General features: G+C 40.3%; 1 protein-coding gene across 1 annotated transcript; it reads left to right on the forward strand.

The window, feature by feature from the left end:
• Positions 1-51,182: 51,182 nt before the first annotated feature.
• On the forward strand, positions 51,183-115,814 carry EPHA7 (EPH receptor A7). The gene is made up of 5 exons (XM_075268215.1): positions 51,183-51,437; positions 56,413-56,477; positions 58,506-59,175; positions 109,886-110,041; positions 115,175-115,814. Exons 1-5 carry the CDS (start codon positions 51,353-51,355, stop codon positions 115,534-115,536), a joined length of 1,338 nt encoding a protein of 445 aa, XP_075124316.1. The 5' UTR covers positions 51,183-51,352; the 3' UTR covers positions 115,537-115,814.
• Positions 115,815-123,588: the final 7,774 nt, after the last annotated feature.

Genomic DNA, 123,588 nt, shown 5'->3' on the forward strand with positions numbered 1-123,588 from the left:
CATTCCTATGCGAATGCAGACTTAGCAGTGCTGAGTCAGTTTTGCTCAACTACACATCTGATGCACACTCGGCACTGCTACATCAGATGTAGCAATCTGATGTAGCAGAGCCGAGGGTGCACTAGAACCCCTGTGCAAACTCAGTTCACGCTAATAGAATGCATTGGCCAGCGCTGATTGGCCAATGCATTCTATTAGCCCGATGAAGTAGAGCTGAATGTGTGTGCTAAGCACACTCATTCAGCACTGCTTCATCACGCCAATACAATGCATTAGCCAGTGCTGATTGGCCAGAGTACGGAATTCGGCCAATCAGCGCTGGCCAATGCATTCTATTAGCCCGATGAAGTAGAGCTGAATGTGTGTGCTAAGCACACACATTCAGCACTGCTTCATCACGCCAATACAATGCATTAGCCAGTGCTGATTGGCCAGAGTACGGAATTCGGCCAATCAGCGCTGGCTCTGCTGGAGGAGGCGGAGTCTAAGGTCGGACCTGAATGGAGACTGGTGTGGAGCGATCTTAGACTCCGCCTCCTCCAGCAGAGCCAGCGCTGATTGGTCGAGTTCCGTACTCTGGCCAATCAGCGCTGGCCAATGCATTCTATTAGCCCGATGAAGCAGAGCTGAATGTGTGTGCTTAGCACACACATTCAGCTCTACTTCATCAGGCTAATAGAATACATTGGCCAATCAGCGCTGGCCAATGCATTCTATTAGCTTGATGAAGCAGAGTGTGCACAAGGGTTCAAGCGCACCCTCGGCTCTGATGTAGCAGAGCTGAGGGTGCACAAGGGTTCAAGTGCACCCTCGGCTCTCCTACATCAGAGCCGAGGGTGCGCTTGAACCCTTGTGCAGCCTCGGCTCTGCTACATCAGAGCCGAGGGTGCGCTTGAACCCTTGTGCACACTCTGCTTCATCAAGCTAATAGAATGCATTGGCCAGCACTGATTGGCCAGAGTACGGAATTCGGCCAATCAGCGCTGGCCAATGCATCCCTATGGGAAAAAGTTTATCTCACAAAAATCACAATTACACACCCGATAGAGCCCCAAAAAGTTATTTTTAATAACATTCCCCCCTAAATAAAGGTTATCCCTAGCTATCCCTGCCTGTACAGCTATCCCTGTCTCATAGTCACAAAGTTCACATTCTCATATGACCCGGATTTGAAATCCACTATTCGTCTAAAATGGAGGTCACCTGTTTTCGGCAGCCAATGACTTTTTCCAATTTTTTTCAATGCCCCCGGTGTCGTAGTTCCTGTCCCACCTCCCCTGCGCTGTTATTGGTGCAAAAAAGGCGCCAGGGAAGGTGGGAGGGGAATCGAATTTTGGCGCACTTTACCACGTGGTGTTCGATTCGATTCGAACATGGCGAACACCCTGATATCCGATCGAACATGTGTTCGATAGAACACTGTTCGCTCATCTCTATTTATAAGTAAAAGTGTAATATAGAGCCTAAGGTCTGGTTCACATCTGCGTTCAGTATTCCGTGCGGGGAGTCCACTTTGGGACCGCCTGAATGGAATATGGAATGCATTGACAAGTGGTAAGCAATGAAAGCACACGGACCCCATAGACTATAATGGGATCCGTGTTTTTTCCGCTCGGTATCGGCGTGAGTCATGCAGAGAGGAAAGCAGTTCATCCAGTACTTTTCTCTCCACATGTTCTGTGCGGACACCATGTGTAAAACACACGGACCCCATTATAGTCTATGGGGTCCATGAACACTGCATGAACAGAAACATTATTTTCTCTACCAAATGGTGCTGTCTTTGTGCGGCATCAGAAATAAAAGGTACAGTATGCTGCACTCACAGAGCAGGACAATGCAGTGTAACATTTATTATCTGTTACATTGCGCTAGTTGAAAGAAAGACGATAAACATAAAAAATAAAGAATAGTTTGTACATTACTGTATCTTTAGCTATTTACACTAATATTCATTAACTTTAACTTCATTATAAGAAACATTTGTTGGCCGTAATGGAGGAACAAGACTCAATAAGGAAGAAGTTAAATTATATACAACCTGAGAATCTTTGTTTGCATAATGTAAAATATTCAGTATTTAAGTTATGTGTTCCTTTACATGAGGAGAGGTGCTAGTTATTTCTTAATTCAAAGTGAAAAGCATGTATTTAAAGTAGCACATTATCTACTGCCATTGTACATCTGACAATGCAGAAAAGGGCTGACAAAGACACAAAAGAATACATTCCATACTGCTTAAAATTATATAGTACACTTCATTCAGCATGCATATAACAAGAACAACATATGGGTGGTGAGGCATGGATTATTATTTTTCAACATTTAAGTTTTTGTCATTTTAACTCATTCGTAACCAATGAACTTTTAAATGTGTAGATATAGCAATGAAAGGACTCATGTGTAAGACAGTCATGACACTCGATCTGTATGATTCAGGATTGCCCAAGTAGCAAGTAGGCCACAAGATGGGAAGCACAGACCATAAATTGCCGCAAAAACAAGCTTCAAAATCTCCATCAAAAACCTCAAGCAAATTTTTTTCTTCATCAAAAACCTGAAGCAGATTTTTTTTCTGCCTTGCAAAAAATTTGGTGTGAGTGAACCCTAAGGCTGCCTTCACACAGAGTAACGCCGGGCTTGTAAAAATCCTCATTCACAGCCGTACATGCGAGCGCTGCGGTATGCTCCTGAACACTTCCCATTCACTTCAATGGGAGCGCTCGTAAAGCCGGCGTTATGAGCGCTCCCATTGAAGTGAATGGGAAGTGTTCGGGAGCCTTCCGCAGCGCTCGCGTGTACGGCTGTGAATGAGGATTTTTACAAGCCCGGCGTTACTCCGTGTGAAGGCAGCCTAAGGGTATGTTCACATGTATTTTTGTAATCTGCCTTAAAAACACCTCCCAACTCTCCCATTCATTTCAGTGGGAGTAAGCAAAAGATTATCTTTCTAGCTGATTTTTTAGCTAGAGGAAAAAAAGAAGCATCTATTGATCTATAGAAGCATGTCTATTCCACCTTGTAATCCACATTGAAATCAGTCAAAGGCAGAAAAACTGCTAATGGATTTTTTTTTGTATCAGTTTTTGCAAATAAGATTCTGGCTGATCCTATCCACATATTGTGGGAAAGAAAACGCTGTGGAAAAAATGTGATGCATTTCAGCATGCATTTTGTTCCCAAAATGTTTTCTTGGCTGTGTTCTGTACCGTGTCTAGCTCTAGTCTTTGATAGCATCTTGTTGAGTGAGTTAATTCATATGTAAAAAGCCACGGAAAAAACACTGAGTTATACAATACCTGCAGAATGTATGAGATTCTGGCTAATCCCATCCACACACTGCAGAAAAAATCTTTTTTGGTTGCAGCTCGCTATATGGGGCCTTAGGCTTTATGAGGTCCTTCTTAAGCACCTTGGCTCTCATGAAGTTCATTCAAGTCCTTTCTACATGATACAAAAAACCTTCCTGTGAGCTGTTTATGTAACCCCTTCCCACTGCAGATTTTTAACTCCCCGCCTTCTAAACCACATAACTTTTTTATTTTTACAGATCACAGAGCTGTATAAGGACCTAATTTCTATGGGAAAAATTATACTTTGTAAAGGTACCATTTAATATTCCGTACAGCATAGTGAGAAGCTAGAGAAACATTCAGAATGGGGTAGAATTGGTGAAAAACTGCATTTGTGCGACTTTCTTACAGGCTTTGTTTTAATGGCATTCATTCTGCAGCCAAAATGATATGTCACCTGCATTATATGGGTTGTTGCTATTCTGGGGGTACCACATGATGTACATTTTACACTATTTTGGGGAATGTCTATTCCTTTGATCTCATTTTATTCAAAGTTTTCAGTAGGGTCAAACAGCGGTGATTCAGCTTTATTTTATTTTTCTCGCTACGCTGTTCATTTTTTTTTTATATATAAGCTTGTAGACTGGGTGTTTTTGGACACAGGGATACCTAACGTGTATGTGTTTCATTTAATTTTTTTTACTTGTATATGTGTTCTAGGGAAAGGGGCGATACTTTGAATTAAAAATGATAATTTTTATTATTTCTATAATTTTTTACTGTATTTTTCTGTCACCCTAGGGGCCTTGAACCCCAGATAGTCTGATCACTAATGCAATGCATTACAGTGCTAATGCATTGCAATACACTTCAACCATGGTGGTTCTCAAGATTAGATCTCCACAGACTGTATCAGTGAATTTTAACACCATTGTAGCTAATGTAGCTTACCGCCATGAACAACATATATTTAGACATACATAGAAAAATTATATATAAAATAAGATGTAGATATACAGTCTAGTATCAAAACCCCCAAACTGGGTCCTGGTGGTAAGAAATAAGGTGAAGCATTCTTTGCTGAAACAAAGACCATAATGGTTTATTTAACAATTTAACAGTTCTAACCACAGTGGGAAAAAATGCCTATGAAAAATGAGTTTTATAAAACACATTCAATTATTTTTGCACTTTTAATCATTTGTTTCTACAGGTTTGACAATACACCTAATTATTTTGCATAAAATAAAATGTGCTTGTTTAGCTAAACTCTAAAAGGTAGTATGAAATGAAGCTGCGTAAGCAAACCGAGTCCTGCTTAAAAAGAATTAATATTGATGGAATCCCACAATCCACTTGCCCCAAAGGACTGTGAAATTTCATACTAAATCTTTCAGAGCATTGAATGTTGCTGGTTTCGTACATTAGCAATGTAGGTTGTGTATTAATCAATGTTTAACAATGTAATTACAGCTGTTTTAGTATCACTGGGAAACAGATGACTAAATGACCCGAGCCTAGCGAAGTGTTCAGGCAATGGCACGGATTCTTCTGCTCACCACACAGGTCTATGGAAAAATCCCACATTTAAAGAGTTGTTAATTTGCAGCATTTCAGTTCAGCAGATACGTCATTTCATACTAAGTTCACACTGAATCATTCCACGCACAGTGTATCTGAGTCAAGACAACTCGCTCTTGTGATTATGCTTGCCTTAGACAGAAAGCCCAGCAGTGTTCTGAAATCCTGGAAATTAGATTTTAATATGGAGTGTAGGAACTTCATGCAGATCCATTGTTTATTGCTACAAAGACCAGCAGTTTATGCTTCATGTGAGCAAATTTGAGTTGTTCCCTCAGAAGAGAAATATTAATGCGGTTTGTAGATATACTGCCGTGCCTGCGCCCAACAGTTTACTGAGGCAAAAAGAAGCAGCAAGAGGTAACAATGTATTTCTAGATACAGATTATATGTAGATCAACATAGCTAAGCTTTACAGGTCTGGTTAAATAGTTCACAGCAGCTAACATTCTTTTCCAGCTATGTTTTTTCTAACCATCTGCTTTAAGAAGCCAACCAAACAGGTTTGGTCGGCTCAGTTTTGCCTGTTACATACATCTATATATACTGTATATTGCAAAAGAATAATAAAAATATTCATCCCATATAGAGAACACTGTAGTAGGGTAAAAAAAATCAAAATAGCTGAACCACAGGTTTGGTCTCCACAAAAGTTTTGTAAAAGGCAATCAAAATATCAGATAATCCCCAAAGTGGTGTAAGCCAAACATACAGCTTCCATCTCTACATAAAAGTATAAAAAAGATACAAAATGCACAGTGAATACTGTAAAAAGCCATAATAATATGGCACAATGCAGTTTTTTTCGAGTTCCACCCTATCCTGATTTTTTTTTTTATATCTTATAGTACGTTATATGTAATATTAAATGGTGCCATTGTGAAGTACAATTTGTCCTGCAAAAAATAAGCTTGCATTCAGCTGTGGGAACAGATTTAAAAAAAAAAATAGTTTTAATAAAATTAGAATAAAGAGTAAAAAATCAAAATGCAAAAATAGCTGCAACAGGATGTCGTTGAAATATATACAAAAGTGTAGCTGGGGCTTTGGCACAGGGGTAGGCAAACATATCCAAGTGGGCCCCAATAAAGTTATACTGATGTTATCACTATACAGTGACTGTATAATGATATAGATTGGCTCTACACAGGGCTCTGCAGACCATTTAGTTGTCAAAATGATGAACTAGGAAACTCCATTTTCATGTGTTGTTTGAATTTCTGTATATCTAAGATGGCCCTGAGTCATGAATCATCGTGACTTATAAAATTTTATAGTCAAAAAACTTGGAATAGGGAAATATGAGAAACCCATTGGCTTGGGACGTAGTAGACGAAAAACTAAAGGACTTTCAGCAATCAATCCAATCCAATGTAACATGAATTTTTTTTAATATGGAAACCTCTTTACAAATAGAAGAATTTAAAAACAGAAAATGTGCCCATGATGATGGGTAGCGTCTGGCTGACGCGTTTCAGAGATAAAAAAAATCTCCTTATTCGTAGCCTGAATAAGGAGATATTTTATCTCTGAAACGCATCAGTCACATTGGATTGAAATGATTGCTGGACGTCCTTTTGTTTTTCATAAAATTTTACAGCATGTCCAAGAAGAAGAGACTACGCTTAAATGAAGACACCCTGCTGACTCCAAGAAATAGCTGACCACAAAAGAGGATAAAGTTGACATCATTTGGACAGGTTTCTATACCTTCTTCAGTTTAATAGGATGCTGATTAAATTAACGCCTGAGACATAATCAGGCTGAGTTGAGTTTTGACCTTACAACGTGTGTGTATTGGGTCATTACACTTCTCCCATCATGACATCATTCATCTTGGGGCATGTGATCCTATTGCCAGAAGAGTATTACATTTAGTAACTTACAGGTGACTTCTCAGACTATAATTATTCACTAGGGTTGAGCGATCGGGATCGGAAAAGATCGGATTCCGATCGGCGATCGAGCAAATTTCACGATTGAGATCGGCTGGAAAATTATCGGAAATCGGATTTTAAAATCGATCTTGAAATCTCAAGATCGGCTCAACCCTATCATTCACATTTCTTGTCTGTTCCCATGAGGATGCCTTGACCACTTCTTCCTGCTGTGACTTCTTTCTGTAAAGTTTTCAGCACAGAAATCTTTGGCTTCTCACTTTTAAAGGAACCTGACCCACATTGTCCATACTTACATAAAGTCACTATGCTACTGCTACAGCCAATTTTAAATATATATATATATATATATATATATATATATATATATATATATACAGTCCTATGAAAAAGTTTGGGCACCCCTATTAATCTTAATCATTTTTAGTTCTAAATATTTTGGTATTTGCAACAGCCATTTCAGTTTGATATATCTAATAACTGATGGACACAGTAATATTTCAGGATTGAAATGAGGTTTATTGTACTAACAGAAAATGTGCAATATGCATTAAACCAAAATTTGACCGGTGCAAAAGTATGGGCACCTCAACAGAAAAGTGACATTAATATTTAGTAGATCCTCCTTTTGCAAAGATAACAGCCTCTAGTCGCTTCCTGTAGCTTTTAATCAGTTCCTGGATCCTGGATAAAGGTATTTTGGACAAACAATTCAAGTTCAGTTAAGTTAGATGATCGCCGAGCATGGACAGCCCGCTTCAAATCATCCCACAGATGTTCAATGATATTCAGGTCTGGGGACTGGGATGGCCATTCCAGAACATTGTAAGTGTTCCTCTGCATGAATGCCTGAGGATTTGGAGCGGTGTTTTGGATCATTGTCTTGCTGAAATATCCATCCCCGGCGTAACTTCAACTTCGTCACTGATTCTTGAACATTATTCTCAAGAATCTGCTGATACTGAGTGGAATCCATGCGACTCTCAACTTTAACAAGATTCCCGATGCCGGCATTGGCCACACAGCCCCAAAGCATGATGGAACCTCCACCAAATTTTACAGTGGGTAGCATGTGTTTTTCTTGGAATGCTGTTTCTTTTTGGACGCCATGCATAACGCCTTTTTTTATAACCAAACAACTCAATTTTTGTTTCCAAAATGAAGCTGCCTTGTCCAAATGTGCTTTTTCATACCTCAGGCAACTCTATTTGTGGCGTACGTGCAGAAACGGCTTCTTTCTCATCACTCTCCCATACAGCTTCTATTTGTGCAAAGTGCGCTGTATAGTTGACCGATGCACAGTGACACCATCTGCAGCAAGATGATGCTGCAGCTCTTTGGAGGTGGTCTGTGGATTGTCCTTGACTGTTCTCACCATTCTTCTTCTCTGCCTTTCTGATATTTTTCTTGGCCTGCCACTTCTGGGCTTAACAAGAACTGTCCCTGTGGTCTTTCATTTCCTTACTATGTTCCTCACAGTGGAAATTGACAGGTTAAATCTCTGAGACAACGTTTTGTATCCTTCCCCTGAACAACTATGTTGAACAATCTTTGTTTTCAGATCATTTGAGAGCGGGCTGTCCATGTTCGGCGACCATCAAACTTAACTGAACTTGAATTGTTTTGTAGAAAGAAATGGTCCAAAATACCTTCATCCAGGATCCAGGAACTGATTAAAAGCTACAGGAAGCGACTAGAGGCTGTTATCTTTGCAAAAGGAGGATGTACTAAATATTAATGTCACTTTTCTGTTGAGGTGCCCATATTTTTGCACCGGTCAAATTTTGGTTTAATGCATATTGCGCATTTTCTGTTAGTACAATAAACCTCATTTCAATCCTGAAATATTACTGTGTCCATCAGTTATTAGATATATCAAACTGAAATGGCTGTTGCAAACACCAAAATATTTAGAACTAAAAATGATTAAGATTAATAGGGGTGCCCAAACTTTTTCATAGGACTGTATATAAAATCCCCTGTAAATTAATAAAATCCCTGTATGTATCTTTAAATTAATGCCCCTGTGTGAAGTTAATAATACCTCCTGTATGCCTTCTTAGAGGTTGCCCAGGATCAGACATTTTAATGAGTGCAGCAGGGGAGGCTTATAAAATAAAAATGCACTAAGAGAGAGAGATTATATTCGGCTACTTAGGAATAGCATACAGCATCAGCAGCGCAGTAAATGGAACATGATACAGGGAGACGAAGGGAGTGGCAGATCTAATCAGTGGCATCAACTGGAGGTGTGAAAAATTCCTTATGGATCCATGTCTGATTTGTTTTGACAAAAGTTATTTTTTTCCATACTTGTGGGAGACAGTTTGGTCCGTTTATGTGTTACAATGTACTGAACCCCCTTTATGCTTGAGGCTGGACAAGATAAAACTCTCATGGCAAACTGGGCCAGCTCCTTCCACTGCTCTAATATAATTGCCCATAATTCCATGGGGTCAAAATTATCTGCTTGAATAGTGGAGCACCACCTTGGTACAGTCATGTATCTCACAGAAAACGTTTGCATCTACACATTTTGCTATACATGTTTATTTTTGTTGGGTGTATTGGAACACCACAAAAAAAAACCTTAGAAAAAAAAAGACAATTTGGATATAATTTCATGCAAAACTCCAAAAATGGGCCAGGCTAAATTGTTGGCACCTTTTCAAAATTTTGGACATTGTTGAAACTGTTTCAAGCATGTGATGCTTGTTCAAACTAACCTGTGGCAAGTAACATGTCTGAGTAATATAAAAATCATGCATAAACCAGATTAAAAGGAGAAAAAATGACTTAATCTTTATATTATTTGCCTGTGTGTGCCACACTAAGCATGAAGAACAGAAAGAGGAAAGGAGAACTGTCTGAGAACCAAATTTGTGAAAAATTGTCAACAATCCCAAGGTTATAAATCCATCTGCGGAGATCTTGATGTTTCTTTGTCCACAGTGCGCAACATAAGAAGTTTACAACCCATGGCCCTGTTGCTAATCTCCCTGGATGTGGACAGAAAAGGAAAAATGATGATAGGTTGCAACGCAGGATAGTCTGAATGGTGGATAAGCAGCCCCAATCAAGTTCCAAAGAAATTCAAGTTGTCCTGCATCTCAGGGGGCATCAGTGTCAGTATGAACTATCCTTCAACATTTAAATGAAATGCTATGGCAGGAGTCCCAGGAGGACCTCACTGCAGGCACATAGACTTAAAAAAGTTAGACTGCAGTTTTCCAATGTACTTGAGTAAGCCAAAATCCTCCTGGGAAAACATCTTGTGGACGGATGAGGCCATGATAGAGCTTCTTGGTAAAGAACATCATTGTATTTTTGACCAAAAAAGGAATGAGGCCTACAAAGAAAAGAACACAGTATCAACCATCAAATATGGTGAAGGTTTAAAGATGTTTTGGGGTTGTTTTGCTGCCTCTAGCACTGGATGCCTTGACTGTGTACAAGGAGTCATAAAGTCTTGCAGAGAAAGGTTGCATCTCTTGTATTGACCTGCCTTCCATTCAATTTATACTGTATATCAGCATTTCCCAAACATTTGAGGAGAGTTGAGGAGAACTATCCAGGACAGAAATTCTGTGGGGAGCACTTAACATATTTTACCTAAAACCTACATAGGTGCCAAAGATAACGAGCGATATTAACGATGGGGGGGATTTCTAACAAATTGATATTAGATATTACATTTTCTATTAACTTTATTTAAAATGTTTTCTTTTTCAGTCACAGTTAAAAAATAAGGAAATTAACTACATTTAACGAAAAACAAAAATCCAGAAAACACAGATCCTATTTCTTAAATCTTAAAAAACTTAATGTCTTCATTTTAACGTGAAGAATGAGGCTACTTTGATTTGCACAGTTTGAACACTTCTGGCGCATTTGGCATCACTAACTCTTCCACAAACTCTTCAGCCTGTCGAATTATTTCAGCATCAGTAATCTCTTCAACACTGCAATTGAAAAGTTGTATCACCCAAATCTGGTTCTGGATAATCACAGCATCCATATCTTAACTTTTTAACATAATATTTTTTTTTTCTTTTGAATGTAGATTGCAAGCCCCACATAGAGCTCACAATGTACCGTATTTTTCGGACTATAAGACGCACTGGACTATAAGACGCACCTAGGCTTTAGAGGAGGAAAATAGGGAAAAAAAATTTTGAAGCAAAAACTGGTAAAATATTTAATATATGGGAGTTGTAGTTTTGCAACAGCTGCAAGGCCACATTGACAGGTGACCCTGCAGCTGTACGGGGACGCATAGAGTGTTTTTTTTTTTGCGGGGCCAGAAGTACTTTTTAGTTTACCATTTTGGGGAATGTCTATTGCTTAGATCACCTTTTATTGAAAAAAAAACCGGTGGTTTATGACATATGATCTTCTACTTTTATATATATATATATTCTAGGGACAGGAGGTGATTTAGAACTTTTATTTATTTCATATTTTTATTATATATTTTTAAAGCTTTTTTTTTTTTTTTTTTACTATTTTATCCCCCCCCCCCCCCCCGGGGCTTGAGCCTGCGGTCGCTTGATTGCAAGTCCCATAGACGGCAATACAACTGTATTGCCGTCTATGGGACATTCTGTCTATTAGTATTACGGCTGGTCATAGAGACCAGCCGCAATACTAATATAGCCGTGACAGGCCTCGGAGCCTCATTAGGCTCCCGGCTGTCACCCGAACAGGTCGGCTCCTGCGATATCGCCGCGCAGGAGCTGGCCTGCAACTTTACAGGTACGGGGGAGGCACAGGTTCGGGGGAGAAGGGGCCGCTGATACTGACCCGGCATCCGCTGTACTAGAGAGGCGGATGCCGGTGAGGGATAGACGCCGGGGCCTGAGACATCGCTGCCCTGCCCTGCATGAAGCCAGCTCCCGCTGCTGGCTTCATGTAGGGCAGAGGAGCGCAGCGATGTCGCAGGCCCCGGCACCTGTAATAGCGTCTATCACTTGCCGGCTTCCGCCTCTCTATTACAGCGGATGCCAGGCGCCACATTCGGCCTATAAGACGCACCCTTCTTTTCCCCCCAAATTTGGGGGAAAAAAAATGCGTCTTATAGTCCGAAAAATACAGTACATTTTTTCCCTATCAGTATGTCTTTGGAATATGGGATGGAAATCCATGCAAACACAGGGAAAACATACAAACTCTTTGCAGATGGTTTTTTACCCTTGGCGGGATTTGAACACCAGTACCCAGTGCTAACCACTGAGCCACCGTGTGGTTCTTTTCAACATAATATTTGAACATATACCTGTTGGATGTTGAAGCCGCTGCTCCTACTGAAGGGTCTGTGTCAGTGGTATTAACTGCTTTTCTGAAGGATCCAGTCTTTAACCAGTGATCCTTAGCTGAACAACCAAATTAGGAATGTTTTTCGAATAACACATGGCGAATAATTGTAAATACTGCGCTAACTAAACTGACACAGCAAGGATCGAGTGACCACACAATACAAGCGTGAAAAATGACTAAAGCACTTTCGTCCGTAGGTAGTTTGTTCAGTGAATATACGAGACCGGCGTATTAAGCTGGAAAGGGCGGTCTGAGACCAGTTTGGTAGTGCCGTCCGACTGTGAAGCGTTAATATGCTAGCCTTGAATATTTGCTGAACAGACCGTAGTGCCACGCCAGAAGAATATTAGGAGTGCATGTGAACCAGTATTTTAATTTTGAAACCCTTCACATTTATCTATTTTTTATTGTTAACCGTTTATCACCATATCGCGGAGCACCTGTAGATGGTTCGTGGAGCACAGTTTGGGAAACACTGCTGTATATTATATGGCACTTTGCTGAGTATCTCTATAACGGACTGTGCAATATGTTTGCTGTTGTGGTTCTTCTCTGCAATTCTGTGATGCCTTGTTCATTATTTTTGTGATATTTTTTTTACTTCTCACCTGGATGTGTTACTATGTGGTAGTTTCCCTTTTTATGTCTGCCCATTTTTTCCACTATATGTCTTTTATTTATTTATACACTCAATAAATGTAAAATTCTTTTACTTCTTAGGCCAGGTTCACAGGTAGTATTGTGGCTCGTCATTTGGTACGTACACGCCGCAGGATCTTATGCGGGCCGTATACGCTCCCATTGTTTTCAATGGGAGCTGGTAGCGTACACGCGGCGCTATTTTGCGGCCGTGATTTTGCGGCGGCTGCAAAATAGCACCGCGTGTACGGTACCGGCTCCCATTGAAAAAAATGGGAGCGTATATGGCCCGCATAAGATCCCGCGGCGTGTACGTACCAAATGATGAGCCACAATACTCCGTGTGAACCTGGCCTTACTTCTTTGTAGGCATGTTCTTTTGCATTAGTAAATTATACATGATTCACAGTTTGTGTTTTATCATCTTCAGTGTTTTTTTCTATTGGGTGTGAAACCAAATTTTAAGTTGAGAGTGCCAGTAATTTTGTCTGGCCCATTTTTTGCATTTTGCATGAAATTATAAAGAAATAAACATATGTATAACAAAGTATCTGCAACTGCAATCATTTTTGGAGAGAAATACTTCATTTTCTGAAAAAAACTGCAGAGGTGCCAACACTTATGCCATGACTGCTTGGCTTGACTGTACCCATTTGTGCAGCCAGTGGGTCAGTTACCTGCTGTGGGTCTGGTCGGTGTTGAAAGTTGAAACATTTCTGGTTCCTCATGTCCTAGATACTCTGCTGACTGCACCGCTCACTTTGTACTGGCTTCCATTGCATCAAAAAGAAAGTTTTCCTCCTCTTTTTCCAGTCTAGGAGTCCCAGCTTCTCCACCTAGCCCATTCTTTCATCCTCCTCCATTTCCTTTTGCAGCAACCCAGGACAATGACGGTGGAAGCTATTCTTCTATTATCACTTATTGCATGACTTTGTTTCCTTTAAGATATATACAGTAATAAAGAGATGATATTACTATGCTGCAGTTGTTTATCCTGAAAAATTTGATGACCTCCTTATAGAGGGACAAACTTTCTGTGGCAGATATAAAATAAAACATTGTCCCTATGATCTGTTGCATGCGGTAATGAGTCACTGCCTTTTGCTGCTCACACAGACGCTTCAGCATGTGCAACATGGAATTTGTAACATTGCAGATGAAGCAGTGAAAAGGCAGTAGAGTATTTTTAGAACATTTTAAATACACCTCCTTTAAAGGCACTATATATGTTCTGGGTGTGAATGTGGGCTGTCTATAAGGAAGATCATGGGGAGAAGGCATAGGATGGTCCTTGCTCACTTTCTTTGCCTGTATCACTGCAAATTCTACTTTGCCAAAATGCCCCTTCATGTGACAGACATATGATGCTTTAGCCTTAATGTGTTTTTAAGGAGTTAAATAAGCACATGAACAAGGTAAAGCAGTTGGTTGTAGATGCACTCGCTTTCAAATGACTACAGCTTTTACCTCTCATCAACTATGGTCTCCACTGACAGAGAATTCTTGTCAATTACCACTGCAAAACAATGTGAAATGCAGATCAGTGAACAGTAACTAAATGCAGACTGGATGATGAACCAGAGATAGGAACACTCTGACATTGTATTGACTGTTTGATCATTTCACCGTGATAGCTGCTCTTCATTATTATATAGCTATGTTTTGTAACTACAATTTACTTGTGTTGGCTGATAGTAGTTTAACCTAGTCCACTTCTTGGCTTAATGAATGCTTGAATTGCTGTTCAGTATCACTCTCATGTTTTAGAATGCATTTCTATTTGTTCAGATTGGCTGTTTACCAGTCTGTGCCCTCTTACTCCAACAACAGGAAGCTAAGTCATTATTATACTTCACATGGATCTGCCTGATGAACGATCCAACTTAAAGAGGACCTTTCACCACTTCCAACCAAATCCAGATGTAGCATAGCTGCTGATCCATTGATTCTAGTATAGTTGGATTTTTTTTCTCTAGACTCCACCATTCCCAAGCAATCAATGCAATTATTTTTGGTGACTGATATGCTGTTTAGGCTCTATAATGTCAGGAGGACAGTGTCAGGCAGGAGCAGGCAAGGGGTGTGATTCTGAGCTCTGACATTGGCATGCTTTGATTGAAGCTCTGAATCACATCCCCTGCCTGACACTGTCCTTCTGGCATTACAGATGACTAGAGATGAGCGAACAGTGTTCTATCGAACACATGTTCGATCGGATATCAGGGTGTTCGCCATGTTCGAATCGAATCGAACACCACGTGGTAAAGTGCGCCAAAATTCGATTCCCCTCCCACCTTCCCTGGCGCCTTTTTTGCACCAATAACAGCGCAGGGGAGGTGGGACAGGAACTACGACACTGGGGGCATTGAAAAAAATTGGAAAAAGTCATTGGCTGCCGAAATCAGGTGACCTCCATTTTAGACGAATAGTGGATTTCAAATCCGGGTCATATGAGAATGTGAACTTTGTGACTATGAGACAGGGATAGCTGTACAGGCAGGGATAGCTAGGGATAACCTTTATTTAGGGGGGAATGTTATTAAAAATAACTTTTTGGGGCTCTATCGGGTGTGTAATTGTGATTTTTGTGAGATAAACTTTTTCCCATAGGGATGCATTGGCCAGCGCTGATTGGCCGAATTCCGTACTCTGGCCAATCAGTGCTGGCCAATGCATTCTATTAGCTTGATGAAGCAGAGTGTGCACAAGGGTTCAAGCGCACCCTCGGCTCTGATGTAGCAGAGCCGAGGCTGCACAAGGGTTCAAGCACACCCTCGGCTCTGATGTAGGAGAGCCGAGGGTGCACTTGAACCCTTGTGCACCCTCAGCTCTGCTACATCAGAGCCGAGGGTGCGCTTGAACCCTTGTGCACACTCTGCTTCATCAAGCTAATAGAATGCATTGGCCAGCGCTGATTGGCCAATGTATTCTATTAGCCTGATGAAGTAGAGCTGAATGTGTGTGCTAAGCACACACATTCAGCTCTACTTCATCGGGCTAATAGAATGCATTGGCCAGCGCTGATTGGCCAGAGTACGGAACTCGACCAATCAGCGCTGGCTCTGCTGGAGGAGGCGGAGTCTAAGATCGCTCCACACCAGTCTCCATTCAGGTCCGACCTTAGACTCCGCCTCCTCCGGCAGAGCCAGCGCTGATTGGCCGAATTCCGTACTCTGGCCAATCAGCACTGGCTAATGCATTGTATTGGCTTGATGAAGCAGTGCTGAATGTGTGTGCTTAGCACACACATTCAGCTCTACTTCATCGGGCTAATAGAATGCATTGGCCAGCGCTGATTGGCCGAATTCCGTACTCTGGCCAATCAGCACTGGCTAATGCATTGTATTGGCTTGATGAAGCAGTGCTGAATGTGTGTGCTTAGCACACACATTCAGCTCTACTTCATCGGGCTAATAGAATGCATTGGCCAGCGCTGATTGGCCGAATTCCGTACTCTGGCCAATCAGCACTGGCTAATGCATTGTATTGGCTTGATGAAGCAGTGCTGAATGTGTGTGCTTAGCACACACATTCAGCTCTACTTCATCGGGCTAATAGAATGCATTGGCCAATCAGCGCTGGCCAATGCATTCTATTAGCGTGAACTGAGTTTGCACAGGGGTTCTAGTGCACCCTCGGCTCTGCTACATCAGATTGCTACATCTGATGTAGCAGTGCCGAGTGTGCATCAGATGTGTAGTTGAGCAAAACTGACTCAGCACTGCTAAGTCTGCATTCGCATAGGAATGCATTGGCCAGCCTTCGGCCAATCAGCGCTGGCTCTGCCGGAGGAGGCGGAGTCTAAGGTCGGACCTGAATGGAGACTGGTGTGGAGCGATCTTAGACTCCGCCTCCTCCAGCAGAGCCAGCGCTGATTGGCCGAATTCCGTACTCTGGCCAATCAGCACTGGCTAATGCATTGTATTGGCTTGATGAAGCAGTGCTGAATGTGTGTGCTTAGCACACACATTCAGCTCTACTTCATCGGGCTAATAGAATGCATTGGCCAATCAGCGCTGGCCAATGCATTCTATTAGCGTGAACTGAGTTTGCACAGGGGTTCTAGTGCACCCTCGGCTCTGCTACATCAGATTGCTACATCTGATGTAGCAGTGCCGAGTGTGCATCAGATGTGTAGTTGAGCAAAACTGACTCAGCACTGCTAAGTCTGCATTCGCATAGGAATGCATTGGCCAGCCTTCGGCCAATCAGCGCTGGCTCTGCCGGAGGAGGCGGAGTCTAAGGTCGGACCTGAATGGAGACTGGTGTGGAGCGATCTTAGACTCCGCCTCCTCCAGCAGAGCCAGCGCTGATTGGCCGAATTCCGTACTCTGGCCAATCAGCACTGGCTAATGCATTGTATTGGCTTGATGAAGCAGTGCTGAATGTGTGTGCTTAGCACACACATTCAGCTCTACTTCATCGGGCTAATAGAATGCATTGGCCAATCAGCGCTGGCCAATGCATTCTATTAGCGTGAACTGAGTTTGCACAGGGGTTCTAGTGCACCCTCGGCTCTGCTACATCAGATTGCTACATCTGATGTAGCAGTGCCGAGTGTGCATCAGATGTGTAGTTGAGCAAAACTGACTCAGCACTGCTAAGTCTGCATTCGCATAGGAATGCATTGGCCAGCCTTCGGCCAATCAGCGCTGGCTCTGCCGGAGGAGGCGGAGTCTAAGGTCGGACCTGAATGGAGACTGGTGTGGAGCTATCTTAGACTCCGCCTCCTCCAGCAGAGCCAGCGCTGATTGGCCGAGTTCCGTACTCTGGCCAATCAGCACTGGCCAATGCATTTCTATGGGGAAAAGTTAGCTTGCGAAAATCGCAAACTGACAGGGATTTCCATGAAATAAAGTGACTTTTATGCCCCCAGACATGCTTCCGCTGCTGTCCCAGTGTCATTCCAGGGTGTTGGTATCATTTCCTGGGGTGTCATAGTGGACTTGGTGACCCTCCAGACACGAATTTGGGTTTCCCCCTTAACGAGTTTATGTTCCCCATAGACTATAATGGGGTTCGAAACCCATTCGAACACTCGAACAGTGAGCGGCTGTTCGAATCGAATTTCGAACCTCGAACATTTTAGTGTTCGCTCATCTCTACAGATGACCTTTCATGTCCTCGGAGATGGGTGGTATTATACACAGATAGAAAGCTAAATTCAGCACAGATGCCAGAGATATCAGTGCCATTAGTTTCAGTATGGATATCCCTCCACTGTTAGAAGGGCGGACCTTACAGCCTGGCATCTTCACTGGTCTATGAGGAGGAGGAACGCCCCCCTCTTCACCAAAAGTAGAGGGGTTTTGGTGTGAAGAATATTAACACCAATATCTCCAGCCCCTGGTGCATACTGGAAAAGCTGACAATGTGCTGAATTTAGTACACTGTCAGTTTTCTAGCCATATGTAATACCGCCCATCTCTAAGACCAGAAAGGTGATCTTTAAAATAGCAGATTGGGCAGCAAAACTATCTGTGCTTGTTGCTCGGGAATGGCGACGACTAGAGAGAAAATTCCATCTGTGCTGTAAACAGTAGAGCAGCATTTATTTACAAATTCTAAGAACTTGAACTGATGAAGGTGGTGAAAGGTCATCTTTACAGGGGTATTCAGAGACATATTTATTGATTCATCCTTAGTATAGGTCATCAATATCAGACTGGTGGGGGTCTGACACCTGGCACCCCATTGATGAGCTATTTCAAGTGACCACAGAGTACTGCGGCCTCTTCACTGCTCACCAAGCACCGGAACTGCATATTGTAATGTTACTGGGCTTGGTAGTGCAGCTCGGCCCCATTCACTTGTATGGGACTGAGCTGCACACAGGTCATGTGACAAATGACTGTGACATCACTGGCCTATGAAATGGAAGTGATGCTGGCAAGAGATAAGTCATTACTATTTAAAACCTGGAAAACCACCTTTAATTAGTGTATAATATGGAGCCTGGTATGCATTGTTCAACTTACTCCTGTGTGAGATATAAACTAGAATTACAATACTACATTTACTCAAGATCAATGCTTAGTACTTATTTCGGATAGATAGATAAGACTGGAACACATAAAATATATTGAAAGTTGCATTATATGATACGCTAAATAAAACTTTATTTACATAAAGCCAAACAATACAAACAATAACAGCGACGGATTGATTCTCTGTCCGTTCCCATTGTCCCTAATGTAATGCCCCTAATAATATAAGCTATCTTCCGTTATGTTTGTTTACCGTATTTTACGGACTATAAGGCGCACTGGACTTTAAGCCGCATTGCCCATGAGCGCCTTATAGTCCGTCTCGGTTCATATATAAGGCGCACCGGACTATAAGCCACAGTCCGGTGCGCATTATATGTTATTGAAAGCGGCGGCAGGCAGACTTTGCCAGCGGCCGCTTAACCCCCCGCGTGCCAGCCGCTTCTATTGGAAGCGCTCGGCAGGCGAGGAGGGGCTCTATCAGCAAAATCATGCTGATAGAGCCCAACCGTAAAAGTTGGATCAAACTACCCACCCCCCGTTTTAAAATAAAAGCCTGAAACAGAATGTGAAACTTTCTGAGCGGTGCAGGGTGGGCGGGCATTCAGGCCTCCTCTTCCTCCGATGTTCCGTCCTCCTCCTCCGCCGCTCGCTAACTGATAATGGCCTGGGCGCATGCGCAGTAGCCGTAGTAGAAGCATTATGATATTGCGCATGCGCCCAGGCCATTAGTTCGCGAGCGCCGGAGGAAGTGGTCAGGACATCGGAGGAAGAGGAGGCCTGAATGCCCGCCCTGCACCGCTCGGTAAGTTTCACGTTCTGTTTCAGGCCGGCGTGACAGCAGGGCTGCCGGACACTTCCCATTCATTTCTATGGGAGCCGGCATGCGAGCGCTCCCCATAGAAATGAATGGACTGCTTTTTTCCATTCATTTCTATGGGGAGCGCTCGCATGCCGGCTCCCATAGAAATGAATAGGAAGTGTCCGGCAGCCCTGCTGTAATGCCGGCGTGTACGGCTGTGATACACGCCGGCGTTCCGTAGTGTGAATGCACCCTTACGGTGCCTTTTATGTATGTATGGAAGCGGCACGCAGACTTTGCCGCCGCTTCCATCCATATATAAGGCGCACCGGACTATAAGCCGCACTTACGATTTCTGAGGAAATCGTAGGTTTTTATGTGCGCCTTATAGTCCGGAAAATACGGTACTTTTGTAATGGAAGATAACATTGTGCATCCCATTATGTTTTTTACATTAGTGTCAATGGGAACGGACAAAGAATTCTCTGCAACAGTTTAATGTCCATTGCTGTCATCCTATTATGGAAGACAGCAACGGACATTAACAACGGTAGTGTAAATGTCCCCTGTTCAAAATACAACTGCTACACAGACCTCTATCTCTGTGGTTTAAGAATACAAACAATCTAGTCTGATATTCAATTCTATTGTATTGTCTACAGATCAGCAGGAATAAGGGGCAGAAGGAACATGTGTACGATCATACTACACAGGTTTTGATGTAGCATTCTGGAGATTAATTGCTTTCCAGCATTGTTTTTTTTTTTTCAACCTGAGTATAAATGTTTAATGACTGTTATAAAGATATATTACAGCTTTGTGGATTCTTGAAAACATATGAAAGGTGTTTTCCAGCAAATCTAGAAGTCAGGGAGGAGGCCAGGGAAGGTGAAACAAAATCCCCTGATAAACCATACTCACCTGTCCCCAGTACTCCAGTACCGCCACTGCTCCGTCCTGACAGCAGCCACAGGAAAGGGAACTGTGGTGCAGATGAGTGACATCACCAGTTCCTTTCCTGAGGTCGCTGATTGGCCTCAGCAGTCATGTGCAGTGCAGGGCTTTCACCGGCAAAGAGGACAGGTAAGTAAGTTTTACCTTCTCTTGCCTCCTAACTGGCTTCTGAAATTCTTTTAATAACATCCTATAGATGAAATTGAACGTGGTACTCGGCTCATAAGAAATACTGACACGTATATGCTGTCACCTCTTCAGATAGAAATAGTACATTGCTGAGTGTGTGAAGCAGTTCCGACAATCTGGCATGTAATGCAATCAGCTCATTCTGCACCGGCACATCTGTAAGCATTTGGTTATACTTTCAAAGTGAAATAAAATCCTGAAATAAAGCAGTTAGTAGTAAAGTAGTTTTCCACTTAATGGATTTCTCAAATATGTCTTGCTTTTTCCTATTTTTCAAAATAGAAGGTACAGAGAAAAAATGCAGACAATAAAATTCATTCTGGTAATTCTCAGCATCTGCAAAACAAATGATGTAGTATAAATAAATGCAAAGTCCTTGGCAAAACAAATAGCTAAAATCAGTGTTGCCAAGCAATGTATGCTTCTCTGGATTCTCCTCAATGTCTACATGAAAAGCAAATCTAATTCAAATCTAATTTAGTCATGGCTGGAAACTATTTTGTTAACAAACATAGAAAAGGAATAAGAAAAGTGGAAAGTTTGGAAACTGGGAGTTAATGAAATAATACAACTAGTTAGACAGATATACAGTATAGATATCTAGTTAGATTTGAAAGTGAGATCGCAATAGAGATTACAGTACACATCAGTGTTGCCATTTCTAGATTCTGTTCTATCATAGAAGCAGAAAACCAAAACTGATGGAGTGCTGGACCTATCATACCATGGACGCCAATGGCAACCGAAGTACTGCATAGGATTGAACGCCCAACAGCATCACATGTTCAAGCGCTTGTCAATAAGATTACTGCAACTTCAAAGCAACCGCAAAGTTTGCCTATTAAGACTGGGGCCCTACCTTGCAAAAACGCAGCTTTTTAGCTATGGAGAAAACCCTGTGGCAAAAAATGCTGTGTTATATATTACCTGCAAAATGAATGGGATTCTGGCTAATCCCATCCAGACGTTGCAGGAAAAAATCCGCAGCAAAATGCTTTGGAAAATTGCAGCATGTCAAATATATCTAAGAAAATGCTTTTCTGCAAGGATTTATTGTTACAGTAATCCTGGGATTCTGCTACAAAAGCAGTATATAATGATTTAATGGGAATATATCAACAGGATAAAAGACATGCCAGGGGGTTCCTCTACTGCTCTTTGGCATACACATCACATACTAACATGTGGTCTCACCCAAAGGTTGTTATTATTATTTAATCTGTCATATGTGCAAAGTTAAGGGAGTCCCAGGGCTGAGATGTTATCAGTGGGGTGTCAGAAGCTGTATACATTTTTGGGATGGCTGTTAAAGGGGTATTCCCAGCTCGCATACTCACCAGTCTTTACTGCTGTAAAATCTTCTTTCTTCCTGGTTTCTTGCATCATTTGGTGGGCGGGGTTTCACATGCAACCTGCCGTTTAGCTCCGCCCCCAAATTTTTAAGTGTAGCTCCGCCCACCCATATTGGACTATGAAGTACAGGCAGCAGCAACTCCATTCTGTGTTACATACAGAGACTGCCTGTCTCTGCCATAATGAACACAACTGAACTAGCTAGCCTGATAACTGGGAGAACATAAGAAATGAAAGCAGCTCCTCTCCCCTATCTGAGAGCAGGGAGCTAGATCACGTGGTGTAGACACAGGAATAGCTAGAAAAACAGGCTGGCTCCTGTGCACTTAGCCCCTCCTCCCTCCCCCCTGAGAGCAGGCAGATACATCACTTGACTCATGAGCAGCTAAGTCAGGGCTGTGGCCACAAAGAATTGAATAAAGTAAGATAGTGGACAAACAAAGCAGTTTTGCTGAAGCAGTGTATTTAGGAAAAGTCTTAAATCCACATTAACAAGCAGTATAGATAGGATCCTTGTGATGGGACAACCCCTTTAATGGTGGGGGACGCGTTGCATGAGACAACCTATTAAAGGGGCTCTATCACTGGATTTTCCCTATTTCAGATAAACATATGCCTAAATCGCCTTTAAAAAGGCTATTCAAGTCCTGTTAATTGTTTGCTAAAAGAACGACCATTTTAATGAATTACCTTTTAAACATATATGTAAATGAGACCTTCCGTTCACCCCTCATGTCATACTCTGTTCACGCTCCCTTCTCTGCAGTTCTTCTATGTAAGTCCCTCTTCCTGCTTTCGATTCACTGTCTCTATCTCTTCCCTGCTTCTGGAAAAGGACCTGTGATGACATCATTACTGCTGTGTGATTGGCTTGTCCCTGTGATGACGTCACTACAAGGTCCTTCGTCGTCTTCTAAGTGGTGATCTATACAGACAGGGGCTACAGCTCCCTATGTCTATCATATCATAGATCTACTATGTACATGGAGATTTATGATAGACACAGGGAGCTGCAGCCCCTGCTCTGTATAGATCACCACTTAGAAGACGACGAAGGACCTTGTAGTGACGTCATCACAGGGACAAGCCAATCACAGAGCAGTAGAGACGTCATCACAGGTCCTTTTCCAGAAGCAGGGAGGAGACAGTTAGAGGCAGTGAATCGAAAGCAGGAGGAGGGACTTACATAGAAGAACTGCAGAGAAGGGAGCGTGAACAGAGTATGACGTGAGGGGTGCACGGGAATGCCCACGGTGCACGGATGGCTCATTTACATATACATTTAAAAGGTAATTCATTAAAATGGGGATGGTCTTTTAACAAACGATTAGCAGGACTTGAATAGCCTTTTTAAAGGCTATTCAGGCATATGTTTATCTAAAATAGAGAAAATCCAGTGATAGAGCCCCTTTAAAGCAGTTAAGTTCATCATATGATGTCCGCACTGATTTTTAGTTGCAACTTGGAAGTTTTGTGGCCACAAAATAACTATACGCCTTTTTAAGAGAATCTGCCTTGCCTAATAACTACTTACCTGGCAATGGTCAGCAATGAGTAGGAATACTAGGAAAGGAACAACATTATACTGAACCCACAAGAGCATATAGAATAGCAGCAATGTTTCACTCTAATTCAGTCAAACATCATCTGGCAGCATAGATATTATGGCCACAACTCCTGGACGATGCATGGGTCTCGTGACCTACATCATAAGTTGGAGTTTTCCCACCTGGCCAAGTTATCCCCTACCCACAGGATAGGAGAGAAATTGCAGTTCCGTGAGGGTCTGACTGTTCAGGCCTCTACCAAACAGTAGAATGAAGTATTTTTGTCCCCCCATTCTGAATGTAGCAATAACCAGGCAGTGATCACACATTTCTCTATTCATTTCACTGGATGCGCTGGACACAACTGAGTACTATACTTTGGATATCTCCAACTCCTAGTAACATAAAATAAAATGAAGTGCTGTAGAAACTACCTAAGCACCATGCAACCATTGCTCCATTCAGAACAAGGGACAACTATCCAGCCTTCTCCTTATCTGTGGGGGCCTGTGCAGTTGGACTCCCACCAATCTTTACCTCTATCCTGTACATAAGGGATAAATTGCCCAAATAGGAAAAACCCTTGTAATGCTGTAGGTTTGGCTCATGAGATCTCCAACCAGGCTAGAAATTGCATCTTTAATATGGACACTAAAATGTGGCAACATTACGTTAATCTGTATTAGCCCTAAATTTATAAATGAGTAAAAATGAATGTCTACCTGGTAAACAATCCCCACTTGATGGATAGTATATGTAAGTATATGTAAGTGAACTCTGAATGGTATAACAGTATATTGCTGAGAATGAGATGTGGGTCTGGATACTCACTGCAATAACTATAATTTACTAATATCCAAACATACATTTACTCTCCACATATACACACATTATTATTGTTATTTAGTATAGTGGTTGCTTAACAACTTTAATTATTTTTCTGGTACATGGAATTAGACCTTGTGGAAATATAAAAGCCCCTGGCAAGAAGCTGCAGTAATCCCTGATAAACCTCTGGTGGATGCTAACCTTATTATCTAGCTCTTACAAATATATATATAAATTATAGCATCTATTCAACAGCACAAACATTGCGATAAAAGGAGAAACAAATTGCACCCTTAATATTTATATTGGGGTGAAACCTTTTCAAAACTGGCCATTACTTCATTCACAAAGACCACAGCACCAGGTAGACCCAGGGGATTGGCATACATTAGGCCTCAGTATACAGTACATCATACAAACCTTAAAAGGGGGTATATAGAATTACAATATATGGCTACTTTTTCAGAAAGACCTCAATTTCCTCTTCTCAGACAGCAGCACCATGTCTATCGGTTAAATGGCCATTTTGAAACCAGTCTCATTCACTTGAAAGGGACAATATATGACAATATGGTCATGTAACCAATGAATGTGATGTCACTGTCTGAGAAGAGGAAGCAGAGCTCATTCTGAGAACCTAAACTTCCTTTAATATCCTGCTTGATGTACTGGGAAGCTGGAAAACAATTCAGAATGGAGTAGATTAATTGTGCCATTTTCTTATTGATGCTGTTCACTATGTGGTAACCTGACTCTTTACTTATATTCTATTTCTTTGATTTCTTAAATGTAGATTGTGAACCCCATATAGGGATCAAAATGTACTTTTTTTTTCTTTCTTCCTATCAGTAAGTCTTTGTAGAATGGGAGGAAATCCACGCAAACATGGGTAGTACATACAAACTTCTTGCAGATGTTGTTCCTGGCAAGATTCGAGCCCAGGACTCCAGCACTGCAAGGCTGAAGTGCTAACCACTGAGCCACCATGTTGCCCCCTCCCACCCATAATTTTTATATTTCCCTGTACGGAGCTGAATAAGTTGTCTTTTTTGCGGGTGAAGTTGCAGTTCTTATTTATACCATTCTGGGCAATGTCTAACATTTTGACCACTATTTATTCAATTGTGGGAGAAGTTTAAACGCCAGAAACATTTGGGCAGTTTGATTTTTTGCCTGCTACATTTATGATATCGGCTACATATTTTTAGATTTTTTTAATAATTTGGGCATTTTTGGACACAAGGATACCAAATGAGTTTACATTTATATTTGTAGCATGTAGTAGAAGTGAAATAATAACAGTCTTTTGAGCCTTACATAGCCTCCCGGCTATCATTGCAAATGATTACGGCCCCCAAATCACACGGCTGGGGGCAGCGATCTCAAGCAATATCACAAAATCTGTACACTGATGCATCGTTCGCAATTGGCTGAGGCATCTAAATAGTTACATGCCTGCCGCCAGTCTCTGTTTGCAGGCTTTGCTCTGTTTGCAGGTTATGCGCCTGCTTAGTGCCTAAGTGGATGCCAAGTTTAAAGTACTATTACGAAAGATGTCGGGAAGGATAATATTAGTTCCTCGTATTGTCTACAAAGTTACTGTATTAATCAATAATGCAGTAAGTTTTCTAGGCAGTGTTGCTTAGAGAGTAACATGATAAACTGTACCAATTGTTTCACTCAATTCTGCTGTATTGAAAAAAAATCAGCAATGCTATTCGAGTAGTCAGTCCCAGCTCCTTTCTTCTGGTTGTTTGGTATGTTAATCAGGTATTCTGGAGTTTAGCTAAAGAGCTTCTCAGGTTCAGGTATTCCAAATGTACGACATCATTACCCATTTGTCACCCATGCGCACCGAGAATTGCATTCCTGAGAACCAAGCACAGGATCCCTGGAGCTTGAACCCAATAAACAACATCATGTGCCAGGCTTTTTTCACATTAAAGGACACTGATAAACCACATAAATTACAAGTTCAGAATAAATATGTAATCTCTGCAGCTCTGTCACAAACATACAATATGTTTCTTGTTTTTGGTTGCGGCACAGAAACCATGTATTGTTTTCTGGATGCCTAAATTGGACACAAAGAAATGCAGTGACTGGAAATAATAAAGCTCTTTCCGGAGTCAGTGTACTGAAGCCGAAGTTAACAGAATTAGTTGAGGCCTGTTCTTTAAAATTACAGTTTAAGAGAAGAATATATCAAGATGCAATCTCTTCCCGTAACAACTTCAAACATGGGCTTTTCTGTAGCAGAAAAGAATGGCCATACTCCTGCAAGTAAAGCTGTTTGCAGAGCTACCCAGATGTCTAGCTCTGTTTTATATTTTGATACCTGCTGCATTTTTGGACAGTAGTCTAATATAACAAACATTGTCCCAGATTTAATATCTGGGTTATGCCTAGAAACTGGCCAAACATACCCCTCAAGATGGCTCATTTATGGAGCATAATGTCAACGCTGTTTTTCTCCCAATCTGCAAAAGTGACATGAATAAAAATTATCACTGAAATGTGCTTGGCAGTGGAATATGGCTGAGATGGCAGTCTCCCTTTAAAATGTATCTGAAGTGCAATTTTATTATTATTTTTTTTTAATGTAGATTGTGAGCCCCATATAGGGCTTATGATGTACATTTTTCCCTATCAGTATGTCTTTGGAGTATGGGATGAAATCCCAAATCAAACACAGGAAGAACATATAAACTCCTTGCAGATATTTGTCCTACACCACTGTCTCCATTCCTTTCTATGTGAATTTAACAATAGCTGAGTCTCCTTGCTCAGCAAATTTTGGAACTCATATAGAGCCCTCTAGCACAGTTGCCCTCTTGCAAGTAATTGTGTAGGCACAGTTGTTATACATACCAGTACACAATGTTGTTACTTCTTTGGTGGCAAAACAATTATAGAATATATATATATATATATATATATATATATATATATATATATATATATATTCTGGGGTGAAAAAAGTGCTGGAGTCCCACTATATCAGCCTCAGATTACTGACATGTGGGGTCCAGTGCGGGTATGGAATAGGTCTCAGCCCCAAGTGTGGGTCCTGAGGCTCATTACTGGCTCATAAAAGGTTAGAGAGCTTGCACTTTAGGGCAGATCCAGGAAGTTAGGAAGTGGCTGGGTCTGTCCTGTAACCCTAAGTCCTTTAAGACCAATTTGTGCTTGTGTTCTTCGTGTGGCTGGTAGTATGCCACATGTATAGTTAGAATATTGCTTCTGTTTAGTTAATCGCTCGGACGAACAGGAACTTATTTGATTTTTGTCTGAAGTTAAGGCTGTATTTTGTTTTACGCATTTGTGCCTGAAGTCGAGGTTTATTTATTTTCCTGTTTTTTTCAAAATAAATCTATGTGCTGCATAGTTTGTGTTCCTGTCTTTACTGTTTGGGTCCACACCCCTGCTTCTACCGAGCTAACTTCCCCACTACATAATATATATATATATATATATATATATATATATATATATATATATATATATATATATATATATATATATTAAGAAGTGAACCATAGGGACCAGGCCGACACTTTCTTGTAAAATTCTAATGAAGATGTACCAATCATTTCAAAAATAAAAACAGGCATCTTTTAAAGTTTAGGTGGTAAGAGGGTACTTTTTCTGTTCCTTTAAATGATAGGCAATTGTGAGCTTTGTTATTTCCAGTATTTTCTCTTCCCAATATGTAGCATTTTTGTTTTCTCAACAGTATTTAAGCTACAGTACTTAGTGATCTGCATTATGTGACTCCCCTTACACCTGCAGGAATTGATGCCAAGCCAAGCATTAAGGTACATAATAAACTAGTTATACACTACAGACGTCTGCCAAGTGAATATCTGGAGATAAAGGATGCTTCTACAGGAACCATCTATTGTAAGATTTTGGGAATACATTTCTCACATTAACCCTTAGCTTTAGTCAGAGTCAATGAACAATATTGTGTTGCAATTAAAAGCACTGGAATATGCAACTATTGATTGAAATGTAAGCAATATACATTAATAATGTGATCACTCTGCATTTACTGTAGAGGCTTTTGAAGTTTTATTTATATTTGCTCGTATTACTTATCTACTATTTCTATAGCATTATATTACAGCACAGACATATTTCCTGCCCTAAGAAGCTTACAGTGTAAGTGAGAAGATATATTAGAAGATGATAGTAAAGAGGTATTTCCATCCTATAATGTTATATAATGATAATGGCATATCACTGGGACCTTGCAAATCCTATTAATCTACTCCATCTTCAGGTACTGGCTCAAAGCTGTGGGGTGTAATGAGCTTTTGTCTCAATAGACAGAGCTCCAGTCAGTTGTCTTTCAACTTGTCACAAGACTGTGAGAAGGAGTTGTGGACGAGGTTCATGGGTGAACTATCCATAAACTTTACCAAGAAGATTCCTTATGAGATGCTCATTTTAAAAACATAGTCTGCTATCCAGTCTGTCCTCTATTGCCATGTGTAAACCATGCTAATGATTTATAGTTTCTGAACAGGAATTCAGGTTCTTATCAGTAGAGGTCAGTGAGCTTGAACTCTGAGCCAATATGAAGTTAGTGTTAGTGTCTTATAAATCCAATCCCTCTCTACATAGAAGACATATGCATCAAGTATAAACCTTGATAACCACTTTGAGGTCTATGCCCTGTGACCCCAATGACCTCCTGCGATGATAGTAGTCCTCCCCGACATGTGAGTGGAACACAGCACCTCCATTCCTCCCACAGCTGCTTTGACACTCTTTCCACCTCATGTTTTGTTCTCCAGGGAAAAAAATACAGGGTGGGGCAAAAGGTGTGAACCGGTTTTGACCGGCTAGCGCTCAGCCTGTGGTGGTGGTGGGAAGAGGGGCGGGGCTCGTTGTGGGAGTGGGAGGGTCTAGTTGTCAGTAGCATCCATGCCTTGGACGGGAGAGCATCGTGGGTTTGCTGTGAGGACATTTTTTCAAAATGGCCGTTCTGTTATCACCACCCAGAGGGCCTTCCGACTACACTTCAATATCCCTGTTGGGGGTAACGTCCCTGGGGGTAATGCAATTAGACGTTGGGCTTGGACATTGGAAAAAACTGGTTCAACAGCAACTCCTCCTCCTGCGTGCTCACCAGATTTGAGCATTTGTGGCTTTTTCCTTTGGGGGTACCTAAAGGAAAAGGTTTTTAAAAATCGTCCACATACCCTGGAAGAACTTAAGGACAGAATCAGGGAGGAAGTTACGGCAATACCCATCCAAATGTGCAGAAGAGCTGTTGAAAACTTCAGAATTCGCCTTCAAGAGTATATCGCTGATGACGGCTGCCATCTTCCTGATATCATCTTTAAAACTTAATGTAAAAAAAATAGATTCTGAACTGAATTAAGCAATATAAACATAATTTCTGTACGTTGAGTTGTTTATGTTTTATATCCCTTTAAAACCGGTTCATACCTTTTTCCCCACCCTGTAGTATTAATAATAATGCATTTGCCAGTGTTATCCAGTTTCTAAGGATAGGCCATCAGTATTAGATCTGAAACCACACTTACCTGAGTCCTACAGGTTTTTTGTCTGGGATAACCTTGGACTGCAACTCAAGAACATCCATCTAATCCGTTCTTTCCTCAACCTTGAAACTATAAGATAAGATAATCCTTTAATAGTCCCACAGTGGGGAAATTTCAGCATGTTACAGCAGCATAGTAATACAGATACAGGATAATACACAGTAATATATTACAGACGTAGGCACAGTTATACTGAGAAGAGAAGATCTACTAGGAGTCTATAGCAGCTAAGGAACAGAAGAAGAAAGAAGGAAGACTTCATAATCATAATCATTAGTTTTCTGTGCGGAGTGATCTTCGCTTGGACTGCTGTAGATTATACAGCCTGGTCACGGTTGGAAGGAAGGACCTGTGATAGTGCTCCTTCTCTCACTTGGGGTGGAGCAGACGGTCACTTACAGTGCTGCCAAGTCCCATCAAGGTCCCATACATGGGGTGGGATTTGTTCTCCCGCATGGAGGTCACCACGGACAGTATCCTTCTGTCACCCACCACCTGTACTGGGTCCAGGGGGCTCCCCAGGACAGAGCTGGCCCTTCTGATCAGCCTGTCAAGTCTATTTCTAAGTCTATAAAGATGTTAGTCCATGCCCTCATAGTCTCCCGCTTAGATTACTGTAACATCCTTCTCCATTGCCTCCCAATGAACAGTCTCGCCCTGCTCCAGTCCACTCTAAATTGTGCTGCTTGCTTAATAACTGTGCATCCACCATACTCAGGAACTCATTACCAAGACACATAAGATTGACCCTCACAATCACAGGCTTCAAGAAGGCCCTGAAGACTCACCTATTCAGGGAGGCCTACAACCTCCAATGATGCCACAGCCACCAAACTACCATCTGAACAGTCTCTCCCCTCACTTTCTGTCTCTATCTCTCTTCCCTCATAGATTGTAAGCCCTTGTGGGCAGGGCCCTCTATCCCACTGTGCCAGTTGGTCACTGTTAGCATTGCTTGTTTTGTAAGGATAGGTCATCAATATTAGAAACTGTATAACCCTTTTTAAGCATCTATATTATGGCATCCTTGCCACACCAAGATCACTCTGAGGTTTTATTAACCTGAAAGTATGTCCCATAGGTAACTATCATAACAATAAATTTTTAACATGTACATGCCAAATTACATGTAATGAAGTCACACTAAGAAGATCACATGCTATGTTTCCCTTTTGAGGGCCTGGACTTTACTCGAACAGGAGGCACAAAGTGTAATGGTTACAGTACAGGATTGCAGTTTTTCAGTGGAAGAATACAATAAGATGATTACAGTCTATTATTATCTTTCAGTGCATGTGGTTTATGGTTAAAAGCATTTTACGTACATAACCTTCTTATGTGGTGACCCCATCTTCTGCAAATTTAACATGGGGCCACATTTAGACTTTTTCCAGGACCACATCCCATTCTACCAAGGGGTAACAAGCCTAAGCGATATTTACTCTCTACAGATTTGTGGGAACACTGAGAACCAAGACCAATCTTATTAAACTTTAGATTTATTATATTATTTATTGTGATTACTCTGGGGTCTCTTCAGATCTCTGTTTGATTTTGTAAAAAAAATTAAAAAAATAAAATAAAAAATGATTTGGAACATTCAGTTTAACAGAAAAATGTAAAATAAAATGGGAATAAAATAAATAGGCTTTTTATAAGCCTGGGTGTGAGCACAGCAGGAAGTAGCTGGCCAATCTAAAAATCTGACAAACAGTTCATGTATCTCAGCAATTTTTAAAGGCTTCTCAGAGCTTCTCACTTCCTGGAACCATCCACCTGTGATGCAATAATTTTCCTTTGTTGTATTTCAGTGTTTGGGATGGCGGACATCCAGACTAACAAATGGAGTTGTGATTTTTGCTACACTCTACACATTGACTTGCTAATAGTGGCTGTCTGCACTCAATACACTTCCTGGGACTTAGCTGACCATCTGTATCCTGGCTTGTAATTACCATACAAATTACATAGCAATCACGCTGATCCATTGGACCAAAACCCCATTATGACAAAACATAAAACATAACTAGACACATAATTTGTACAATATCATATATACACACAATGCCTCACACCTCTCTCTCCACAGCAGGAATGGCTGAGCTCCTAGGATCCATGTTGATTTCTTTATAAAATAAATTCATCAATTTTAATTGCAAGATGAGATAAAATACAAATGGAAAAGAGGAAATGAAGGGAGGGGGTACTAGGATATTTTTATGCATTTTATCACGGAGTAACGCACCGCTCATTTAGACACGTATACACATGTCAGAGCGTGGCGCTTTAAAACAGATCCCATAGACTTCAATGTGTGCTGGCTTACGCGCGTAACACATTGAAATCAATGGGAGGCTTTGTAACCATGAGCAAGATCCATGATACAATGCAGTCCAAAACTAAGAAAAACAAATAAGCGGTAGAAAATGCTAAATGAATTGACAACTTTTATTAACTATACAAAGACAATACATAACACATTAAAAGGTGACAGAAAAACATCTACCAACAAATAGGTGTGGAGGACAAAACTTAGCATAGTAGGGGTATGAGCAAAATGATGTAACAAATGCTCCAATAAACTCAGAATTACTTAGCATTAGCAATCATTACATAGTATATCCCTAATCCATATCACATTGGTTTCATATCAACACTAACATGTGTTTAGGGCAAGTGCACAGCACAGTGATATGGGCTACAGTGCAATGTTGTAAGGAAAGCATAGCAAAATGTATTATAGAATGCTAAGGAGTAATTGGTAAAAGTGTATTATTCATTATTAGAGGTAGTCAGCGATTGTATCGTATTGTATTCTATGATACAATCGCTGACTACCTCTAATAATGAATAATACACCTTTACCAATTACTCCTTAGCATTCTATAATACATTTTGCTATGCTTTCCTTACAACATTGCACTGTAGCCCAGATCACTGTGCTGTGCACTTGCCCTAAACATATGTTAGTGTTGATATGAAACCAATGTGATATGGATTAGGGATATACTATGTAATGATTGCTAATGCTAAGTAATTCTGAGTTTATTGGAGCATTTGTTACATCATTTTGCTCATACCCCTACTATGCTAAGTTTTGTCCTCCACACCTATTTGTTGGTAGATATTTTTCTGTCACCTTTTAACGTGTTATGTATTGTCTTTGTATAGTTAATAAAAGTTGTCAATTCATTTAGCATTTTCTACCGCTTATTTGTTTTTCTTTGTTATGGTTTTTTGAAAATGCGCTTATGTGATGACCTTACAGAGGGTACTATATGCTATTTGAATTAGGTTATTTGATGTACCCTATCTTCATGCTTGTGTATATAGCAGTCCAAAACTAGTAGGCTTTTGTAGCATTCAGTTTCTTCTACTATTTCTGGTTTAATGCACTGAATAAAGGTTGGCTTTAGAAAGATTCCCAATTGAACTACATTGTATAAGACAGTTGTGTTGCAGCCTACTATATACGCAATCCGATGATTACAGGTTTAAGGCCCCAAAACTTCTAAAACTTTTTAAAATATATTTTAAAAACTTAAAACTGTTTCTCTAAAATAAATAAATAAATAAAAACATACAGATTAAAATAATATATCGATCTCATATCCATCTATCTTATATAACTCATACAGTGAAGAATGAATTGGTAAAAAAATATATAAATTGAAATAGCCTTTTTTGATTTTGAACCTTCTCAAAAAATTCAATAGAAGTGATTAAATTGTCAAACACTTCCCAAAATAGTATAAATAAAACCTGTCTGACAAATAAATATACCTTACATAGCTCTTTACAAAGAAACATAAAAAAGGTTACAGATGTCAGAGTATGGCAACTAAAGAAAATGCTTCGAAGTTTTTGATATTTGTAAACATAGCAAAATCCTATATAAATTTGGTACCACATGATAGCACTGACTAGAAAACACAAGGAACATGTAATTTTAACCGAACAGTTGTAAAAAGGAAGCCTGTAAGGAAATTGCACAGCTTCTAAGTACATTGTATGGAACATAAAAGCTCATGCAACCATGTGAATGTAAAAAATAAAATAAAAAGTTATGGCTTTTGGAGGGCAGGGAGTAAAAAACAGTACAGCTACTTCTTCATTCTGGGGATCGGTTGGGGTGCTGGCCATTACTGTCCATTGTTCTATAAGTTATGGGTGACACATCCTAGTGATATCACTAACAGTAGTGGGAAATGCTTAGGTCTAGTTCAAATGGGCCGAATTTTGACGCAGAATCTGCGTCAGAATCCGGCTCAAAAAACCGCCTCCCACTGAAATCAATGAGAATCGGTAATTTCTTTTTCCGTGTGCAGTTTGTTCTTGCTCACGGAAAAAAGAAGCGAGCTGCCTTTTTCACAGGTGGATTCACGGCTGATTCAGCCGAGAACATCTGCCTCGCGACACCTCCCTCCCGAATAGGCCCATTAATTTGGGCCTAATCTGGAGTGGAAAGCCGCGACTGTCAAAAGCCGTGACAATTGCGGCTAGCCGCGGCAGGCACATTTTGGTCTGGATTTTGGTCAAAATCCGGACCATTTTACTCCGTGTGAACTATCCCTTAGAGAAGAACTGAGTGCTTCTCAGTAAGTCATGGATTAGTGCCCTGAAATGCCAGCTAGCTTTCTGTTAGTCACTTCAGGTTGACATTGGTGGAGAAGAAAGACACTGAACACATATTTTACTAAATTGGTGATAAACAGAAATAGGTGAACCAGTCAGGATTTGTTTAGATTTGTGTTCAGGTAGCTCAGCTCCAAGATTCGCTTTGAGTCAAACAAGTATGGTATGATCCACACTTCACAATGGATTAAAATATAGTGTAAAACACTCTCAAGGCTACTAGAAGCCTAACTATCCAATTTCTAGCTCTCTAAGGCAAACACAGCCAAAGTTATGTCAAAGTGAAATTGACTTTATTATACTCTGGGGTCTCTTCAGATCTCTGTTTGATTTTGTAAAAAAAAACAAACAAACAAAAAAAACGATTTGGAACATTCAGGTCAAATTTGGCTCGGTAGGAGTCTGTTCGCCCAACCCTAGTGGTAAATGAAACATTAGCTATTAGACAAGAAACAAAACACAAAGAGAACATGTATGATTATTTTAACAAGGGTTGTACTACATATTGTGAGAATACAAGGTGGATTCATTCTTCAATGTCCCTAAGCTGTAAACATAAGACAACATAAAAGCAATGCAAGAACTACAAACTCAGCACATATCCAGATGTTACTTGTAAGGTCTTGAGAAATCATGAATAGAAAAATCTTGCATATGCAGGCATATATTGCACGGCAAATACAAGTTTCCATATTGGACGACACTTTTTGGAAATGATGCCCATGGGAAGTCAATGAGCGTGTTTGTATTGTGTACACATTTCATAAAACTACATGGGGATTAGTTCTTGTTGCATGCACTAAATTTACAAAGACATGACAAGATTCTCAGGGAGGTTTAAACAAACATTTCATTTTTTTTGCTCAAAAAGGATGTAGTTAGTATCATGTGGTAATATGATAAATAGGATATATTGACTATTGTATAGATATATTTAATGACATTCAAACAGAGCAACCTATGCCACTTCAGCTGTTGTGAAACTGCATTTTACTTTAAAAAGGTCTGTAGAGCCACAGGTTGCAGAGCACTCTGCCTATCATTATATAAAGAGAACCAGTACACATTGTGACTTCAGACGGCTAAATAAATAATCATGTAGAAAAATGAATTATAGAATAAAATATATCAGATAACAGTGAGCTGAAATGCAGATCCCAGGAGGTTCCTTAGGCACAGACTGAAGTAGTTTCTAAACAATGTGTGCCAGGCAGCCAGCTAGCCGGGGAAGTATTGATCTGAGGCGATGTCAGGGCAGGGTCCATTTGCTAAACACTTCTCTGGTGCTTGGAGTGACATGGCAACCACATTCCCATTGCTGTACTTAGCAGGAATGTAGACAGAGATGATAATGAGCAGCCTGACCAAACTTCATTATGTATTGCAGAGAAGTCTCAATGTCTTTCCTGCTTCATATTGTGCTCCTGTCAATCATGCACATTACCCACGCATATATTAATCAATGCATTCATTAATTGGTGCTCTCATGAATGTAAGCAGCACCTTAAGTCACTTGTACAACCGTCCTGTGAGAAATAAGAATACTATCCAGGTTCTGCCATGTTCTCATGAACTCTATTGATCCTGCTTCATGTCTTTACTTGAACAAACAAAAACACCTTGTATATTACATGTATATTGGCTACAAAACCAGAGAGACAAGAGTTGATTAAAAGGACATGCGCCTTTTAGATGACCAGCCGCTTACTAGTCAAGAATTACTAGTGGTGCGTCATCTTGTGCTTGTTGTCATGAACCAATTGCCAAAACCTTATGCTGAAAGATTGGCATTTTATAATTTTGCTAGTGTAAGATTCCACAAATTTATTGTTGTGTATACCTTTACATCTTAAATTTGATGCATCTTTGACTGCCTATGCACCTCAATATGTAATCTACACTATGAGCTGTGTTACTTGGACGTAGTTTAGTGTCAAAGTTAGAAGCTTCCTAGATTTTACAGAGATGTATGTGGCGCAGGGTGCCAAATAAACAGACTAGCCCATGCACAAGGCAAAACCTTAACCTTCCTTAACTCTGACTAACTTCTAAGGGGCCTACTGGTAGTCATCTACAACCCTCACATTGAGATGCTGATGGGAGTCACATGGCAACTACATCCACAATTACAAAAGTATAATATTTCCAGATCCCCCTCTCCTGTACTATAGGAAGTCCTCTAATCTTAGGAACATCATCATCGGGAGCTCACTGTCCCCTCCAACAATAACATTTCTCTGCAACCAGGGGAAATGTAAAACCTGCCCATACATAATGACCACCGACAAGATAAAGATCCCCAACTCAAATCAGGGCTACAAAATTCCAGATACCTTCACCTGCACCACACCAAATGTGTCTACTTAAAGGGATTCTATCATTAAAATGACATTTTTTGTCCCTAACACGTAGGAATAGTCTTAAGAAAGGCTATTCTTCTCCTACCTTTAGATTTCTTCTCCGTGCCACCATTCGGTAGAAATCCCAATTTTCTTCTGTATGCAAATAAGTTCTCTCGCAGCACTGGGGGCGGCCCCAGCGTTCAAACAGTACTGAGGGCGTTCGCCAATGCTGTCAGAGAAATCTCCAGTGTCGCCTTCATCTTCATCTGGAATGGCCTCTCTCTGCGTCTTCTTCCTGTGCTGGGGTCAAACTTCTACACATGCGCAGTCGGCTCTTCATTCCAGCCCCGGCAGAGCTGCCTGCACATGCCTGTGGCCGGGAGCGTAAGCGAAGAAGACATCTAAAGGTTGGAGAAGAATAGCCTTTCTTAAATTATGTCCTATGAGACCCACATATGCCTGAATAGCCTTTAAAAAGGCTATTCAGGCACCGCTAATGGTATTTTAGAAGCCCCCCCCCATTTTAAACTAATATCCTAAAAATCAATATGCAAATCATACTTACCCGTGCACTGGTGGATGTCATCTTCGGTCCCGCCTTCCTCTGGTTTCTTGGCAGTGAAAGGGTTAAAGGCTATTCAGGCATATGTGTGCTCATAGGGCATAATTTGGATGATAGAGCCCCTTTGAGGCTATTTCTATGTGTTAGGGACAAAAAATGTCATTTTAATGATAGAATCCCTTTAATTATATGCAAAAAATGTCCCACTCACGGTCTATATGTAGGTGAAAAATGGCGGAATCACTGCCTCTAACCTACATCCCTAGGGAATATATGTTATATTAGAGGGTCTCCTCTATGGTCAGCATATGGTTCTTTGCAATGTCTACACTCTGAAGGTTTCTCAGATCCCTTTTCTACGCCATGTCCAGAGTCATTTGTGGTCTTACTCTAACACAGTCTCACTACTTGGTGAAGATTTTAACATGATGTTTTCTGAACAAGTGGACAGGCTGTCCTTGGATGACCTCAACAGGGTTCACAGGTCAACCTCGTTAGTGACTTCCATCAATCAATCAGGTCCCACGCCCTCTATGACTTGTGACGCGTGGACAACCCCATGGGTCGCGCCGACACCTTCTTTTCCAACTCCCATAACCTCTACACTAGAATAAACTATACTTTTGGTGATGGAGGTTTGCCTATAGTCAATTGTCTGGCTATAAGGTTGACTCCTCCAAGATAGAGACCCTCCCACTGAATATCCCCAGGACAGCCATCCACCTGTGGCACAATAACTTTGATACTGCCCTCACTATATATATCTACCTATGGCTCATTGAAAAAGAGGCAGCTATATATTACAGAACTGTAATTCCTAAATCCTTTCTCAAATTAGGCTGCAAATTCCCTCTTATTAAAGGGGTATTCCCACCTCACATACTCATCGGTCTTTACTGCTGTAAAATCTTCTTTCTTCCTGGTTTCTTGCATCATTTGGTGGGCGGGGTTTCACATGCAACCTGCCATTTAGCTCTGCCCCCAAATTCGCGTGTAGCTCCACCCACCCATATTGGACTATAAAGTACAGGCATCAGCAACTCCATTCTGTGTTACATACAGACACTGCCTGTCTCTGCCATAATGAACACAATTGAATTAGCTAGCCTGATAACTGGGAGAACAGAAGAAATGAAAGCAGCTCCTCTCCCCTATCTGCTAACAGGAAGCTAGATCACGTGGTGTAGACACAGGAATAGCTAGATACACAGGCTGGCTCCCGTGTACTTAGCCCCTCCTCCCTCCCCCCTGAGAGCAGCAGATACATCACTTGACTCATGAGCAGCTAAGTCAGGGCTGTGGCCACAAAAAAATTGAATAAAGTAAGATAGTGGACAAACAAAGCAGTTTTGCTGAAGCAGTGTATTTAGGAAAAGTCTTACATCCACATTAACAAGCAGTATAGATAGGATCCTTGTGATGGGACAACCCCTTTAAAGCTGAATTCAATTGAATGGGTTTTAAAAGGTGACTGCCCGTGAGCATTTTCAGCCTCTCTGCCTGGAAACCGGAAGCTGTCTGCTGTCCGGTTTCGCTGGAGTTTACAGTGGACACTCCAGCAGCGGCAGTGTGAACACCGCCTTAGTTGCACCATTTTAGGGAATGTCTATACCTTTGATTGCTTCTTATTCAAATTTTTATGAGAGGCAAAACAGTGAAAAAATGTCGGTTCAGTTCTTTTGACTTTTTTTCTCGCTACAGAATTCACTGCATTGGGACATTCTTTTTTTTTTATACGTTTGGAGACACAGGGATGCCTAATGTGTATGTGTTCTAGGGAAAGTGGGGTGATTTGAATTTTTAATATCTTTCATTTTTCCCCCCATTTTTTTTAACTGTATTTATTAGACCCCCTAAAAGTCTGATCTCTATGGCAATGCATTACTATACTAATGCATTGCAAATTGCCTGCACTTTTATCACAGGATGCATAGAGCATTGTCTAATAGAAGGTTATGCCATAAAAGCCTGGGATCATTCAAGAGGATCCCAACTGTCATGGCAATGGATCACCGGCCCCAGATCTAGTTCTGTGCACCAGCGAAGCTCCTGCTGATGCCTGGAAAATGACGTCACGGTCATCTTTGACCAGGGTGTCAGGGACCTTAATACCCATGATCAGTGCTGGTACTGATTGCCGGCATTAGTGCCTGGTCTTTGCGCTATAAGCAATCGCCATATTTAAATATCCAACATCTGTTGTAATAGTACGGCAGATGTTGGCAAAGGGTTAAAGCCCTTATTGATTATATAATTGTATCTTGAATAGGTTTTACATAAACAGCTAAAATGCCAAAACTTGTGTCACTGTCCAAATACTTCTGAACCTAACTGTATGTTCCGTTTTAATATGTTTCTTGAGCTCTTATCATTTAACAGTTTGTATACATCAAAAGAACAACAAAATAAAAGGAGCATCAAATGGCATAATGGGCTCATAAGGAAACATAGAGTAAAGGTTCATCAGTGTAAATAGAAGCTTGTTATTAGGAGACAAGGGATTTAGCCAGGCAGGATTTTTTTCCAGGGATTTCAAGATTTAGAAAACTTTTTGCAGTTGTATTAGCTACATGCGAACATATGTTCTTACTCATGTGTTGCTTCTCGGACCTAATGGGGAAACATAATATACAAAAGAGGAATTCTTGGAATACTTGTATTATCCATATTATTATTTTTTATTTATATAGCACCATTAATTTCATGGTGCTTTACATTTGAGGGTTTACATACAGTATGCAAAATATACAAACAGATATAATACTAATAGTGACTGACTGGCACAGTGGGATAGAGGGCCCTGCCCGCAAGGGCTTACAGTCTATGAGGGAAAAGGGATAGAGACAGGAGATGAGGGTAGAGACTGTTCAGATGGTGATTATGGAGGCAGTAGTGTTATTGGAGGTTGTAGCCTTCCTGAATAGGTGAGTCTTCAGGGCCTTCTTGAAGCCTGTGATTGTGGGGGTCAGTCTTATGTGTCGTGGTAAGGGCTCGTTCACATCTGCGCCCGGTCTCCGTACTTTAGGTTTCCGTTTCCTGCCTAAAACAGAGGCAGGAGACGGAAACCTGCAGGAGACTTTCTCACCCATTCATTTGAATGGGTGAGAAAGCTGTCCGGCCGTGCGCGGCAGTGAGCGTTTTGCGCTCTCCGCCGCGAAACCGGGTTTTATAATCCGGACACAGAGTCGGACATGCAGTACTCTGTGTCCGGATAAAAAAATCCGGTTTCGCGGCGGAGAGCCTAAAACGCTCACCGCCGCGCACGGCCGGACCCGGTCTATGGTTTCCGTCTTCTGGCATGCAGAAGACGGAAACCATAGAACGGAGACCAGAACGCAGGTGTGAACCTAGCGTAAGGAGTTCCAGAGTATGGGGGATGCACGGGAGAAGTCTTGGAGACGGTTGTGTGAGGAGCGGATGAGAGCAGAGCAGGAGGTCTTTGGAGGATCTGAGGTTACATGTGGCAGCAGATTAGGTCAGAGATATATGGAGGGGACAGGTTGTGGGTGGCTTTATATGTCAGCCATAGTATTTTGAACTCTATTCATTGGGCAATTGGTAGCCAGTGAAAGGATTGGCAGAGGGGAGAGGCTAACGAAGAATGGGGGGATAGGTGTATTAATATATATATATATATATATATATATATATATAATATTTTGGGGGAGGTAGCCTCAGCGGTAGCAGCAGACAGTCAGAGACAGACACCAAAGTCAAGTTCAACAGGATTTTAAACCTTTGCATTTATTTGGCAAAATGGAATTGGCAGACAAAATAAACAGGCCTTAGCTTCAGGCAAAAAATAGTAAACACAAACACCTGCTCGGCTGAGCGACTAACTGAACAAAAGCACTCTTGCTTCAGCCACACGAGAAAGCCAAACAAAACCAGATACTGTGGTGCACACCGTCTCACCAGATATCATGTTGTATGGACAAGACCTGGCTCCACCACTCTTCCCCAGGAACTGCCCAGGACTGAGGTCTTGTCAGGCTTTATAGGTCTGTAATGAGGCCCAGCTCCCACCTGTGCATGAGAGCTCCTTCCTGCTGTAGGATAAGAAGAAGTTAAGGTTTAACTACAGCCTGTGATAGACTCACCACACATAAGAGAGGAATCTGGGGGAGACATAGCGTCCTTCCAGAACTTTCCCTGTCACAATCTCACAATATACAGTATACTGTATATGTAGACGTGATTTTGAGTGATTAAGTGTATGATGTGTAGCATGGCAGACTAAGCGAGATCACAATTTTAAGGGTTAATGTCAGGTTAATTAGTGGGTGTACACACCCTTTTGGGAATGTTTTTAAACTGAGTGTTCATTAGTTTGTGTCATGCCATGAGGAAGGAACGATGTTCCGAAACGCATAGCAATATCTATTCGTGATGCGCTTTGTCTGCCGTCGCGACATCTTCATGAACATTGATTCAATTTTTATCTTATGAAAAAATAAAGTTTGAAGATTTTATTCATCCTTTGTCTGGAGAGTGCTGGATTTATCTATGTACACCAAGTTTCCTTGACCGATTCATGTCCATGCATCCCGGAAAAGGGTTTATATATACATGACAAGTGGGTGAGCTGGACATTTTATTTGTATTGTTCAGAGGATTATATTGTTTATATACAGTGATGCCAGTGATATCAAGCCACTGAGCTTAATAATACATATACTAGTAAGGAGCTTTTGGGGTTTTCTAATGACTAGAGGTGTATTGTTCAAAAATAAAAATCTCCCCTTATCTGTTAATTGCAGGGATAATGATTCTTAATGCTGCTGTTGACTGATGTTCATGTCTACATATTATTCTGTTATTTTATTAAATAGTTTACACCACCTTTTGGTTCAAAATATTTTTTTCGTCAACAACATGAAAGCATGGATCCATCCTGCCTTGTATCAACGGTTCAGGATGGTGGTGGTGGTGTCATGGTGTGGGGAATATTTTCTTGGCACTCTTTGGGCCCCTTGGTACCAATTGAGCATCGTTGCAACGCCAAAGCCTACCTGAGTATTGTTGCTGACCATGTCCATCCCTTTATGACCACAATGTACCCAACATCTGATGGCTACTTTCAGCAGGATAATGCGCCATGTCATAAAGCTGGAATCATCTCAGACTGGTTTCTTGAACATGACAATGAGTTCACTGTACTCCAATGGCCTCCACAGTCACCAGATCTCAATCCAATAGAGCATCTTTGGGATGTGGTGGAACGGGAGATTCGCATCATGGATGTGCAGCCGACAAATCTGCGGCAACTGTGTGATGCCATCATGTCAATATGGACCAAAATCTCTGAGGAATGCTTCCAGCACCTTGTTGAATCTATGCCACGAAGAATTGAGGCAGTTCTGAAGGCAAAAGGGGGTCCAACCCGTTACTAGCATGGTGTACCTAATAAAGTGGCCAGTGAGTGTAGACACTGCTGAAAAAAAATAAAGGGAACACTCAAATAACACCTCCTAGATCCGAATGAAATATTCTCATTGAATACTTTGTTCTGTACAAGGGTGAATGTGATGACAACAAAATCATACAAAAATCATTAATGGAAATCAAATTTATTAACCAATGGAGGCCTGGATTTGGAGTCACCCCCAAAATTAAAGTGGAAAAACATACTACAGGCTGATCCAGCTTTGATGTAATGTGCTTAAAACATGTCAAAATGAGGCTCAGTAGTGTGTGTGGCCTCCACGTGCCTGTATGACCTTCCTACAACACCTGGGCATGCTCCTAACAAGGTTGCAGATGGTCTCCTGAGGGATCTCCACCCAGACCTAGATTAAAGCATCTGCTGCATTTTTTTTTTATATAGGCCATTACTGGCTGGAGTAACTCCAAACGGTAACGGGTCCTATAAAGAATACGAATCCTGGTTCCTGCCCACAGCTGCTTGTGCTTCTTCTTCTGCGGAGGCTGCTGTGAGTAGGAGCAGGGGTACCGGTAAGTGACGCCGTGGACCCCACAAACACTATTATTATACTCTGAGGTCTTTTCAGACCCCGGAGTATAATGTTCGGAGGCCCAGGGGAGGTAAGAGAACATAAAAAACAATGTTACTTATTTCTCCAGTCTCAAGGCCTACTTCAGTAACGTACCTGACGTCACATGGCTAGGGCCTGCGTCCTCATGCGTCGCAATGCAGGCCCAGGTCACGTGATGTCCCATACATCATTGAAGATGGCCGAAAAAGACCCCAGAGTCTAATAATAATACATAGGTGTCCACAATGGGGAATAATATTTTGTGCAGGGGCCACTATGGGGCGTAATACTGTGTGTAGGGGCCACCACGGGGCAATAATAGTGCATGCAGGGGCCATTATGGGGCAATTATACTTTATGCAGGAGCCACTATGGGGCATACAGGAATGGGTGCGTGTGGGGGAGGGGTCTTTGGCATCAGCCAGGCGGGGGGAAGGGCATATCAAAAGTTAGCCCCCGCCATTCCTAGTTATGCCACTGCCTCATACCTCACTCTTATATACATATATATGAACAGTATATGCTTGACTTCAGCCTACAAGTGCACAGCTCACAGTTTCCAGGATCCATCAGATCAAAGGTTTCCACAAGACAGCAGCAAAGTATTGTTATGTTCTTCCTTTATCATTTACTGAAAAACATATAAGACTAGCGGAGTACTAAAGCATTTTCAATGTATTATGCAGGCACAGTAGCAGGAGTGGGTTTGGAATTTTAATAAATCTGCCTAAGGGCAGAAAATGGTATAATATAAAAACATAACCCATTATTAACCCGTTAAATTCACTGATGCTCTGATGGTCTTGTGACTGCCAGAGCAGGGACCTTGCCCACTACAGCCTATCACTGGCCTAAGCAGTGATGCTAGCATGTGCAGCATGTGACTACTGAGACTATGAATGATGTACATGAGGTCACCATGCAACAGCAACAAGGAATCTCCCATATATAGTTGTATTACAGTCTATGGAACAATTTATCTAAGGATCACAGGTTCAAGTCCCCTGGAGAAAAAGGTGCTAATGAAAGAGTAAAAAAAAAAATGTTAAAAGTTTTTTTTTTCTAAATCTTTAAAACTATATGAAAACCTAAAAAGTCCAAATACCCCCCCCCCCCCTGATTTTAAATAAAAAGAAATCAAACAAATTATACATTTCATTGTCTGAAAATGTCCATGCTGCAAAAATATAAAAATATTTTTCCCACACAGTGGTTGTCGTACCAGGGAGAAAAAAAAAAAAAAAAAAAAAAAAAAAATCAAAAGAGCCAAACCGTTGATCTAAATATCAGACAAACTCTAAATTGGCATAAATAAAAGTACATCTGGTCCTGCAAAAAAAAAAAAAAAAAAAAAAAAGAATAGCCTTATGCAGCACCGTTTACGGAAATAAAAGTAAACTAAAAAAAAGTGTCAGAATATGGCGACTCCGAGAAGATTTTTTTCAGTTTATTTTTTTTTAAAGGTGTTTTATATAAAACTTGTTATCGCCGTCGCAACCTGCAGAATACAGATCGCATGTCTGTATCTTGGCTGCACAATGAACTCTGTAAAAATTAAGCCCATACGCATAGAGATGAGCGAACGCTAAAGTGTCCCAGGTTCGAAATCCAATTCGAACAGCCGCACACTGTTCGAATGGATTTCGAACCCCATTATAGTCTATGGGGGGGGGGGGGAAATGCTTGTTTCAGGGGTAGGCAACATTCGATAAAATCATATTTACCAAGTCCACGTGTGACGGTCGGGCTGGATTCTGCTTGAAGTCTTCTCCCGGCGCAGGGTCCCCGCGTCCTCTTCCAAGTGGAATTCACTCTGCCTAGGCATCCGACCTAGGAAGAGCCGACTGCGCATGCGAGTGCGGCTCTGCCCAGGCCCGACGCCTGAGCAGAGCCGACTGTGCATGCGCGTGCCTGCGCAGTTGGGTCTGCCTAGGCCGGATGCCTAGGCAGAGTGAATTCCACCCGGAAGAAGACGCGGGGACACAGCGTGGAGAAGACTTCGGAAAGGTAATAGAAGAACCAGCGTTGATTGGCAGAACGTATAGCATTCTGCCAATCAACGCTGGTTCTGCATCGAACATTAAACTTCGAACAGCTAGTAGTGTCGAACACTACTCGCTCATCTCTACATACGCACTTTTTCTCTAATTCCACCACATTGTTTTTTTTTCCAGTTTCTCATTGCATCATATGGAATATTAAAGGGGACCTTTCACCACTTTTGGGCACATGCAGTGTTATATACTGCTAGAAAGCTGACAGTGCGCTGAATTCAGCGCACTGTCGGCTTTCCCGATCCGTGCCCGGTGTAAAGAGCTTACGGTGCCGGTACCGTAGTGCTCTATGGTCAGAAGGGCGTTTCTGACAGTTAGCCAGAGACGTCCTTCTGCCTCGCGGCGCCTATCGCGCTGTACTGTGAGAGCCGGGAGGAACGCCCCCTCCCTCTGCTCACAGTGCTCGTCCATAGAAGAGCATTATCAGGAGCGGGAGGGGGCGTTCCTCCCGGCTCCACAGTACAGCGCGATAGGCGCCGCGAGGCAGAAGGACGTCTCTGGCTAATGGTCAGAAACGCCCTTCTGACCATAGAGCACTACGGTACCGGTACCAGCACCATAAGCCCTTTACACCGGGCACGGATCGGGAAAGCCGACAGTGCGCTGAATTCAGCGCACTGTCAGCTTTCCAGCAGTATATAACACTGCATGTGCCCAAAAGTGGTGAAAGGTCCTCTTTAAATGGTTCTAGTATGAAGTACAATTTGTTCTGCAAAAATGATGTCCTCATATGGCCCTGTGAACAGAAAAATAAAAAGTTATGACGTTTGGAAGGGGTGGGGGAGTAAAAAACAAAAATTAGAAATTGAAAAAATAGATGAAACAGGAAGGTGTTAAAGAGGTTATCCAGGTTTTAAAAAGGGCCTGATTTGTTCCAAAAACTCATGTTCATGATTGCTTTGACTGGGATGAGCTGCATTACACCACACAGACTATGAACAACATTGGTGCTGTTTTATTGAAAATAAATAGGACCTTTTATTGAAAAATATCTTTACATGAAGACAACCTAGCTGTATTTATAAAGGACATCATCCATTACACTTTCCAAACGAGGACTCCTGCACATTCAAACACACAAATCTTTCCAAATTGACTCTTTCCAAATATGACACTTCTCCAGAGTTGTGGATCCTCTGCATACAGTTCATCTTTTTAGAGGGCTTACTTGGTTTCTCATGTCTCTGTTTGGCTTTTGCTTGTGGAGGTAAACTTCGCTCGTGGCGTTTCTCGGAGTTGATCTCCTTTACAACAAGGAAGTTCCTTTTATAAAATCAATCATAACAATCATTCTGCTCACTTGTTGTTCAACACTTCTAATGAGTTTGTTCCCTAATGATGGAGAGGACTACTGTGCGGTACAGTTAGGACAAAGCAGCTTCCTGGGATATCACTTCTTCTTTGGCAATCATTTTTTTCAGTGGGCAAGATGCTTTCCTTGTCCAGATTTATAAAAAAAAAAAAAAAAAAAAAAAAGAAAAAAAAAAGTGATATATATATATATATAGATATAGTTTTTTTTAAATTAAGGTTTTAGATATTTTTTCCAGCTCTACTTTTGATGATGAAGGACCATTTTTTAACCCCACCAAGGCATTCTGGGGAGATATTTTATTATGTTGAAGCAACAATAGGTTTATATATTTATAATGTCGTAAATGTGTTCTTTGCAATATGGTGTATTGCAAAGAACTGTTAAGTCATGAGGTTGTATGATGGAGACAAGCCTTACTAATAGACTTACTACTAGCGCTCGGCAATTATCATCCAATTCAAAATCACGATTGATTAAACATTTTATCTTGATTAAGATTAATGAATGATTGTTTTAGCACACACCCCTTTGAAAATGCCACACCCCCTATTTGTATGCCACACCTTGTCACTGAATTTTAGCTTTGGTTATGCAACCACCAACAATCCTGACTAGATAGTATACAGTTAGTGATATATCCTTTAGCCAATGGCAGTGTGAGACAGGATAGCATGGATATAAAATACCTGAAATAATCGATGCGGGCAAGTTCACATCAATTAATTCAGCTGAGTTTCAATTTTGATAATTTTTGATTAATTGCCCAGCCCTACTCACTACCCTTTGTTTCATCCACTTAAGACGTCATGCATACGACCTGAGCAAGCTGTATTGTACATGGCTAGTACACTGACTCTTGCATTTCTATTGCCACATACACATGTCCAAGTATTATCAGGGGTTCATGTATGCGGCAGTGAGTGCGGGGCAAAATTCAGGAACTGTCCCTTTTGCGGTTCACTGAGAGTAGTGAATGGGGCCATAGAGGCATATGGATGTTCAATGTGTACAATCAAAACAATGACCATGTGCATGTAGCCTTAAACTGGATACACAATGCTATATGAGGAGACTGGATATATGACTGTAATGTGCTCTGTATAATACGGCCAGAAAAGAGCCTTAAGATACAGTATATTCACATGCACGGATTCGATGAAGACACTTCTGTGACTGTCCCACTTATCGAAATAGGGCTTAAAGAATCCATACTGAAGAAACAACCACGTTCATATAGAAAGCAGAATCTTTTGCTACAAACCTGTCACATGTGAAAAACCCCTTATAACTTTGTCATAAATTGAAGGAAATTTATTAGCACTAGTGGCAGTCTTAATACTGTGGGCACTAGTGACAGATGTGCCAGAATTATTAAGAGACTCACCCCCCTTACTAATTCTAGCAGACTGTGAATGGTCCCGTAAATATGTAAATCCAAGCATGTCGGGAAAAGAAGAAAGTGGCCCTTTTTTGGGTGCAAAAAACCCAACACTTTAGTACCAGGAAACTATTGTGTAAACTTCAATTAACTGACTTTCCACTTCCATCTTGTGATATGGAGAAACTCTGTTCTAACTTTTACATAATGAACCCAATACTAAATTTTCATCTTAAACACATTAGGATTTGGGATAAGACCAAACCAGAAAATAATTTTTTTAGACATTTTTTATTTCTTCACAATATAAAAATCACTACACTATGTGCTCTATAGAGAGATCCATTCACCAAGATCCCCCATCAACCACTAAGGTTTAGCACCTAGACATATTTTATCTTCCACGAAAAAGGATGGCGGTGATTTTCTCGTATTAAAAATTATGGATTACACGTCTGGTAAAACAATGCGTTAGGACCAGAAGTGCACACCAAAAAAATCCTTAAAAATCCCACAGAACATTTCCATTTAGTAATGTGTATACCAGAAAGATTCTAGAACGTGATTTTCAGGAATGCACAGAAATGTTTTACACAGATCTGCATGCAACAGAAATCTTAAGGAATCCCATACAAAACACACACAAATATATTTTTTATTTTATTTTAAATATATTTAAATATAGAACTGCAACACCAAAGAAGATTTACCACAGAATCTGACACAAGGTCCCAGAAGACAAGCTTTATATAGGACTACACTCACCATAAAGCCCCCAGAATTACGCAGAACACATTCTTTACATAGGACTGCAGACGTGTAAGTGTACAGGAACTACCGAACAGGTTTTAGATACAACTGTACACCTGATAAACCCCACTAAACATTTATAGTACAAAAAATGTATCAGGAATATTAAGGTGCCCACAAAAGATTCTTTTACATATAAAACTTGTCCATACATTATGGCCAATGATAAAACAAAGATCCATAACTTAAATAAGGATTACAAGATCCCAGGTACCTTCACGTGCACCTTACCAAATGTCCTACAAGGGTCTATATGAAGGGTAGAAGTTTAGAATGAACAATAGATGAACATACAATAGAAGAGGAGAGGACAGATCTCTGTGCCAAGACATTTGTGTAGTGCTGATCTCAATATGAAGGGCATTAAAGTTTTTGTATTAAAAGGTAACGTCAGATCTTAGAGAAAATAGGCCAAGAAGTAGAAACTCACCTTGGGATGAATGTGTCTCATGGATTTATGTCCTTCTACATTGCTTAAGGAATGTGTCTTTAGTTCTGAGGAGGGTATCACAACCACTGACAAGATCTCAATCAGAGGGCAATAAAACTTTCACATTACTAGTCTATGAACTACTCCAATATTTAAGCTGGTTACGCCTCTCCGTATAGTGATCATTTTGGCTTCTATGTCCTTCTGTGTATAAACAAGTGAATCTTCAGATAGTATTGTGTATAGTATAGTATAGTGTATAGTATTTCTTCCTCAGACATGGTATACACTGTATACCATGTCTGAGGAAGAGACCAAAGTGGTCCTGAAATTTCTCATCTTTTCAGATGTACATTAAAAGGTATCAACTTGCATAGGACTCCCGTCACCATAAAGCATCTAAAATCCCAAAAAGTCAGGGGAACCTCCACAACCCTATGGGACACGTCTCCCCAGTTCTGTACCCAGCAGAAAATATACAGTCACACATATACCTTTTGCACAGGACTGCAACACAAGATTTGACTTCTCAAATGTGATGACACTGTTACATAGGACTGCTCCAAATACAAAGTAGCCTGGAATGAACAGAATGTGTTCACATAGGACTGCATTCAAGAGATCTTCCAAAATCGCACAGAACACCTTTACATGGGACTGCACATATTTTAGATAGCAGTGCACAACCCAGACATCTTTCAGAATCCCACTCATTAAACTTTTACATAGGACTGCTTCCAACAAAACACGTATGTATTATATAGGACTGCAGACTACAGAACACTGTTACATAGGACTGCAGACTACAGAACACTGTTACATAGGACTGCAGACTACAGAACACTTTTCCATAGGACTGCACACTACACAACACTTTTCCATAGGACTGCACACTACACAACACAGTTACATGGACTGCACACTACAGAACACTGTTACATGGGACTGCACACTACAGAACACTGTTACATGGGACTGCACACTACAGAACACTTTTCCATAGGACTGCACACTACAGAACACTGTTACATAGGACTGCATAATACAGAATACTGTTACATGGGACTGCACACTACAGAACACTTTTCCATAGGACTGCACACTACAGAACACTGTTACATAGGACTGCACACTACAGAACACTGCTACATGGGACTGCACACTACAGAACACTGTTACATGGGACTGCACACTACAGAACACTGTTACATGGGACTGCGCACTACAGAACACTGTTACATGGGACTGCACACTACAGAACACTGTTACATAGGACTGCACACTACAGAACACTGTTACATGGGACTGCAGACTACAGAACACTGTTACATAGGACTGCAGACTACAGAACACTTTTCCATAGGACTGCACACTACAGAACACTGTTACATAGGACTGCACACTACACTACACTGTTACATAGGACTGCACAGGGGAAGGGAGTTTAGTGGCTCTTACCAGCTGCTGAGGAGACGAGCCGTCCTGCACATATGACACCGAGCCGGTATATGACGTGTTGGGTGTATCACCTGCCGGGCGCCTCCATCAGAAACTTTCGGCGCCGTGCCGTGGTCCAGCAGATAGGCAGGCTGAGCCCTCTCCATCCTCCTCCAGCACACGAGGCTCCTCCCACACGGGTCACATGTCCCTGACGTTAGCACAGCTCCTTTAACCCACTAGGCTCTAGCTGTAGGCTGCAGTCAGAGGCTGGCACATCGCTGGAGCAGGGACGAGCATCCCTCAGTGTGCACAGGAATGTATTCTGCACGCTGTAACTCTGCAAACAGCACCTGAGAGTGACATCCCAGACAGCAGCATCTGCCCGCACAGCCCAAGCACACCGAATCCTGCACTCCAATGCACCATGTCCCCTCGTGTCTCCTGGATTACCTTATTCCTCTGCTTGCTTCTATTTGCACATACCGGGGACACACAGACTGCCAAGGAAGGTAAGAGCGCCACAAAGTTTCCTCAGTGCGCCGTGTGGAGCGGCGACATTACCAGAGAGCAGCAGAGTTAAGTTTTGTGTGTTGTGGAGAAACTCTGTGCACGTCATGGCAAGAAGGCAGCAGGGCTATGTATAGGGCAGTCCCTGGAGGAGCCCATGTTCCCTCATCATCACCACCAGCTGTATTTATAGCGCCCTCCTGGGGCTGTGCAGGGACGATGACCGCAGCCGGGGCTGTCTGGTGTCACACTGAGGAGCCTGTGTGGCCGAATATAACCCGTGTCGTGTCTGTCACACACCTGAATACTAGTGTATCTGTCTACTAGTGATATCACATGTATGTTGTCTGTCTACTAGTGATATCACATGTATGTTGTCTGTGTACTAGTGATATCACATGTGTGTTGTCTGTCTAATAGTGTTATCACAGGTATGTTGTCTGTCTACTAGTGATATCACATGTATGTTGTCTGTGTACTAGTGATATCACATGTATGTTGTCTGTCTACTAGTGATATCACATGTGTGTTGTCTGTCTACTAGTGATATCACATGTGTGTTGTCTGTCTACCAGTGATATCACATGTATATTGTCTGTCTACTAGTGATATCACATGTATGTTGTCTGTCTACTAGTGATATCACATGTATGTTGTCTGTCTACTAGTGATATCACATGTATGTTGTCTGTCTACTAGTGATATCACATGTATGTTGTCTGTCTACTAGTGATATCACATGTATGTTGTCTGTCTACTAGTGTTATAACATGTATGTTGTCTGTCTACTAGTGATATCACGTCTTGTCTGTCACACACTTGACTATTAGTGTGTCTGTCTACTAGTGATATTATGTATGTTGTCTGTCACACAACTATTAGTGTGTCTATGTAGTACTGATATTACATGTGTGTTGTCTGTCACACAGTTGACTATTAGTGTGTCTGTCTACTAGTGATATTACATTTGCTGTCTGTCACACAACTATTAGTGTGTCTATGTAGTACTGATATTACGTGTGTTGTCTGTCACACACCTGACTACTAGTGTGTGTGTAGTAATGATATTACACATGTGTTGCCTGTCACACAACTGACCAGTAGTGTATCTGTGTAGTAGTGATATTATATTTGTGTTGTCTGTTACACACCTGAATGCTAGTGTGTGTATGTGTGTATAGTTGTAACATTACATATGTGTAGTCTGTAGCACACATGACTACTAATGTGTTTGTGTAGTTATAGTATTACATGTGTGCTGTCTGTCACACTCATGACTACTAGTGTGTTTGTGCAGTTATAGTGTCACATGTGTGCTGTCTGTCACAGAACGTAATGGTGTATACAGTAGTAATATTTTACTGTATGTGTGTCCACTACACATGGGAGTACTAGTGCATGTAGTGATTATATTACTTATGTGCTGCCTGTCCGCCATCTGAGTATTAGTGTACTGGATATACTAGTAATATTACAGAAGTGCTGCCTGTCCGCCATCTGAGTATTAGTGTACTGGATGTACTAGTAATATTACAGAACTGCTGCCTGTCCGCCATCTGAGTATTAGTGTACTGGATGTACTAGTAATATTACAGAAGTGCTACCTGTCCGCTATCTGAGTATTAGTGTACTACATAATTACATAGTAGATGAGGTTGGATATAGATATCTGTCCATCAAGTCCAACCTATAACCTTACAGTCCGCTACAGATGTACTAGTAATATTACATAGGTGATACCTGTCCGCCATCTGAGTATTAGTGTACTGGATGTACTAGTTATATTACAAAGGTGCTACTTGTCCGCAATCTGAGTATTAGTGTACTGAATGTACTAGTAATATTACAGAGGCGCTACCTGTCCACCATCTGAGTATTAGTGTACTGGGTGTACTAGTAATATTACAGAGGTGCTACCTGTCCGCCATCTGAGTATTAGTGTACTGGATATACTAGTAATATTACAGAGGTGCTACCTGTCCGCCATCTGAGTATTAGTATACTGGGTGTACTAGTAATATTACAGAACTGCTGCCTGTCCGCCATATGAGTATTAGTGTACTGGATGTACTAGTAATATTACAGAGGTGCTACCTGTCCGCCATCTGAGTATTAGTATACTGCATGTACTAGTTATATCACAAGGGGCTGCCTGTCTGAGTATTGGTGTCTGCCACACACTTAAGTGGGGGTCTTCATAATATTAATTGTGAGCTGTGCAAGGTCTGTCACACATTATATTACTAATATTAATTGTGTGGTATCTTCCATATGGCAGCATAGTAGTTATAATATTACTTGTGCATGGTCTGTCAGAGTGGGCTACTGATGTATGTACAATGTGTTGTCACGCTTGTGAGGTTATAGTGCATATAGTAGGAATAATATTACACACTATATCAGAATGTTGTTTACTGATACACCTGGTGTAATATCAGTAATGATAATACTTATGTGCTCTGATGCCACATGTTACATAATGAATACATTTCTTGTGTGATGTGTCATGTAGCATACATATAGTAATAACATATTTAGAGCTTGTGATGTCGCACGTGTATGCAAACAGTAATCTAGCTTTTGTGATCTTTTTGTGAGTGTGGGCCTCAGGGCAATAAATGTCACACTCCATGGCTATTACACACTTGGCCTGCATTTCTTCAGTGTTTATTTCTTGTATTGTAAAGAGTGAGGGTCTGTCTTGTGACTCCTAGATGTGGAGTTATTGGTAAGTGTTGTTAGAGTATTATTATTATGCCTGTGTACTTTATCCTGGATATGGAGATGTCGCTTTAGTACTAGTGCAGGTAATGCTGATTTCTGTGTGACACACTTGGATGTGGAGTTGGTGTATTAGTAGACTGTGTAATAGTAACAGTGCTGTTTTTTCTATAGAGGATGAGGTGAGTCTAGGACAATTTTCCCATAGTTTTTGTGCTTTATTTTTTAGGGAAAGTTCCAGGTAGCGCCTGTAGAAGGAGCATAGTGACCACAGAGCTTCTTGCCTAGAGTACAACTTCGTGTGTCATCCTCCTTCCTCATCACCTTGTCAGGACACTGCGCACTGTCTCATATATGCCATCTGTGTATAGACTAATACCATGACACTTCTTTAGCCATTTCCTATAAATAAGGATGCAAATACTGTATAAAGCAGAGGAAGTTTATAACTTATGTACGCAAGGCTCCATCTTCCACAAGTTTTAGAAAACATATGACCTACAGATCAGCAACAAAAGTGTCAGTGTCTGAGTGACATTCATGCGCGTGCCCTGTGACCCTCTTGCAGAAGATCACTGTTTTAGGAAAGCATTATATAGCCAGTCTAATAAGCAAAATAGACTGTTGAGTTATAGTCGTGACTGCTGAACTTTCAGGGCGGTGTGTGGATACAATCAGATGCATGATAGAGTAAAGGCGCTAGGTATAGCAGAACCCTGCACAATGAGCATTGTCCCTAGAGCTGTATGAATACATTATGCAGATCACAGCTCAGTGTCAGCAGTGAATGATCCAGCCAAACAGGACACAAAAAAGCTCCTCCGACACAAGATAAGGAGAGACTGCTGCCTTTCCTGGAGCAGCTTTCCAGCCATAGTCCTGGGAATAGGGGTCTGTGCAGAAAGATCAGTCTCTACTGCTCGCAGGCAAAACATATCCATTTCTTGTCCTTCTGCTTGAATCCACACGTCTCATTGTAGAACCATTACACCCAGTAAGTGATGTAGAAACGTGTGCTGTGGGGTAGGGCTGACACATCTTAAGCCTCAGCATGGAAATCAGCAGCCAGCTACACAATACATATTTTATAGGATGGAGAGAAAGGTCAGTTCATGGCAAGGCAGTACTTGGCATGCGCTAATATTTTCTCTATGGCTATAATCTTATCCACCACTTCAGAATCAAAGACTAGAAAATGGGTCTGGTAGATAGGACTTGTTTCTTATGCAAAGAAAACAAATGCTATCTTTCTGGCTATTGTGACATATGGAAGGTTCTAGAAAATGGAGATGTGTACCCTGTATTACTTTTGTTTCATATTGATGGACAGCGAGACTTGGACAAGGTACAGATATGAGGGCAGCAAAAGACTAGACAGCATGATATTGAGGATATCTGTGTGATTTCACTTAGACTTTACCTCTCCACGCAATGCTAGTCAGACATTGCTTTTTGTAGCAGCTGAAGTAGCTCCGAGGTTGTGTGTTCTGCTTTCTACATGAATCCATTATAAGTTTACTTTTTATTCATGACATTATCTATCGAATACAAACAAGTCCGATCTAAAATAAAAACACGGAGTAAAAAATGTTCTAAACAAATCAGCCCTTAAAGTTAAAGATATTACTATTCCACTCATTGTGAATTTCTGCTAGTCGCCTACATAATATTGAGAGGTGGCTAACTGAAGTGGTGGAAGGCCCACTGCTATAGCCTGGTTTTTTAACTTCACAATAGAAACTAAATGTATGTAGCCGTGCCAAGTAAGTGTAACACATTTTGGTGGTGAAAAAAAAGTGAAAAAAAAAAAAAGAAAGTAAAGACAAGGATGATCTTGTAAAAAAAAAAAATAAATAAATCGAGAAGCAAAATTCATATGGGTCAAAAGTTATAAGAATGAACTAGACTGGAGCTATAAAGGAGTCATAAAAAGGAGCGTTACATCAAGCATACACTGCTAGTATGAAGTATGTAGTATGTAAAAGAAGCATGTTATGTATGTAGAACTATAACAAGGAGCCAGAACAGAGAGGCTAGATAAGAGAGACAGGCACATGTAAGCCCCTGACCACACCACAATCCCAACATGCTTTTCACATGCAGGAATTTGTTATTTTTATAGCATTAGTGATTTATTTATTTATTTATTTTACTTTCTTTAGAGTAAATTTTGTTGTTGAAAGTAAACACTCTGTCATACCGTGTTTGAATAACAATGTGTTATCAATAACTCTTATCATAACTTTTATTTTGCAGTTATATTGCTGGATTCCAAAGCACAACAGACAGAATTGGAATGGATTTCCTCTCCCTCCAGTGGGGTAAGATTTCTTCCAAACAATCCCAAAAGAAAGCTTCATTTCATGCTTGACATGCTCAGGCCAAGCTGTAGACTGGCTTAGGAACATTAGAATGCTTAGAAAAGCAGTGGTGAAAGATTTAGATTTCATGCAGTGTGTGCAGGAGGGGGAACCAAATTTAAAAATTTGGGAGGAAAAGTTTATTTTAAATACAAATAATTTCTATTTCTGCTCCAGGCTAAAATCTTCTTAGTTTTGCATTAGCTATGCACGTCTTTATCTTGTTCACAAATTGAAGTGTCATTCCCACATTCTAGGAGGTTATTACTGGATGCTCCATCACACATTAACATGCTTCTGATGTAGCGCTTCACTACTTAGGAAATAATTACCAATGGACAGAAGATTATCTATCAGATATTGTTCTCTCAAATGGAGTCCACATTCCTCACTAGGACATAACAGAGAAAGAAAATATATGTAAATATATAATGCATAGTCCCGGCCTTTAAGTCTGCCCTAATCTTTGGTGTACAGACTTTTCTCTTACCTTAGCTACACTAGAAAAAAGTTATGAAGGACGTTTAGATTTAGCCCAAATCGCCAGAATCGAAACCATTTACATATTAGCGCAACCCAAAAAATAGACAGCTCATGTAACGCTTTTTATGGAGTATAAATTTGCAAAATTAATGAAACCAATAAAAAATTACAATGTACCATATACAAAAATCTTACTGTTAGAATGAAATAACATAGCTTAGTATGTTATAAGAAATATGTGAAAATTATTTACCGTAGTTTAGGTAGCCTAGCAAATAATCCATGAAGTGGTCTAAATCCATAAGCGATCACGGCACTAAATTTAACCATGGTAACAGTAGAACACCTTCCTAATAATTGTTTCATGTTGTTTGAGCTACATACCTATAATGTGGATAAGGAAGAAAATATCCAGGAGTAGGACTATCATTTCACAGCTTTTCAATGTAAGATACTGTACTTATAATGTTCCCTTCATGATACTTTAGAGACATTTCATTCGAGTACTTTATGGTTGCTATCGGATTGGATTATAGGTATAAAAAATTCTTAGCATTTATACAAAATAATCTATGAAATAACACCCTTTAAACATGTCTTCTTCTTTGTTAGTGCTTGTTTAGAATGTTATACAAAGCTGGGTTACTAAAAGGAAATCAGAATTCTAAGACTAAAGCAAATTACATCATGTGTAAGAAATACAAACACTTATTCTGGGATCTATGCCTTAAATTTTATTTACAGCAAGTTGTAATAAATTGCCATTCTATATACATAATGTCTGGACACTATGAGTTGAAGTAACATACTGCAGACAATACGATTGTTTGACAAGGACGTATTATGCCACATACAGTTGCTTTCTTCTTTATACACCTGTTCCCTTGCTGTACATCTGTTTCCTCTAGATCCTGTGTACATATCTGTTTCACATATCAGCCAATATTGACAAGCATTAGACTACATCAGAAAATTGCCAAGCTGGCACCTGACTTGCCTGCCATTTCCATTCTCTCCCAAATGTTGAAATGCATGCCTGTAATAAATATTTTCCCTGAGAAGTTGAATTTTTAGTTTTTCACTGATTTTTACCAATTACTGGAAGTAATTTTTGTTTGGCTGACAACCGGTATGTTCACTGACACCTTTATATAGAACTGTATGGCATTGTAAAATGGAAATAGAGTAGTCTGCAAAGGGTAAGTAGGTAGGGTACAAAAAGTGTCTCTGTAGACCATTTCTGATTTTGTGAACTTTTTTTTTTTTTAGATGTGGTGGGGAAATTATATTTTTCATGACTGTTTCTTTTATATGAGGATCTGTTTGTAGATTTACCAAAAACTTTCTAATATACTAGAACTTCTCTACTACTCTACATACAGTCCTAGACCTAGGTAGAAAGACAATAATATAGTTGGACCATGAGGGTGAAATGACTGAAAGTGCCTTCTAAGTAAACAGTGCTTCTTTTGTTACATGACTGATATGACTTCTATCTATTTCCAGTGGGAAGAAATCAGTGGACTGGATGAAAATTACACACCAATTAGAACTTATCAGGTATGTCAGGTCTTGGAGCCAAACCAGAACAACTGGCTACGAACTAACTGGATTTCAAAAGCCAACGCACAAAGGATTTTTGTTGAGCTAAAGTTCACTTTAAGGGATTGTAACAGTCTTCCTGGTGTGCTGGGAACTTGCAAGGAAACCTTTAACTTGTATTACTATGAAACAGATTACGACACTGGCAGAAACATGAGAGAAAATCAATATGTGAAAATAGACACTATCGCCGCAGATGAAAGTTTTACCCAAGGAGATCTTGGAGAACGGAAAATGAAACTGAATACAGAGGTTCGGGAAATTGGACCACTTTCCAAAAAAGGTTTTTACCTGGCATTTCAGGACGTAGGAGCCTGCATTGCCCTGGTGTCTGTGAAGGTGTACTACAAAAAATGTTGGACCATTATTGAGAATTTAGCCATATTCCCTGACACTGTCACTGGCTCTGAATTCTCCTCCTTGGTCGAAGTAAGAGGGACATGTGTAAGCAATGCAGAAGAAGAAGCAGATAATTCTCCCAAAATGCACTGCAGTGCGGAAGGCGAATGGCTGGTGCCCATTGGAAAATGCATCTGCAGAGCGGGATTCCAACAAAAAGGCGATACATGTGAACGTAAGTCTGTTTTTGTTTTTTAGTAGTATAGTGGCCATTGCTTAATCCTGGTGGTAAAACAATTGTTTAATACATGACTGTGGGAAATATAACCATTTTATCATTGTTTGTTGCGTCTGCAAATGGATTAGGGTATGTCCTACAAGAGCGCTAATAGGGAATGGGCCTTAGCTACTTCTACAATCAATAGCCAAGGTATTTAATCTAAAAAGGTTACTGTGAGGTTATATTTACACATAATGTAATTTCTGCGGACTTGCCATTCAAATTTACAGACAGAAAAGCCCCAGCGGAACACATTTGTACCAAAGTCAAAGAGATTTTTCTGAGTCAAATGCCACATATCTCATGTTGATTTTGTTCAGATTTGTTGCAGAATTTGTGACAAGATGCACAGCTGCGTTTTTTATGGTATGGCTAGATAGTAATGTTTTATAAACACGATAATGTTTGGAGCAAAAATAATGTAGAATTATAGCGTAGAATCAGAAGGAAGTCTCATATCAGCTCCATGCAATGGAAGCTATTTTAGCCTGCAGAGCACAGCTTCTCCAGATGCATACCAATAGAGGCTTGTCTAGCAGAGCTGCGACATCCACTTATTTATCTTCCAAGTGACTGAAAATATGTATCAGGCCAGCACGTGTGATGTTTTTTCCCCAGGAAATACCGTTGCCCCTAACATTTCACTTCTGCAACATAAAAAAGATTATATTTATGTGCGGATAGTAACAAGCAAGAACATCAAGGAGTCTTCCAAAGAACACAAACTCTGCTGTTTTATAGAATATGCCTTCCACCCATAAATAATGGAATACATAAGGGGATACATACAAACACTAAGACATATAGACATGTAAATCCATTCTGTGTGGGCAATGGATAGTTAAAGACTAATTCTGTAACTAATGGCAGCATTCTCTGCCGGAGCTTAAAACTAGAAATTCACTGATAGCCTTCACTGGGCTCTGGCAAAGCACTTTTTTCAGCACTTGCTGCATCTGTAGAAAGCGCCTTCAATTTTCTAATCCTCAGTAAACTGGGATGACTTTCTTTAATAAGGCTTCCTATGTAATTGCTAAGTAGTGGTCGAGTTCTGGCCAGTTGATCAGACAGTCCAGCTGCTGAGCACAATCCACTTTAACACTTGTAGTATAGAAATTGAAAGCAAGTTTGGAGGTTGGGAGTATAATCTATTTAGAAATAGAGGTTATAGGTTGCCCCGGCATCTCAGTCATTTCACACAGCACTGTGTCTAAGCTCATAACAGCATTAAAGGCAAGACTTCCCATTTCAGATCCTCTTTGCAGACCATGAGGTCAGAGAACGAACCACGTCCTATATGTATCGCCATCGACTTCACACTAGCTATAGGGGGAAAGCAAGATTTGTTTAGAGCCCTGTAAAACAAATGCATTGAACAAGCTTCCTTGAGCAGGGTACTTCATTTTGAGCAGCAAAATGTTGACTGTATGCTTGTGCTGTCATTTATTCTTGAGTGTTGCACTGTGTTTGTTTGCTACAATAATTCCCTTCCTTGGCTTCCATCCCAAGCAACTGCAGAGAAAATGCTTTGCAGAAGACACATACATCAGCTTCTGCCTGTACTGAGCCTGGCAGCCTGACCATGAATTCCCCACAGCTATGATGGAAAACTTGACTTGCCAATGCTCTTGATCATTGATCCCCAGATCAGTATACACTTACTGCCATCTCTCTTCGTGTCAAAGCAATACCCGTGTTCTTTATGCCAAATACAAATATTCATACCGAGACAGAATTATACTAAGAAAAGCCGGAAAGCCAAACATTTGCCACAGTTTGTAGAGATCATTAGTAAATGGGAAATGACTCTCCCAATATGACTATATGAAAGAAGACTATGCTTCATTATTAAATCATTAGCTGGCTGATAGCCCTGACATTGTGCTGCCTTTCACCGTACAAGGTAGAGCAGGCAAGATGAAGTTCACTGAAATCTTAACTCCTTTTTTACTTCCTTTGATTGATAGCACGGTATAGCAGAGGCAGAGCTCATCCTAAATCCCTGCAGTGCCGAGACACTGGGTATTATATGTTGCCTGCAGACCTCACGCATTTTGTGCGCTGGAATCACTACATTTCTAGAGATTAGTTTAATGAATGTGCTCGTGTTGCCTGTTTCAGTAACTTCTCACCTGGGAGAGCAGGCATCCTCCCAACATCTTTATCAAGGCCAGCAGCTATACATACAATTTATACATCACCACAAAGAACTGAAGTGCAGGAATTAATTTGCCGTAAGCGTTAATAATGCATGATCGGACCGCTTCAGTCAATTCCCTCTTTCTAGTGTTTCCTTGTTAGCGGGGCTTGCAAAAACAAATGTGGAAATGTAGCCATTAAAAAGCCAAGTCCGTCACTGCTTCTCCTAGACACTGAATCTCATTGGAAATGCAGTTAATATTTTATATGAGAATGTCCATAGCTTTTATTTTGCAATTATAACGTCCAAAATTCCTAAATAAGTCATTTTTTGATTCTCACTAGACAGTTGCTGCACTTTGATGTCAGTAGGTGAGCTGTAAAGGTATCGGGCTATTTGATGGGCCGGCATACATCCTAATCTCCACATACATTAAATATGAGCATAATGTGTGTCTCTGTAACAGGGCCCAGATAAACGATTGCTTGGCTCTTTTTCATTGCCGGTTATTAAACACACAGATGAGCATTACGACTCTTGGAAATACTTCTTTCAATCAAGTCGTCAAAGCATCAGCAATGTAATGATGAGCTTTAACTAAATGCGAGTGTGATTTAATCATCCCTCATGGAAGAGAAAGGGAAGCGGGGCTTCAGTTTCATTCTTTTATCCTCAAAACAGAGAGCCGCTGTGAAGGCAGAACTTGATAGGTGCGCACAATAGGGCAAATTGTTCTGGAGCTGAAGGCTTGTGTCATTATTTCTAAATCCACCAACTGACTCGAGGAAGTCAGAAAAATAACTGTATTTATTTAGCTGGAAATGTTTCTATACTTTTTTTTTTTTCACAAATTTTATATTTTATTATAAACAGATTTCAAGAGTGAGAAGCTCAACTTCTTTTAAAGGAGCAGTTCTTGGGCCAGAATAGTCAGGGTTTCTAAAGTCAAAAGTCTCACTAGTTTCTACATCTGTGTGAATATTGACAGATATATGATATAACATATACTTTATGTACTGTAGAGGCTGTAACCAAGCGTTTGGGCAATATGGCGCCACAGCGGTTAACACTTATACCCCGCATCTCTGGGGTCTGGGCTCAATTCAGACTAAGAGCAATATCTGCCTGGACTTTGTATGTTCCTCTTTGGTTTAAGTGACTTTCTTTCTATATTTCGCAAACATTTTGTTAGGTTAAATGGCTTTCTAAGAACTGCTATAGATTGTAAACCTAGGGAGAAAAGGTCTGATTTAAATGGTGACCACTTCTATATAGTACAGCACAGTATATTCATACTATATAAGCCACATACGTAAATGGTAAAAATAAAGATTTACCATCTGAGAACTTTAAAAATCTGTCTCTCGCCACCAAATATCTTTTATAGTAAGTGATCAGCCATTGTTCCTAGATACAAAAACTATATAACATGGAAAAGCTGTTTCATTTTCCTATAATTTGCAACATGTTTTCTGGTTTATATAATTTCTATTATTGATTCATGTTATTGCGTGTTAGGTTTTGGACACTGCACCTTCTATCACTTATCTGTGCATATGTCATGTGAAGTAATGAGTTTTGTAGTACTGTATCATGTTTGTTATATAGAATAAAGAAAATGCTCATCCTGTTAAGGTGCTTTTATAGACTATGCACACTACTAGGTGCTTTATATTTAATATTACAGGGTTGGATCTCAGGAGTAAGTCAGAGTAATCCCAGAGGCAATATCACTTTTTTGTCTCCCACGAATAAGACCCTCCATAGACAACAAAAGAAATGAAACTTTAAAAGGAAAGTATGCTAAAGAAAGCGCTGCACTGAGTCCAGCTGCAAGGAGGGCTCACATTATTTTATGCCGCACAAAAATACACTAGAATTACAAACGGAATTGTGATAGATGCTGGGTGTAAAATATTTTGTATTCCTTTTGGTTAAATCAGGTCATGAATCAGCATTTACCATTGTAAACATGGCTGTATGAGACCAGCCCAAAAGTTAGGTGCCAGAATAGAGTTTCAGGGTGACTTGACAGGATGGCTGATGGGTGAAAGGTCTTTTGCAATATGAAAGACTTCACTTTGCATAAAAAACTGCTTACTGTAATTTCACTGGCCTGCATTAGGGTCTAGTAACATCTGTTATGTCAAGTTTTTTTTTAATGTAGATTGTGAGCCCCATATAGGGATCACAATGTACATTTTTTTCCCCTATCAGTATGTCTTTGTAGTATGGAAGGAAACCCATGCAAACACGGGGAAAACATAAAAACTCCTTGCATATGTTGTTTCTGGCAGGATTTGAACCCAGGACTCCAGCGCTGCATGGCTCTAGTGCTAACCACTGAGCCACAGTGTTGCCCCCTGTTGTGGCAAGATTTGACTGCTGTATGCAATAAGAATACTGAAGAGTATAGCCCTATTCTATTACATAGAAAAGGCTTTTCAGCCAGATCAATTAAAGATCCAGACAAATCATAGGGTATCATGACCGATCTATCAACATGGGAGGCTTGACATCAGTGTGAACTGGTACTTAGTTCTTGAGGTACCTCAACATGATAGACATCAGGCCGTAGGCGTGAAGGAGCAGACATAAGCTACTATGTTATATTTGATGTCAGCCCTACCTGGTTCTGGTATTCAGAGCTCTTCACTAGTCCATCTGAAATATACCAGACATTAACAATGTTATTAACATATGTAGAAGAAAGAATGTTTCACTCAGGGTCATAGTTATATACTCTGCAGCCCCCAGAACAAAAGGACGGCCTGAGTCAGATATAAAGGTAATCCCATCATTTATAGCAGATTAGATGAGATTAAATATCTTTACAAGCTAAACCCAGCACAGAGGCCCCAGACACAGGGAAGAACACATAGTGTTAACACCCACTTGGCTAATAGATCCTAATTTGCATAAATCTGTGAAATGGCTGAATGGATTTGGGTAAAAAAAACAACAACAACTCATAGTGACAATCAGATGAGGTATGAGACAATCAGATGAGGTCCTCTTTAACCCCATGCTGACATCTGCGGTATTAGAAGGACGGATATCAGCTCCCACCATAGTTCATGTATGTTCTGGTTAGACATAGGGGTGAACTGTAACAAGGCCGATAACATAGAGAACTGTTCCTGTACTTCTTCTTGGCCCATTTTGGGTCAATTTCAGTCCATTCTATTTAATAAAGTTTGCAGAAATCTATGTGCTGCCCCTCAAGAAACCTGCAACAAAATCTGCCGCACCATCATAGGCTTCCTCCTATTATGCGCAGTTTCCCTCACTTTACCCATATAGACAAACAGAACGTAAGAGTAAGGCTAAGTTCACGTTTCCATTTTTCTGTTCTGTTGCAGAACCAGAACATTGTTGGACGAAAAAATTGGGCTTGCAGGATTTTGTTGTCTGGGATTTCTGCTGGATCGAACGCCGAAGGCTTATCTAGACTTTAGCCTTTAGTATTATAGCTGTGATAAGTGAGGAAGTGTTACCTGTGTCTTTGGCAGTAAAAGGGTTAAAGCTGTCTTAGGCTAAGGCCCCACTTTATGGAATAGATGCTTTTTTGTTGTTGCAGATTTTTTTTGTGTGTGTGTGTGGGGGGGGGGGGGGGGCGGTGTTAAGCCAAGGCCAGGAGTGTTATTAGGCAGAATGGAGAAATATACCTTCTTGCTTTATATTCCCCATTCCTTTTGTAGCCACTCCTGGTTTGGGCTGAAAAATACTCTGCAAAATCTAGAGCCTTACCTCAACGTGGGGCCTTAGCTTTTTAGTTCTAGCACTTCCAGTTCTGTATGTTTTTGTACTATATATTTTCCAATGCTCTTCACACATTACTCATGGCTGTTGTCTTTGTACATCTTGTATCTTTAGTTTACTTACGCTTTCAGTGCTGCTTTTACTGTACTGTTAATGAAAACCCTGAATCCTCTTCAGAGCTTTGTTTGTTTGTATACGTATTCTGTTATTACATATGAATTCTTGCATTTTTATCTTCGTACCAAAATATAGAAACTCATAACACGAAGGCGCAGAGATAAGGCTGAAAATGGGAAAGGACAATGAAATAAAAAGGATTTGCGTTTTCAGGGAAGTTTACTGAAAATGTGAAAAATAAATAGTTATTTACTTGGGAAAGGGGGTATAATTTAACCCCTGTCAAATGAATAGTTTATTAAAATTTTACAATATTGAATAGTGCTACTCCCCTTATCTCTTCTGCTTGCTCAGTAGTTTTATACATCGCAGTCAGTGAGTGTTGTGTAGAAAGGGTAGAACTGATCATGTGATTGCTGGCAGTGTAGGCAATAGGGTCTGTGCCTAAGGGCTCTGCTTACGCTACCATCATGGCTTCAGTTTATAGAAAAGCAACACCAGCTATGATATTTTCATTTTCATATGGATCCCAGCAAGTCCTGACAATTTTATTGACTTGAAATGGTGTCTGTCAGTTCTTTGTCAGGCTTCCATTTCTTTGATGGCTAGAACATGCCCATTGTGCTACAGTTGCTATCAGAAAACACTGGGAACCTACAATATGCCTGTATGAATAGAGCCCTACACTGTAGTCCCTTCACTGTCTTCTCTCATTGCCATGAATTAACAGTGCAGGTCAGTTTTCCTATCTAACAGATGGGATTTGCAGTAAAAAAAAAAAAATAAATAATAAAAAAAAAAATACAGTGCCCTACACTGTTAAAATAAAAAAAAAATGCTAACAAAAATATAAAATAGAAGTTTATTTGTAGCTCTGTCTCAAAATGTGTGAAAGTATTTATGACACCCTATTAACAGAACTTTATATTTATAAAAACGATCTGAATCATATAGGACAAATAACTTGTACAACTTCATGGTGTACTAGCTTGTTAACAAATAAACATAACGTGTAAAAAAAAAAAAAAGTGTAAAAAGCCAAAAAAAAAAAACACCAACACACTGAAAATGCAAGATCAATTCATTGTGACATTCTGCCCCCTCCTCCGTCTGAGCTACATGCTCTGGAAATGGCAGGGTTAAAATACCATTCCCATATTGTTTGGCTAGGTTCTCACTATGGTTTAATTGCAGGAAAAATACTAATTGCATACAACATATAAAAAATGCATAAATATTTTAATTGTGTTTCTTTTTTGTGTTTTAAAACATAAAGCACAGTTGGAGAGCACTGTTCGGGTATGTTCACGCAGATTATTTTTCATGTACAAATCCACTTTGTAAACTCCTCCAAAACTCTATGAGCTTAAGGCTAAAGCCCCACGTAGCGAGCCTGTAGCAGAAACGTATTGCCGTTTTTACCGCAGCGTTGTGCACAGAAAGTCTGCAGTTTTTCTGTTTGGACTTTTTGCCCCTATTATACCTATATAGAAAAACCCCAGCATATCTGTAGGTATAATTGACATGCTGTGATTTACAAAAAACGCAAATATTTCTGAAATCGCAGCTTTTCTACTGCAGGTTATGTTTTTGCTATGTGTGAATGCGATTAGTCAGAATCCTATCTACTCTGTAGGTATTGTAAAATGTAGTGATTTGTGGTCCTGGCCAAACTTAAGGTTTTGGAGAAGGTTTTTGCAAGGACCATGTATTCTTTAATGAGGTTTTTGAAGAGGTTTTGACAAGATATTGGTTGAGATTTTTCACCGTCCGATTGACATCTATTGAAGCCATGGTGTGGATTCCGTGCTGAGTCCTCACCAATCATTGACATGTTACTTATTTTTTTCTTTGCTGAAGTTTTGAAAAAGCTCACAAAGTAACAAAAAACTTGCCTATGCACATTGCAGTTTCCCATTAAATGGAAGATTTCTTGCAAGAGTTTTGCAACAGCTTTTCATGTGAATTTTTGTGCGGAAACTCTCCAAATTCTCATAGAAGAGACTATATATGAACATGCTCCTAGGGTAAAGAGACATGTTGAGACTTATTGATGCAGTTTTTGGGCCCTGAGCTAGTTATGGTTTGTAAAAACTGAGAACCTATAAAAGACAAAAATAAATGCCTGAACTTTTATGTTCACATAAAGGCTGAAAAATTCTATATAAAGAGCATTAAAAAACGTATAGCACAAAAACATACAGAACTTTACATTCTATAAGGGTCAGTGCACACAGAGTTTTTTGGCACTGATTTTGACGCTGAATCTGCCTCAAAATCATCCTCCAAAAAAAGAATCCCAATAAAGTTCTATTAGGAGGCTTTATTCTGGAGGCTGGTTTTGAGGTGGATTTTTCTGCAATATGGTGCATTAGTCTTATATTAGTTTCAGTGATGTGTCAGCGAAAAAAATGAGTGAACTTCATTGGTCTTTTTAGTTTTAACCCAGTCCAGTCAAAACCTGTTTTTTTTGTTTTTTTTTTAACATCAATGAAACTGATGAAATGAAGAGATGTTAAAAATGACCTCATAGATTTATATTGAGTCCAATAGGCTGGAAAAATATTATTCACTGTCAGATAAACAAACCCATAGATTGTTCTAAAAAATGTGTAAAGATGGTTGTGCATGGGGCCTTAGAAGGCAGCGTTATTGAGCTCTTTCCCTTCATTAGCATTCTGTCCAGATAACAAGGAGCAGTTTGTTATGTGTTTTGCATTAGTGTAAGGGGTAAAATAATATAATGAGTTAATAATTGTGGCCATACAGCAGGGACATTTTCTTTTGGTCCTTCTCTGTGTGGTATCTGTTATTTTCCTAAACAGTTAAAATCGAAAACACTGAAAGTTCAAGTTTCTCTGAGGTTAAGCACATCCCTCAGCTATCCCCGCAGAGTCAATGAAGCTGAGCTATAGCTCTGTTTTCAGGAACTTCACAATGGAAATCTGCACTAGCAGTCCCTGAGCACGCAGAATCGACAAGGGGAGAACAAGGAGTCACCTGTGACGTTCCCGAGGAAAATAATGACTCTAAAGGGTGAAAGCAGGAACGTTGTTATTCAAGGAAAGAAATTCAGCAGTAACCGCACAGTTCCAGGCCCTCTTATGTCTTATAACCCACCTTCTTGGGCTCATGTGATTATGACTTGGAGTCTAGTGGGAGAGCGAGCACTCAGTATTGAATGTAGAATAGGGGATTGATCACATTTGCTGGTTAGTAACAGATCTTCTATCTAGCCTTCTATCCTGCGACTATATTCCACTTTGAATGTCTTGCTAAAAGGTTATCAATCATATATAATCATTCATCTGTAGACTAGCTAGGCCATGGCTATTTTATCGTAAATGAGTGCAGATTCGTGGCCGCCATCATTTTCCATTCTATATGAGCAGCAAAGAGTTAACAGAGAATCCAGCAACGCTTGCCCAGAGTATGTGGAGAAAGTGCCCAAGTAAGGTTGTAGCGGCGCTGTTTTGTATTTCTCTTTGTTTGTTTTCTACTGAAGTGTGCAAATGAAATGAATAATCCACATTTTAATCTCCTGCTGATCGTCCCCCCATTGTAAGCATATATGAATATGAAGCAGGCGAGGCCCTCTTATTATTCCTAATCAGTCAGACGCTAACTTACCACAGGAATCCCAGAGAGCCGTGACATTGATTGATAGACATGCTGAGAGACTCCGCACAAGCCATTTAGACACATAACACCACAGTCGCCCAGCAGCCCCTAAAAAGCATCATGCCAGGCCTTCACTTTTCTGTCATCATGGGGGGAAGGCATTAGTTCATAATACAGCAAGGCTGCCATTCAGATCACATGTTCTAATATAAGATTATAAAGATATGTGACGGATCTTCAGTCTTTGTACAGATTTGGTAGCACTCTTCTGCTTCGGAGTTAGTATAAATATAGATTGTGGGTTTTCATTTCTTAACACTTGCTCTAGGCAAACGTATAATAATGGCTGCTGCTTGTGGATACTCCCAGTGCGGCACTAGCTCTTCCTTCATGACCTATATTGACTTATGTGTGTGACAGTAGTCCAATGAACATTTCCCCAATGCGGTGTCATTCTGAGGGTAAAAAGATGGAGGAGAACACGGGGGAAGAACCCAATAGAGGAAGCTAGGTAACACAAGAAGCATATTTCAGGATAAGATATTTTCAGATATTTTCACGAAAAAACGTATATGCTGCAGATTTCTGTGCGGTATCAGTTTTCACTGATGAAACATGTTTATTCAATGTGTGTCAATAGTAAAAACTGCAGCTGTGTCAAACACCAAGCGGAACTCCTACCCCGGCTGCAATGTGTGAATACGCCATAAGAGACAAATAGATTGCTTAGGTCTGTATGTAGATAGTCCAGTCCTAAGTAGAAACAAGTTACGGTATATTGTTATTCAAATAGACTAGTACATAAGTAAGAAGCTGATATGGTAGTAAAGAGGCAAACAGCAATAAGAGACATTGTATGTAATGGTAACAAGAATACAGTGTGTGTCACTCCAGTATTTTCATAGAGATTTGACAACTTGTATTATTGTAAGGATAGTGTATTTAGCCACATACATAGCCCAGCATAAGAATTGTGTGATCTTTGAGAAGTAATACATACAAGTTATATTATGTCTAATAGTATCTGAAAAGGTGTCTGTTTGTCCAAGGTACAAATCACTTCTAATGTAGACAGAATTATAACAGCAGAGAAAATGCATTAAACTATGGTCTGGAAACACGCAGAATAAGTCAAACTTTTTGGTGCACCTATTTTTGTGTCACTTAAGCCACGTAGTAAAAAAAGACTTTGTTACTTTAGAAAACTGGTATACGTAGAACCTGAAACGTACACCAGCTCCTAGTTGGAGTAGATTTCAGATTCTGACACATACAAAGCGGAGATGCAGCAGCGCTGCATACAGATCTGGGGACGGTCCTAAAAGAAAGTTGCCATATTTTTCTATCCCGTCCAAACCTTTTAAAGACTACGTGCCACAAGTATTTCTTTCCTTATATGTCAAATGGTTGACTATATTATGACATACCATTCTAGTACTGAATAACAGTATAATGGGAGACTTTAGGGTAGGGCTGGACAAATAGACATTTTGGTGAGTAGCAGCAGATGTCTCATGGTGCTTTGTTATATAGTAGTGCATAAAACATTACATTGTAGATATATTTTGCAGTATATAGCTGATGGATGTGTAATGCTGATGTAATTTAATTTACATTCTTTAGCCTTTTAGATTCATGGGGTGCTCCTACGTTTCCATGGAAGGAAAAACAATACTTGGAAGGGACGATTTGAGATCAAATGCAGCACTGGTACTCTATGCTTGCTTACTGTTTGCACAAGCATTGTCTCAGATGCACACTTTTACTTCCTGTCAATGTGTGCACTATTGAGTCATTGTCACCCTTATGCAAGCACTATTCATCACTGTCACACTAGTATTCACTATCACTCAGTCACTGTCACCTTCATTGTTCTATAGTGTACTCACACATCACGTCACCACACTGATAAATCAATGGATGCTTACAATTGCCGATACTCTCTGAGTGTACTCTGCACTCATCCCCTCCACATTCACATTATAAAATACAGTTAATGCATGTGTATTAAAAGGAAATAATCTCGTCTGCAAAGGCTTTACGCAGGATTTTGCCCTTGCTTTTTGTTTTCATATGGAAATGGTGAAGCCAAGGTCACGACAAGTAAGCTTCTTCAATTTAATTTAGGTTCTGGGTATGCAGAAGATATTGCATTGTGAATTGTCACAATTGATATTACAAACAGTGCTAAACCTTGAATAGCAATTTCCTCATTGTTTTCATGATTTCCCAAGCAGCAGTGTAAGGTTTTATATTGCAGAATACAGCTTGGTTTCGTCGAAAAAATGTTATTATCTTATGTCTTAATTATTGTTCAGAACACACAATAACCATAAAACAAATGGAACTCGCCTCCAGTCCTCTCACCATTGGTGGGAGAAGCGTTTCATTTCTCTACACGTATCATGTGGTTTTTAGGGGCCTAAATGTATTAAACTCAGGATTTATTATCTCAGACAATATTGCATATCAACCATGAACTGAGCTTTACTGTGGTTGCTGGCAAATAGCTGACTCTGGTAATATTACTTTAATGGCCCCATGCTCTATCGGATGTGCTTTCTATAAGGGCTTTATGCAGCATACACACAACTGTACTAAAATGGCATATTTTGAATGGCTCTGTTCATCTGGAAAGGAGCAGGTCATATTCTGTATATTGCAGATCTGTGGAGTCAGAGTCAGAAAAAAGTTACCGACTCAGACTCCAATTTCAAAACAAAATGCTGAGTTATTATATTTAATTATCAATATTGTGTGGTCGGATGCATAGCTTGTTGCACATCTACTTTTATTGAAGTTCAGGTGCAGGTACTGTCTGACCACAGCAGTCATTTATGAAAGAGTTTGAGCAGGAGACACAGTTGGGCTGTTGGGTTCTTTGGCCTACTGATGTCTCAGTCCTGGTACATTGCCCCATCCCAAAATGGCAGAAGTTCGATCGTCCTGCCAAGATAGCACATGGAAGTCTGAGTTTATATTGTAAACTATGTTGGACCAAGACCATAATAAAAGTCGCTTTCAGTGTCAGAGGCAGTGTAGCAGCAGCCTTTACCCTGCATGTATACACTAGAGATCTGCTGACAGGTCTCCTTCATAGCAAAGTGTATATAGAATGTAAAGTGGCCATTTGTCATGTAAAGACCCAATGGGATGTTCCATGAGGCTCAAATAAAACACAAATGGTTTCTTGATAGATGTCAGACTGATGAAGGCTTTACTTCTCAGACCCACACTTGTCTCCAGATGGGTCCCTCAACCCCGCTCTGGGCCTTCTGCATCCAGGCAAAGAATGAAAGGAAAAGTGGTTGTACACATGCGTTGCCCTCTCCATTTTGTTGTATGGAATTCAATGAAGATGCCAAGCATGTTTGTTTAGTTAAGACACCCTATAGTGAAATAAACTGTCTTTATTTCTTGTAGATGCCTGTTTAGTATTCTTCACATAAATTGTTTAATCTGGCATTTGATAATCCAGCACTCCACTGCAGAATTGCCATAACATGTTAGAAGACTAAGCAGAGAAAACCCTTTGGGAAAGGGGATGACAGATTTCTCAGTTTGGGCTTTCTTCCTGTGGGTTCTTATGCTTTTGTATGTCTGTCTCCTGAATACAAATAAATGGATACTTTATGATCTTTCAGGTCCCGTTGATGCTTAAAGGACTTTTCCAATGTTATAACATCATTTCATTTCTATATTCCCTTTACTGTCGTATATAAAGCACAATTCTCTTTTCCCATATCATAATATAATTAATGTTAATTATCATATTCAGCCTGTAGGGATGCCACATGCACTTGGCTTCATCATTATGTGGCTGCAGCAATGCTGTATACAATTCTTGTCAGCTCAGCAGAAAACATGGTGGCGCATTGGCCTCCTCCAGCCGCCGCTCATCTAGCCTTTGGGCCAGCAGGTAGAGAGCGCTACTTTGGGGCTGCAGGGAATACGTTAATATGTATACAACGCACGTCTGAATTTTGAAAAAGATGACGTGTTAGTATTCTAATGAATATGCATTATGTGAAGTTTTACTTTGTGTTTTTGTATTGCAGAGAAAGATATTATTACCCAGCAGGTTATCAAGTGATTAAGCATGATAGCAAATCAGATGTAATTATGCAGAAAAATGAAAAATGATGAGAAGTTAGATGCAAAATATGTAGAAATGCGTTGTGATAAAAAAAAGTGACAACATATATTTGGGAACAAAGGAAAGTACAGTAGATGTATTGTGAGGGAAGAAATGGTTAACGTCTTGAGGCTAAACACATATCACTTTCTCTTAAATGCCATGGGGAACCTGAGATAAGTGGATAGGCATTTTCTGCGTTGATGTGGTGTTCACTTGTCCGATTGCATACTTCCCAACAGACAGCAGAGAAGCAATTAAAAAAAGACATCTGTGCCAGGGTTTAGCTCGCCAAAGAGGGCAAGCTCTTGTGCTTAAGGAGGATAGAAAGCGATCGATGGAAATGTCTGGACCTGTTAGCACCAATAAAGCTGAAGACCACTGGGAGCACCGAGAAGGCCTTTTGTTGTAGAGATACTGAAGAGACTGAACTGTGGCTCGATAGGAGGGGATAGGGGTCAGCTTGTACAATCATCCATCTTCCTCGGTGGCAGCTCTCTGTCACATTGTAGCTCAGATCAGCTGAACAGGGACATCTCTATTGTTGACACCAGGCCATTCTAAACCAAGTGTAAATTGAGTTAATATTCCACGACCTTATTCCGAGCCAATAAAAACATTCTTGTCACCTAGGTAATAATGGCATGTGACACCTCAGAACACAACTGGCTCTTATGTGTTTGCTTTGGACCTATATCCACCATAGACGTCCTATGACTCCCCTAATAACCGGAGCTGAAACTTACCTCTTTGACCCTAAGATCGAATTATAAATTTGCATGTCATTATACATAGGCCTCATCTATTCACATGGGGGTTAATTGGATTACTCTTAGGAGAAACGTTATACTAAAAAAACAGGCGGGAACAGTCATGAATACTTATATATGCGCAGGTGCAGGGTTTCACGGAACATTTGCAATCGCTAAAAGTTTCTGCTTTATAATCAGCACGCTTTTACATTTAGTGGAAAAATGCAAAGTATAATATCATTTAAAGTGAGATTGAATGTTCATTGGTTAGTAATGATATGGAAATGCGGTTGTCTGCACATTAATCATAAGAACACTAAGTACAGTCTGCCGGTATTTGGGAACAAAAGTCACTTTCTTAAAAAGACTGTTCCCCCTTCCCTGTAATGTTAATCCTCATGTTCTATGCATACCAGAGCCAAATGGCAGTAATGATGAGAGGGCTGGCTTAGAGATGTCATGGTCATAATGTGCAGCTATGGATTGTCAATTGATAAAGTAAAAAGGGCACAAAGTGAGGAGTGCCCTATTATCCTGTATGTATGGCTGGGTGCTCCAGAATCAACATGTTACATCATATTTCCAACAGGTTATCTCTCTAAAGCTAGACATACATTTTAGATAGCCGTTGGCCAAAAGCTTCTTTAGCAGACAGCTAATCTTCCCTCATTCCCCACCATGCACCAAGCCAAGTGTGCATGTATTCCACATGGGGAGAGAAGAGTAAACGCCTGCCAGACATCACCGATAGGGACTGATATACTCAACAAATGATTGGCCATGTTGATATAAAACAGCCCGCTCTCTCTCTTCCCTGACCGCTACTATGGTGGACCCCATACAAATAAGATGGTCCCTGAAATCAGCTATTTTGACGAACATTAATCTGATGTGTATTGCAAGCTTTAGTCAGGTGCTGAGACGAATGTGACAAAAAAATTTCATTTGATGAGTTCTATAGGCAGAAAATCTTTCTTAACAATTCTACAATCTTGCAGTTAGAAGAACACCATATGTTAAGTATTCTAGAGAGTTAACAATATAGCAACAGATTTTATGAAAATATTAGATTTACTATATGAGTCTAGCAAGTATAGAAAAGGACCTTCCCATTGTGTCATACCATGAGTTAAACATATTGATGATAGTATACTGTGTATGAATGTTATATAGACAATGTATCTTTAAACCTTAAGATTTAAGAATTCAGAAAATTTCCTAGATGTTTTTTTTTCTAACTCCATTTGCCTCTTTATGATAGAGGATCAGCAATCTCTGAAGCAGAATTATTAAGTGCTGTATGTCATATCCATGAGATTCATGCTATATTCACCATTGTATATTATCTGGGAAAACTTCTTGAGAATTAAAAGATACTTGCGCTGTTTTTGATCTCTGAAAATCTTTTATTTTTTTTTCAAATCAATGAAAAATAAAGCACAGAAGAACCAGTTTCTAATGGAACCCGCTCTCCGATGTCCTCAGTTACTGTTTTTCCTTCTTTATATAAACAGAGCCAAACACAGTAATGTGAAAGAAGCCGCACTCCCTTACTCAGTTTGTACTATTGATCCTAGATGTTTCCAAACTGCATTGCAGGTTTACTTTAAATGTCACAATACAATTATGCTGTAATAGAAAATACCATTGACTTCACCACTAGAGATTTCTTCCAGCTCCAGAAGCATGGCTATTTGTGTGACAGACAGCAGAATGTTGTACACTAGCGTAAAGTCCTAATTGTGTGCACATGGACAGAATGTTGTAAACTATCTGCTTTACGCTATACACTACTTACATTTCATGTTGGGTCTAGCTGATAAGAACACGTTTTCAGTTTCAATCATTAACCCCTTTCTGCTTCAGCCAGAACTTTTTACATTTTTCATAGAGCCATATGAGGACCTATTTTATGTGGGATAAATTACGTACCTTGTATTGTTATAATTTAATTTCCTGAATGATGTATAGGGAACCTTGGTTTAAAAACAAAACAAAAAAAAACAAAAAACACAGAATGGGGAGGATTATTAATGTTATTAAATATAAACTAAAATATGAGTTATTTTGACACCCGTAGCTCATATATTTTTGTGAATGGAGATGGCTAAGAGAAGGAAAGTTGTAGTTTTTACGGCTAGTTCACTCGGGGCAAATTGGCAGTGGATTTTGAGGCGGAATCCGCCTCAAAATCCACTGCCAAAAATGGCTCCCATTGACTTCAGTGGGAGCCGCTCGCTTCTTTTTTCTGATAGCTAGTAGCGGAAGAGAGAAGCAAACTGTCCTATCTTGCCGGTGATTCTGCGGCTAAAACAGCCACGGCGTCTGTGGCACGAGGCTCCGGCCCATTCATTTGGGCCTAATCCATTGCAGAATGCCGTGACGGGATGCCAGAGCACTGCATCACCATCCCATTGCGGCTAGCCGCAACAGAATGTGTGCACGTGGAGTTCATTTAACTCCGTGTGAACTAGCCCCTATTAATACCTTTTTATGGATTGTCTGACATTTGTATTGGTTTTATTTAATTTTTATTGGGGCAAGGAGAAACTGTGAAATCTGTCAGGGCTCGTTCACATCAGCGTTGTGAACTCCGTTATGCAGGTTTCTGTTTCCTGCCTAAAACAGAGGCAGGAGACGGAAACCTGCAGGAGTCTGTGTCCGGATAAAAAAAATCCGGTTTCGCGGCGGAGAGCATAAAATGCTCACCGCCGCTCACGGCCGGACCCGGTCTGTGCTTTCCGTCTTCTGGCATGCAGAAGACGGAAAGCACAGAACGGAAAGAAGAACGCAGGTGTGAACCTAGCGTCATTTAGATTTTTTTCTCTCACTATGGTGTTCACTATATACCATAAATATTCATTAGGCTCTCAGTTAATGGTACAACGATCTGAGTCATTATGGTGGCCTTTAAACGCCTCTGCTCTTCAGATGCCACATTTACATTGTCCACAGCATTGGAAGAGTTAATACCCACAAAGGATTCTGATCACAGACATTGCTGTTGGGTCTCCATTGTATAGGATAGTAGCAACCTGGAAACTATGGCGCCTGGTTTGTTCCAGAGTGGGTGGCATGTTTAAAGTCCTGACATTCACTGTATATGTACAGATGGTGTTGAGAAGGGGTTAAAAACTAATTTTTTCTAGTTTGCATACTTGTTCTGGCACTCCCTGCTGATCTTTTTATTCCCTATGCCCCTATCTTTCATACTCACTACTCACTTTTAGTACGCCAGGATCCAGGTTATAGCACTGATCTACTGGGTATGACTGGTCAGCAGCAATCTACACATTAGGTGGATGTTCTGAGAGGATGAAAGCAATAGCTAGACACATTTTTAATAATTATGCCTTGTGACAACTTCCTTTTAAGCATGCAAACTAAAGGTCTGGGGCCCCTAAACTAACAGCATGTCTTTATAGTGCTTGGGTTCAAGGCTCCACATCTGGTGACCCTAGACCCCCCCATTGCTGGTTGGTAATACTACTCTATAATATATAACTTTACTAGTAAGGAAAAGGTTCCCCTGACGAAGCCTGCCTATGTGCAGGTGAAACGCCCGTCGGGCGTTTCCTTTCTTGTTGGTAGGTAAGATGGCAACACTGTATTGTTATACCACCTAGGAGAGATACTGGGTTCCTGGCTTTGTCACACTGCTGTTTATGGTTAGGTGCATCCTGCACCATACATTATTATATATTGTTGTTCTTATCCAGGACCATTCCTACTTCATGTAACTGTTATTGGCCATCTGTTTTCTACCTATTACTGGCTAGTTGGTACTATGTAGTTTAGTCTACCCCCACTTGCTTATAGCAATAGAATTGTATTATGTAATTGTCTCTCATATATGTCATGTGATTCTACTGTTTTAGTAGTTATTAATAACATTTATTATGTTTTATTAATCAATTGTGTGGTAGTTTTGTACTGTTGGACATGATAGTAAGGAAAAGGATATTGCACTGGTTTTTGTTGAAAAAAATATACGTTTCTTTATTTTTTTCAATTTCATTTGGTACAATTTTGTATAATTAAAGCAAAACTGAATAAGCTGATGCAGTATGATGACATGATTATATCCTGTATAACAGGCTGCATCTGTATAGTTCCATTTTGTTTGTGCCGCTGAGAGCAATAGATCTCCAAGACGTTATTTGCATTGCTCATGTCACCTCGCCTGGTGCTGTTTCCTGGAGATTTGAATTGTGTAAATTCTGGGAGCGAGGATTTAGTTTTTCCGTTTGTGGCTTGTCTGTAAACATGAAAGCATACTCTGCGTCAAAGGGGTTGTTCAAATGTTTTTGGCAGCCCCCTGCAGTTCGCTGAATTCCCTCTAAGAATCTCCACCATATGTGTTTATTATACTGCCCAGGGACCCCTACCACACGTAACATTCCCATTAGGCAGGTTAATTCTATGGAAGATTAGTGGCTGCCAGGCGCATATTATTATGATTATTTCAGAGGTATTACTTGGGTTATTAGAAATATGAATAGTTTATCATACCAAAAGTCATAAAAAGCTGTAAGTAGTTGTTTTAATGTAATGTGCAGTTTTTCTTTACCTTTATTGAGTCCCTCTTGGTGCTGCTACTAACATGAGCTGCGAGGGGTGGGCTCTAGATTGAGTATTACTCTTCCTGTGGCAGCTGATGGTTGTACCCCTTTTTATTCCTTTATAGAGGGAAGAGTAGTTGAGCATCGGGGGTGTCCACCAGTATTTAGCTCATACTGCTTGCTAAACATCTTAAACACTAGATGGTGCCATTCTGATAAATAAATACAAGGAATCATGTTCTTGCTGTAGAAAGATACATCAAAGTCTTTATAAGGTTAAGGCCCCACGTAGTGGGCCGCATCAAAAAAGCACTTTTCACAGTTCCAGTATACTTATAGGGGAACCGCCAGTGTTTCCGTAGGTATAATTGACATGCAGCGATTTCCAAAACTGTGATGATTTTGGAAATAACAGCGTTCCCGCAATGTGTGGATGGGATTCGCTACAATTCCATCCACTTTGCAGTGACTGTAAAGCACTGCGGTATTTACTGTGCTGTTTGCTGCTACGTTTATGCTTTGTGGCGCCCCAGACTCTATGGACACAAAGTTGTGCTTTGTCAGTGTATTAGCCTTGTTTTTCATGGCTAGCATACTGATCCATTCTTCACTATGGCATCATACACACCCATGTATTATCAGAACTCAGGATTGGTCCTATTTCTGGCCAATTTAAAGAGGACCTTTCATCAGATTGGGCACAGGGAGTTCCATATACTGCTGGAAAGCCAACAGTGCGCCCGGGTAAAGAGCTATCGGTACCAGTACTGTAGCTCTGTACAGTCAGAAGGGCGTTCCGGACAGTTAGCCAGGAACGTCCTTCTTCCCAGCAGCGCCTATCGCGCTGTACAGTGTGAGTGGGGAGGAACGCCCCCTCCCTCTGCTCACAGTGCTCTTCCATAGACGAGTGTTATCAGGAGGGGAGGGGGCGTTCTTCCCCGCTCACACTGCGATAGGCGCTGCTGTGAAGAAGGATGTTCCTGACTGACTGTCAGAAACGCCCTTCTGACTGTAAAGAGCTACGGTACCGGGACTGATAGCGCTTTACCCGGGGAACAGATCGGGAAAGCCGACAGCGTGCTGAATTCAGCGCACTGTCTGCTTTCCAGCAGTATATGGAACTGCCTGTGCCCAATCTGATGAAAGGTCCTCTTTAAGGTCTGGATTCAATAGATGTTGTGAATAGATCCTTGGAGGCATGGGCTCATCCTCATCTATGTGCCATTCATGCTGTTTTATTGTAGACCGGCTTCATGTACATGGTCTTCTGCGTGTAGCCTAATGAAAATTTCTAGTAAAATGACATTTATATGATTAGTGCAATTTGTGAATGTAAAATGCTAAATATCTATTAAGTATTGTAATATATTGCAGCCACTAAGACGAGCAGTGTGAATTGCCAGCCTAAGCTGTATGGCACCACTAGTAGCACATCATACTGTGAAGTGGGGTCCAGGAGGATGTTTCTTTGTCTTATATGTCTGTCTGAAGGGAGACGTTCGGCTGGCAGCGTTAACAGCTGCTTTAACATTGTCATTGTGTCCAGCTGTTCCCTTGTGCACACTGGGACTGCATAGATTCCATCTACCATGGGAGAGCGAATAGTTATTCTCCTGATTAATCTAATGTGGAGGGGGCCAGAGCTTCAGTGCAAAGATGGAGTCACTTTCATTATACAGAATAATGGTTAATTCTCACCTATTCTCCCGCTTGGTCTCTGAAGAAATCACTTGTATGGATTGAAGTTCTTTTTCTTTCGTATTGTCAGCAAAGCTGTGATTTCAGTTATCAGACAAGGAAAAAAAGAAAGGGAATTAAGGTGCTTTGAGCTACACTTACAGAACCTCAATGTTGCTTTGTATATTGTGTGTACATAATGTTTTAACCCTTATATTAGTTTGTTGAAAAGTTGGTGACTAGCTAAACCTAACAGATCTTAATACTGTATGCCCATCACAGCTTATAATGTTGGTTTTCAGGCAGATTTTCCAGAAACACCACAGCAAAAACTGCAGAGTTTTACAGTCATTGCAAAGTGAATTCCATACACACATTGCAGAAAAATACACACATCGGAAACGCTGCAATTTCCAAAACTGTTGCAGTTTTGAAAATCAGAGCATGTCAGTTATACCTACCGAAATGCTAGTGGTTTCTCTATAGGTATAATGGAAACAGAGATAACCTCTGTGGACTTTTTGTGAAAAGCGCTGTTTCTGTTGCGCTTTTTCCTGCAGAGTTTTTTTTTACTGCAGTCCACTATGTGGGGCCTAAGCCTAAATGAAAAAAACCTAAAATTGCGGAAATACCATGGAAAAAAACCCAATGTTTTACAGTACCAGCAAAGTGAATGAGATTCTGGCTACTCCTATCGACACATTGCAGGGAAAAAAAGCTGCGGAAAAGATGCATTTAAAACCCACGTGTTTTTGAAAAACACAGCATGTCAGTTTTACCTTTGGCAATGTCTCCATTTTTCCTATAGGTTTAATAAGGGAACAAAATCAGAGCAAAAACAATCAAAAATGTAGTGAAAAACACGGCGGGGAAAAAAACTGCAATGCGTTCTCGCTGTGTTTTTTTTTTTCTGCACCATTTCTTTAGCTGCGTTCCACAACGTTGGGCCTTAGCCTAAACGTGTTAATTATTTAAGGTACTTGGTAAAGTTGAGTGTTCACTAAAGGGGTATTCCCATCTTAGTATTTATGGATTTATCCATGGCAAATTAAATGAATACACAATGTGGGTTCAATCTCTGGGACCTGCATCTGTCTTGAAAATGTCTTTCACCTGTTCCCAGGAGTGAATATGAAGAGTCATACTAGCTTGGATTTCTTCTATCACTGCTTAACTATTTCTGTAATCCTGGACAAGTGAAAGGAGAAAAACGCATTTGCGTAGACATTCTCTGTTCAGTTTTGGAAACAGATGGGGCCCGTTCTCAACTTAAATGCAGGTCCCAAAGGTGGGACACACATCTGTCAGGTATTTATGACATATCCCATGGACATAGTAATAAATACTGAGATTGTGTACATTTTTAATATATATAACTGTATTGTTTAATAGAAAGCACATAATGAATTGTAGTCTTTTTCTAATTCTAAAAAGAAATGAGAATCAAGTCAATAATTTAATCCTCACAATTAGTATGTGAATAAGAAAAACTAGCATTGCAGGCCTTATTCAGTCTGAAAATAAGTTACGTGTAATATATTTGCTGTCTTACACATTATAGGTTATGTTTCTGGTGGTTTAAAAAGACCCAAGTCCATCAAGTTCAACATTTTAGACTATAAATCCCAGATGACTCAAACCATGGACTTCCCATTTCTGTCTAATTTATAAAGTTTGTTGCAGGTCAGGCAAAAAACTACGGTTTTGCAGCTATCTGACATTTGTATAAAAACATAGTTTAAAGCAAAGTTCTCCAGATATTAAAGGGGATAGGACTAGAATGGGCATAGCCCGTTCCCTTTTCCTGCCCCTCAACCTCAGTAAGGAGAATGAATGTAAAGGAGGTAGAGCATATCTGCCTCTGGGCCATTTAGAGTCTTTAAGTCTAAGGCCTTGTTCACATCTGCATTGGTAATCCGTTCGGGGGAGTCTGCATAGGGACCCCCGCCGAACGGACTACCGAATGCATTGGCAAGCGGTGTGCAGTTAAAGCACATGGACCCCATAGACTATAATGGGGTCTGTGTGCTTTCCTCACGGTCTCTGCACGGAACATGTGCGCAGGAAAGTAGTTCACGATCTACTTTCCTGTCCGAATGACTCAGGAAAGCACACGCACCCTATTATAGTCTTTGGGCTCCGTGGGTTTTTACTGCACAACACTTGCCAATGCGTTTGGTATTCCGTTCGGGGGGGGGAGGGTCCCCATGCAGACTTCCCCAAACGGATTACCAAACGCAGATGTGAAAGAGGCCTAACAGTTGAGTACTGCAGATAGCTGATAAATGCACTTTGTATAAATCCCTTTAGGCCAGGACCCCACTTTGCCAAAACGCTGCATTTTACAGTACCTGCAAAGTGGATGAGATTCTGGCTAATCCCATTAACACATTAGTGAAAAAAAATCCACAGGGAAAAGGTGCGACTTCAAAAACGCTCCTGTTTTTGTAAATTGCAGTATGTCAATTCTACCTATGGAAGCAATAGCGTTTTCCATAGAGGTGTAATAGGGGCACAAAGGCTTTTAGTAAATCTTTTAGTTTATGTTTTTTTGTATTTCTTTAGGGGGTTTCTTGTTGCTCTGTATGTTTGGAGACTGGTACTGACCACTTTACTTGTAAATGTAGCAGTAATTTGGCAGTTATACATCTGAGCTGTATGTAGTCACACTAGATATGATATAATAGAGGTAATTCTTTCTTTCTCTCTCTCCCTTCTGTTATATAATTGATGCGGGCACGGCCTATCATTTTGCTTTGCTGGGAGTTTCACTAGGTGCACAGTTTATGAAAGGGTAACTTCTTTCACCGATGCAGTTTCATGTTGCTCAGTACCACGTAACTTAAGCCGTCTGCTTCCATTGCTGACCTCCACTTTTAATGAGATTCAAGAACGATGAAGCTTTTTTGACAACACACATAGGCAGCACAGACACAATGGACAACAACTTTTCTAAAACAGTGAAAGTCTCACTTGTTGGATAACACATCATTCAAAAGCTCCCAGTGTTTCAGTCCTTTCTCAAGAACCTTGAATTCATATCACTCATCAAAGATATTAAATGCTTCGGGCTTTGGAGAGAGAATGTGCATCTCAAGCATGTTTCATCTGCGTTCACATTTCTCCTGCCACTCTTACAGTTTAGTTCTCCATAGAACGTATAACATTTAGAACAAAATATTTTAGTAATTTTTTGACATATATACTAAGTCGATTGTGATTATGTTTTCCTATAAAAATTTTAATTTTTTTGGCTTCAAAAACGCTCCTGTTTTTGTAAATTGCAGTATGTCAATTCTACCTATGGAAGCAATAGCGTTTTCCATAGAGGTGTAATAGGGGCACAAAGGCTTTTAGTCTATTTTAAATATATTTTAATTAGAGATTAGAGATGAGCGAACACCGTTCGATCGAATAGGTATTCGATCAAATATCAAGCCGTTCGAGGTATTCGTTCCCAATCGTATACCACGTGGCATACGCAGTAAAAGTTCGTACCCACCTTCCCTGGCTCATTTTTTGCACCAATAACTGTGCAGGGGAGGTGGGACAGGAACTATGACAACGGAGGCATTGAAAAAAATTTTAAAAAACCCATTGGCTGCCGAAAACATGTGACCTCCCATTTATAAGAACGGCCGCCGCCATATTCGCCAGATTTGCGGTCAGAGATAGGGAGAGAAACATATCTGCTGAGGGCTAGATAGGCATTAGCTTTAGATAGGCAGGGAAAAACCGAAGAACAAGAACAGCTCTTCTCAGAGCTATACACTGCAGGGACAGGAGTCCAGCTTTCCACGGACGGTGGAAAACAGGGATACAGAACAGTTACTTGTTGCTATATACGTGCAAACCAGCTCTTATTAGGGGTGTCCCCCCACAAAATAGCAGGAATCCACAGCAGTTACTTCTTGCTATATATGTGCAAACCAGCTTTTGTTAGGGGTGTCCCCCCACAAAATAGCAGGAATTCACAGCAGTTACTTCTTGCTATATACGTGAAAAACAGCTTTTAGTAGGGGTATCCCCCCAAAAAATAGCAGGAATCCACAGCAGTTACTTGTTACTATATACGTGCAAACCAGCTTTTGTTAGGGGTGTCCCCCCCAGAAAATAGCAGGAATCCACAGCAGTTACTTCTTGCTATATACGTTCCAACCAGCTTTTCTCAGGGGTGTCCCCCCCCCCAAAAAAAAAAAGCAGGAATCTACAGCAGTTACTTCTTGCTATATACGTGCAAACCAGCTTTTGTTAGGGGTGTCCCCCCAAAAAAATAGCAGGAATCCACAGCAGTTACTTCTTGCTATATACGTGAAAAACTGTTTTTATTAGGGGTGTCCCTCCCAAAAACATTGCAGGAATCCACAGAAGTTACTTCTTGCTATATATGTGAAAAACAGCTTTTATTAGGGGTGTCACCCTCAAAAAAATAACAGGAATCCACAGCAGTTACTTCTTGCTATGTACGTGAAAAACAGCTTTTATTAGGGGTGTCCCCCCAAAAAAATAGCAGGAATCCACAGCAGTTACTTCTTGCTATATACGTTCCAACCAGCTTTTTTTAGGGCCCCACACACACACAAAATAGCAGAAATACAGAGCAGTTAGAACCGGCTATATACGTGCAAACCAGCTTTTCTTAGGGGTGTACCCACCACAAAATAGCAGGAATACAGAGCAGTTAGTTCTTGCTATATATATATGTGCAAACCAGCTTTTCAGGCAGTGTGTAACCCCAAAACAGGGCTACAGAGCAATTAGGTCCGGCTATGTACGCTGAATCCAGATATCCAGGGTGTGTACCCCCAAAACCTAGGAGGGAGACACCGAAATTCAGTCGGGCTATGTACGCTCAATCCAGTTTTTCACGGTGTGTACCCCCAAAAGCTAGGTGGGAGAGACAGAAATTCAGTCAGGCTATGTACACTGAATCCAAATATCCAGGGTGTGTACCCCCAAAACCTAGGTGGGAGACACCGAAATTCAGTCAGGCTTTACGCTCAATCCAGTTCTTCACGGTGTGTACCCCCAAAACTTAGGTGGGAGAGACAGAAATTCAGTCAGGTTGTGTACGCTCAATCCAGATATCCAGGGTGTGTACCCCAAAACCTAGGAGGGAGACACCGAAATTCAGTCGGGCTATGTACGCTCAATCCAGTTTTTCACGGTGTGTACCCCCAAAAGCTAGGTGGGAGAGACAGAAATTCAGTTAGGCTATGTACGCTGAATCCAAATATCCAGGGTGTGTACCCCCAAAACCTAGGAGGGAGACACCGAAATTCAGTCGGGCTATGTACGCTCAATCCAGTTTTTCACGGTGTGTACCCCCAAAAGCTAGGTGGGAGAGACAGAAATTCAGTCAGGCTATGTGCGCTGAATCCAAATATCCAGGGTGTGTACCCCCAAAACCTAGGTGGGAGACACCGAAATTCAGTCGGGCTATGTACGCTCAATCCAGTTTTTCACAGTGTGTAACCCCAAAACCTACCTGGCAGACACAGAAATTCAGTCAGGCTATGTACGCTGAATCCAATTTTTAAGGGTCTACCCCCCAAAGCTAAGTGGGAGACACAGCAATTCAATCAGGCTATATCAACTCAATCCAATTTTTAAGGGTCTACCCCCCGAAGCTAAGTGGGAGACAGCCATTCATTCAGTCAGGCCATGTATGGTCAAACCTGTTTTTAATGCTGTACCCCCGAAGCTAAGTGGGAGACACAGCAATTCAGTCACGCTATATCAGCTCAATCCAATTTTTTGTTCAATCCAGTATTGTTTGCTCTCCATAATGTGAACTATGCCTTTGTCTCTTGAAAAGCAACCTAAGATGAAGTCAGCCATGTGTGCCAGTGTGTTACTTGGCATGACTTCCCCAACTGTAAGGGTCACTCTCCATTTCCTCCATTTTCCACTCCCCTTCACACCATCCATGCTGAAGCAGTGGGATGCACTGAACTTCACCCTCAAGCCTCGTGTGGGACAGAGACATGAAATGCCATTTCATCCCCCTCGTCTTCCTCCGCCAGCCAACGGTGCGAAGATGACAGGAGTGTGCTCTGAATGTTTTCAGCCTAGCAGAGGCTACTTCTCATTTTCGAAAATGGCTGCACTTTGACCAGTATATCAGGCACAATGGTGTAGGTTTCAAAGAACCTTTGCACCAGCAAGTTGAAAACGTGGGCCATGTGTGGACCGTGTTTGAGTCTGGCAAGCTCCAGATCTGCTACCAGGTTCCAGCCATTATCACATACGCAAACATGCCTGGGCCCAGGTTCAGCGGGGAAAACCATATTGCCATGTCATCCTGGGTGGCACCCCTCACCTCGGAGGCAGTGTGCTATCTGTCCCCCAAGCTGATGAGCTTCAGCACGGCCTGCTGACATCTCCCCACGCCAGTGGTACAGCGTTTCCAGCTCGTAGTTGGGGTCAATTTAATGGCGGAGGAGGAGGAGGAGGGTGGTGTTTTAGCACTCCTGCCAGGAATATTGGGCGGGGAGACAAGGCAGGCCGCCACAGTTTGCAACCCGGTCCCAACCTCAACTACATTCAGCCAGTGTGCCGTGATTGAGATGCAGCGTCCCTGGCCGCATGCACTTGTCCATGCATCGGTGGTCAAGTGAAACTCTGTGCAACTTAGCACAGAACTTAGGGCCCGTCTGATGTTACGGGACACGTGCTGGTGCAAGGCTCAACTCACCCTAAGGGCCAAAAACACTGCTGGTGAATTTTTTTCAGTTCCAAAGGACTCTGTGTTTAGATTTGGCTCAGTCGCAGCTCCAGAACATGCCTTGGTTCCAGAGTGATGGTTCTGGAACCACCGTTTTAGGAGCTAAGAATTTTAAAGGGGCTAACACTCTGCTGGTGCAAGGCTGAACTAAGTTAAAGGGCCTAAAACTCTGCTGGTAAGAGGCTGAAGTCACCTAAAGGGCCACAATCTCTGCTGGTAGCTCAGCTTAAAGGGGTTGTCCCACGTCGCATACTCACCAGTCTTCGTTTCTTTGAAATCTTCTGTCTTCCGGCTTTGTTTCGTCATTGGTGGGCGGGGTCACATATGCAAAGCCAAGCGGCGAGATGCCGCCGGCCCTGCGTGCGCGCTCATAGACCAGTCTAGCCTTCACAATGCAAATACAGACCCGACAGGGTGCCAGGTCTGTATTCGCATTGTGAAGGCTAGACTGGCATATGAGCGTGCACGCAGGGCCGGCGGCATCTCGCCGCTTGGCTTTGCATATGTGACCCCGGAGCGGAGCGGAATAACAGCATCGCTTCTGCCGCTGCTGGCTTCATGCAGGGCAGAAGCATAGCGATGTTACTGGCTTCACCTGTGCCGGCGTCTAACTGTCCCCGGCATCCGCCTCTCTATTACAGCGGATGCCGGGGACAGTTAGACGCCGGCACAGGTGAAGCCAGTAACATTGCTATGCTTCTGCCCTGCATGAAGCCAGCAGCGGCAGAAGCGATGCTGTTATTCCGCTCCTCCGGTATTTTCCCACTTTGATAGAGGTTTTTTTGAGTGTGTAAAGTGTGTAGTTGATAGGCTGTGATGGTGGGGTAAAACTGTGACTTGGGCTTGTTAGATGCCCCCAGGCATGCTTCCCCTGCTGTCCCAGTTGCATTGCAGAGATGTTGTCCTCATTTGCTGAGGTGTCATAGTGGACTTGGTGACCCTCCTGAGTCGAATGGTGGGTTCCCCTGAAACGACGCATTTTTCCCCATAGACTGTAATAGGGTTCGATATTCGATCGAATAGTCAAATATTGAGCGGCTATTCAAAGCGAATATCGAATATTTTACTGTTTGCTCATCTCTAATTTTAATATAATGTTGTGATTGTAAGGGATATGAAGCATGTTTTATGGATAAAATGGCCATTACATAATAATGTGAAGATCTTGACTAGTATATAGTAAGCAAATTGCCCTAGTGCCTGTACTTTGCTGATCTCTGCATTAGACCTTTATATCAGGTGTCTGAATTTTGAAGTCTGCCAGACAATTATGAGCGGTATCATTTGTAGATTTTAATCTAGTGTTAAACTAAAATCTACAACTTATGTTAATTATTCATCTTAATGGAAAAAAGAAAAGTACAAGAGAAGCTAGACATTTTCAAAGGTTGACTTTTCATCACAAAAGCAATAAGTTAGTATTCTTCTTATATTTATTGATGTTTATATACAGGGATAACTGGCTAAGCATGTTGAAAAGTTAATTTAGAGTTTAGATTGTGAAGGCGCAAGGGGAACAGATACAAGTTGTGACAAAAATCTCTGCATAAACTCTACAGAACATGTTAAAAAAAATAATAATTATATATATATATATATATATATATATATATATTATATATATAATAAGTTTTTGTATCAAAGTACCGTCTAAAACCTTTTCAAGAGCCATCATCATGGACCTATAGATGCAGAAACCACAGTCTTTCATATGTGTGCTCAACTCCAACCTTTTTATTGTAACAGATCTTTTCATGTCTACCTAGTACATTAGCATTATACTTATATCACATTTATGTTTCTGTTTGGTTCACTAGTAGATCAGAAAGATCATAAAAACTAGAAATGTTTGTTTCTTCATAAAGGCCCATTGTGCATATGCTGTAATTGTCAGTATATTCTGGACTAACATCCTTCATAAGATTGGGAACATGGGAGGCCACTGCCAGTTTATCAGAAGGAAAATGCAGGCATTAATGAATCCGCGCTCTTTGAATGGAATAATTAGAGGAAGATTTTGGTGCCAGAACATTCCAGGAAAAGCCAATTATTTCAATAATTCACAAGAGGAAACCTAAAATAGTATCTTCTTTAGTCAGTCATCAGGTTAAGTGAATTTTGGCCTTGATGAATGTTGTTAATATTTTGTAGACAATTTATGGAAGTGAATTCTAGCTATCGCACGATAACTTGCTTGTGGAAGAGAAAGCAAGTTCTTATGCAGCAAAGATTTTTGTAATGCAAATGGTTTTGGCATTCTCCAGGCTATTTTATGGAGCTGTATTATTTATATCAGGCATTACAAAATATGTGTGGCTCAGACCCCAGTGTTGTACTTTTTGCAAGGAAGTGTCAGCTTTCTGTTTAATAACTACAGGTTTGAAATAGATTATTAAACCATTAAAGTATCTGTGATTTGCTTATAGACCTCCCCTGTTATCACCCTAAAATTATATCCTCTTGATATAACAAGGTTTTTTTTTATGGATTCCAATACAAAGGCCACAACCTGTCATATAATAGTCTCTAGCCTGCTGATAGACCTCAGTGGATCTTTTAGAACATATTCAGCTAAGGGCGGGTTCACATCTGCGCCCCGTCTCTGGTTTAGCATATCCGGCTAAAAACGGTTTCCCAGCGGACAGGCAGAAGATGCACACGGGCGGTTACCTTTACAAAATCATTCAAGTGAATGGGTTTGAAAACTGACCACTGAGTTTACATCCCATGGCCAGTTTCATGGGGCAGAAGAAGGAAACCGGCCGGATTGGCTAAACTGGACAATGGGTGCAGATGTGAACCCGCCCTTATAAATATAGAGGAGTAAACTGTACATAATATGAGCTTCCGTCATTTTTTTTTACATGGGGGTGAATGCAGACGGACACCAGACTGAGGGGAATCTGTCTGCATCTGTTGTTTAATGTCTGTTGCTCTTGTCCTGTGATGAATGAGAGCAATGTACATTAAATACCAGTACTGTCAACTCACCCTTAATCAGCAACAGTAGGGGTCAAGGAAAAATTCCAATTTCTCTGGACTCAGTGGCGTGACTCCTATAGATGGATGTAAAGAAGTGGAGGTGGTGAAACGTCCTAATTAAAGGGGTTGTTCAGGGAGATTTGCTTACCTGAACCTGCAAACTCCTTATAATGGACCTTGGGGTTCTGGCCTGGTTCCAAGCCCTTATTTGCTCCACTTCCTCCCAGTAATAGTTCCCTGTGCTATGGGGGCTTGCTGACTATAGTAAAGTGACTTGGGGATCGGAACGCTTGTTCTGAATACGTGACCTGGTGGTTAGAACTAGGAGCTCCCAGGTCTTTCATCTAGAGTCTGCCTGATCAGGTAGGCAAATCTATCTCCATAGATAATTCCTTAGGGCTCGTTCACACGGAGTACACGCGGCGTTAACGCGGTGTATGTGCGCACCGTAAAAAAACGCGGCGTACACGTCCCGTAAACGTGCCACATTGCGTGGCGCGTTTACTCCATGTGAACGAGCCCTTAAGGTAAATTCCATTAAAACAGGCATACTTTACCTTCCATTCTAGCCACTTTGGGTGTGAAAATACCATGGTGACCATCATACTTTCTTTATTAGCCAGTTTCTTCCTTATCTCATTGTAATATGTTAATTGAGCAATTTTTCTTCTTTTTGTTGTTTCTATGTTTTCTATCTATTGATTGCAGTATCCACTGATGTTATCGCATAGGAAATATATACCTTTGGTTTGTTGTTGTGCTGCTGCTATTTTTAACTATTAGAAGCTTTTAAGCACTTTGGTTTTGGTCATACTGTACATCTCGTATGCATTCTCTGAATTGTAATATATCACCTGCAGCTCATTTTCGGTCTGAGAAATTGCATTGTATGTGAAACAGGAGGTCTGGAATTGAGTCCGATTGTTGTAATTACTCCCAGTGTGAGCTGTCAATATGATTAAAATAAAGATTCCAGACCTGTCCATCCCAGATGAGGTCACAGCACTGACTGTGGGAGTACTCTTCCTACAAGCTGTGCCTTCCTTGCTGAATTATAGCAGAGCAGACACTAACATGACAGGAAGATTTGAAGGCTCACGTTGTGAATCCTGCCACTTTGGTACTTAGGGTTTGCCATATGTGCTGTTACCCATGCTGTAAAATATTTCTATTTGTTACTTATCAGTCAATTAGATGTAGTAGAATATCATAGCTTTCTTAAAGGTTATTTCTCCTCTTTTCATATAGATAGTAAAGAGAATGAAACACTTACAGGCTATTTCAATATAGGAGTTTTATCACCTCTAATATACAGCTATAAAGCATTAAGATGCTATACAAACCACGTAAATAATAAGCCAACAGACAACAGCAGGGGAGACTTGGCTCTTTTCAGTAGACAATATCATGCTTTCCACCAATATTATTATTGGCACTGTTGCATTTATACACTTAGCAATGACAAATATGATCTTTTAGGAAGGAACTACACATGCCGACAATTTACATCCTAGGATAGACACTCACCACAATGGAACCCAATCATTTCTGGGGTTAATCGCTCTACAGACAACATCCATCTTTAATATTGGCTTGAATACTATTACGTATGCATATATGCAAATGGAAATATATGAAATTAACTGCGGTGAAAAGTAGTACTACATGTGAGAAAAGTTGTCTTGTTGTCTTGGAATTGTTACAGCATTTTAGAAAATAAATAAATAAATTAAAAAATAAATATATATATATATATATATATATATATATATATATATATATATATATATTTCTTTCTTTAATTTGTATATAACACTATATATATAATATATAATATAAAAAGCAGTTTTATTCTTAGGTCCACATAGTGAGCCGCAGCCGGGAAATGCTAGACCACGGTGGAAACACATTGCTTTTTTTCTGTAGCGTTTTTCAAAGAAGGTCTGCAGAGTTTTCCCTGTGGACTTTCTTCCTCTATTACACCTATATGGAAGACGCCAGTATTTCCCTAGGTATAAATGACATGCTGCAATTTGCAAAAATGCTGGCATTTTTGAAGTTATAGTTTTCTCCTACAGATTATTTTCTGCAATATGTGGACGGGATTAGCCAGAACCCCATCCACTTTGCAGAAAATATGAAACACACAATTTTTATAACGTTGAGCCCCAGCCTTAGCCATGTTTCGGAAACGCAGTGTTGTTGGCAGCTGCAGAAACGTAACGGGAAATTAAATGTTGTGTTTTACAGAAATGTGAATGAGATTTCATTAATCTCATCCATATATTGCTAGGAAAAACAAAACACGGGGCCTTAGCCTTCAAGGGGTATTTCCACATCGCATACTCACCAGTCTTCACTGCTGTAAAATCTTCTTTCTTCCTGGTTTCTTGCATCATTTGGTGGGCGGGGTTTCACGTGCAACCTACCATTTAGCTCCGCCCCAAATTAGCATGTAGCTCCGCCCATCCATATTGGACTACGAAGTACAGGCAGCAGCAACTCCATTCTGTGTTACATACAGAGACTGCCTGTCTCTGCTATAATGAACACAATTGAATTAGCTAACCTGATAACTGGGAGAACAGAAGACGAGTTCAGAAATGAAAGCAGCTCCTCTCCCCTATCTGCTAACAGGAAGCTAGGTCACATGGTGCAGACACAGGAATAGCTAGAAACACAGGCTCGCTCCCGTGCACTTAGCCCCTCCTCCCTCCCCCCTGAGAGCAGCAGATACATCACTTGACTTCTGAGCAGATAAGTCAAGGGCTGTGTCAACAATGAATTGAATAAAGTAAGATAATGGACAAACAAAGCAGTTTTGTTGAAGCAATGTATTTAGGAAAAGTCTTAAATCCACATTAACAAGCAGTATAGATAGGATCCTTGTGATGGGACAACCCCTTTTAAAGAGGAGATATACAGTAAGTTATCCTTACATATTGAGTATGAGGAAAGTCAGTAGATACTACTTAAAATAATACTGTATGTGCATGTAGTTTTTACAATCTTTTTATTTCCTTCTCCTTTGTAGGCTATCCATTAGTTGTATCATCACAAATACCTGTCCTTGGAATGGTTTTCTAGTGCAGGAAAGTCTCTTTACTTTGTGTATTATTTCCTTCCATACATTATCATTGCTCACATCCTTCTTGATAAGATCAAAAAGATAAGTTCATTGAACTGATGCATCAGCTTGGCTTTTTGGTTTAATGGATACAGCTGTCATGGAGCAATGATGCCCTTGAGGAAACATCCAGAAAGACTTGTTGCTACAGCTCTAAAGAGAAGGTGAAATGACTGTCCAGTACTACAAGTCAAAAACTGGAAAACCATGACTGAAGCAAAAGACTAAGGCTAGGGTCCCATGTTGTGAAAATGCAGAGTTTGGGCAGAAACAGTGTGGCAAAAAAACACAGTGATATACATTACCTGCAAAGTGGATGGGATTCTGGCTAATCCCAACCACACATTGCAGAAAAAAAAGCTGCATCAGAAATGCTGCGATTTCGAAACTCGAGTGTTTTTGTAAACTGCGGCATGTCAATTATACATACAAAAACCTTAGCGTTTTCCATATAAGTATAATAGAGGCAGAAAGTCCACAGAGGGAAACTCTGCATACCTTCTTTGAAAAATCCTGCAAAAATAAAAAATGCAATACATTTTCCCTGATATTTTCCACAGTTTTCTTTTTTATAGCAATTGGATGCATGGGGCCTTAGGCCTGGTTCACATCTGTATCGGTAATGCGTTCAGGGGAGTCCGCATGGGAACCCCCCAAACAGAATACCGAACGCACTGGCAAGTGGTGTGCAGTGAAAGCACATGGACCCCATAGACTATAATGGAGTCCGTGTGCTTTCTGCACTGTCTCCGCACGAGTCATTCAGACAGGAAAGTAGACTGTGAACTACTTTTCTGTCCACATGTTCTGTCCATAAGCCTTATAGGCATTATCTCTAAGAACTTTTCTAAAGTATTCTAGGTGTGGCTTCAGCCTCAATACTGAGGTTCCCAATTCCAAACTTGAAAGTTACAGTAAAATATATACTGTATTTCGCCACACTCCATAAAAAGGAATAGATGCTTTTCACTGTATCTGGACTAGTCTGAATGTATAACAAATGTATTTATGTATATATTAATTATTTTTATGCTTATCCTAAAGGGGTTTTTCCATTAAGTGAAATAGTTCCCAAGCAATGTACTGTACTTGTACTGTACTTGTGGGATCCTAATTGACTGTTTCTATTTAACTATATTAAATCCACTTTATATTTATTTGCACATCAGATCTGTTCCTCTGTAATACGCGTAGGCTGTGCATGGCTCTGCTGTAACAATGCTCTCCAATAATCCCCACCTCTCACCACTTGAAACCATGGCATCACGTCATAGCCACAGTCTTTTATATGAAAGCTGGTAGTTGTGCTTGCACAGCATCACTGTGTACAAGTGATGACCTAAAAGTTCTGCTGAAGGTGAACGTCACCCATGCAACAAGATTTTAAAACAAGTCAGATGCATGGAAGACAAATAAAGCCCCCTTTTTCACTGCATGGCACCAAATCACCTTAGACCTCCTTGGACCAATTTTGTCTTAGCACTATTAAAATAGTAAAGCAATGTACCTGGTACAAGCTAATATTGGAGTATCAGCTTTAGATTAGGTACCAGCTAAGTTAGTATGGTATTAGAAGATCGTGTGTCGAAACGCTACTAAAATAATTGGCCATTACTTAGAGGACGATCAGCTACGTGAAGAGCACGCAGTTCAGTGGAAAGTAAACTGCATGGCACTCGAAACATGTCAAGTTAAGACAAACCGAACTGACTCAATCTAGTACTGAAGCGAAAGAGGGACCGTCCTCCTTGTGGAAGATGAAAGGAAAACCGCGCTCGCCCAGGTACAATGAAAAGACTTTATTTCGCACAACGCGTTTCGAGCATACTGCTCTTTCTCAAGTGCATATGATCAACCTTAAAATTAACAACAACATCCAGAACAACAATAAATACTTCAAAATTTAGATAAATAGTTAAAATATCCAGTTATACAAAGGCTAAGGATATCATGATAAGGTCCAGTAAGTTGCTACACTTATGGACTAAGCTAAGAGAATTCTAACAGTCTCATTAGATGTGTGAATAATCACATAGAATAGAACTGCTAAATGAAATAAACCTTACTAACACAACACAAATAGGAGAGATGATAATCATTGCAATCTAAAACATTATTCAACTTGTAGGTGAACATGAATAGCTCACTATAGATAAAACATACAGATCAGGCCATGTTGTAAAAAATCCCTCAAGCACTAAATAAAGTGCCAGGGGAGTCACTCAAATCCTACTTCACCATAAATCCTAATGGTTCTGATGGGAGGATATAAACACATAACAAGAATACATGACAAGTAAGTGGGAAAACCAGCCTCTGTGCTTACCTTCCCTAGTTGAGGGTTAGTGCTTGAGGAAAGCAACAGTAGGTTGATTATTTATACAATAATCGGCAGGAAGTGACATCACACGGCAGGAAGCCCGTGACCACGTTGCCAGTGTAACACATCCCGGCGTCAAGTATCGGGCAACTGCGCATGCGTGGGCTTATGAGTCCGATACATAGTGCGGTCAGTTAGGAACACAGTTATCGGGTCGCATAGAATACCAGCGACCCGAGTTCAATTCCCATCATACTCCCTAGGACGGATGACATCTATATTTAACAACTTAAAACCTGCATCTTAAAAACATAAAAAAATTTCCCCATAGGCAAAAACACTGAGCAAAAACAATAATACATAAAACACTCCTATGCAAGCCTCAACAGGAAATATCCTATAAGAGATGATGGCAGTAGTCAGAACCTGTTGGGAGCAGCTAGGAGACCCATATCTAATTGGTGCTATTAACATGATAATAAAACTATATAAGATTAAGTAAACCAAGCTAAAAATTAGCTGAAAAGTGACTAATGAACCAAAAATAATAATTAGAAGAGTATAAATTTAAAATTAAAATTAAAATTAACCTCAACCCGAGAGATGGTAGGGGCTGGATTATGGCAATGCTGAACTTTATCTAGTAACATCCTCCAGCATTTCATTTAACCCCTTAGGCACCAGGCAATCAAACTTATAAATCCAAAAGATTTCCCTCTTTTTAAGAACCCCAAATCTGTCATTGACATGAGTAGGAATAAAGTCTATAGGGGTAACTTTGAAGCCAATAAAGCTACTATTATGATGTCTGGCTGCATGTCTCGATACGCTATGTTTCATATAGCCATTCGCCACATTTGAACGGTGTTTGTTCAACCTATTTCTTAGGGGCATAGTGGTGCGGCCAATATACTGGAGCCCACAAGGGCATTCTAAAAGATATACTATATAAGAGGATGCACAGTTCAGATGGTTAGGGATAGTAAAGGTTTCTTTTGTAACTTTACTTGTAACTTGTTTTACCCCATTAGAGATAGATAAACAGCATTTACACCGTCTCTTGTTACAACGGTAGCTGCCCGTCTGTGTGGGCGAATTGGCCAAGGTAGAGCGTGATTGTTTTCTAAAGGGCCTCAACCTACTCGGAGCTAATATACTTTTAAGCGTTCTGGCTCTCCTGAAGGTAAACTTCGGTGCTGAAGGTATAGAGCTTTGTAGGTGGGGATCATTCAAAAGGATCGGCCAATATTTCTTTATTATGGTTCTGATATTTGTATGAGCACCACTGTAGGTCGTTAGGAAGTTACATTTGAACTCTTCCTGGTGCCCCCCTAGCCGAGGGTTTAGACAATCACGTTGGGATAGACTAGCTGCTTTTTTCTGGGCTGCTGCGACAACCGCTTTAGGGTAGCCTTTTTCGTGGAATCTTTTGGACAATATAAGGCTTTGTTCTTGATAAGTAGATGTTTGTGTACAGTTCCGCCTTATGCGTTTGAATTGCCCGTAAGGCACATTCTGCTTCCATTTCCTCAGATGGCAGCTTTTGTAGTCCAAGAATCCGTTGCAGTCAACTTCTTTAAAGAAAGTTCTAGTACTGATTTTCCGGTTGTTACTCATCAGGACTAAATCCAGATATTCTATTTCAAATGGGCTGGTCTTCCCCGTAAATTTAAAGCCCCAATCGTTCTTATTCAATTCATTCGTAAAAAGATTGAACTCCTCAGCCGTACCGTTCCATATGAAGAGGAGGTCATCAATATATCGTTTATAATAAACCACTCTCAAGGCCCCGTGATCGGATCCATATATAAAATCTTTCTCGAATTCGCCCATGTATATGTTAGCATAACTGGGTGCAAATTTCGCACCCATGGCTGTGCCGCGTTTTTGTAGAAAGGTTTTTCCTCCAAACTCGAAGGTATTATGTTCCAATATAAATCGGATTGCTTCTAATAAAAATTCCTGTTGGTGGGGTGGTAGTTTAGAATCACCGGCCAGGGCATTGCTTACTGCCATCAGCCCTTTGTTATGTGGGATGTTGGTGTACAAAGCAGATACATCCAGGGTGGCCCAGATGTATGTATCCTCCCAGCCCTTGTCCAAAATATCGGTGAGAAGATGTGTGGTGTCCCTCAAGTGGGAGGGGAGTTGAGTCACCAACGGCTGCAAATGTACATCTACATACTGCGATAAATTCCTCGTAAGGGATTTAAGACCTGAAATGATCGGTCTGCCTGGTGGATCTAGCAGACTCTTATGGATCTTAGGTAGATGGTAGAACAATGACGTGCAGGGATTCGTGACTGTAAGGAACTCTCTCTCTTTCTTACTCAGGATCCCTTTTTCAAAGCCCTTCTTGACCAATAGATTATACGCTGTCAGGTGTTCTTGAGCAGGATCTGTCTGTAAGACCTCATAAAATTCCTCATCTGCCAATAGGCGCCAGGCCTCCTTCAGATAATCAGATTGGGATTGGATCACTATGCCCCCGCCTTTATCGGCGCTTCTGATAACGATTTCACTGTTAGAGCAAAGGGAGCGAAGCGCAAGTCGTTCCTCCTTACTCAAATTGGTTTTGTGGTTCGAATGGCTCGATCCTAAATTCCTGAATTCTGTTGCCACTAAGGCATAGAAAGTCTCTAGATGACTGCCCTTGTGATGGACCGGATAAAAGCTTGACCTAGCTCTTAGATCAGAGTGTGAGACTTCTGAGTAATTTACAGGCGGTGGATCATTAGAGACCATGGATTTAATCACAGGCAACTTCGGTTTAACTTGTACTGCCCCAGTGTCAGTCTTTTTGATGTTAAAGTGACGAGTAAGTGTGAGTCTTCTCACAAAGTTGTTCAGATGAACGAAGAGTTGGAGGTCATCAACCCTGGACTCAGGACAAAAAGATAAACCCTTACTCAGCAGGCTCTCTTCAGCCTTCGTAAGTTGATAGTTTGACAGGTTGAAAACATTCGTCAGTGTTTGTTCCTTTTTGGACTCGGGCTCAATAGTTGCATTTTCAGTGAGTCTACATTTTCTGTTTCTTTTTCCTCCTCGACATCCCCTTCGAGTTCTGAATTTTTTCTCTTTAGACTCATCGGGCTGTAGTAGTCCGAAATCCTTGTAATGCGAGTGACGAGAGGCAGTTCTTTGACATGCACCGCGCTGACAGGAGTCAACGCGGCAGGAAGGGGTAAAAAAGACTCAGACTGTTCTGTTGTGGTCTTTTTGCTTGGACTGGCAATAGCCTCATCAATCTGAGACATAGTCATGGGTGAATGGTATAAGGAATCATCCATGTCTATAGGGGATGATGGACTGACTAGGTTACTCAAAAGAACCGAAGGTGTATTAGCCGGTGTGGAGGGAACATCTAATGGTTCATTTGTAGATTGTTTGCTCTTGGTAGGTAGTACTTCAATTCTGGATTGACTGGGATCGGGTGACTCATTTAATGGCTGACCAAATTTGGTGGGTGGAAACCCTAAGGACGTATTCTCAGGTACCAATGGTGTGTGTTGCGTTGAGCCAGTTGTCCCTACCCTAACATGTTCAACCGGCACATGTATACTACTGGTGAGATCAGAGTTACTGATTCCTGGAGCCCTGGCTATTCTACGAGTACGTGGAGCAGGAATCGGTGGGATAGGACACAGATTGGATATATTTACCTTAGTATTAAAGGCCATTTTGACAGGCCTTAGACTTTGTGTCTGTCTGGTTCTCATTGGAACTGAGTTTCTGGGAGGGCCCCTCACACCTTGGTTTAGACCTCGGGTTTCCCCTATATGACGAAGACCATTCCTAAGTACCTTTCTCCTAAGGGAAGATGGTCTAGCAGGGTGAGTAGTGGAGGGAGGACCAGCCGGACTGGGTGGGCCGGTATCTTTCTGAGATGTTTGCGCCATGTCAGTAATCTCATAGCGCCAAAAACAGGCCCCTGCTTTGGCATAATCACGTCTATCTCTATTTAATTTGGAAGACTTAGACTCCAAAAGTTTCCTCTCATAATTCAGGAGGCGGGACTGTAGGGCTCTACAGAGCTTAATAAAGTCCGTATGATTATTAAATTTATCTATTTCTACAACTAACCGGTTAATGGTGGAAACCACATCAGTAGCCATAGATGACCTCTTGTGTGATAGGAGGTCCATAAGACTTATACTACTGAGATGTAGCTGTTTCTCCCAATTCTCCATAAAGAGACTATCATCTGGAAAAGGACACACTAGCTTGAGGCGTAACCCTCTAGGTATAATATTTTCTTTAAGATATATAACCATAAACTTGTGATCGAGAAAATTTCTGGTCTCATTATTGAGAGCTTTCTCAAGCTCCCAAAATAGGTTATCCATCGTCTTACGAGTGATGGCCGCAGAGGGATCATCCGGTCTCGCCGCTGCTCCAGGTTGTGTTAAATCCGCAGACAACGGGGGTCTTGTATACTGTTCAACCAGAGTCTCTCTGACATCGTTTCTCATATGGATAAACTCCATCAGTAAGGTCTTCTCCGAGGTGCCGTATTGGGAAAGAAATCTGACCCAACGTCTGGTTCTTGGGTCCACAAGAGACACAGAGACTAGGACAAAATACAGAGAGAGAGGGGCACCGAGCCGACCAATGTGTAGAAATGATGGGTAAAAAGTAGGTAAGCAAAAAATTTTGTCCGCTCACCTGGAAGAGTTGTGTGTGACACAACAACTCTATGACGTATAATATTGGAAGCAATAGGGACACGGGCAGCCGCTGGAAAGAACGCCTGCAAGACGTCAAGGCAATGAAGCGAAAGAGGGACCGTCCTCCTTGTGGAAGATGAAAGGAAAACCGCGCTCGCCCAGGTACAATGAAAAGACTTTATTTCGCACAACGCGTTTCGAGCATACTGCTCTTTCTCAAGTGCATATGATCAACCTTAAAATTAACAACAACATCCAGAACAACAATAAATACTTCAAAATTTAGATAAATAGTTAAAATATCCAGTTATACAAAGGCTAAGGATATCATGATAAGGTCCAGTAAGTTGCTACACTTATGGACTAAGCTAAGAGAATTCTAACAGTCTCATTAGATGTGTGAATAATCACATAGAATAGAACTGCTAAATGAAATAAACCTTACTAACACAACACAAATAGGAGAGATGATAATCATTGCAATCTAAAACATTATTCAACTTGTAGGTGAACATGAATAGCTCACTATAGATAAAACATACAGATCAGGCCATGTTGTAAAAAATCCCTCAAGCACTAAATAAAGTGCCAGGGGAGTCACTCAAATCCTACTTCACCATAAATCCTAATGGTTCTGATGGGAGGATATAAACACATAACAAGAATACATGACAAGTAAGTGGGAAAACCAGCCTCTGTGCTTACCTTCCCTAGTTGAGGGTTAGTGCTTGAGGAAAGCAACAGTAGGTTGATTATTTATACAATAAGCGGCAGGAAGTGACATCACACGGCAGGAAGCCCGTGACCACGTTGCCAGTGTAACACATCCCGGCGTCAAGTATCGGGCAACTGCGCATGCGTGGGCTTATGAGTCCGATACATAGTGCGGTCAGTTAGGAACACAGTTATCGGGTCGCATAGAATACCAGCGACCCGAGTTCAATTCCCATCATACTCCCTAGGACGGATGACATCTATATTTAACAACTTAAAACCTGCATCTTAAAAACATAAAAAAATTTCCCCATAGGCAAAAACACTGAGCAAAAACAATAATACATAAAACACTCCTATGCAAGCCTCAACAGGAAATATCCTATAAGAGATGATGGCAGTAGTCAGAACCTGTTGGGAGCAGCTAGGAGACCCATATCTAATTGGTGCTATTAACATGATAATAAAACTATATAAGATTAAGTAAACCAAGCTAAAAATTAGCTGAAAAGTGACTAATGAACCAAAAATAATAATTAGAAGAGTATAAATTTAAAATTAAAATTAAAATTAACCTCAACCCGAGAGATGGTAGGGGCTGGATTATGGCAATGCTGAACTTTATCTAGTAACATCCTCCAGCATTTCATTTAACCCCTTAGGCACCAGGCAATCAAACTTATTTATTAATAAACCTTTACTATCCCTAACCATCTGAACTGTGCATCCTCTTATATAGTATATCTTTTAGAATGCCCTTGTGGGCTCCAGTATATTGGCCGCACCACTATGCCCCTAAGAAATAGGTTGAACAAACACCGTTCAAATGTGGCGAATGGCTATATGAAACATAGCGTATCGAGACATGCAGCCAGACATCATAATAGTAGCTTTATTGGCTTCAAAGTTACCCCTATAGACTTTATTCCTACTCATGTTAATGACAGATTTGGGGTTCTTAAAAAGAGGGAAATCTTTTGGATTTATAAGTTTGATTGCCTGGTGCCTAAGGGGTTAAATGAAATGCTGGAGGATGTTACTAGATAAAGTTCAGCATTGCCATAATCCAGCCCCTACCATCTCTCGGGTTGAGGTTAATTTTAATTTTAATTTTAAATTTATACTCTTCTAATTATTATTTTTGGTTCATTAGTCACTTTTCAGCTAATTTTTAGCTTGGTTTACTTAATCTTATATAGTTTTATTATCATGTTAATAGCACCAATTAGATATGGGTCTCCTAGCTGCTCCCAACAGGTTCTGACTACTGCCATCATCTCTTATAGGATATTTCCTGTTGAGGCTTGCATAGGAGTGTTTTATGTATTATTGTTTTTGCTCAGTGTTTTTGCCTATGGGGAAATTTTTTTATGTTTTTAAGATGCAGGTTTTAAGTTGTTAAATATAGATGTCATCCGTCCTAGGGAGTATGATGGGAATTGAACTCGGGTCGCTGGTATTCTATGCGACCCGATAACTGTGTTCCTAACTGACCGCACTATGTATCGGACTCATAAGCCCACGCATGCGCAGTTGCCCGATACTTGACGCCGGGATGTGTTACACTGGCAACGTGGTCACGGGCTTCCTGCCGTGTGATGTCACTTCCTGCCGATTATTGTATAAATAATCAACCTACTGTTGCTTTCCTCAAGCACTAACCCTCAACTAGGGAAGGTAAGCACAGAGGCTGGTTTTCCCACTTACTTGTCATGTATTCTTGTTATGTGTTTATATCCTCCCATCAGAACCATTAGGATTTATGGTGAAGTAGGATTTGAGTGACTCCCCTGGCACTTTATTTAGTGCTTGAGGGATTTTTTACAACATGGCCTGATCTGTATGTTTTATCTATAGTGAGCTATTCATGTTCACCTACAAGTTGAATAATGTTTTAGATTGCAATGATTATCATCTCTCCTATTTGTGTTGTGTTAGTAAGGTTTATTTCATTTAGCAGTTCTATTCTATGTGATTATTCACACATCTAATGAGACTGTTAGAATTCTCTTAGCTTAGTCCATAAGTGTAGCAACTTACTGGACCTTATCATGATATCCTTAGCCTTTGTATAACTGGATATTTTAACTATTTATCTAAATTTTGAAGTATTTATTGTTGTTCTGGATGTTGTTGTTAATTTTAAGGTTGATCATATGCACTTGAGAAAGAGCAGTATGCTCGAAACGCGTTGTGCGAAATAAAGTCTTTTCATTGTACCTGGGCGAGCGCGGTTTTCCTTTCATCTTCCACAAGGAGGACGGTCCCTCTTTCGCTTCATTGCCTTGACGTCTTGCAGGCGTTCTTTCCAGCGGCTGCCCGTGTCCCTATTGCTTCCAATATTATACGTCATAGAGTTGTTGTGTCACACACAACTCTTCCAGGTGAGCGGACAAAATTTTTTGCTTACCTACTTTTTACCCATCATTTCTACACATTGGTCGGCTCGGTGCCCCTCTCTCTCTGTATTTTGTCAATCTAGTACTGTGCAGTATAAAATAAAAAAATGGAAGTAATTTACAGACATATTATTACACTGTGCATGGCTTTAATACCGTTCTACTTTGAAATGAAAATCCATAACATTTTAAGTAAATGCCTCATTTATGTATTTCTTTGCATACTTTTTTTATTTTTAATTTAATTTTCCATGAATGTAGCCATATTTAGAATTGTAGACAATTAAAAGTTACTCTTATGTTCACAACTAACAGGAAGTCTGTTCTTCTTCCACTGTGTCAGAGGACCTGAAGAATGGAAAAATGAACAAAAACAGGTCCCAAAAATGAGCAGACATAAATGCTGGATCAGATTGATTAGAATTGGGTCCATAGGTGTTTGTTGTTTTTTTTGTTTTTTTGTTTTTTTACAGCACTTTTTATCCGGTGATTTCTGGTGGATCTGCTCCAACAGTAGGATATTAAGGTATCAATGTAGGTGGAGGCCCCTGCACACAAATTGCCCTGACTTCAGTTTAAGTGGGGTTGTTTCAGGTATACATAAGGAGTATACAAATAAGGTTCATTAGTAATGGAGTTAGCAAGTTAATAGTTTGTGGAATTGCCAAGAGTGATTTTTAGCTCTCTAGTGATATGTGAATAGCCATAGTAAGAGGCAATGTTGTATTATTTTCAACCATTGTGGTTCTATAATATTGGTACAGCAGCATATTATAAGACTATATACTATGAGAGTATGAGGAATAGCTACTTTGGAAGAAGATAAAGCTGTTTTAACAAAGAAACGATGAATTGGTCTTTGAGTCAATAACTATGAAACAACACATTTCATTTGTCTTTCAGGTTTGTAAAGCTCTTGAATTGATTTGTATAAATTTCTGTTCTCCTTTCTTTAAATCTTGACACTTTGTTCCCTCCTATTTCTACATCGGCTATTTATATCCTTCAGAACCTGGGAGCATTTCCTTTGAGAATTAGAGTGTACAAGATGAGTCGGTGTAGTTTTTCTTCATGTGACAGCCTTTTCAAGGGAAATCTTTACTAATGATGGCTATATTTTAATTATCCATTTAAGGAATTGATTATGCATATGCATAATGTATCTAGTAAATGATATACAAAGCGTCCTAGTCATAGGACATGCTGAGCGACGTGTTCGCCAGGTTGATGCACTGCTCCGTGTATTCCCTTTGTGTCTCTCTGCTTTATTTATGTAGGTGCACTTACTCATTTATACTCTTCTAGATAATATATATATATATATATATATATATATATATATATATATATATATATATATATATATGCGCTAAATGTATTATATATATTATATATGAGCTAAATAGAACTTGTTTTGCATGCCCTAATATACAAGTTGCAAGGTGTTTATTCTGTGAGCGATGACGTTTGATTACATAAAGCCAATTCCAGACCTTAGTTGGCTTTTCCTTCAGACGTGCGATGCATCTTTCCATTTGGCATGTTGTTAGCTTTTCCGAAGTGCTGAAATGATAGCCGTAATAAATAAACATGTCTTCTTTTGTAAATGCATGAGACTTTGCGTTATTCCTTTAAGTAAGTTTAGTTTCTGCAGTTTACACAGATATTTCCTAATGCTGATACTTAGCATGGCATTAGCGCGATAACCTGTGAAATCCAAATAAAGAAAGCTTAAATACAACAAGAATGCATTATGCAAAGCGATCCCTGCCTTTCCATTGCTGCCTTTTGGTTTCCCAGGTGTCTTTCTCCCAACAGCTCAGCTAGTCTGCACGTATAAATTTACATCTGACATCTAAAATACCACAAGCTTGTGGCATTTTTTTACATTTTAATTCTGAAAAATAAATGACATTTCAAAACAGTGACTTTATTCATTTGACATTTGTAACATTCTGTAATGTCAAATGAGTTCTGTTTATTTAGTATAAAGTGAATGTGGATACATTACTTATAGGACTGTGCAAACGTTGCAAGCAGTTACAGAAATGCTACAAAGTGAGAATACTTTCAAAATTAAGTGTTAATAATTTATTTTAGTCAACAAAATTAAAGAGTACCTTTTATCAGCTCTGCCAGGTCTAGCGCTGTGCATCATTTATTAGCTGCTGCTCCACTGACTCTAGCACAGTTGGAATTTTTACTATAGACCCCACCATTCCCAAGTAGTAAGCGCTGTTAGTTTTGGTGCATTTGGTATTCCGTTCGGGGAGTCCTCATGGGGACCCCCCGAATGGAATACCGAAAACATTGACAAGTGGTGAGCACTGAAAGCACATGCACTCCCTAGACTATAATGGGGTCCGTGTGTTTTGTGCGTGGTGTCCGCACGAGTCATGCGGAGACAAAAGTAGTTCATGAAGTTTGACAGCATGCCGAAAACACACTGGCAAGATTATGGTCTATGGGGTCCATGTGCTATCAATACTCACCGCTTGTCAATACGTTCAGCATGGGGACCCCTGAATGGAATACAGAACACAGATGTGAACCAGGCCTAAATGTTGAGTGAGCCTCATGAGATTCATCTTGTGAGGTTCGCCAAGCAGTGTTGTGTGGACCGGACAAGGCCCAACCAAAATTGCCATTATATTTTGGGGTCTCTTTAGATCCTAGGGTATAATAAGCGGAGGCCCAAGGGCGGTGATCAAACCTAAAAAACTGTGTTAGGCCCCGTAGCATCCCACAGCAAAAAAGCACGGTAGGAAATACAGCAGCGTCAATGCCGACTTTATACTGGAATTTAAGCGGAATCTTGGGTGGATACGCCTCGACGTGAACATGAACCTAGGTTAATTGTACCAAAATTTTGGAGTAAAATTCTGGCTCAAACTAAGCCAACTAATAGGTTTTATTAACATAGACTAGACAGTCTGAAGATACTCTGGATTTATCGAGGTTGCAGAAAAATTGCTTCTTTGTTTCAGATTTTGCTGTGTTTTTTTAAGCCAAACTATTAGTGGCTACAGAAGAAATGGGAAATATATAGGAAGCTTTTATACGTCTTCCATCTGTTCAATACATTCTTAGCTTTGGCTCAAAAAAACCCCAGCAAAATCTGCAACAAAAAAGAAGCTTTTCTGCGACATGGAGCCTTAGCGTAAGTATACGTTTAGCTTGTCTAAAAATGCAGCATTTGGCCGGGGCCCCATGCAGTGTGAACATTGCAGAGAAAGATGTGGCACTAAATAGTCATCAAGAACAGACCAATACATCACTATATGGTGGCTGTTACACAGTTTTGTCAATATAGCCTGAATCTATTTTTTGGATCTGACTGATTGACCCGTGCTGTCGAATTCGACCCTGACAATTTAGTGGTTATGGCCGCAGGTTCCCTTTAACTGTATACTTACCCGTCTGTTTGGGACTTGTACCATTTTGCTGTTGTCTCCACCACATTTGATTGCCTTTGATCTCCACTTTCTACCACATTTGGCAACATAGAAAATATCAAAGTAAAATGTCTATTTAAAAAAAGGCAAATTGAATATACTTAGACATGTGTAGGGTGGTAAATATTTCCTTTTAAGGATACCAATTTTATTCCATCTTCCTTGCTGTTTTTCATTTTGTATTATTAAACAGTGAATATAGCAGAACCTCCAGAGACCTCATGGTAATATTTGTTGTGTTAACGTCTTAATCAAAAATATAATAAAAGCCTAATAGCACTGCTGCTCCTTCTATAACTCCACCGCATACTTTCTACATGACTCAACAGCAACCACAATTCCAACAATAGACTTTCTTTGTTATAGGAGCAGACAAAAGACGAAAATAAAATGTTTTATGTGTTGTTGTTTTTTCTTCTTCACTTGTTTGTGCAAACAGTTCAACTAAATATTTAATAGATGTTGTGTTTGTTGTGGTCCTATTGTGGTTGCAAAGAAGATCTAGATTTATAAGGAATTCTCTATAGCATCAGATCAAACTATTATATTAACTTATTATGAAATGATGTATTCCTTCATGATAAAAATCCCATCCAGACTTATGTATTATTCTGCATATACGATAGATATGTGCTTTCATTATGTATAGTCACATGTCTAGGCTTTGTCTAATATTGGATTTCTGATTGCGGACATCCCCTATAATAGAGAACCCAGTGGAATAGTGTTGTAGAGTTCAGATTTCATGGTATACAGTAGTCCCTAATATTCATTTGTATACAACGTACAATGCACCTCGACTCATTACAATACAAAGACTCCTACAACACAGAGGACACAAATAACCAAAACTAACTTAATATCAACTACCAAAACCACAATAATTAATAATAAACATAAGTGTATAGAAATACAATATATACACAGCATTTTGTCATTTTGACCTGAATACATTTCACCTGATTATTATCTTGTGTGGCGCTTCGACAATTTTTCAATGAGAATTTGTTTCTGTCCATGTCTTTCTACATGGTTTTAACATATTGCATATTATTTTCTTTATTAATCATTGTACTTAATAAACATTGATATTTTTGTATTCTATTTATCTCCTGTGTCTTCATATGGAGGGGGACGATGGCCGGTGATCTAAGGACCACCCTATTCTAGTTACCTGGTACCCATTCTGCAGTCTGACAAATGAATTAGTTGTACATAATATTGTATGACACATACTTCTGTATTATGAATAGCTTAATTCTACAGTAATACAATCTAGTCAATGACATTTTTTTCATCACTGCCTCCCTATCCCAAATTTGCCCCCATTTCCTAGTGCTTCTCTCATAGACATCGGTGCTGTCTGTGACCCTTACATGACTTCCCAGAGAGCATTTCAATAGAAAATAAGAGATCATGAGGGAGGGTTTTTACAGCCCCGTTAATTGTCATCTATGCACAAATTCATTGTTGTAATAGCAGCACAAAAACACATTACACTAAGTAAATGCATCTGTATACTTTTATACAAATTAGTGCTGTTATATATGTTGTAGTCAAAGAATTTAGTCAGTCTTCCATGAAGATGAAAGAGGGTTTCTAGAGTTCTTCCCTCCTACATTTTATTAGTCCTGGGGTCATACCTTGCATTGATCTTTTTGCTTTCTGTAAATATTTTTTAGATTTTACTACTATATCTTTTGTTGTATATACCGTAAGTTTAATTATGCTATAACATTGCTTACTTTATACAGGTCAGTGATTGTTCAGTAGATAGAAGATGAATATTAATAGTCAGTCATTTATTATATACAGTTAAATAAGATTAGCGGTGCCTGAATAGCCTTTTTAAAGCTATTCATAATTTTGCTGACAGAGCCCCTTTAAAGAAATTATGCTGTAACATTGTATAGCAGTAGTAACATTTCAGGACTTTATCTTTCAATGAAAGAAAGATTCTGCCATGTTTTTTTACATTAGAGTGAATGTAGACAATGTGTGCTCCATCTGCATCAGTCATTTCAGTTCCATTTAAGTCCAAGGCCCCACACAGCACATTGCTGTTAAAAAAAAAACACCGCCAACAAGACTGCGACAGAAATGCATCACACTTTTTTCCACAGAGTTTTTCGTCTGCAGAACTTACCTCTGTGTACTTTGTCTCTATTATACGTTTACGGAAAACTGTAGAATTTCATAGGTATAATAGGCATGCTGTCATTTACAAAAATACAACTGTTTTTGAAATCACAGCATTTCCATTTCAGCGTATACGCAGCGTATTTTTGGCTCTGCATTTCTGCTGCAGCCAAAGCGCTGCTTATTCAAATGAACATGATCATATTTCAACTAATGTTTAATTTTACAGAGTTTTAACGATTTTCTCTAACCAATGTAGTGGTGGCAGTGTTTTGTCTTAATTGGTTACCAATGGATACAATCAAGAATAGAAAAGTTCTATGGTCTAGGACTTGTCAGAAACTCAGCCATGAGTTCCTGCATTCATGGTTGTATTCATTGACAACCTAACAAAGCAACATACACTGTCTCCATTATGATAAATAGAAACATTTTTTTAAAACTTGGCAAAATTTTTACTAATTTATGTTTGTAAAAAATTTTAAATTTAACATTTTATGTTCATGGGAATACTGTCTTTAAATCTGTTTCTTTCATCTTATGATGGAGGAGAGCAACAGACTAATAATGGGAACTTAGCCCAAAGGTATATTCACACGCAGCAGATTTGTTGCTGTTCTTTTGATCTGCATGGGGATATTTTGACTGCAAGTACATGGATTTCTGTGAACCCCATTCACATAAATGGGACAGTCACAGGAATATTTGCAAACCTCTGCCACATGCACAAAGAGTATGTACAAAAATACTGTGCATGCTGCAACTACTGTAATGTATATTCACCAAATATGTTGTAATGTTTTCACATCATTTATTTTTATGGTTTAGATCTGCTGGCCTTTCATTACTTGCTGTTCTCACAGTGGGCAGTATGAACTAGTTAATACGCCATTCACATGTAAAGTTTTATCATTTCTCCAGAGTGTAACGCATGTCCTGGTCATACTTAAAAGGTGTAATAGTCTCAGTGCTTGCTGGTTTTCTCCATTATCAAGGCCATTCAGTTTCAGTGTTATGTAACACGACCTACATTATGACAATCCGGACACACAATGTCTGTTTTGTGGGCTGCAAATCTCTATCTATGCAAGACTTACTTGAAGGGTCTCGTAGACTTTCAGAGAGAGAGATTTCCAGCTTGTCTACTTACCAACATGCTCTCCTAAGTGTCCCTATAGTAAAAGTATAGGCACAATAAGAATAAAATAAAAAAAAAAGTTGAACAACTCAGTAAAAAAATTTGAAATTTAAATAAATTATTTCTGCATATGGGATAATCCCTCTGAATGAAATCTCTGAATATTAATAAGAATATTTATGTAGGCATATTTCTAAGTAAACATTTTCTTCTTCTTCTTCCTTTCTATAGCTTGTGGTCGTGGCTTCTATAAATCTTCATCACAAGACTTGCAATGCTCCCGATGTCCGGCACATAGCTTCTCTGACAGGGAAGGCTCATCTCGATGTGACTGTGAAGATGGTTATTACAGAGCCTATTCTGATCCATCATACATCGCATGTACAAGTGAGTTCATCATTTAAATGACATTGCTTAATCAACCGGAAAGTTGTCATACATAATTTGGCATTCCATATCTAAAAATGGCAAGTCTTCATTTATGCTTAATATGAACTAATGAAAGCTGCCATACTGACATGGAAACCAAGGAATCAAGGAAAGTTCAGCTTTTAGAAAAATACATGTGTATGCAGTAAAGACCTTTTCATTCTCTTGATTACTAAATAACTATTTTGGACCAAAGTGAGACTATTAATGTTATCCTGACCAATTATTTTTCACCAACAGGAATATGATGTCCAATTTACTTAAAATGTTAAGGTGAATGTAGAAAAAAGGACTGACTTAACATTAAAAATACTTTATTATCCATGCAGTATACACAGTATGAGATTGTAGGCTTAAAGGGGTATTCCCATCTCTAGGATTCTATCTATATTGCTAGTTTATGGAAATTCAAGAGTTTTCCTAAATACATTGCTTTAACAATGTTGCTTTGTTTTCCTGCTATGTGAAATTATTCCTCCCACTGTTTACACAGTATTGCCATAGAGCTGAACCTGGACAGGACAGATGATGTCACACACTGCTCTCATTGTTAACTACAGCTCTGCTGTAAACTAATTTCAGTTTACTGATAAAACTGTGTCTGTTATCTCTCTATGTAAACACACAAATAAGACTGAGTCAGAGTCGCTTCTTTAGAACAGGGGTCCCCAACCGCCGGTCCACGGACCAATACAGGGCCGCGGGGCATGTTGCAGCGGTCCGCGTACCGGCGGCGAGGAGTCAGCAACACTGATGCTTGGTTGTTGCTCATCGGGATAAGGTGAGCAAAGTGTGGGGTTGAGCCAGGACCCGCTGTATGTCTGGGATTCTAGTACTATGCAGGACATGCAGCGGGTCTTGGCTCCACCCCGCATTCGCATACCAAACTTTGGGCAACTACATTACACATCACTTGTCCCTGTGACGTGTAATGTAGCTGTAGTGAGGCTGTAGTGAAGTTAATAGCAGCATAAGGAGTGATATCCGTCATCATTGTCCATCTTCATAACAGTGTCTGTCATCAGTAGCCATATAACCTGCATAACCTGAGGCGTTTAGTACCTCCCTGTGCTGAACTCCTAGTTACAGCTCTGCCCAAAATCCCACTGATTCTGCCTTATGGTGACTTGAGTCACATTAAATATAATAAAAATTATATACTGTAGTTTGCACTTTCTCTTGTGTTTTCATATGTACATGATTCTAATCTACACCCCCATGCTTAACCCCGCCTGCCAACCACACCCCTTTCCTGCCCCCATCCACACCCCTTCACGCCCCCACCGGGCCATAGTAAAATTGTCTTGCTGAAACTGGTCCCTGGTGGAAAAAAGGTTGGGGACCACTGCTTTAGAAGCATGTGCATATTATTAGCTCAGCATATTATATTACATTATGTTAGATATATATTTGATTCCTAGTAATCATAATAAGTATTGTGATACTTCATAGCATCCTGTTCATCAAGCTGGGGGGAGGTGGCTTTGTTGAATAAGGAATACATGAAGTGAGAAGAAGAGACAGTAAGCAAATCTGCTGAAACAGGAAGATGAGAAAACCTCTTTAAATGTTCAAACATTTGATAAATCTGTCTCAACAGTAGAAAGGTTTCTTTTTATATTTTGATCTGGCAATACATTTTAGATATCTATGGGCTAAGTCACTGCCAGACAGCAGGCAGCAGCTTATCTACCTTGAGGACAGGTGACATACTGTCAAACAATTGATTTTACGAATAGCTTCCATTCACTTACCTAATGTAGCCATGTGACATCCATTAAAATAATCCATGACCGGTTATCCCCGTTGTGTAAATATAGGATAAGAGTAGTTAACACACCATCTCAACTCTCCTCTTTTTCAGAAATTGTGATATAATGCTTTGGTTCATTTGAAGTTGCTTAGCTGTCTTGCTTTGTGTCTGCTTTTTGTAGCCCCGAGGGGCTCTTTAGGCTGCCTGAAGTTCCAATAAGCTAGATAACCTCTATGCTAATATCCCAATAAACTAGATAACCTCTATGTTAATGTACCAGAGGTTCTCTCCTCTGGAAACATTGCTTGCTGAGTGGCTCACAGAGGCACAATACAGAAGCAAACCGAGTGTTTATAGATCATAATACAGACCTATTTGATTCTGTTTACACTCCAACAAGGTTTGCACATGTGTCCATGATTCATGCGTGAACTCTTAGAGGCATCAAGTTGCACAAAAGGTTTTCTTCTGAGAATAAATAAAAATGATTAGCAATAACTGAAATTTGAATAATAAGGACACCATGTACAATTTGCTTTCCATAATGATGTATTTATTAACCCCTCAAGGATACTTATTTTGGGCTTTAAGACACTTACGGTATCTAACTTTTTCATCTTCACATTTCTAATGCCTAAGGCGAAGGCCCCGCCTAGCAGGCTGCAGCGAAAAAGTGCTGCAGGAAAGACTGTGACGGAAATGCATTACTTTTTCTGCAGAACTTTTCACAGAAAGTCCGCAAAGGTTTCTTTCCTCTGTGGACTTTCTGCTTCCGTTGTACCTATTAAAAAACCACCAGCATTTTCAACAGTGTAATTGACGTGCTGCTATTTCCAAAACTGCAACGCTTTTAAGAAATCACAGCCTTTCCGCTACTCATATTTTTCTGCAATGTGTGGATTCTGGATTAGTTGGAACAATTTTTTTTCTCTAGACCCCACCTGAGCAATCAATGCTATTAGTTTCGGTGCTTGATAAGCTAGTTAGTCTTTGCACTGTCAGGGGGTGGTGTCAGGCAGGTGCAGACAAGGGGTGTGATTCTGAGCTCTGACACTGGCTGCCTTTGATTGGAGCTATGAATCACAGCCCGTCTGACACCTCCTTTCTGACATTACAGAGCTTAAAGGGGCTCTATCATTGGGAAAAGTAATTTATAACTAATCACATCCTTGCATAGCCTTTAGAAAGGCTATTCCACATCTACCTTTAGTATGTAGATTGCCTCAGTGGTTTCTGAATAAGTCCGTTTTTATTCATATGCTAATTAGACTGGTGCACGATGCATCGTGCACCCTCTTTGCTATTGTTTCCTATGGGTGTATACAGCACAGGCTGCTGCTGCTGATGATGACTGAGTTTCCTGTTTGCACGCACACATAGGAGATAATAGCAGAGAGGAGGCTGCTGGGAACTTCCTGTGCTGGCTGGAAGCTAATTAGCATATGAATAAAAACGGACTTATTCAGAAACCACTGAGGCAATTTACATACTAAAGGTGGGAGTGGAATAGCCTTTCTAAAGGCTATGCAAGGATGTGATTAGTTAAAAATGACTTTTCCCAGTGATAGAGCCCCTTTAACCAGAACACCAGGCATCAACAATACATGCGCTTGTTGATCAGGGATGGTGGGGGGCTAGAGAAAAAAACTAAACAAAACACTGGAATCAACAGAGTGACATCTATTCACAGATGCTAAGAACTTGAATTGGAGGTGTTTACCATGGTTATAACTTTATTCTTCTGGCTGCTACTATTATAATTATAATAATAAATTTACATTTTTTTTATGTCATTCTACTTTTGTCAAAGATAAATGCCACCTTATTATTGAAAATATTTTAGTTTTCCGTCACTGCATTCTAAGGCCTATAACATTTTTACTTTTCCATCTACTTTTCCATATTGTTTTTCATCACTTGTCTAACCATAATATTTTTTTCACTTTCTCATTTCATGTTGTGAATCCAGCTGTTTAGGAACATTTGATAAATTATAATTCTTGTATTGAATAATGTCACTGGTATAGGTTGTAAAATAGAATATACTGCAGATAAAAAGAGGAGATATTCCCCAAAGTTTGGATTCATATCAGTAGGCAAGATTCTTCTTTTATTACATAAAATATCTTTTTAATATAACTTTTTAGAACTCTCACCATTGGCGGAGCCTTATCTCCATAAACATATTCCATTTACTTCATATGTGATATCAGTAGGCATACATTTTTCCTCCAGTTCCATTAGTTTTTGTACTAATATAGTAGTATCGATATATGTTCAGATACATCAGTCTAATGCAGTAGCTGAAAAAAATTGTTCTATTTAGCTAAATAAAGGAATTCAAATTCAATTATTATGGAAAGGAAATAAAGGGGTTCACTCCTATAGTAAGCAAGTTTCATCTCCATCCAGAGGTTAGGACTAGAAAAAATGTCTAATAGTAAATAAAACGGCTAACACTTTTGTCATCAGACAGTCCCTACAGCGTTCACTTCAGAAGTTCTTTAAGTAAAGTCTACCTTTTATATGCCATGACTTCTGTTCTTCTATAGTTTAGAGTACAAAACACATTGACAAGCCGTAACACTTGGCTAGGCAGTGTGCAGACCTGGGTCACAACTAGCCTTCCAGTTTCACTTGAAGTGGTACTTAAAGTAGAAGCAGCATAGGCCCTTGTTCACACAGTGTTGTGTTGATGTTGGTTTTTCAGCCAATCCAACTTGTCGAAGCATTTTTCGATCCACTCCTGGTTTTTGCTTAAAAAGGTATCTATTTAAGAACCCACTTATCACCCAGCTCCTAGCCGCTGCAAGAACGCTTATTCCACTTCATTGGCTCAGGACTAGCCCTCCTTCAATAGAGCAATGAGTGAGCAAAGTGGATCAGATCGCCCAATTTGAGGAACTTATAAGTTGGACAACTAGGTCACATGACAAGTTCATGCAGATATAGTCCCTCTGGCTTAGTCGAAAATAGCTAGTGACCTGTGGTCTTCCCACCCGAATCACGACTGGATCCTTTTTAGATCCCCCTTGGCATCAAATAACCCTAGTATAGAACTGTCATCTTAAAATCTCTCCAACCTCCCACCTTTTGTTTCCCGTTACTAACCTCTTGAGCCCTCCCTTGTGTATCTGAATACTCATGTTGCACTCTCCCCTCACCCCCCCCCTCTAGAATCTCCGATCACTTACTTCTCCATCACTCCCCCCTCTTAAAAACTGATAATGTACAGGATTTTCACCAATGTTTTGCATGTAAAGTGACATTATTCATATATGATTGCATTTATATGAAAAAAACAACCTGTTTAATGGTTCTCATTTTCTTTCTGAAAGGGCCTCCTTCAGCTCCACAGAATCTAATATTCAACATCAACCAGACAACAGTGAGCCTGGAATGGAGTCCTCCAGCGGATAATGGCGGGAGAAATGATGTCACCTATCGAGTTATATGCAAAAGATGTAGCTGGGAGCAGGGGGAATGTGTACCCTGTGGGAATACAGTGGGATATGTACCTCAGCAAAGTGGATTAATAGATACCTATATCACTATTGTGGACCTTCTCGCACATGCCAACTACACCTTTGAAGTTGAAGCTGTAAATGGGGTTTCTGACCTGAGCCGTTCGCAAAGACTATTTGCTGCTGTCAGTATTACAACTGGTCAGGCTGGTAAGTTGTATTTCAATAAGATATAGTTGATATGTTGACTGAATGACTGAATTCTCTCTCTCATAGTTAAAGGAAATCTGCAGACAAAAGGTACAATGTTATTGATGTTTTTACAGTACCTACAATATGTGATGTAAATACTTTAACATTGTGTGTAAATTTGGAATTACATGGTTGGATTCGATTCGATGACTTACAGTCCTCCATGTATGCAGGGGCATAAAGAGATAGCTGTCAGTCATTGGATAGGACCACCAAGTGGACTCCTAGACCTAGAATGATCAGGGATTCAAATGAACCTTTACCCATGAACATGTACTGTATGTCAGGACTGCACAGTCAACTATACAGGTTTACTTAAGGAACATGTTGTCATTTTATATACTTTTCTATTTGTTTCCAAAAAAAAGAAAATTGGATTTGATGGTTAAATGAATAGTTTGTTGCGATTTACAACTTGCCCAGAGATGCATAGACATTAAAACTGGTTCACACATTTCACACAGCATTATTATAAGCAGAAAGAAATGTGTTTTCAGGAAAGAGATATAAATCAGTCTCAGTCACCTGGCACTACGTGGTCAGAATTATGGGAAGTGAAGGACATTTGCCTTTTGCAATATTTAGGGAACAATATTAGCTTTTTTTTTAGATGTTGTCAATTGCTTGGTTCATATGGTTTAAATATATACTGCTAGGATTTATACTGCCATTATATATACTGCCATTGCTTGTTAATTGTAAGGTTCTGATTGCAGGGACAAGAAACTGATGGAATTATATTGTAACTCAATAATATATTTCCCATGCATAGTGGATGGGTGGTAGCGGCGCTGTGGAGGGTAAATGTGAAGGACCTACAACCATTAAATACAGCTCAGCGCCATTGTATAATGCTGTGTTTAACTTTCCTGCTCAGTCAGTGGACAGGTTCTCCTTTGTGTTGGGAGAAACCAGTCTCCACCATGGTTGGTAATTGTGGATACAATATTTCCCAGGTATTGGTCTTTGCCCCCTTCCAACCACCCATATCCTAGTGATTTATGGCTACAAAAGTAAACTAGTAAAAAAAATATTTAAAGATACGCAATATGAGATTGAAAAGACCTGTATGTTAGCCTAATATGTTTTATTGTACGTCTTTGAATATACTTTGTTGAACTAATAAGCTTTTGGTTTTAAACTTTATATCAAATGGTGCTTTCCATAAGCTTTTTCAGTGCTTAAAGAGGCTCTATCACTGGGAAAAGTCATTTTTAACTAATCACATGCTTGCATAGCCTTTAGAAATGCTTCTTCACACCTACCTTTAGTATGTAAATTGCCTCAGTGGTTTCTGGATAAGTCAGTTTTTATTGATATGCTAAAGAGCTTCCAGCCAGCTCAGGAAGTTCCCAGCAGCCTCCTCTCTTCTATTATCTCCTATGTGTGAGAGGCAAACAGGAAGCTGAGTCAGCAGCAGTCTCCCATAGAAAACAATAGGGAGAGGTGTGCACGATCTATCATGCACCAGACTAATTAGCATATGGATAAAAACGGACTTATTCAGAAACCACTGAGGCAATCTACATACTAAAGGTAGGTGTGGAATAGACTTTCTAAAGGCTATGCAAAGGTGTGATTAGTTAAAAATGACTTTTCCTAGTGATAGAGCCCCTTTTAAGTAAGCCCATGGTATAGTTTATTAGACATAGAAAGCTACTCACTTGTATTGTCTATGTACTATACTTTATACTGTAGATAGATGACTCCTAGGCACTAGATACTACAATGAACCAATTGACTGGTTGCTAGGTATCAGAAAGCCACTGATATGATATTGATGGCATGTCCTAAGAATAGGCAATAAAATCTATATTCCAGAACCCCCCTTTTAAATGGGTTGTCCCACCCCAAGGATCCTATCTATACTGGCAGCTTATGTAAACTGAAGACTTTTCCTAAATATATTGCTTTAGAAATTCTGCTTTGTTTGCCTGCGTTACTATAACCACGAACCTATGACATAGGGTTGGCACAGAATGCAAATGACTAAGACCAGCTTGTGTAAAGCATAGTTCTGCACAGATGGGGGCGGCAGTGTTTTTATACTCAGAACGTCCATGGGCTATGGACATATATATAGAACTCTGTGTATGTAATTTTCATCCATGGGCAAGCTCTATATAGGCAAACGTTTCCCTCTTGTAGTTGCTCCGGTTGAAATTAGCACTCGGGGACTGAGTTGGAGCAAGCAATAGATTAGAAGGTATGAGTATGTTATATGCTCTATTTAATAAACGCTATCGACCTTGCCCTAGAGAACCCATTAAATGTAATGTACTATACGCTGAACTCTACCTTCCCCGTTCTCTCCACAATTTCAGGTTTGATCAGCGTCCCATAAATATATAAATCTAAAATTGACAGCTTTCTCGCATGTATGACCGTGAGAGTGCTGACATTCTGAAAATACGATTACATTTGCAGCGATAATTATAATGTTCTTTATATGCATAAAAGCTTGTGCTAAAAATATTAATTGATGGCTGATTGCAGCTGAGCATCACAGAAAAAAGCTGCATAATTCTATTTGTTTCATTTGTGCCTAGATACAGAGATGTGATGTGGAAAGGCAGCCAGTGAAATGGAGCATAGCCATCTATAAAAACATCTGTACTAATCTAACAATGCAGTAAATTATATCTACAAGCAAAGACATTGATCCAGATGGATCATTAACAGCTTTAAACAACTGATCCAAGTAATAGGGCTAAATGGGAGAACATAATCAAGAGCTAAGTTTTCAGATACATCAATTGCACATGCAGAAACATTCCTTTTCAGCGATTATTTATATTTTTATGGTTTTGATGAATAAGTCAGTAGAACATAGTGGGACCAAACGGAAAAATATCAATTAAGAGCTGAAGTGCGGGGATTGCAGAAGCCAGGCAATCTCCATTCCGTATACCAGTGGGTCAGATTCTGGGGGAGAGGTAATTGCTGCTGGCCAGTAAATGTAATCGGGGATGAGCTGGAAAGGATGATGCATGTCCTGTAGCAAAGTAACTGACAAGGGATATTTGTGCAAATCTGCTATGTATGTCTGGTCAGTAAGACAAGGACAAAAGAAGGATACATCTAAAAGGAAAAGAGCCGTGGCATTCCTTCATCCAAATAATTAATGCCCAGTCATTATCGTTATACAGAACCAAACCAACGCGATTATAATCCTTACAGAAATTATATTGTGGTTCACCCATAATTAGAAACATATTAGTCATGTCAACTGCCATTGCATTTATCTACTTCAAAGTCTTGGAAGGTATTCACTCAGGATAATAAGGTTTTTTTTTTTTTAAAAAAAAAAAAGGAATATTTTGGTAAAATAGCTTCTTAGGCTGAGTTCACACATAGTTTTTTGGTCAGGATTTTGAGGCCATATCTGCCTCAAAATCCTGACCAAAAAGACAGCTCCCATTGAAATCAATGAGAGCCGCTCAGGAGTTTTTTTTTTCCAGGAGTCGTTTCTTCCAGCACCTGGAAAAAAGAAGTGAGATGCTCATTCTTCAGGCCGAGTCACCTCGCGATTCGGCCTGAAGACACTCCCTCCTCCAGACTAGGCCCATTCATTGGGCCTAATCCAGAGCAGAGTGCGCGGCTCAATGCCAGTTCAGTGCACTGGCTTTTAGTTGCGGCTAACCGGCTTTTGGTCCGGAACCTGAGGTGGCCTCCGCCTCAGGTTCCGGTCCAAACAACTCTGTGTCAACTTACCCTAAGGGTAAGTTCAGACTGGGTTTTTTGGTCCGGAACCTGAGGCGGAGGCTGCCTCAGGTTCCGGACCAAAAACCGGATAGCCGCGACTGAAAGACGGTGCACTGAACTGGCATCGAGTCACGCACTCCGCTCCGGATTAGGCCCAATGAATGGGCCTAGTTGAGAGGAGGGAGTATCTTCAGGCCAAATCGCGAGGCAAATCAGCCTGAAGAATAAGCATCTTGGCTCCCGGAAGAAAGAACTGACCGGCTCCCATTGATTTCAATGGGAGCCGTCTTTTTGATCAGGATTTTGAGGCGGATACGGCCTCAAACTCCTGACCAAAAAACCCAGTGTGAACTTACCTTTACAAGGAAAACCATTTATTACTATTATTGGACAGAGGGTTTTGGATTTATGCATAGACTCTACTTACCTTGTATGTTAATACCAGGTAAATTACAACATGTCAATTATAACTATGGAAACTCTGGTGTTTTCCGTATACGTATAATAGAAGCAGAATGTCCACAGAGGAAAACTTGGTGGACTAAGGCTCCATTCCCACGGAGTAACGCGCCGTGCATTCAGTATGAATAGGGATACAGGTGCTGTCCCCGTCTGGGTGAAGTTAGGGTCCCACCCCTTGAAGCAATAGATAAGGATGAACTTCACACTTAGGTATGCGTTAACCAATCACCATTTTATTCAGTAAAGAATGAGTGAACGTTTTCGGTCTTCATAAGACCTTCCTCAGACTCTTAAATATAAAGAGCAAAGGCTGTAGTAGTTGTTCTTGGACGTGGCTCTGCCACCAGCAAGTCTCCAGTCAGTCCTGACCAGGCCCGCAGAGAGGATAATGGGAGTAATCTATGATATAGGAGAGACGTGGCTGCCTTGTGTATAGCTGAATACAGCTGAGGAACTGTATTCAGCTATACACAAGGCAGCCACGTCTCTCCTATATCATAGATTACTCCCATTATCCTCTCTGCGGGCCTGGTCAGGACTGACTGGAGACTTGCTGGTGGCAGAGCCACGTCCAAGAACAACTACTACAGCCTTTGCTCTTTATATTTAAGAGTCTGAGGAAGGTCTTATGAAGACCGAAAACGTTCACTCATTCTTTACTGAATAAAATGGTGATTGGTTAACGCATACCTAAGTGTGAAGTTCATCCTTATCTATTGCGCCGTGCATTCAGACACGTATACATGTGTCAGAGTGTGAGCGCTCAAAACAGATCCCATTCACTTCAATGTTTGCCGGCTCATGCGCACTACACATTTAAATCAATGGGTTAAAAAGCCTCCCATTGATTTCAATGTGTAGCGCCCTTAAGCCGGCAAACATTGAAGTGAATGGGATCTGTTTTGAGCACTCACACTCTGACACATGTATACGTGTCTGAATGCGCGGCGTGTTACTCCATGGGAACGGAGCCTTACTGTGAAAAATGCTGCAGCCCTCCCGCAACATTTTTTGGCTGTGGCTTTCTGTGTGGGGCTTAGCCTAAAGGGCTTTTCCGGCCCAAAATCAAATTTTTATATTGATGTCCTATTCACAGAATAAGTCATCAGTATGAAAATTCAACTTCGGGCCAGAAAACCCTTTTAGGGAGAGTTCACACAGAGTAACGTGCCGCGTGATGTGGCATGTAGACGCTATTTTGCGGCCGTGATTTTGCAAAATAGCGCCGTGTATACGATCCCGGCTCCCATTGAAATCAATGGGAGTGTATACTGCCCGCAAAAGCTCACGCGGCGTCTATGTGCCACATCTCGCGGTACGTTACTCCGTGTGAACTCACCCTTAGGCTAAGGTCCCGCGCAGCAAGCTGCAGCCAAAAAACATTATGGAAAAGAACGCAGTAGAAATGCATCACAGAAAGTCAGCAGAGTTTTCCATTGCTGACTTTCTGCTTCTATTATACCTATACAGAAAACACCAGCTATGCCATAGGTATAATTGACATGCTGCAATTTACTAAATGGCAAGCGTTTTTGAAATCGCAGTATTTTCTCTGCCCAATTTTTCTTTTTCCATCCACTTTGCAAGCACTGTAAAACGCAGCATATATGTGTGGCAATTACCTGGTTCTAATCTTTTTCATACTAGTGGTTTAGGAATCTGTACCTTTAGAACAATTTTGCTCTTGCTATAATAGAAATGATTTCATGCTGTGCATGTGATAGACTTATTGTTCAGTCTGAGCTGCAGTAGGGTTTAGGTGTAGGGGGGAGGAGAAGAGCAGTAGATTGAACCAATTGTGAAATAGGGGATGTGTCTCAGACTACCTCAGACTATCTGTAAGCACTGTAGTCAACTAACTAAATGACAGCTCTTATAAAATAAAAAAGCAGCAAGATCTTGGGAAGATAAATATTAAGCTCATGAATATAAGTATCACCTGTAGGTACTGACTTGCATCTCATCCGAGCCGCAGCCACAAAACGCCTCGGAAAAAACTGTGGTCGAAACGCATCGAGCAGTGGGGGATTATGGAAGTCTTGCTCCTCGACTTCACCGTCTGATGCTTTGACTCTTGGTCACAAGACTGGACTCTGCTCTACTCTATAGATGTACCGCCACAGTAGAGTTGCATTGGTGGCTTCATATAGAATCAGAGTAACAGCAGGAAAGGCTGAACACAGAGACTTCTTGCACCCCGCTGTGCTCTTTATATATATATATATATATATATATATAAATATATAACATTAGTGTGCTTATCCAATGCAGAGAATGTACCAGAAACTTTATTTTTCCTTTAAGTAAATAAATAAATAGTACATGTTATACTGTACAGTGTTATAATATAGTATTGTATGTTCTTTTACAATGGTAAATAGTTTTTTCAGTTTGAAGCCAGTCTGGCTATCCCCTGAACACTGCAGATCTGGTTACAGAACACCTCAGCGATCAGCAGCTATCCATACTGCAGGTAAAAGTGTACTATTACATTCTGGCCATGAAGAAGATCAGCAAAGCAAGTAAACAACTCATCTACTCTTGCCCATATTTCCTAAAAAGCAGATAAAAGGAGCTTGTTTTATGAAGGCTTTCAATTATTGGCAAAGAATAAAAAGTAAATGGCAGGAATTTGTTTTGTAAGACTCTACCTAGTTGATGCCAAGGTCTTCCAAGAAGCAGTCTAGGTATTGCCAAAAATGGGAAGAGAACTAATGGTGACTTTTCTGTAACAACTTCTCTCCATCTTCAACAGGTTTAGCCCTAAACCGAACAGGATAAGTGTCAGGATAAGATCATTGGCACCTGTTATAAAAAAATATTGGTCTTTTTTTACTTGAACTTTGTGTCTTTTACAGATTTCATGTTAATGATAGATCGATAGGCTTCTGTCACTATGACTCCTTCCTACAAAATGGCCAAATAGAATTGATTTAACCCTTAAGTACCATCATGGTTTCTATCCTAATGATATGACTATGGTAGTGGTGTATGGTAGACAACATGATGGTACTTAAGGGTTAATAAGTGACTTCTTTAGGTTTAGTCAAAGCAAAAAGTCTATCTAGAGAGTTAGCTATAAATGAGTCCTCTTTGGTGGGTCAACTAAGCTACAAATATTGTTGGAAGTTGTTAGGCTATTTGCTGTCCCATTACTGTAGAGTAACACCTTGACATGCTTTTACTCACTATCTTTGTGGGTGAAGATGTTTCTATTGCAATGCTCTGTTTCTCATCCAAATAACATATGCTAGGCTTAGTGAAGTTGGTTTGCACAAGTTAACCAGCCAGAACATGTGAGAGATAACAGATCTCATCAGCATGGGGTCTTTTCCATGTAGTCATTTACTTTTGTCAAGATCCAGCTCTCTGTTTTGTGGGTTTTGGCTTTAATCTTGTGACAGTTGTTGTTTTTTCCCCGTTGACTAATAGCAGCTGAAGTTTGTGAGAAAACTTGTTACATTCCCTTCAGAAATTGTGTAGTCACCACTGACTGACCGTGTTTGATTGAATTGTGAACCAAGGCAGCAAGATGGGAAGCCGCCTACATTTTCTCCTGTTTATACAGAACTCATTGCTGAAAAGGATTTATTTTTATCATTCTCTACAAACACAAATTTGCCTTTTCACTTGATTCAGTAGAAATGATGCGTATCGGCCCGGTAAAATACACATTAGTACAATAGTACTCTGCTATAGTAAAATATGGCGGTGTTGAAAGAAAACTGATTTAGAAATAATATATTGTTTAACTCAGTTGATTTGCCACATTTTAGAATAAACATGCCTGAACACAGTTCTTAAAAAAAAAAGGCTACAATACATTGTAATAGCTAGAGAAAAAATACACCTGTTCAAAATTGGAAGCT

Source organism: Leptodactylus fuscus, chromosome 3 (genome assembly GCF_031893055.1).
Source record: "Leptodactylus fuscus isolate aLepFus1 chromosome 3, aLepFus1.hap2, whole genome shotgun sequence".
In the NCBI taxonomy this organism is placed as follows: domain Eukaryota; kingdom Metazoa; phylum Chordata; class Amphibia; order Anura; family Leptodactylidae; genus Leptodactylus; species Leptodactylus fuscus.

Bases quoted from the DNA above. Each gene is read 5' to 3' on its own strand.
- EPHA7 (XM_075268215.1), top strand. From the start codon at position 51,353: ATGTCCCCTCGTGTCTCCTGGATTACCTTATTCCTCTGCTTGCTTCTA. The intron at 51,438-56,412 runs GTAAGAGCGCCA...TTTATTTTGCAG, and splicing joins CACACAGACTGCCAAGGAAG to TTATATTGCTGGATTCCAAA. The intron at 110,042-115,174 runs GTGAGTTCATCA...TCTTTCTGAAAG, and splicing joins ATCATACATCGCATGTACAA to GGCCTCCTTCAGCTCCACAG.